The sequence below is a fragment of the Carcharodon carcharias genome, chromosome 7 (assembly GCF_017639515.1).
Source record: "Carcharodon carcharias isolate sCarCar2 chromosome 7, sCarCar2.pri, whole genome shotgun sequence".
Taxonomy (NCBI): domain Eukaryota; kingdom Metazoa; phylum Chordata; class Chondrichthyes; order Lamniformes; family Lamnidae; genus Carcharodon; species Carcharodon carcharias.
This window is the reverse complement of record NC_054473.1, coordinates 132,662,680-132,801,224: the sequence shown is the minus strand read 5'-3', so window position 1 is coordinate 132,801,224 and position 138,545 is coordinate 132,662,680. Positions and strand designations below refer to the sequence as shown.

Here is a 138,545-nt window from a genome sequence, read left to right as displayed (position 1 = left end):
TGTGAGGAATGATTTAATCCCCCTGCAGTAGGTGATTTCTTCTGAGGTTGAGGAAGAGAAGAAGGCTTATAACCCATGTTCTTGCCTGGGAATTTATGATGACCTCAACTGATTTGTCCACGAACACTGACATTTGTTACCTTTATGACCACAAAAAGAATCACACCCAAAAGTGATTAAAAATTCAATCTGAATTTTGGTTTTAGAGATGTAAAATCTACATTCTTTCTGATATGCTTTGTTCAACTGCACTGTGACTGAAACCACTCACCAGCGAATAGAATACAGGCATAAAATGACAACCAGACAACAGATAAGACATGTTTTCCTTGCACTGGGAGTAATGGGAGAATTTATTACTGGCAATACTAGTGGAAATTCCACCAAAAGTTTATACTTTCTATTTGTGAAATGTAATATTTGGATTGTGTGCAGACCATTGTGGTGTGCAGTAGGCAAATCAGCTATCTCAGAACAAATTGTGATAATGTTGTTTATTAGGAAGGTTTTTAATACTGGGTCCCACACAGAGAGACACTGGCTGGGATTTTCCATGCTCACCAGCGTTGGGCGTGTTCCATGGTGTGAGTGGACAATATGGTGCAATCGGTTTCACGACGGCGTGAAACCAGTTGCGATCATCTGCTCAGCTTGCCGATGGCAGGCTGCATTTCCCGCCATCGGATGTCAGGAACCTCATTGTAATACATCAACATATCATTATAAGGCCAGTCCACTGGGCTCATCACCCTCCCCCCTGCTGCTGGATTGTTCACCTACGTCGGCAGGAAAACACACTGACATGTTTCACAACAGCACATAAGCAACCGACACTTGGCAGGCTGCACTTCACTTGGGACTTCAAGGTTTGTTTGCCTACCTTGCTTCGGTCAGCACTCGCAGTCATCAGCGCCAGGCTTCACAGGCAACATCACATCACTTTTAGGGGGGCTCACAGGCAAGTCCCTACCTACCAGATCAGACATATGTGGGTGGCTTTTCAATGGCTGCAGGGTAAGGTCTTGCTTGGTGAAATGGGAGAAATGGCCTCAGGCAAGGGAAGAGGCTGCAGGATGAGAGCTGGACTGAGGAAGGATGGTATCCCAGAGTGTGTGTGGGGCCGTATGTTGATCTGTGCAAGTGGCCTCAAGATGGTGAGGGCTGAGGAAACAGTCTGCAGAGGAGATGAGGCTAGATGGACATGTGATGGTATGAGTGTATAAATGGGTGGTGATGTCCCTTGAGCTGGCAGTGAGTGAGATGTCAGAGAATGTGTGTTGGGCTTGAGTGTGTGAGTTTAGCGTTATGAGATGGTTGCCACACCCTGACTGCATGGATGAGATCATCCTCTATCTGCATTGGATGGCCAACCTTCTGTGCAGCATTGGCACTGACCACTGCTGCCACCGTCTGCCATGCTGGATTTTTGATGCCGCTGCCCATCCTGTGGTCAGAGCGGGTGTAGAGGACATTGTGATGAGCTTCCACGGCATTTAAAAGGCGTTCCAGTGACATGTGGCTATACCTGGGGCGGAAGTCTTTTTGCTTTTCGTGGACATCTTCCCTGCAACAGTTGTGGGCTGGAAGCACTGAGATGTGGTGCACACGGCTGGACTCTAAGTATTGCACCCAGCCTGATGAAGCAGTGAGGTGATGGTGGGTGGGCAAATGAAAGCCCACCTGCCATGAAAATGCCTGTTTCCCAGGAATGCATAAGTAATGTGGCGGGTTTGGGACAATACGGCGTGAAAACCCACCATCATGGCCAACGGATAAGACGCTGTTTTACCCACCAGCTATTACACTTGGTGCAAATCTGGGACAATTCCATCCACTGAGACTTTAGGATATAGCAGGAGGGATAAGCACAACTACCAGAGATATATTTTTTATGATCTTTACTACTGTTGCAACCAGCAGTGATGCATTATGATTATCATTAGATTGTAAAAGTAAGGGAAATATCAACAGTTTGCTTTAAAGAAGCAATATACATTTGTACATAACTATATGGAGAATAGTGTGGCAGTTAATCTGTTTAGAAAAAAACTAAACATTAACCCCAGTTTATAAAATGAATCCCATTGATTATAATTCACCATATTGCTTTTCCTGACAAAAGGATTTAAGGTTGATTTTCCAGCATTTTCTGGTCACTGAGTAAAGCACAAACAATGTGAAGAAAATTGGATGAGTACACCCCCACTTTCACACGTTAATCCTAATCCCGTGAATTCCTAGCTGCCTTCTGAACAAATTATCACTACTAGTATTGAGAGAGCCTCATTAAATCCCCCAAATTCTATTTAAATAAGTGGGTTTATCAGCTGGACATCATTTTCCAAACAATTTTTTGGGAAATGTATTAAAACTGCTTTATTAACTTTCATCTATTTTATATGAAGTAGTTAATCTGTTGTGTTATTGCTTAGTCTTTGACAACATCTATATTGAACAGTTGCTGCTTGGAGTTGACATTTTATTGCAGTTTTAACTTTATAGATTATTTTTCATGTATTTTTGGTACATTTCAGGAAGCTTGGAGTGTGTTTTCTTTGGTACATTTCAGGGAGATTGAAGTTCTATCTTCTTGCCCTCAAGGACATTGAGCATTAGGAGGGGTTCCTCTGGACCTATCACAGGCAGATCTGCTTGCATCTGTGGCATTCTGCCCCCATCTACCCTAATCCAAATGACAGGGCCTGAATGCCATGTCACCAAACACGCCAGGACGAATCTTCTGGATTCCTTAGATTGCCACGGGATGTGTCTCTGCAGAGACCATCTTTTCTTCTCGCATTTCTGCTTGGTAGCTCAGAAGGGACCTGCTCTCCTCTTTGCTGGCCACACTAGCTGCAGTCCTTTGTCTCTCTGTAAGGCCTTTCTCTCTCGTTCGCTTTCTGTGCAAAAGGTCAGAGACTGAAAGTCTATCCACAGTCAACACAGCTGCTCTTGGTTTTGTTTTTAGGTGTGAGCATTTTACAATTGGCTCCCCGTAAGTCTCTCCTGAGGCTTCCCTACCCCAGTGAACCAAGCCTTGCTGTTAGGCAGAATTCAAAACAGACCACATGGCCCTCTTCACTACTCCATTTTGCTTGGAATTAAAGAGATTGTCCCAGAACATTCTCATCTCATGAGACCACGCATTCAAGACACTGTTAGCTAATTAATTATTATTAACTAGGCCTCATTTGCTCTTACCACCAGGAGCTCATCAAAAGAAGGGCTACAAAACTCTCATGACTTAAATTAAAAGAATGCAGTAACTTACCAGTAAATGATTACAATTGGGGGCAAAAGATTTTACACAGTTGACCATTTTGCATAAGAGGGAATGGAAAGAAAGGCCGGGCAAAAATAAAAACAAATCAAGCGTGGAACATAAAATGGGGTCTGTGGGCAAGTGTTGGGAGTGGGAAAGTGTCTGGTCCCTGTTTAATAACTGGGTCAATGTTGTGGTTGGACTTCGATGTGGAGGGTTTACGCTGATCAATGATGGATGAGATTATAGTCAAGCAGGATCTCATGGATATTTGTCATTGAGCTGTTGAGCTCAAGGTTAATTTTCAATATTTATACCAGCTTATTAGCTCAATAGCCAACTGGGAAGCTTTGAGATCAGTGTTACAATTGTTTCAAGATTGGTTGATTCTCACATTCATGGTACACTCAGAACTGTGCTCTCAAAACAGCATAGTTTAAACTGTGCATCCCTATAATCTTGTTCACAAATTAGTGCACAGCAATAATTTCTTCCCCTTTTCTCTGAACAGGGGGAAATAATGCTCTTTCTGTCCAAATTAAGTTTAAAGTCTTTAAAAGCACAGGGTCTATTGGATTCTTAATCTGCAGCCATAGCTATTTGTTGCTGCCAGTGGAATAGGTTTTTTTTTAGAAAACTATGCTTTATTCATAAAATATCTGAAAGAACATTACGGAACATTTCAAAATGGCTACCACAAAAAGTGCGATCACATTCTAGTATTTCACATAGATCATGAGGTGCTTCAATGAACATTACAGACATCTCAACATAGTCATTACAGGCAGTCAGACAGTGCAATGGTATCAAGTTATCTACATAGAGTATGTTGCCCTCTGAGGTGCTCCAATGCAATTGTGATACATGTAGTATTCACTGCATACACTCAATGTGAGTCATGCAGCCCAAGGGATCTATACAATTCCCAGCCCCTTGGTGCACTATGGCTGAAAGTTCTTAGACAGTGACCTTTCCCCATCCCGCCTTTGCAGCGGCTGCCCCAATTAGTGTGTCCCTCAGCACGTAGTCCTGGACCTTGGAATGTGCCAGTCTGCAACACTCGTTTGGGTCAACTCTGCACTGGAAGACCAACAAGTTTCAGGCAGACCAAAGAGCGTCTTTCACCGATTTGATGATCCTCCAGCCACAGTTGATGTTTGTCTCAGTGTGTATCCCTGGGAATAGCCCGTAGAGCACATAGTCAATGCAATAGATACTTGATAACTCAGCACCCGGTTTAACTAAATGTTAATGTTTTGTAGTTTACATAGGAAGCTGTAATTCACAACACTCTTTGTCATCACAGCACCATATGTTACTGATCTCTTTAGAAACCTGTACTAAAAAGATTGAGTCATGACTCACATATTTTGTTCATTTAATTCTTGCCCTCAGCTCTTTTCAACTTAGTTTTGCTAATCGTGGAACTAGAATCTAGCGCTGCAAAGTTTAAATTGGTTGTGTTTGCAAATTAAATGCATGAGTATCCTTCCTTTGAACCTGAAACAGCTCTGAAAAGGATTACTGTCAAATATGAATTTCAATAGAACTTTAATAATTAACTGTGACACTATTCAACCTGGTAGTTCAACACTGCAGCCTTATGTTGTTCCGTGAGTCTGATACAAATCGTTGGGCTGGACTTAATGCAGCCTGTCGCCATGGGACACAAGTCAGTGACCACAAGTCAGTGGCCTGGTGGTGGGAAAACCTCCTGTGATGAGGTTGGAGGCAAGAACAGCCCCAATGGGGGAATCTTTCCTGCTCACACTGTGGCCTTCTAAGGAGGCACTCTTTCGAAGGCACTTAGTGCCCGAATGAGGAACCCAGCATGCAGAAGGTGGCTGGTGAAAACCAATCCCTGCCTTTGGTTCTGAACCGCCTGCCCCTCAACCATGACCTCTATCCTACTCTCACTCACCTGTAGCTCAAGTCCCTCAGTGATCCTAGGCCTCTCCCTGGGTGCATTACTGGAAGCAGCCACCACTCCCTGTGGCACTGATGGGGAGTGGAGAGCTACCAGCCTCTAATTAGCCAGCAGTTCATGGGAGGTGTCTTAATCCAGGGAAGGACCATGCTGGCCAGTTAAATGCCTCCAACTGGTGGGCTGAACCAGTGTCAGTTACATTAAATTCCACCCATGTTTTTATTTCTCTGTTGTTAAAAACATGTGCTCAGACAGACTCTACGTCTGCCATCTTTACAAAACCAAAAAAAATGGAAGAAACTGTATTTGTAAGGAAAAGTTTGTTCTTGTAAAAGTAACTGTTTAGGTGTTCCAATTTGACACTGGTTGATGTTGAATGCTATACTGGACTTTTTAAATGTGCCCTCTAATTCACTGTTGTTTCACATGCATGAGCTCTCCACTGAGTTCAACCTGTCCTCAATCTCCCTGCATTATTGATACTTGAAGTTTTGAGGCTGGGCATTTTATAATAATAAAATTTCAAATTCAGATCTGAAATCTTGGTGTGAAGACCTAGCAGGCAATGTCCATAAATATAAAAAGCTAAGCTGCCTGAACTTTCCAGGATTCTCAGAAGACCCTGCGACCTTTATGTCTGAACATGGTTATTTAACAGATGTTTGTGCAGTGCTAGGGCAATCACGTAGGAAAATTGAGGAGGTATATCCTTGCTAGTGTTGGTTAAGAGAAAGACAGACAAAGAGAAATTTGAAGACTGGAGTGAAAAGGCAAATAGAGAACCAAATCTTTGAACACAGGAGTAATTTTTTTCTCTCCATTTCTCAAATGCAGATCATGATAGCTTCATGAAATGTTTTTGTAAATAGAGTGGGATTGACAGAAAGCATGTGCTCATACAGAATCTACTTCCCCCATTTTCCACATACTATTATACTGAATTAGTATGAATAGGATAGTTTCTGTATCCCATGTGAACATCTTGTTTGTTCAGGTGTGCGGAATGAAAAAAAATGCATTTATGGACACTGCAACCGTAATTATAAATAACTTACTGTGAACAAGGATAAGAGATTAATTTTAAAATAGTACTGTTTAGCTGATGTATATTTTTAACTTCCTCTTGTATAATCTCAGAAAATATTTAATATTGTCTACTATTTTTGGTAGCTATAATGCAGCCACAAAAGCTTGGAAATGTACAATCAAGGATCAGTATTGTTAAGCAGCTACCAGTATTTATGTTTTAAAAGAAACCTGCGATTCACAGCATTTTTTGTGAATTTCAGTTATGTATGTAAAGTGACTTTACATTTGCCAGAAGCACTGAAAAAGTTGCATTTTGGGAATGCATACTCAATACAGAGGTGTTACGCTGTTTAATGTTTAAGCTTTCATGTGACAATTGATTGTGTGGTTCTCTGGATTAACTATTCCATAACGGTACATGACTCTGTCTTTCGATTATGTTGTTGAAGTACACTAAGTTTGAGTTGTGGAGTGAAATATCCAGCTGTTTATGGCTGACATTATTAAATTGTTACTGGTACACCCATTCTAGACCCATTACTGAAAAATGTATCTTACAGTTCTTTAAGGAAATGAAAGTTTGCAATCTGCAATAAAGCAGAATCCCAAAATGAGTTAAATGAAATAATATTTCTCTTGCAGTCTTAAGACAATTTGCTCACAATTGTCAGTAGGTTTTTGTCCTAAATGAGATGGACTAATAGTGTCAGCTTGCTAGTACATTATTACAGAATAGTACAATATTGGGTCTTGCACAGTGAGTTCCCAATCTCAGTCAAGAGGTGTCAAATGGAGATGACAGCCAGAATTTTCTCGTCGCTTTGTGGGGGTGGGCCCTGCACGCTGACACGTAAGATGACGCATGGTGACATTGGGCGAGCATCCCGACATCACCGCACGGCATCGCGATATGTAGATGGGCAGGCGCACGATGTTCTCCGATGCGTGCCCACCGCTAATTAATCACCCACTTAAGGCCTTTGAAGTAGCAATTGTCTGTTATTTTTCAGGGCCTGTACGATCTTCAGGATGTTGCATATGGGTGCAACAGGCAGACGGGTAGGAGATATTTGTATAAACCTCATCCACGGGCAGGATAAGAGGGGTGAGTGGGGTTGCGAGTGTTATTTGTCAGATATTTAATTGTGAAAGTTACTGATACTTGCCTGTGTGAGCAGGAATACTTCAAACCTCTTCACAGCTGCTTGGACAGGAGTAACAGCCTTCAGGTCAGGACTCTACAGTAAAGATCATTTCTGGGGCCTGCAGGTTTCAGAAAGCCTTCCCTTAGCCTGGGAATGAGAGTTGTGTTGTCTCCACTGGAGGCACCTCCTCTGAGGAGAAAGGGAGGGCCAGAAGGGGGAGCAGGCCCGGAGTCCACATTCAGCCTCCAGGGGAACCACCTTTGGGAGGAGAAGCGCAGGCACAAGGGATGCAGGGCCAACAGGAAGTCCAAGGTGGAAGGGGCCACAGAAGATGCCACTAACCTGCTGCCAGGGTATACAGGTGGTGAAGCAGCTACCTCAATATGTCTGAGGTCCAGTGCTGAGGGAGGCTCTGTCTCTCAAGGGAGGCAGTCACCTCCAACTGTCAGATGATTGGGCCTGAGATCTGCACCAACTATGTGGGTGGGCAACCCATGACAGTGGCGCTGGAAGTCATGGCTGCCCTCAACTTCTAAGCCTCCAGCTCTTCCCAGGGGTCTGTGGGTGATCTTTGCGAAGTCTCCCAGTCAGCTGTCCACAGTTGTGTCAAGCAAATGACAGACGCTCTGTTCAGGCATGCATTGACTTTCATCCATTACCGCTGGGACGAGGCCAGCCAGACAGAGAAAGCCAGAGGCTTTGCAATGATTGCTGGCTTCCACCGTCTCCAGGGTGCAATCGACTGCACACATGTGGCCATCAAGGCGCCAGAAGGTGAACCCAGTGCCTTCATCAACAGGAAGGGCTTCTATTCCTTGAACGTGCAGATAGTGTGTGATCACAGGATGCTGATTCTGCAAGTTTGTGCAAAGTATCCAGGCAGCTCCCATGACGCCTAAATCCTCAGACACTCCCAGGTGCCGGGGCTCTTCAGTGCTCCAGCCCGGCTTGATGGATGGCTGCTGGGTGACAAGTGCTATCCCCTCAGAAGGTGGCTCATGACGCCTCTCCGCCATCCAAGAACAGAGGCTGAGCAGCGGTACAATAGGAGCCACGCCTCCACATGGGCTGTGGTGGAGAGAACCATCAGTCTGCTCAAGATGTGCTTCTGATGCCTGGACCGTTCAGGGGGCACAATCCAGTACCCCCAGATCGTGTATCGCTGATAGTGGTTGCATGCTGCGCTCTCCACAATCTGGCACTGGAAAGGGGCGACGCAGTGGACGAGGAAGATGTAGACACAGTTGCTTCGGCTGCACACGATGAGTCCAGCAGTGAGCCCGAGGATGAGCACGTACAGGAGAACGCTGAGGGGGTAGATGCTGACCCGGGTATATTCTAGGGAGGCAGGGAAACCTGGGAGGCTTTAATCCAAAGAACCTTCAGCTAGCCCACCATAGATGGACCTTCAACACACACCAGGGCTGCCAGCTCCACGCTCAATATCCAAGTGCTAAATCGGCCTGGATACTAACATTAACCAAGGGCCTTATCAATAAAGCTCAATGTCAAACAACTCGCTCATAACATCATGGCTTCCCGTCCACAGGAGTCACCCTGAGCCATGCTTACACATCAAAATTTAATGATTTAACAAAATGAAGGTCAGAAAAAAAATTACAAATGTGTTGCACATCACACCAAGTGGTCATGAACTAATAGCGGAGCAGCATAAAAGCACCAGTGAGAAACCCGTGGTGTGCCTAAGGTGTCCTAAGTTTATGCTTATGGGTGCAATGTCTAGGTACTCCCTCCTACCTGGCACTGGCATCTGAGATAGCCTGCTCACAGTGCTGTCCTGTTGGCCTTGATGACCCCTGGCGGTCATCTTCTGGCCCATGGAGTCTGTATTGGCCCCTCCTGGAAGGGAGTGCCCAGTTCCACAGCTGGCTTCTCCCCAGCTGTCCTTGCCTCATCGGATGCCACAGTCACTGGCAGAGGGGTGGAGGAGCTGCTGCCCTCATCTGGAGTACCCTGAGAGGAGCCCGCAGAGACAACAGGCAGTTGCTGTGCCGACGTGAGTACACTTCAGACCTCCGTGCTCACTGTAGATGGATGGGCACTGAGCTGGGATACTTGGTGCCCAAATCATCTCCCACACGGGCAATGACCAGCTGAGGCCAATGCCAGTATGAGGGCTTGCAGGTCTGAGCACAACCCCGGGAGGCCCTGATTGGTCTCCTGAGGGAGCCTCTCCACGAGAGTCGTCAGTGTTTCCATGGAGGAAGCATGGTGCTCAGACATGAGGCTCATTGCATCGGTGATGCTCCGCATGGACTCCTCAAACACTGGCTCCATGCCACGCATAGCCTCATGTATCTCCGCTAGATCCTCCCGCATACCCTGCTGCACTTCTAGCATTTGTTGCCTCACGGCCGACTCCAGAGGCACATCATCAGCCATCAACTGAGCATGTGCCTAGTCCCCAGCAGTCCTGCAACTGCCAGCATCCTTGGCACTCTCTGTCTCTGCCCGCACCTCAAGTGAGTGTGAAGTGCCCTCAGCGCCGTGCCCCGGGACACTAGCTGATGATCTAATTCCCACCGAGGTGCTAGTATTTGCACTGATGTCTGCCTGGCAGAGATAGTGTGATGCTGGTGAGTCAAAATGTTCAGGGCCCCCAGGTGTGAGAGGTGGCCCCTATGCCTCCTCCTGGCCCTGCTCCAGTGATGCTGAAAGGAAGAAAAAGGACATTTAATTAGTTAAAGTGGAGACAATGTCAATGTGCATGCCTGTCCCCCGGATCATTTTGCACTCATCCTTCCATAATCAACGGTCAACCCATGTTGCAAACTTCAATCACTGAGCATTCTGCAGTGCCATGGCTGCTGGGACACACATGTTGACCTCAGTGCTCGGCAAACATACCACCCCATGGCACCCCAGCCTCACCGCCACCGGTGGACCTGGGGGCATGGCGCCTCTCCAGATCCATGGCCACCTGCTCAATTCGAGTCATGATGGCCAAGTGAGCCTGGCCTCCACCAGTCCGCATCCGCTCAGTGGAATTGTGTGCAGTCTTCTCCTGACAAGGAGAGAAGAGCATTGATTAGTCCACCCTGTACCTGGACTCCCATCGCATCCCTGCCACTCCAGCCAGGGTGGGACATTGCAGGGCTCCAGTGCTTCATCCAGCGCTGCTGCACACTCACCCAAACAAGCCAAGGCTGACCCCGTCCCTTGCCCAAATGCTGCCTCCGTCACATGTGGCACCACACGGTCTAACCTTGCAAAGCAAAGAGGCACAAAAACATGGAGCGCAAAGACCAGCAGATGGATTGGTGCCCCACCACCTGGAAGCTCCCCTCCCAGCATGTTAGCACCCTGACTTTGACATGCTTCCCAGTACCAGCACTCTGCCTAGATGCAGATCATTGAGTTTGCCCCCGACACTCTGCGTGTCAGTGTCACACATGTTGCCGGTGCAGAACCCATCTCAGCACTACCCTCCCAGGGTGAACTAGGCATGGTCAATATCTGCTGGCCCACCCAGCTAGGGAAACAGGCCGTGAAGGATTCAATGCTGTAACTGCACTCAGAGTTGTTGGGGGGGGTGGGGCCTTGGGGGGAAAGGCTAACGGCTGCATTAAATGACCTCTGCCAACATAGTACTCACCCTTCCCGAGTGCAGGAGCTCATTGAAACTCTTGCAGCACTGGACCCATGTGCATCGCACTACGTCGTGGGAGCTCACTGTCTCGGCCACCTCCTCCCAGGCAGGTTTGGTCAATTGGTGGGACCTCCGCCTCCCATCCCTCAGAAGCAGGGCCTCCCACTGCACTGCCACCTCCTCCAGAAGGGCAGCTCGGCACTCATCCGGAAGCCGAGGAGCACACTGTCCCGCTGTCCTACCCTCTGGCCTATCCTGCTCTGCTGCCCTACCCTCCACACTGACCTGCTTTCCAGAAGCCCTTTGGTGAGCCCTTCTACTTGCCATTGTGATCAGCCTTTCCAAGGCTGTCAGCGCTTCTTTTAAACAGGCTGTCGGGTCATCGTTGGGCCCAGCAGTCATTATACTCCCGCCGCCGCCTGCCCACTCCCGCTATCCTCGGGAGTCACGCATTACGCTGGGTGGGCCTTAATTGAGCCGCCCATGTAAAATGGCGGTGCAGACCCAATCGCGGGCAGCGATCGGGTCTGTGCCCACCTGCACCAGGCCCCGCTCAGCCTATCCGACATGGGGAAAATTCTCCTGCGGGGTGGTGTTTAAAGGAGGCGACAGGGGTCTTTCCCGCTGGCTGGAAAGCTGGTGAAGGCCCCATGCTTCCTCTTTTAGGGAATGCCACATTAAGTCCCATGCAGGTACTTAACTAGACAGTGGTGGGCCTTCCGTGGGATCAAGGACGCCAAGGGCCGATGTCCTGCCTGCCGAGAGCTGCTGGCCAATCTGAGGTCAGCAGCTCTATTGAGCAGTAGCACCACTGGGGAGGCGATTGTTGGTGCCCATAAGACACCCACCCAAGGCCTATTGTCACTGGATCCCAGGCCAGAAGCGAGGGATGGCAGGAATGGGGCCACGGGGGAGGTGTGTTGGCAGCATGTGCAGGGTTGGTTCTCAGCAGGCACCCTTGATTAGGCACTTTGAACATGGAATCCCCATGGGAGTCCACAAACAAACACATATGCCAACCACCTCTCCCCCCCGCCAACCCCCTCTCCCGCTGGGTTAATATCAACAGCAGCAAGATGAGGCCCCAATTGCCCACTTAAGGGCCTTGATTAGCAATTAAATGCCACCCAATCCGCTGTAGGGTGGGCATTAAATTTCACCGGAGGTGCTTTCCTTCCACGTAGGAGGGATGAATGAACACTGGCACTCTAAGGTTCCTGAAAATAATCACAAAACAACATAGTTGAGACTTTTTAGAAGGTTGGTAGCTTATTATTCAAAGAATGAAGAAGATTTAAAAGGGAGAAAATAGCACTTTCAGATATTTTAAAACACTGGTTATCTTTTAAATTTATTCATTCACGGGATGTGGGTGTCACTGGCTAGGCCAGCATTTATTGCCCATCCCTAATTGCCCTTGATAAGGTGGTGGTGAGCTGCCTTCTTGAACCACTGCACTCCATGGGGTGTAAGTACACCAAGCAAATGTCCTAATATTATTAAGAGTCCCCCTTTCTGGAAATTCAGAAACATGTTTAAAACTTTGTTCTCAGTTTTTTGTCCCACTTTCTCAATTTTCCTGGTGTTCCAAGCTAGGTGTGTGCAACTTTCTATTATTTTTAATTGTGTAAATTATTAACTAATTGACTAAATAAATAAGGCTGGACAGAAATGGCAGGGCTGGTGGTGTGCCATGGCTGTAGAATGTGGGAATCTGTGGAATGCACTGCAAACACAGAAAACAATCTGCAGAAAGTATCTGCAGCTTAGGCAACGTAGGTTCCCAGTTGCAGACATTGCGGGGCAACAGGGAAGGTAAGAGTTACCCGGACACTTTGTTCCAGCAGGCAGTCACTCCCCTTAGGTTAGGCAGAACCTTAGGGTAGGTCAGTGGTCCGGGACAGGAGGATGTGACTGAGTCAGGCAGGTATGGGGAACCAGCACGTGGTGATGGAGGAGCCTCAGCCCCTGACTTAGTCCAACAGGTATCAGGTGCTTGCTACCTGTGTGAATGTGGAGGACTGCAAGATGGATGAGTGGATTGATCATGGCACCATGGTAAAGGATGCCATTCAGGTGGGGGCAGCGAAGAGGAATGTGGTAGTCACAGGAGACAATATAATCAGAGGAATACATACTGTTCTCTGCAGTCGAGAGTGAGTCCAGACGAATGTATTGCATGCCCGATGCCAGGGTTCAAGATATCTGCTCTGGGCTGGAGAGAAACTTGCTGTGGGAGGGGGAGAATTCAGTGCTCATGGTCCATGTAGGTACCAATGACATAGATAGCACTAGGAAAGAGTTTCTGCATGTATGAGCAGCTCAAGGCTAAATTAAAATGCAAACCTCAAGCGTAATAATCTTTGGATTATTACCTGAGCCATGAGCAAATTAGTGTAGGGTAAATCAGATTAGAGAGATGAATGTGTGGTTCAAAGATTGGCATGGGAGAAATTGGTTTCAATTCATGGGGCACTGGCATCAGTACTGGAGAATGTGGGAGCTCTACTGTTAGGACCAGTGTTCTGGCGGATCCTATAACAAGGGCAGTAGAGAGAGCTTTAAACTAAATAGTGGGGGGAAGGGATCATATGAGAGGATATATAGTAAAGGGAAACAACAAAATAATGGAGCAGGGCAGCAATTTGAGTAATGAGTTCTGGAATGTGACAGGAGGGGACAGAACATACCTGCCTGCTGCAATGTTCCAGTGAAGCCCAACGCAAACTGGAGGAACAGCACCTCATCTTTCGATTAGGTACTTTACAGCCTTCCGGACTTAAGAGAGTTCAACAACTTCAGTCCACGAACTCTCTCCAACTTCACCCCTTTTTTTTCCAAAATTCATTTCTTTAGTTTACTTATTTTACTTTTATTCATTGTTTTATCCCATTTTCGATCCTTTTTTTCCCACCAGCCCCTCCCTCCCACCCCATCCCCGCAAGGGCCATCTGTTACTTGTTCATGTTGTTCTTTTCAGAGTGCTTACCCTGTCCTGCTATTATCACATTCTTTCTTACCTTTATGCCATTACCACTCTCTTTGTCCCTGACATCTTTGTCAAACTCTCCTTTGTTCCCACCTTCTATCCAGCTTCACCTGTCCCACCCCCCTTAAACAGCCAGATTTCATCACATTTCCACCTCTCTTCAGCTCTGAAGAAGGGACTTGAAACGTCAACTGTTTTTCTCTTCAAAGATGTTGTCAGACCTGCTGAGTTTTTCCAGCATTTTCTGTTTTCCTTCTAGAAGAACAGAGTCTTGGTGATGAAACAGTAATGTGGTAGGAGGTTCATCTCATGGTCAAATTATGATACCAAGCTTGCGATCAGTCTAGTTCAGCCATAGGCAGTTGCCAGGGAGTGGGATGAAACCAGTGGCTAGAGAATGGAGTTTGTGGTGGAATTCAAAGACAATGGCTTTGACCTTCCTAATAGTTGAAAGAAATTTCTTCTCATTCAGTCCTGGATATCAGACAAGCACTGTGACAGAGGATGTGGAGAAGTCGATCAAGGTGTCAGTGAAGTTGAACTGCACGTTGTCAGCATGTGTTGAACCTGATGTCATTTTTAGATCATGTTGCTTAAGGGCAGCATGTAGATGAGAAGAATGGGGGGAGGGGGGGAATCCTTGGAGGACTCCAGAGACAACTGAGAGAGCAGGAAGAGAAGCCTTGAAGATGACTTCCTGGACCATGACCCCATCACTGCACATCAAGCTATTGTTTCCAGGACTGTCACTGACCTCATCACCTCTGGAGATCTTCCTCCCACAGCTTCCAACATGATAGTCGCCCAACCTTGGACGGCCCGCTTCTACCTCCTACCCAAAATCCACAAACAGGACTGTCCCGGCAGACCGATCGTGTCAGCCTGTTCCTGCCCCACGGAACTCATTTCTCATTATCTTGACTCCCTTCTCTCTCCCCTTGTTCAGTCCCTTCCCACCTACATCCGTGATTCCTCTGACACCATATGTCACATCAACAATTTCCAGTTTCATGGCCCCAACCGCCCCCTCTTTACTATGGACATCCAATCCCACTACACCTCTATCCCCCACCAGGATGGTCTGAGGGTTCTCAGCTTCTTCCTCGAACCGAAGCCCGAACAATCCCTAACCACCACTACTCTCTTCCATCTGGCTGAACTTGTTCTCACACTGAACAATTTCTCCTTTAACTCCTCTCACTTCCTCCAAATAAAAGGTGTGGCTATGGGTACCCGCATGGGCCCCAGCTATGCCTGTCTCTTTATGGAGTATGTGGAACATTCCTTGTTTCAGTCCTACTCCAGCCACCTCCCACAACTCTTTCTCCGGTACATCGACGATTACTTCGGTGAATACTTCGGTGCTGCTTCATGCTCTCGTCGGGACCTGGAAAAATTTATTAATTTTGCTTCCAATCTCCAACGCTCCATCATTTTCATATGGCCCATCTCTGACACTTCACTTCCCTTCCTTGACCTCTCTGTCTCAATTTTTGGGGATAGACTGTCCACCAATATCTATTACAAGCCTACCGACTCCCACAGCTACCTCCACTACAGCTCCTCACACCCTGCTTCCTGTAAGGACTCCATCCCATTCTCTCAGTTCCTTCGCCTCCGTCGCATCTGTTCTGATGATGCTACCTTCAGAAACAGTTCCTCTGACATGTCCTCCTTCCTTAACCGAGGTTTTCCACCCACGGTCGTTGACAGGGCCCTCAACCGTGTCCGGCCCATCTCCCGTGCATCCACTCTCACACCTTCCTCTCCCTCCCAGAAACATGATAGGGTCCCCCTTGTCCTCACTTATCACCCCACCAGCCTCCGCATTCAAAGGATCAGCCTCCGCCATTTCCACCAACTCCAGCATGATGCCACCACCAAACACATCTTCTCTTCACCCCAACCCCCCCACCGCCCCCTGCTGGCATTCCGCAGGGATCATTCCCTCCGGGACACCCTGGTCCACTCCTCCATCACCCCCTACTCCTCAACCCCCACCTACGGCACCTCCCCATGCATACGCAAAAGATGCAACACCTGCCCCTTCACTTCCTCTCTCCTCACCGTCCAAGGGCCCAAACACTCCTTCCATGTGAAGCAGCATTTCACTTGCATTTCCCCCACTTAGTCTACTGCATTCGTTGCTCCCAATGCGGTCTCCTCTACATTGGAGAGACCAAGCGCAGACTGGGCGACTGCTTTGCAGAACACCTCCGGTCTGTCCGCAAGAATGACCCAGACCTCCCTGTCGGTTGCCATTTTAACACTCCACCCTGCTCTCTTGCCCACATGTCTGCCCTTGGCTTGCTGCATTGTTCCAGTGAAGCTCAACGCAAATTGGAGGAACAGCACCTCATCTTCCGACTAGGTACTTTACAGCCTTCCGGACTGAATATTTTATTCAGCAACTTTAGATCTTGAAATCCCTCCTCCATCCCCACCCACTTTCCGTTTCTTCCTTCTCCCTTTTGTTTTTTCCAATAATTTATAGATTTTTCTTTTCCCACCTATTTCCATTTTTAAATCTATACCTTTTATATCCTTTTAGTCTTCTCACCCCACCCCCACTAGAGCTGTACCTTGCTTGTCCTGCCATCCATTCTTAATTAGCACATTCTTTTAGATATCACCACCTTCAACACCTTTGTTCTTTTGTCTGTGACAGCTTTTGATTAACTGCTCCTATCACTGCTTGCTTGTCCCTAGAACCAACCCCCACCCCAATTTCACCCCTCTATTTTTACTTAGTTCTGTTGAAGGGTCATGAGGACTCAAAACATCAACTTTGTTCTTCTCCACTGATGCTGCCAGACCTGCTGAGTTTTTCCAGGTAATTCTGTTTTTGTTTTGAAGATGACTCTCTGGCTACAACTGGATAGATAAGAATGAGAAATATGTGAGGGCATCCCAACTAGATGGGTGGCATTGGAGGGGATGATGCAGACAGCGTACAGTTCATGAACGAGGAACAGTTTACCCCAGTCACTCGAACAGGATGTAATGTGTGACTCTAAGAACCATTCCAGTACAGTGGCAGGGGAGGAAACCTGATTGGAGAGTTTCGAATATGGTCTCTGATTTGTCACTGTGCTGGTCCGACATCCAGGGCTGGATGAGCAGAAATTTCTTTCATTAGGAAAACCAAAGTCATTGCCTTTGAATACCACCACAAACTCCATTCTCTAGCCACTGGTTTCATCCCACTCCCTGGCAACTGCCTGTGGCTGAACTAGACCAATCGCAAGCTTTGTGTCATAACTTGACATTGAGATGAGCCCCCTATCACACTACAGCACAAATTACTGGAAAGATGGGTATGAGCCTGTACTACTGCTTTTGTTAGCCACCGAAAATAAGCAACAAGTGAGAAAGGAAAAAATATGAAGATAAAACCTCTAGTTATAACTGAAGCCAGAAAGGCAGCATTGAGTACATGGCTCAGTTATAATTGTGATGTTCTGTTCACGTTTATATACTTAAAAATTAGTAATTTACACTATTACAATTAGAACTTGTCCATTTCTGAAATGTGATAAGTTAATATGTCAGTGCTACGTTTTAAGCCAATTGTCATCAAAAGGATCATTTGTCAATTTATTTGTCCTGCTTTCAGTGTTAGTTTTCTCCTCCAAACAGGCAAACAAAGCAGAATAAAAATACTGCCAACTTCTACCTCATTTTGATGTGGTATTTGTGGGAATTTAGACCATGGATTCTCAGGTTTGGTCCCATCAGTTTGCTGAGCGGTTTAATTTTGCAATGGTATCATGCCAGATTTGTACAAGTATATTCTGAATTTTAATGTGCCTCTCAATTAAACCAGTAACGTGATTTATTATTAAAAGTCAATATAGATGCTGATTGGTTTGTTTAGATCCTAGAATACAGCTTTACTAACTCAAGCCACCAAGTGTTTTCTTTTAAAGAATGAAAAAACTGGGGTCTTGGTCGTCAGTATATCAGACAGGCAGGTGGCAATGACTAAAGTAGTGCCATGAAATGTTTATTAAGTACAATGCTGCTGTCAAAAGCAGTGTAATTATATTGACTTTTTTTAAAAAGAAAGAAAATAACTGGTATTATGGAGCAATTTGATAGCTTTTAAAATTCCGATTCCAACAGTCCTACTAAAAGGATAATATGAATATTAACATATGGAGATATAAACAGGGGCTGGCAATTTTTGTTTTGTCTCAACAGAAACTAACGTACCTATCAAAAAGTCTTTATGATGAATGGTCAATTACAGGCAAGAGACACCAGCAGAACAGTGGGCTTGTGGTATTTCCATGCACACAGAGAAAGGTTGCAGGACGGATCAAAAGGATGCTGCTCTTGCTACAGTGTAAGGGCAGCCAAGCCCAAACAACTAAAATACAATTCAGAATCTTAGAACGACGTCACTACTTAAAACAAAGGGTATTTTGACAGAATCAGAACCGGGCACAACAGCCATTCAAGTGTCAATGCCACCAGCCCTTCCCGCTTATGGGAGAAGGGTGAAAACAGAATAGGTAAAAGGACAGTAAAAGGGAAAAGGAAGAAGGGCAGAGAAGTCAACAAAAAGAGTGATGTGAAAGGGAAGCGGGCACGAGTGAAGGATGGAGTGAAGTACATACTTTTATTGGGAGTTGCCGATGTATTCTAATTCTGATTCTACGAGATGTACTTGTACGCTGTTCTCCCTCACTAGTTGCAACACACTGACCCATCCGACGAATCAAAACATTTTAAGACTTGTACTTGCATAGCACGTGTCACTAGCTCAGGACATTCCAAAGTGCTTTACAGCCAATTTGTACAGAGCAAGCTCCCACTAACAGCAATGTGATAATTACCGGGAAAGGCACTTTAGTGAAATTGGCTGAGAGATAAATATTGGTAAAGAGGTCTTCTTCGAAATAGATCCATATACTGAGGTAGTCAGGGCCTCGGTTTGCCATCCTACCTGAAAGACTGTGCAGCACTCCCTCAGCAAATCAGCGCCTAGATTTTGTGAAGTCTCGGGAATCATACTCAGGGATGCAAGTGCTACCACTGAGACACATTAGGACACCCTGCTTTAGTTCACTGTATTATTCGTCGTCTCTCAGTTTCAAAAATCATGAAAGTTAACCTAAGCAGCAAGTTAAACATTTTACTTCAATAACTTTAGATTACAGAACTAACTGACACAGCCATTATTCGAACACAAGTCACTCTGAAGAGAGTTCAGTTCTAGTCTTTTGATAATTCTGGTGGTCTTTTGATAATTCTGGTGCAATTTTCTTCACAGGGTGGTTGATTTCAGATTCCAGACCAGGGAGTATCACTTTTTGCCGAGCTGCAGTCTCAATTTTCTGGACGAGTTCAACCTCCCAGGGGTGTGTCACAAAACTAACGACGGTCCCCAAAACCTTGCTGCCAACACGCCCCACCCGCCCAGCACGGTGGATATAATCGCACAGTGTTGGGGGAAAGTCATAATTGATTACAACTTCCACCCTCTGAGTGTCCAATCCACGAGATGCAATGTCTGTGCAAACAAGGAGGTCTATCAAACCCTGCTGGAACATGCAAAATATTCCACTGCGCTTTTCAGCTTTCATATTCCCCTGCAAGCGGGAGTGTTTGATACCATGGTCGTCCAGGACATAGCCAAGCCAATTAACTGTTGCTGCACTGTTGCAAAACACTAGCATTCCAGTGCCAGCTTTCTCAGCAACCAGCTCCTTTAACATTTGCAGTAAGTCACTAGCTTTATCTGTCCGTTTGACCTTCATGAACTTCTGCTTCACGTGTGGCATGAGGTGATGCAGCCCCTTGCTCTTTATGGTGGTGATGCTGCCCAAATCAGTGACTTTACTGAGAAGTTCTCCCACTCCCCCCGGGAACGTGGCGCCTGTCACCACCAGCTGGGCTTTCCTCTCCACCCCCCGGGTTTCGGAGGGGTGAGCAGCGATCTGGCTGTGCTGGAGAATGTCCTCCAGTAAGTCCACAAAGCTTCCGTCAAACAGAGTGTCCGCCTCATCCAGCACCAGGTGGCTCAGCTTGCGGAGGGAAAGGAAGTCTCTTCTCAGGGCTTTCCACAGGACTCCGGGCGTTGAGATCAGCAGGTCGATGGGTCCCCGGGACAAGGTCAGCTTCACGTTGCCCATCCCCCGGCCGCCCCCCACGGTCTGCACATTGAGCTTCAGGCCGGCCGCCAGCAGCCGGGCCACTTGCTGGAGCTGTTCGGCCAGTTCCCGGGAGGGGACCAGCACCAGGCTGCTCGGCCCATCGTCGCCGGCACTGTCTCTCCTCCCCGCAGCCTGGGCTTGCAGTAAAGGCAGGAGGTAGCTTAGGGTCTTGCCGCTGCCGGTCTCGGCCGCGCACAACACATTCCTCCCCCTGAGCAGAGCGGCGATGCTCTGTGCTTGGACCCTGGTCGGATGGGAAATGCCCATGTTATCCAGTGCATCTCGCAGCTCACTGCACAGCCCCAAGGAGCCGAAACTCGGCCCCTTTTCCCAGAGCTTCTCGCCCTCCTCTCCCCCTGGTAAGACAGGCGGCTTGCTCCGCATGTTGTTAATGATAAAATAATCCCCGGCCGCCTTCCTGTGCTTCCAGCCCTTGGAGACCAGGGGCACCGGCTCGAACTTGCCGAAAGTGTAGCCGGCGTGCTGGTTCAGCTGGGGTCGCTTCCCCATAATGAGCAACCGGCCCGGCCTGGTCAGCCTCAGGGCCGGCGCACGGCTCCCCGCCGCCCGTTTCAACCTCTCCTCCGCCCGCAGCCGCGTCTTCTGTGGGATGCGGATGACGGGCAGCTCGCCGCCGGGGGCCGGCGCCTGGAGGCCGACACTGGTGGAGGCCAGCCTCTCCCTCAGGAGCGCCCCGGCTCGGGCGGCCGGAGATTCGGGGCCCCGCGGCTGAAGACGGAACTGGAAGCCCAATGTCAACATGTTGCCGAGTTCGTGGATGAAAACCACTCCCTCCCCACGCGGCAGCTCCGGAACACTGGCGTCCTCAGGATTCCAAAACGGAACGGGGAAACCTCCCCATCGGGCAGCCCTGGAACACTGATGTCCTCAAGATTCCAAAACGGAACGACCGGCGCATAGAAATGACGCACCAGTTAAGCGGAAGTGACCTTTCCGCATGTGTCTCTGGTGCACGGTTAGTTACACCGTGTCCTGGGCTACAGTTTGGGATTTGCATCAGTTAGCATTCAGGTGAGGACGCCGTTAATAGATATGAATATATTTTAAATATTCCGCCTCGTCGCTTTGTGGCACACACATTGGCTTCACACAATGGTACAGTGCGTGGATCTACTCAGTAGCTCTAGTGCCTAATACGGGATGACCCTCATCTTGAGAATCCTGGGACCTGTGGATGGGATTAAGGAGACTTCCTAAAAAGTAGAAATGTTTTTTTTTCATAATCAGCCAACAGATTGGATGTGGAATTTTGTTTTTAACCAGCACTGGAACCCGACAGTTGTCCATCCTGAGGTGTTATCACGAAATAAATATTAGAGTTGTGATTTCCAGCCAACCGTCACTCCCATTATTTTGGATAGCAGCTTCTGAGAATGGGTCCCACTTCCTCTTGTGTCTTTACTTGTCCCTTGAGCAGCCTTGTTTTGCCATGCGCTATCATCCCTTCTGTCATCCAACCTCTCTGGCCCTCCATCATAACACAGACCTTCCCCAGTTCTTTTCCTCTCCCTTTTCCTTGGCTCTGTACTTGCTAAAAATGCTTAAATTGCTAACTTCCAGCTCTGACAAAAGGTCATCAGCCTGAAAAGTTACCTCTCGTTTCTCCACAGATGCTGCCACCCTAGTTAAGTATTTCCAATGTTTACAAAAACAGAGTACCGCAGGTGCTGGAAATCTGATCCATTTCCAGTATTCTATTTTTTATTTCAGATTTTCAGGATTCACATTATTTTGGTTTTGTATTCATGTAGAGAGTGTTGCACAGAAGTTGTGGTAAAGTTTTTTTTTAAACTCTTTTCCAGATGGGATGTTGCTGTTCATCATCTTTGCTTGTTGAGAGTAGTGGAATTTGTGCGAGGGATGTATTAAAGTCTGTAAAGGGTTCCTGCTTTTAATCACGAATGGGCAAGTGTTGATTCATTCCATGTTTGCAGCCTTGCTACTTCAATAATGTTCTTCAGTTAAAGCATGCACTCGTGCAGGCTTTGTTCATCTGTGCTGTTATGGTTATCTCTGCTGAATTATGCCTGGCATGAACAGACCAATGCTATATATTCTAACCCATTGGTTAACGTGTTCAAATTTAGGAATTGAAATGACGCACCAGTTAGGCGGAAGTGACCTTTCCGCATGTGTCTCTGGTGCACGGTTAGTTACACCATGTCCTGGGCTACAGTTTGGGATTTGCAAAAACAAAAATAGCTGGAAAAACTCAGCAGGAATACAGTTAATGTTTCGAGTCCGTATGACTCTTCATCAGAACTGAAGAGAAATATAAATGCGGTGTTTAAGGGGGATGGGACAGGTAGGGCTGGATAGTGTGTCAGTGATAGGTGGAGGCAAGGGAGAGATTGCCAAAGATGTCATAAACAAAAGGACAAAGGGGTGTTGATGTTGGTGATGTTAGCTAGAGGATGTGCTAATGGTGACATTAAGGTTAGAAAGCAGTATGAGCAAATGACAGATGGCCCTAGTGAGGGTGGGGTGGGAAATAGGCTAAAAGGTGGAGATAAAACAATGGATGGAAATAAATTTAAAAATAATAATAGAAATAGGTGGGAAAAGAAAAATATATTTAAAAAATATATATAATAATTATTAGAAAAAAGGGGGCGGAGATGAAGAGAGAGTTCATGATCTGAAGTTGTTGAACTCAATGTTAAATCTGGAAGGCTGTAAAGTGCCTAATCGGAAGATGAGGTGCTGTTCCTCTAGTTTGCATTGAGCTTCACTGGAACATTGCAGCAGGCCAAGGACGGACATGTGGGCATGAGAGCAGGATGGTGTGTTGAAATGGCAAGTGACAGGGAGGTCTGGGTCATGCTTGCAGACAGACCGAAGGTGTTCCGCAAAGCGGTCACCCAATCTGCGTTTGGTTTCTCCAATGTAGAGAAGACTGCATTAGGAGCAGCGATTGCAGTAGACTAAATTGAGGGAAGTGCAAGTGAAATGCTGCTTCACTTGAAAGGAGTGTTTGGGCCCTTGGACGGTGAGGAGGTGGGGGGAAGTAAAGGGGCAGGTGTTGCACCTTCTGCGGTTGCATGGGAAGGTGCCGTGGGACGGGGTTGAGTTGTAGGGGGTTATGGAAGAGTGGACTAGGGTATCTCTGAGGGAATGATCCTGACGGAATGCCGACGGGGGGAGGGGGGAAGGTGAAGGGAAGATGTGTTTGGTGGAGTTGGCAGAAATGGTGGAGGTTGATCCTTTGAATGTGGAGGCTGGTGGGGTGATAAGTGAAGACAAGCGGGACCCTATCGTGGTTCTGGGTGGGAGAGGAAGGTGTGAGGACGATGCGCGGGAGATGGGCCGGACACGGTTGAGGGCCTTCGCAACCACCATGGGTGGAAAACCTCGGTTAGGAAATTTAGGAACACATTTTACTTAAAAACAAAATACCGCGGATGCTGAATATCTGAAATAAAAACAGAAATGCTGGAAACACTGGGGTAGCAAAGAGGGAAAGCATTATTAACATTTCAGTTTCCCTTTTGCATCATAAATTGCATAAAACTGGCAGTACCTTGTGGTTGTCACAGAATAAATCTAACTAATAGTTCTGTAGAGAGACAGTGTGTGTAATATAGAGTGTAATCCAACAATTAATTTAGGGTGTAAGTAATTCAGATCAAAGCACCTTGTTAGTGTCAGTCGTGTGACTAGTTTTTAATCACTGCAGACTCTACATCCACACTTAATCAAAAATTATCAAGTTATATGTTGCTCATTTGATCATTCTGATTCAAGAATAGGTAAATATTGGTTCAGTCTGATTGTACATACTGTGGATGAGTGTCCCTAGAGCATCCATGGTTAGACTTGTAGTGAAGTTAGCCCCTGTAATGTTAGAATTGCAGCAACTATTCTTACAGCATATAATTTGTGAATGTTTATTCATGGTGCTGACTAACCTTTTCCATTGCTCTGATTCATGTTGTGCCATTGTGTTTTTCTGTATCAGTATTTTATTTTGTAGTTCTCATTTTGTTTGCTGATTACACAGTTGCTCCTCATTTTGTTGGTTAAATAACTTTGTTGACATAAACAATTGGTGATGTAACTATACATTAATGTACAGATTTTTTTTCAATTTAGAGATTATATATATTGTGTTTTATTAAAGAAGCTTGTTGCCAACAGCGTTCTTGCTGCAGCAACCTAGTAGTATTCTTTTCGGAAAACTAGGTTGTTCCAGTAACGTAGAGGTACATTAAGCTATTTGTTTTCACTAAGCTCAAATTTTCACTAATGTAACTTAAAGTGGGTCAGTAATATATCTACACTTGAGAGATCATTTTTTTCTTTCAGACGTATGCAGTTGTATCTGATTCAGATGCCTTAATATTGCAAGTACAACATTTCTGTAAGATATAATGGTCTGTGGGCAGCCTGTGTCTGTTTATGTTAATAGCACCATCAGCTGCAGTGTGTGCACTGAAACAGCCTTCCATGTTTGTGGTATCTATATTGACTATTTCAATTGGTACACTGGGCTGTTTGTTGCTTTCCCTGTTGGAAATAGTTTTACTGGGGAAGGAATTTGGCAAGACACAAAACTCAGGTACTGGAAGCTCAAGACGAAGTGGCTGGGGATGTAGTGAGAAAGCAAGAGCAGTCACAGATGGGTGTTAAAAGGTTATAAATAACACAAATGTTTTCATCTATGGTGATTTTATAATGTTCCTTAATGAAATACTGGTGGAATGTGTTTTCACGCTGACATCTAGATTGATATCCAGACTGGGCCAGATTTATCCATATAACTGAGATGTTGAGTTTGGAAATGACTATTTGTCCATATGTTTTAACAATTCATCAATCTTATTTAAAGTATGTGATTGCTTCTTGGGTACAATATGGCAGTTTAAAAATAAGTACTGGACTGGATTCAGGCACCCACTTCTGACCATTGTCATGTGTAGCAGGTAGAAATGAGGTAGAAGATTCAATATTTGTTGGTGGTTGATTTGGTTCATCGTATGGTGCTTGGTCCCATTCTGCTTGCAGGCCTTGCCTCAAATAACTGCACAGCATACAAAGGAAAACAATACACAGTTGTTAAACAATACAAAAATACAATGTGAATAACAACTGTGATGTAACTAATTATCGGAATAACTTTTGTATACATTTATTAGATGGCACTTGATCTGAAACTAATGTGACAGAAAAACATAGTCTACCCAACATGATGTTCAATTGAGTGAGCATCCACCTAATGTTCACCTGGAGTCAAGTAGAACTGGACTTTGAGGGGTAATTGGAATGCCTGCGTATATTTCAGGACTTCAAATGAAATTAGTCTTGTTTTTATGAAGTTCTCTGGGCCCAGGACCAAGCTGTTGCTTTTAAATTGATCCCTGCATTTAGTGTTTGAGCGAACCAATCCAAACCAGAATCTTCCATTTAACATTAATGTTTATGCAGTTGTTTTGGTCTTGAGGATCTGTTGCTGGATATGTTGAGAACTGACCATCTCAGTAGAATAAATCTTAATCTTAATACCTGTGATATTGGTTGGAACTTGAAATCATCCTTGGTGTAAAGTCATAAGGTTGTGGTGGGGTAAGGATTTCTGCTTGCTTTCAATTAAGCCATCAATAATCTGTCTTTGACAGGTAAGTTGGACTTTTTCGCAAAGTGGGCTTTAAACTATATATCCCCTGTATCTATCTTTAGGGGGTCAAGATTCCCATGGTCCAGGTTCTGCAATTCTCCAAATCAGCAAGAAATATAAGTACACAGTGGCTGTCTGAAAAGCAGTGGGCTTATCGATCGAGCAGACTAGGAAGATGCCAGATATAACATCAGTTTTGTTTTATTCATTTATAGGATGTGGCACTGCCGACAGGACCAGCATTTATTGCCCACCCTCAACTGCATTTGAGAAGGTGGTGGTGAGCCACTGCCTAGAACAGCTGCAGTCCTTGTGGTATAGGTATTCTTGAGTGGAGAGTTCCAGAATTTTGACTCAGCAACGTCTGGCTTTAAATTGAAAGGAAGTTGATTGATGAAGCAGCTGAAGATGGTTGAGTTGGGCCTAGGACAGTACCCCAAGGAACTGTGATTTCCTGAGCCTGAGATGATTGACTTCCAACAACCACAATCATCTTCCTCTGTTCTAGGTATGACTCCAACCAGTGGAACTTCACCCCCCTATTTCCATTGACTCCAGTTTTGCTAGAGCTCCTTGATGCCACACTAGGTCAAATGCTGTCTTGATGACAAGGGCAGTCACTCTCACCTCACCTCTGGAGTTCAGCTGTTTTGCTTATGTTTGGATAGGCTTTAATGAAGTCTGAAGTCAAGTGACTGGCAGAACCCAAATTAAAGCATCAGTGAGCAGGTTATTGCTGAGTAATTGCCGCTTGATAGTACAGATAAGGACACCTTCTATCACTTTGCTGATGATTGAGAGTATACTGAAGAGTTGGTAATTGGTTGGATTGGATTTGTTCTGTTTTTGTGGACAGGGCTTACCGGGACAATTTTTCATTTTGTTGGGTAGATTGCTGGGTAGATGCCAGTGTTGTAGTTGTACTGGAACAGCTAAACTAGAGGCACAACTGGTACTGGAGCAGAAGGATTCAGCATAATGGCTGGGGTATTGTCAGGGCCCAGCTTCTTTGTTGTGTGCAGTACACTCAGCTGTTTCTTGATATTCCACTGAGCGAGTTGATCTCAGCAGGGTATGAGTATAGGGTTCCACGATTTGCCTCACTGCCTGTGGATTAGGGGAAGGAGAATCAGCCTGGGTTCTTCCTCACAATCTTTATCCAAGGACTTTTGCTGGAGGTGTGAGGTTGGAGATTGACTGAGGACAAAATTGGGCCCATGGTCAAATAGATGCTAATATGCACTGTGAAAGTTTATACATGAATAATGGGCACTTGGCTGAGGAACCAGAGGCTAGCCAATGCTGTGGGCCCCTCCCCTAACAGCTCTGGAGATGGGGGGGTGCAAACATCAAGAAGAAAAATACATCATTCGAGCCCAATGGGTCAGTGGATGAAAGATTCATACAAAGGAAACAGCATTGCTCTTTGAAATACTTCTTGATTTTATAACAATTGTTTTCATTTAGACAAGGCCATCAATGGGACTATTCTTAAATTTGGTATGAAAGCGTGCATGGAATTAGGCCAGATCGGTGGACTGCATACTGATTTCAATAGGATAGTGGATTGAACTCCCATGTGGCAGATGTGGACCAATGTCATGGATTCATGTTTATGCCATAAAGGTGTACCCATTAAAGCAACAAATCACCAAAACTTTGATGGCTGCATTAGATATTCTTTAGGTACTGTAGTGCTGGTCTTTCCCATAAACGGTTTGAGCATCTCACATTCAAGGACTGCTCAGCATCTAATTATGCAATAGTGTAACCCAGGGGTGTAATAATAGGAACTCCCTTGTAACTTGAACTGGATATTAGCCCCCTGACTATTCTAAGCTCTCTGAAGACAGGCTGAAAACCAAGTCACAAGACATGGCGAGCAACAAATCATTAAGTTGCTTCATTTACAGACAGTTACCCAAATCTCTGCTCCCCATTCATCCATCACAGAATCACAGTGCAGAAGAGGCCCTTCAGCCCATCAAGTCTGCACCAACACATGAGAAACACCTGACCTACCTACCTAATCCCATTTACCAGCACTTGGCCCGTAGCCTTGAATGTTATAACGTGCCAAGTGCTCATCCAGGTACTTTTTAAAGGATGCAAGGCAACCCGCCTCCACCACCCTCCCAGGCAGTGCATTCCAGACCATCACCACCCTCTGGGTAAAAAAGTTTTTCCCCACATCCCCCCTAAATCTCCTGCCCCTCACCTTGAACTTATGCCCCCTTGTGACTGACCCTTCAACTAAGGGAACAGCTGCTCCCTATCCACCAAGTCCATGCCCTTCATAATCTTGTACACCTCGATCAGGTCGCCCCTCAGTCTTCTCTGCTCCAACGAAAACAACCCACTGCTTAGTGTAGACTGAACACCCGGGATGTCACCCCTGCCCCATGTGCGAAAAGGCAGGTTGTGACATCCCGGGTGTTTAGTCTACACTAGAAAAACCCAAAGTGTTTCACCTTGTCTTTTCTCGCTGACCTCTATTGGCTCCTGGTCCCCCAGTTATTGAGACTTAAAATTCTTACTGTTGTGTTTAAATCCTTCATGGCTTCCTCCTCCCTATCTCTGTTACCTGCTGCAGCCTGACAACTCTCAGTTCCTCCTGACTCTGATCCCTTATGGGCCTTTCCCCCCCTCAGCCCACAATTGCCATCAGCTGTCTTAAGTTCCAGAATTCCATCCCTTTTCTGCAACTGCGTCTGCTGCTTTAAGACACTCCGTAAACCCACTTCTTTGACTCAGGTTTTGGTTGCCGCGTCCTAGTATCTCCTTTAGCTGGGCACCGATTTTTGTTTGATTATGGCTCTGTGAAGCCATTTTCCCCATGAAAGTTGGTGTAGAAATGCAGGTGGTAGTGGCCATTGGCGTAGAATCACATTCACAAAGACTTGTTTTTCTCCCTCCTCCAGGTTATTAAAGAAGAAATGATCAACCAAACTGTTAGCCGACTTTGTTACAGAAACAAGGTGATCCTGGCCCCCATGGTGCGTGTTGGTACTTTACCAATGAGATTACTGGCACTAGACTATGGAGCGGATATTGTATACTGTGAGGTAAGGAAAGGATTGTGTACTATTCCTGCAACATGTTTGATGAATGTGGCAAAAAACTAAGGTTATAGTTTATTGAGGTAACGTTTAGCATTGAGCCCACAGTAGAGATTTTTAACAAGTACCTGTCACGTTTTGTACATTGGAAGCCCACAACTGTTATTCTAGTTGTGAATTACAACCTTCGATGAACATTATAAGTACAGACCAACTGTTTCCTTGTCATTGTGTCAAAATGGATGAGAAAGTTCTCCGAGCTGAAGGTCTAATATCACTTGATGATTGCTGAAAAAAATACAGAAAATGCTGGAAGTGCAAAGCACAGTCAGTTAACACTTATAAAGAGCAAAGGCAGGTTGAAACAGTCTACAACAGAGCAAAAAATTGTCTTTTCTCTACACATGCTGCCTGGCCTGCTGTACATTTCTGCCGCTTTCTGTTTTTAGATTATGCCTATTTTAATTTTTTCCCTGGTCAGCACTGAAAGTAATGGTTCAATAGCTTCTATGAAAGCATTATAATCAGGGTCAGCGAGCTGGTTTAGTTGAACAGGTTACTTTCTGGATACTTGATGATCCTGAATGGTTATCTATCTAAGGAGAACAATATCCACTTATATCCAGGTATAAGTGCTGCATTGAACCCAGGAAAACTGGGTTTATGAAGCATTGGTTGGAGGGGTTTTGCACATGCAAGGACATTTTTCCTATCCTGGCACCAAAGGTAAAAGTTTTTATACTTGACAAGAAAAACTGGGCTTCCCAGGAGCTGTCTTGATGCCTATAACAGTTGCATTTGTATGTGCAGATTTTGATGTTAAAGGAAATGTCAAAGCTGGAACAGGCTTATACTATTTAAAATTCTCCAGCTGACCAAGCCAGTATTGAAGAGAATTTGCAACTGACTGTAACGGCAGGTCGCACCTGATGTTGATTGGCCAAGTGTGCATCTCCACTTTTATATTTTGAATTAGATTTCTAAGTGTTGTGCTAAACTTGTACTTGCTCACTTCTCTTTTTTTTAAACCATCTTCCACTTTTTCACACTCATTTGCATTTTCTTTCTTACAGACGCACGTTCATTCTCTCACTGTCTTTCTTTCCTTCTTTTTCTCTCCCCTGTACGCTCTTTTGCTTCTTTCTCTCCTCTCTCTCTCTCTCCTCCTCCCCTCCCCACTCATTTGTTCCCCCCCTCAGCACTACTTTTGTCATTCCCACCATTCTCTGCCATTTTTGGAATTAGAAACAGGAGAAATCATAACTGCTATTACATGATTCTATGGCTTAACTATAAAGCACCTGCCATTTCAGTCATTCTGAATCAGTCATCCCATTTTTCTTAAATTGTCCTTGGCACTTATGTTGGAATTTATACAGTGCTCCATTGTGGCCTTTAGGGAGATTTTACTGCAATAAATCATGGGGTTTTGAAACCTGGACCCAAGGGAAATCTGAGATTTTGTTTAGACTTTCAAATTGGAATGTAACTTGCAGAAATAAAAAATTATTTCCAACCCCGTTAGCATCTGGAATTTAGTCTTGTTGGAGAAATGTTTTCCTTCTCGCTCACGAAAGGTGCCAAACTGACAGGAGAAAAATAATGAAAGATGTGTTATATTGAGGCACCATACAGGCCACGAGAAGAGGAGGGCATTTGGGAAAGGGCCAGAGTCCCTTAAAGGGAGAGGGATAGCTGCTGATTGGCGTGTCCCTCTCCGGCAGTGTTGTCTCAATATCAGTGTTAGAACTGGAAAACACAATGGAACAGGCAGAAATTGTAGACTTCAAATCCCCACAACCCCATGGCCTGCCCCTTGAGTAACACTGTCCCAACTACTTATCTCACAGCATGCACATGCTAGCTTCTTCATTGACAATAGTGTACAGTGTAATGGTACTGATTTAGGGGATTTCAATACAACGTGAGTTGTGACCCACTAAGGTTTGTTACAGTTTGAAGACCTTGTGATGTAGCTCAGGCTCCAGAGCTTTGACCTGTTTCACTGTCATTTGCAAAATTTCTGTTCGCCCTTGAGTCAATATTAGCTGATGTTTAACTCCACTCTAAACTTCAGTTCTAATGAAAGAATGACCATGATAATCCGAGGTAATGCTGGTTATTGTAAAGATATGTGAGAAAAATGGAGAAATAAATAGATTGGAAAAAGAATTTAAATGCATGTTTTATTTTAAATCTACAAGTGACAGTATAATTGCTGTTAAGGCGTTTTGTAGCTGTCTAATTAGTAGTAAAAGGAACCAGCATTGTTGGAATGTGACAATAAGAGAGCTCCAATCCATTATACAAATGTAAATTCTATTAGAAAAAGACTTGCAGTTGAAACCTCCTTATGTTTTACGGATATCTTAAAGTGCTTCATGTATAGTCAATTAGTTTGAGGTGCTTTGACTGAAAGGAAATATATGAAATATTTGTACCAGATTTAAATTCCAAATGCTAATCCCCGAAGTGTTCTGAAGCATCCACTGCTGTGCTGCGAAATCCAATTATTAGTGATATTTTCTTTATCCAGTAGATTGTGGTTAATTAATTGTTCAAGGTGTTAATGTGACTGCAAGTTTTGGTCCACAGCATGTGGCAACCTTAACAATTTTGATGGACTTTATTTTTTCAGTTGCTGGTGAATTTCTACTGCCCAAAATTAAACCATTCAGACAATTCCAGTTTGTTTATGATAAAGAGGAAAATTGTGATGTGTCTGAGCTAACAAAGTGAGCTAACATTAAAGCCATGCTCAGAAAACAGAGGTCTGACAGGAAATTTGATTAATTCCCAAACAGGAGAAATCCTCATAAACCCTCAGTACAGTTGAGCAGTAATTGTACAGGAGGAGGCAATTCATCCCCTCATGCCTGTTTCATTGTTCAATTAAATCATGTCAGATCTGGATTTTAACTCCACTTACTTGTAATTTGGGGATATGCAATAAAATGGATGGAGCTTAGTGGATTGAATTGAAAGTAATATTGACTTTTGGGGAAAGCGCCTATAAGCTAATGATGACTGCAGTGAACTTGAGTATCTTGCATTGGAGTTTTAAAAGTGAATACACGTGACAGGGCATTCCTCTTGAGGATGACGGCTTCTTATGGAAGTCTGGGTGGAAAGCAACATAGCCAACTTGACCTTTTGATTCCACAGCTTTCCCAAGATTAAAATCTCTAGCTTTTGCTGTCACTTGGGATTTGGGCATTGCAGTGGCCTGTTCCTGAGAAGCATTTCTCATTGTGTGTTTCAGAAGGTGTCGTTATAAAAAGCAGCTCAGATGATCCAGGATCAAATAAAACTGCATGTTCTAAAGAGGTGCTAGACACAGCCAGTTTGTCAGCATGGAGGAAACATGCAGGGTATATCGGGGAGGCGGTGGCATAGTGTTATTGTCACTGGATAAATAATACAGGGACCCAGGCGCTAGGAGCCTGGGTTCGAATCCCACCATGACGAACGGTGGAACTTGAATTCAATAAAAATCTGGAATTAAACCATTGAATTAAACCATGAAACCATTGTCGATTATCATTAAAATCCATTTGGTTCACTAATGTCCTTAAGGAAAAGAAATTGGCTGTCCTTACCTGGCCTGGCCTACATGTGTGGACAATGTGGTTGACTCTTAAATGCTCTCTGAAATGTTGTCTCAAATCACTAGTGTATAAGGAGTGAAGCCAGACAGACCACTCAGCAACAGAAACAACAAAAACAAACTCGGCCCTGTCGACACTGCAAAGTCCTCCTTACTAACGTCTCGAGGCTTGTACCAAAATTGAGAGAGCTGTCCCACAGACCAGTCAAGCAACATACTCAAGAATTATACCTTACAGACAATGTCCTAGACACCACCATTGTTATCCCATCGGCAGGACAGACCCAGCAGAGATGGTGGCACATACAGTCGGGAGGGCGTTGGCATGGGAGTCCTCACCATCAACTCCAGCCTCCATGAAGTCTCATGGCATCAAGTCAAACATGGGCAATGAAACCTTCTGCTGATTACCACATACCACCCTCCCTCAGTTGATGAGTCAATGCTGCTCCATGTTGAACACCACTTGGAGGAGGAGGCAGGGGTGCAGAATGTACTGTGAGTGGGGGACTTGGAGTGGCTCGGTATCACTATTACAGACTGAGCTGGCTGGGACCTAAAAGACATAGCTGCTAGACTGGGTCTGTGGCAAGTGGTGAGGGAACTAACAAGAGGGAACAGCATACTTGACCTCATCCTCACAAGCCTGCCAGCCCCAGATGCATCTGTCCATGACAGCCATTGGTAGTAGTAACCACCGCACTGTCCTTGTGGAGATGAAGTCCCGACTTTAATTGAGGACATCTACATCGTATTTTGTGGCACTACCACCATGCTAAATGGGATAGATTTCGATTAGATCTAGAACTCAAGACCGCGTGCTGTGAGCCATCAGCAGCAGCAGAATTGTACTCAACCACAATTTGTAACCTCCTAGCCTGGCATATCCCCACCCTACCATTGCCACCAAGCCAGGTGATCAAACCTGGCCCAATGAAGAGTACAGGAGGGCATGCCAGGAGCAGCACCAGGCATATGTAAAAATGAGGTGTCAACTTGGTGAAGCTACAACAAAGGACGACTTGCGTGCCAAACAGCGTAAGCAACATGCGATGGACCGAGCTAAGCGATTCCACAACCAATGGATTAGATCTAAGTTCTGCAGCCCCGCCACATCCAGCCATGAATGGTGGTGGACAATTAAACAACTCACAGGAGGAAGAGGCTCCACAAATATCTTCATCCTTAATGATGGGGGAACCCAGCAAATCAGTGCAAAAGATGAGGCTGAAGCAGTTGCAACGATCTTCAGCCAGAATTGCGGAGTGGATGATCTATCTTGGCTTCCTCCGGAGGTCCCCAGCATCACAGATACCAGTCTTCAGCCAATTCAGTTCACTCCACGTTATATCAATAAATGACTGAAGGCACTGGATACTGCAAAAGCTATGGGCCCTGACAATATCCTGGCAATAGTACTGAAGACTTGTGCTCCAGAACTTGTCATGCACCTACCCACTGTTCCAGTATAGCCACAACACTGGCGTCCACTCAGCAATGTGGAAAATTGCCAGGTATGTCTCATCCACAAAAAGGAGGAGAAATCCAACCCGGCCATTTACCGCCCCATCGGTCTACTCTGCATCATCAGTAAAATGATGGAAGGGGTCATCAACAATGCTATCAAGCGGTGCCTCCTTAACCTGCTCATTGACGCTCAGTTTGGGTTCCGCCTTGATCACTCAGCTCATGATTTCATTACAGCCTTGGTTCAAACATGGGCAAAACAGCTGAACTCCAGAGGTGAGGTGGGAGTGACTGCCCTTGACATCAAGGCAGCATTTGACCAAATGTGATGTCAAGGACCCCTTGCGAAACTGGAATCAGTGGGGAAAACTCTTCGCTGGTTGGTGTCATACCAAGCACAAAGGAAGAAGCTTGTGGTTGTTGGAGGTCAATCATCTCAATTCCAGGACATCACTGCAGGAACTCCTGGGGGTAGTGTCCTAGGCAGTAATCATGTGTGACTTCAATCTACGTATAGACTGGGAAAACTAAATTCACCATAATACTGTGGCGGATTAATTCCTGGAGTGTGTACGAGATGATTTTTTTAGACCAGTATGCCTACGAACCAACGAGGGAACAGGCTTCCCTAGATTTGGTAATGTGCAATGAGAAATTGTTAATTAATAATCTTGTTTTGCAGGGTCCTTTAGGGAACAGTGACCATAACATGATAGAATTCTTCATTAGGATAGAAAGTGAAGTAGTCTGATCTGAAACTAGGGCCCTAAATCTAAACAAAGGAAACTGCGAAGGCATGAGGCGTGAGTTGGCTAAGATAGATTGGAGAACTTCATTAAAAGGCATGACAGTGGATAGGCAATGGCTCATATTTAAGGAACAAATGTATGCACATTCCTTTCTGGCACAAAAACACAACAGGAAAAGCAGCCAAACCATGGCTAACAAAATAAATTAAGAATAGTATTAGATCCAAAGAGGAGTCATATAAAGTTGCTAGAAAAAAGTATCAAGCGTGAGGATTGGGAGCAGTTTAGAATTCAGCAAATGCAGACAAAGAGATTGTTTAAAGGGAAAAATAGAGTATGAGAGTAAACTTGCAAGGAACATAAAAGCGGACTGTAAAAGCTTCTTTAAATTTATAAAAAGAAAAAGATTACTGAAGACAAATGTTGGTTCCTTACAGTCCAAAATTGGAGGTTTTACAATAAGAAACAAGGAAATAGTAAAGAAATTCAACAACTACTTTAGTTCTGTCTTCACATCGGAAGACACAAATAACTTCCCAGAAATGCTAGGGAACCAAGGGTCTAGTGAGAAGGAGGAATTGAAGGAAATTAGTGTCACTAATAAACGGTGCTGGAGAAATTAATGGGAATGAAAGCCGATAAATCCCCAGAGCCTGATAATCTACATCCCAGGGCACTAAAGGAGGTGGCCATAAAAATAGTGGATGTGTTGGTGGTCATCTTTCAAAATTCTGTAGATTCTGGAACAGTCTCGGCAGATTGGAGGGTTTCACATGACCTTTACACAGAAGGGGGCCATTCGGCTCATCGAGTCTGCACTGGCTCTCTGAAGGAGCATTCCACATTGTCCCACTCACCTGCCTTATCCCCATAACCTTGCACATTCTTTCTTTTCAGGTAGCAATCTAATTCCCTTTTGAATACCTCAATTGAACCTGCCTCCACCATCCTTTCAGGAAGTTTGTTCCAGACTCCACCCACCCTCTGGGTGAAAACATTTTTCCTCAGATCGCATTTACTCCTTTTGCTGATTATTTTGAATCTGTGCCCTCTAGTTCTTGATCTCTTGGTGGGAACAGTTTCTCACTGTTTACCCTGTTCATACCCCTCAGGATCTTGAATACCTCTATCAAATCTCTATCAGCCTTCTTTTCTCCATGGAAAACAGTCCCAACCCTCCAATCTATCCTCAGCTACAGTTCTTTATCCCTGGAGTCATTCTTATGAATCTCCTCTGTACTCTCTCCAATGCCCTCACATCCTTCCTCAAGTACAGCACCCAGAACTGGACGCTGTACTTCAGATAAGGTCTATCTAGTGTCTTATACAAGTTCAACATGATCTCCTTACTCTTGTACTTAATACCCCTATTAATAAAGCCTAAGCTACTATATGCTTTATTAACTGCTCTTTCAACATGCCCTGCCATCTTCCAAGGTCCCTCTATTCCTGCACCTCCTTTAGAGGTTCTCCCTTTATATAATGTAATCCCACTGTTTAAAAATGGAGGAAGGGAGAAAACAGAATTACAGACCTAACATCAGTATTGGGGAAAATGCTAAAACGCTTAGAAAATATCAGCAGGATTAGACAAAGCCAACATGGATTTATGAAGGGGAAATCATCTTTGACAAAGCTACTGGAGTTTTTTAAGGGGGTAACTAGCAGAATAGATAAGGGAGAACCAGTGGATGTGGTGTATTTGGATTTTCAGAAAGCTTTTGATAAAGTCCCACATAAGAGGCTAGCGTGCAAAATTAAAGCACGCAAAATTAAAGCACGTGGGATTGAGGGTAATATATTGGCACGGATTGAGAATTGGTTAGCAGACAGGGAACAGAGAGTAGGAATAAATGGGTCTTTTTCGGAGTGGCTGGCGGTGATTATTGGGGTACCACAGGCATCAGTGCTTGCCCGCTATTCACTATATATATCAATGATTTGGATGAGGGAACCAAATGTAATATTTCCAAGTTTGCTGACAACGTGAAACTAAGTGGGAATGTGAGTGGTGAGGAGGGTGTTAAGAGGCTTCAAGGCAATTTAGACAAGTTGAGCGACTGGGCAAATACATGGCAGATGCAGTATAACGTGGATAAGTGTGAAGTTATCCACTTTGGTAGGAAAAACAGAATGGCAGGGTATTATTTAAATGGCAATAGATTAGGAAATGTTGATGTATAAAGGGACCTTGGTGTCCTTGTACACCAATCACTGAAAACAAGCATGCAGGTACAACAGTTAAGAAGGCAAATGGTATGTTGGCCTTCATTGTGAGAGGACTTGAGTACAGGAGCAGGGATGTCTTACTGCAGCTGTACAGGGCTTTGGCGAGACCATACCTGGAGTATAGTGTGCAGTTTTGGTCTCCCTACCTAAGAAAGGATGTACTTGCCATAGAGGGAGTGCAGAGAAGGTTCATCAGACTGATCCTTGGAATGGCAGGATTGTCGAATGAAGAGAGATTGGGCTGACTAGGCCTGTATTCACTGGAGTTCAGAAGAATGAGAGGGGATCTCATTGAAACGTATGAAATTCTGACAGGGCATTTCAGACTGGATGCAGGTATGATGTTTCCTCTGGCTGGGGGGGGTTGGGGGGGGTGTGGGGGGGGGGGGGTGCGTGGGGGTGTGGGGGGGGTGGGGCGTGGGGGGTGGGGTTGGGGGGTGGGGTTGGGGGTGTGGGGAGTGGGGGGGGATGTAGAACAAGGGGCCACAGACTTAGGATATGGTGTAGGCCATTTAGGACTGAGATGAGAAACTTCTTCATTCGGGGGGTGGGGTGGGGAGGGGTCTAGAACAAGGGGCCACAGACTTAGGATATGGTGTAGGCCATTTAGGACTGAGATGAGAAACTTCTTCATTCGGGGGGTGGGGTGGGGGGGGTCTAGAACAAGGGGCCACAGACTCAGGATATGGTGTAGGTCATTTAGGACTGAGATGAGAAACTTCTTCATTCAGAGGGTAATGAACCTGTGGAATTCTCTACCACAGAAGGCTGTGGAGGCCAAGTCACTGAATATGTTTAAGAAAGAAATAGATAGATTTCTAGACTCTAAAGGAGTCAAGGGGTATGGGGAGAGAGTGGGAGTGTGCTGTTGAGATAGAGGTTCAGCCATGATCATATTGAATGGCGGAGCAGGCTCAAAGGGCCAAAGAACCTACTTCTCCTGTTCCCTATGTTTCTGGGCCCAACCATCTTCAGCTGATTCATCAATGACTTTCCTTCCATCATAAGGTCAGAAGTGGGGATGTTCGCTGATGATTGCACAATGTTCGGTACCATTCACGACACCAGATACTGAAGCCGTCCATGTCCAAATGCAGCAAGACCTGGACAATATCCAGGCTCGGGCTGACAAGTGGCAAGAAACATTCATGCTAGACAAGTGCCAGGCAATGATTATCTCCAACAAGTGCGAATCTAACCATTACTCCTTGACATTCAGTGGCATTACCATCACTGAATCGCCCACTCTCAACATCCTGGGGGGTTAGCATTGACCAGAACCTGAACTGGGCTGGCCACATAAATACTGCGGCTACAAGAGCAGGTCAGAGGCTAGGAATCCTGTGGCGAGTAACTCACCTCCTGACTCCTGAAAGCCTGTCCACCATCTGCAAGGCACAAGTCAGGAGCGTGATGGAATACTCTCCACTTGCCTGGATGAGTGCAGCTCCAACAATACTCAAGAAGCTCGACACCATCCAGGACAAAGCAGCCCACTTGATTCACACCCCTTCCACAAACACTCACTCCCTCCACCACCAATGCACAGTGGCAGCAGTGTGTACCATCTACAAGATGTACTGCAGGAACTCACCAAGGCTCCTTCGACAGCACCTTCCGAACCCATGACCACTACCATCTAGCAGGACAAGGGCAGCAGATGCATGGGAATGCAGCCACCTGGAAGTTCCCCTCCAAGTCACTCACCATCCTGACTTGGAAATATATCACCATTACTTCTCTGTCACTGAGTCAAAATCCTGGAACTCCCTCCCTAACAGCACTGTGGGTGTACCCACACCACAATGACTGCAGTGGTTCAAGGAGGCAGCTCACCACTATCTTCTCAAGGGCAATTAGGGATGGGCAATAAATGCTGGCCTAGCCAGCGATGCCCACATCCATGAATGAATAAAAAAAAGTGTTGTAACTGAAGAAATAACTCAGTGATCTTTGGATCAGAGTTATCTTGGAGGGGAATGAAAAAATAAATCTATTATTGCTAATGTGAGAAGTGCAGCAGCCCCTGACTGAGCTCAGCTGATGGGAAATTGATTGGCCATCTGGAGACACAGTTGGTGGTGAAAATGAGTTTGCTGTTCTTAAAGCACGAAGTGTGGTAAGAGGATGCAGAAGCTAGCTCTTGGCAAATGACAGATACAGATAAAACAGTTGAATCATTAAACGCAATCTCTCACTTAATGTTTGGTAAGGTTCTGAGTGTGGTTTTTATAAATACCCACTTGCTCCTATTCTTTTTTCTCAAGCTGCTGAATAAAAAAGTTATCTTGAACTTTAGTTTTCCGTCTTGCAGTGACTTGTGACTGAGATACTGGGCTGAATTTTCAGGTTCCGCCAAGGGGGAAAATGCCTACAGTTGCCTCTGACTTTAGCACCTCCTGCACACTGATGCGTGGCTTCCTCTTCCATTGTGGCAATGATGGGCAGGTAAGAAACCTCTCCACTAGCATGGGTCCCCCTCCCAGGCATTAAGAGCACGTTTCTCCTGCAAGGACAGAAGAGAGTGCGATGAGGCAACGCTGGAAGCTGCCTGTTTCAGTGCCGGCAACAGGGCGGACTTGCGAATCATGGAATTCCACCCTTTTAATTTTTTGTACAACCTCCGCTTCCCCTCTGGAACGGCCGGCTTAAACGCAGCCTTATTAGAAAGTCCAGAAAATCTTTGCCAGTAACGAGACTGGGAAGTGGCCTGAGGGAGCCATCATTCAACCTCATCCCAGACCTGGCTGCTGCTACTGATCCCACCGGGAGGACATGCTCTGCTGCCGACCACTCGATGGAGCCACAGGGTTTGGTGGGGGGTGCGGGGAGGAGGAAGCAGTGGAGTCTGAATCTTAACTGGCTGCAGTGAATCTGTGCTGGTTTTCAGTCACGGTGACCTGACTATGAAGGCCCCAGGGCAGCCTGGTGTTGCTGTGGGGCGGATGGAAAGGCCGGGCTGCTGAGTAAGTGTAGGAGTTGGGGGAGAGGCCATGGGAAGCAGGGCTAAACAGCGAATGAGTGGGAGGAGTGGTTTTGGGAATAGGGGCTGTGAGTGAATGAGTTGGGGGAAGGGTGTTAGGAAAAGGGACATGTGTGTGGTGGGGGAGAGGGGTCACACTTAGTCTTCTGTCACCAGGGAATATGGAGAGCTTGGCTGAAACCTACATCAGTACATAAAATTTTCACAATTATATGATGTATGTTGATCGATAATACACAACTTTAATAATTATATACTGAATGTTACTATCGGCTTTATTGCTGTTTTATTTTTATTGACAAGGCAAGCATTTGTTGCCCATCCTGTATTGCCCTTGAGAAGGTAGTGGTGTGTTAAAATGGGGTCACATTGGAAAATAGTTTGCAAAGCACTGCCAAAGTCCTTAGCTTCACTTTGCATGTACATAATCCAGTAAAGTCATGTTGTGTTAGTAAGCACTTCGTCCTGTATTACATGTACTGACTGATTGAATGCTGAAATGCTGAGGTCACCTGGTGACTTGATCCAGATACATTGGTTCAGTCTTGGTGGTAATAGAAGGTAAACAGAGGGGAAAGTAATGTAACCCACTAGATGTCTAATAACTCCAACCGCTTGAGATGGCCGAGGAACACTTGCATTTCATACAAATCATAAAAAGTGCCATAATTACATGATTCCTTGTTCAAAAAACAATTCAGAACTTTTTATCTTTGGCTATTCTCAGAGCCAAAAGTCCTCAGCAGCATTCTGAGATTCAGTCAGTACCCTGGGCACACATTTCCTCCCATGTTCAGGAGCAGCATTCCTGAGACTCCTCAGTTGGAGTGTCTGTCAGAGGGTGTATACCCAGATCCTGAGGACTGGGGATTGCACTCACATTGCCAGAACGAACCAGGTCATGATGGATCCACTTTATGTGAACCACACTTATTTCGGTTCTGTCAGCTATTTCCATCCAGGCCTGCTTACCCTGGGCGGGTGGTCTCTTCCTGTCATCTTCAAGGAAGAGGGCCTTGCTCTTTTGCCTAACAGCCTTGAGGAAGAGCCCCAGGTCTGCATCTGAAAAATGAGGGGCTGCCCTGTCCTGGGTCCCAGGCCCATGCCTCTCCTGAGACATTCTATGATCTTCCAGACTGAAGGCGAAGAAGTGAAATGGCAGCCACAGTGATAGCTGCCACAACTGGTTTAAATCAGGCTCACACTTTAGCAGCCCTGCTCCCATTCCCACCCCCGCAGCTGCTAATTGGTCGCCAAACCCCACTCCAGGCCATGTCAAAATCAGGGCCATGACTGTTCCCCCTGACCCTTGTTCAATCCCTCCCCTCCCAGGGAAGGGTTTGGGACCTGGAAACAGTCCTGACTTTCTGTTTCCTGTCCCTGGAAGGAAAACCTTGCCATTTTCTCTGCAGTATTCACCTTCTGGATCCTATTCTATGCCCTCGGAAGTGAGGAAGGCCTGTTGCATTTGGTGCACTTACTCTTTGTTGCTGCTCTACCTAATGTGGGTAAAGAAAAATAGAACATTAAAACCATACCTCGTGTGAAGTTTTGAAGGTGCCTTGTGAGGAAGAATGTATGGCACAGACTTCGTGAGCAGAATGGCCTCTTACTACGAGGCATCATTCTGCGATCTTGAACGAATGATTAAATCATGCTACATTTTTGACCGATTGCCCAATTATGGTAACCAAACCTAAACAATGTCCAGTGTTTGTATCAATATTGATACTATCCCCATAGAGACTGAAAATTTTTAAGAAGAAATTTGAACGTCCAGTGGATGGCTGAAAAGATCACATGACAAGATTTCAAGTTTTAAGATTTTTACTCCAACACAAACTAAAAGGAACATTGACTAAACACTATTTCAGACAGCAACTTACATTCTAAACTACAGAAAAAGTCTTCCACTTAACATTTAAATCAACCAAAAATCTCCCTCCGTGGTCATACTTCACTCTGCCCCTTAAGTAGACACTCCATTCTGCTAGAACCAATCCAAAGTAACTCTTAGCTCCCAAGGGCTTGCTTCATTTCTTTCCCTTTCTCAGCTGGGTGTCTTCTAATCCTTAAACTGGCTTTTATGGTGAGGGTTACCCAGGAGATTCCTCCCTTTAGCCAAAGCCAGGCGAGTCTTCCAGACTTTTTTAAATTCTCACAAACTCAATCTCTTCAATCCGAGCATGAGCTCCCACCTGTATTCTTGCGTGGTGAGCCATAGATTTGCTGTCTTCATCTCTTTCACTCACACACACACTCTCACTCACTCACCCACCCACCATTCATCCCTTGCTCACTCACCCCTCCCTCCCTAAAAAGTTCAGCGATATTTTAAGAAAACACCTTGTTGAAAACTGGTCCTGCAATGCCTCCATTTGGACTCTCCCCTTCTCAGCCTATTTCCATGGCAATGTGAATCATATGAGCCTTGCATCCAGGTAGAAATGCTAATTAGCTATCTTTAACACTCCCAACTTCATTCTATCTTGAAACAAAATAGACAGTTTAAAGTATAACCATTTACAAAACCTAACATTTCTAACATTCATGGAAACTAGCAGTATATCTACCGTCCACACAAATGCCTTGGTCGTTGTTTACAGGTGTGAGTGCTGTGCATTTTCTTCCTAGTAAAACAACCTGTCCCCCCCCACTCCTTTAGTCTTTAACACCCAGACTTGCTGGCAGTAGAATTTGGAACAGGTCACATGACCCCCTTCATACTTCCATTTTACCCTAAATTAAAGAGACACAACAATCTTACAAAACCTTGCATTTGTAACAATATCAGCTACCTTCTGTAAAACTGGATCCAATTGATTCAGCACAACGTACACTGCTGTGATTCATGCTGGCTGGTCCACGGCTTCTTGATCTTAACCCATTAATTTGTAATGGTTTAAAATTTGCCACATGGGCTGTATCGATTAAATGCACTTGCTAATCAAGTATTAGTGTACCTTTATATAAAAAAATAATCAATCTGCGCTTGTATCCCTGCCTCAATTAGCCAGGCCCGTATAGTTAGAACTAGAGGTCTTATATAGTGATTTGCGTTTTATTTTTGAGTGGGAAAGAAGGCAGGTTGGCTTTACATTCACAACACTCATGTCATTCACAGTTCCTTTGTGTCTGCATGCTCTGTTCAACTGGGTTGTTATAGATTGTGTTGTGCATGGAGTGGAATGTTGCTACAAATCTTCAAGATAATACAAGCATTTTACCACAGTAGAAAATAAACCTTTGTGAATTTTATCGCAGTAATAATGCCTTGATTTGTTCAGGAAAAGAGTTACTTCTGCTAAGGCCGGATGTGATTTAGAGAACGCACCAGCCATTTTGTGAAGCAGATTGCTCACAAGGTATCATTAATTCTGGAAAAAAGATTTTGAGTCTATGATTTTACAGGATTTGATTTAAAGCTAACAGCTGCATGAAATGCATATGCAGTATTTTGATTTTATTCTTGAAGTGTTCCATTCCCACTCCTTCCGAGAGGAAGAGATTTTTAAAAACAAAGTTCGGGACCAGTGAATCTTCTGCGATTCCATCATCCTGTATTCTGCTGTTTTCACTTTTAGACACAGCTGGCAGTTACTTTGTTACGTAAAGTCCATTAAAGGCTGGGTTCTGCAGTAAACATTCTTGTTGACTTTCGACCACTGCACTGCTCACTGTGCAGAAGGATCTCCCTGGGGTGCATTCAGAGCAACATTCCAACATTACGGCCCCAAGTAGGGAGCCTTCCCACCAGCGATGCGGAATTGGAATTATGGGCAGTGCCATGCCTGATGTTGTGATGATGTTGGTTGGAAAATCTTAGACTCTGCGCCCCAATTTTATTCCTGGCCGTTGATGGTTCCCCCGCCCCCCCCCCCCCCAGCATTTGAAACGACCGTTTTATGCATCCTTCATTAAACAGGTTTCTGATTTTAAGATGGATAATTCGGGGGGATAAATTGCCTACATGTAGAGAATTCTAATAAACTGCCAGAATAAGGGGGAGGATTGATGTTCCCCCAATATGGGGACAGGTGGGCGTGGGGAGATTTTACAACGGCATGGATTACCTGCAATCACACCCCATTCCCCCCCCCACTTCCCAACGTCAGCCACTGACCTGAAACCCAGCTGCCACACAGCAATGATATACTGGGTGCAGCTTCGATTGGTTTAGAGTGGGATGCCTGCCCCCACCTGGGAGCTGGGAGGGAGCCCCACTCTAGAGAGCTGCTAGCCAATCAGATTGGCTAGCAACTCTGTGGTCCCAGCTGTGCCAGGATCGAGTATAGACCATTGCTGTGACTATGAGCCGACCCTAATGAAGAGGAGCAATAGCTCCACAACTTCAGGTAATTCAGGGATTTTGGTCCGGCCTACCTGGCAAGCAGCAGTAAGGGGGGGTGGTGGCAGGCCATGTTTTAGAGACTAGTAGACAGAGGCCTAAAAGGGGGGTTGGGTTACGATCTTGGAGAGGGCATACCTCCGATGGGCACAAGAGGTCTCCCCCTTTCCTGCCCACCAGCAAAAAATTCTGGGCTGCCCACCTTGCTTCCACCTTCCCCTTCCTCTGGTATTAGAGGAGCGGAGGTGGGATGAGGCCCTTAAGTAGCCGTTAATTGGCCACTTAAGGACATCAGTAGGTCCAAGGGCAGGCGGACTGCCTGACACCTTACCCATTCACTGTAATATAGGAGTCAGGTTGGGACTGAGTGGGGAGGCAAACTATTTTGACAATTTGAACTCCATTTATAAAATCTAGAAATTGAAAAGGAAAACTGGCATCAGAAAAACCAAACTGGAAAGAAAACTTGCCATCTCTACAGACTCTGGCCCATGTGTGACTCCAGCCCCACACTAACATGGGTGACTCTTTAACTATACTAGTCAGGATGCTCATTTATTAAAAACAAGCGTACTCTGTTTATAAACCTCTGCACAATCACAAGATAATTGCAGATTGGGAAACCATCTTGATTTACCGGTCTAGAAAGACCCTTTAAACAGTACCCCCTCTCATTTCAGGATCCAATTGGTTCATAAGTAATTTCAGGGTTGCCTTCATTAATCTATTCAAAAGTTTATTCCACATGTAGGAAGAACTCCTTTGTTGTCAGGCATAGATTTACCTTTTTAATTGGTTGAACCCTTATCTGACCATAATTTAATTTGAAGTAATATTCTGAATTTACTTTTTCCCTACTCTATATATATATATATATATATATATATATAACTCTCTCTCTAAAAGATCACCTTTCTGATGTTGCTCCGAGACTAAAGTGGGCAAGTTTCTTCAATTTTTCCGAAGCACTGGCTTTGCTGTTGAGTTAGAGTTGTGCGTTCAAGTCTTGCTACAGAGGCTTGAGCTCATATAACCTAGGCTGACTCTTCACTGCAGCACTGAGGGAGTGTTGTACTATCAGGGCTGTCTTTCAGTTGAGGCATGCACAAAATCTCAATGGTTACAGAGACATTGTCTGCCTCCTCAGTTGGATAGCAAAGACCCCGTAGCACAATTCAAGGAGGATCAGGAGTGTCTAGCCAATGCTTATCTTTCAGTCAGCCCCACTAAAACAGATGATTTGGTTACTTATCTCATTGCTGTTGTGGGACCTTGCTGTGCACAATTTAGTTGTCTCGTTACCAACATTACAACAGTGACTTCACTTCAAAAGCCCTCCACTTGCTCTGAAGGGCTTTGGGACGCTCTGAGATCATGATAGACGCTATGAAGATGCAAGTTCTTTCCTCTTTAGGTAAATTTGAAGGTGGTGGATGGGATAAAGCCTTTTCTCAGAAGGTGATTAATGTTTGGAACAATCTGCCAGACAAAACTCCCTAGGATTATACAAAATGCTATTTAACACTAAGATGGCAGCGATGGAGTCCTGGCAAGCTTCACACCAATGGATCAATATGATACTTTATGTTCCTGGACTTCATTTTTTTTAATGTTCTTTAGGGCAGGTTGGCTTAAGTGTTTCCCAACAACTCGAACTTAAGCAGTGCCTTTGATACGCTGTGATACTATTGTCATGGTGGATCAATTAATTTGCTAATGGAATATGGCAGTCAGCTTGTGAACTTCATTTTTTTTCCCCACTTCAATTAGGAATTGATTGACTTGAAGATGATACAGTGCAAGAGAGTCGTGAATGGTGAGTTGACAAATTAATTTTTACTCTGCATGATTTCCTTTTCCTGCTCTTCCTTTTTTCTTTCTGGAGTGAATCCTTAAACATTTTTCCAATATTCAGCAAAAGAAGTTGACTGAATTGAATGGGACTATCGGTATTATAATAACAACAGCGTCCCAAGTGGAAGGCAAATACAGTGCAGGAATTGAGAATGTGACAACAGTTGGCTTGCACATAGTGGGCTAGAGTTTCTACTTTTGGTGCAATTCAGAAATTGCACCCGTAATGTAGTTGAAATTGCTGAGGTCAGGTTGCATCTCGGTTTCCGTTAATTTCCATTCATTTGCCTAACCACAAACGTAAATTCTTTCACAATCCAGCATGATCTGGCAGCATAGTAGAAGGTAACTGTTTCTTTTTAACCATTTTCCAAAGCATTCTTTGATGTGCTGCACGTAAGAGGAGTAACCTGATAAATTTTAATAATACAGCTAAAAATGTGTTTATTACAATAGCCATTTTTAATAAGAGTGCCCAGTCCTGGTAATTAACCTGATTTTAAAATTACTGCTAATGACTCAAATAAAAATGTACTAAACCATTAAATAGTTTCATTAGTGCACACTAGGTCAGTTTCAACATGCGCCAAATAGTGTCTCTGTCATCTGGAAAATAGTTGCAACTTGAAGGGTCTTTCCCGATCATTGGAATTCCACAATTTCAACTGAGGGGGAGGGGCCAGTTTTGTGGGCGGAACCTGATTCGGACAAATTGAATCTTGAACCAACATAAAAGGTTGCAAAAAAAAGCACAAGCCTGAGCGGCTTCAGGTATAATTCATAGGTTTTAAGTTCCCTTTCTTCTTTTGCACTGATTTGACCAGTTCCATCCAGATTGCATTGATGCAACCAGCAAAAACTCGACCCTGGTATTTGTATCCCATAGGCAACTTAGTTGATAAAAATATTTGCAAATGTAGTTTGAAAAGGGAAGACAAGGTACTGTACCAGACATAATTACAAGCTATTGGAGAAATTGATTACTGAAGATGCCAATTCATTGTTTTTACCCCTTACACCCACAAGACACACTGCAGCACTCACCCAGGCTCCTTCAGCAGCACCTTCCAAACCCATGACCACTACCATCTAGAAGGACAAGGGCAGCAGGTACATGGGAGCACCACGACCTGTAATTTCCCTTCCAAGCCACTCACCATTCTGTCTTGGAAATATATCACCGTTCCTTCACTGTCGCTGGGTCAATATCCTAGAACTTCTTCCCTAACAACACTGTGGCTGCACGACGTGGACTGCAGCGGTTCAAGAAGCAGCTCACCACCACCTTCCCAAGGGCAATTAGGGACGGGCAATAAATGCTGACCCAGCCAGCGACGCCCACATCCTGTGAAAGAATGAAAAAAAATGCACTAATCCAGCTTTCTAAGCCTGTCTTTCCATTTGTTTTTCTCAGAGGTGCTGGACACCGTAGATTATGTTGCAACTGATGAGCGAGTCATTTTTAGGACGTGTGAAAGAGAAAAGAATCATGTTGTCTTCCAAATGGTAAGAAATAGCCATCCCGTCCAGCGTAAATTTATAATAATGAATGAGAGTTTGCAATAGTCTGTTTGGATAGTTGCATGTGCGTTAGCTGACTTAGCCCTGGATTAGTTGCTCAGCTCCTAATGTCGCATTCTATTTGCACAATGACTAATTTAAAAGGTAGGAGAATCTGAAGATGTACCAAATTCCTTGGAGCACTGATTTCAGGATGTTGAAGATTCATGTACACCACCTCTATTTCGGTCTATTGAAATTAAATTATAAACGGGTTTGTCACTGTGCTAAAAGATACAGGTGTAATTTGATATGTAAGGCATCAGAATATTGCAGTTAACAGCAGTCTCAGTGAAGAGGTGTGGTGCATACTTGTGATACAGGATCGTGACAAGTGTACATCACTACCAACAAACCATAGAAATTTGGTTGTGCTGCACCACAAAATGGGCTGTAAGCGGCCTCCAGTAGCAGTCAGGAAGCACCTGTTCATAGTGAGCAGGAATTGTGATTCCCACCCACGATACTGGTAAAGGTAAAATAATTGGCACAGTGCTCACTTCTCTATTCAATATGTGTTCTCTGCTATCAGGAGTTCTTCTGCAAGGCAGAGATTGCCCTGTCTTGCGGAGCCCACTATCTTTTTAGCCAGCCTGAGAATCCCGTTTTTATGCCTGTTTTGCAACCCTTTCGTCCATTGAAGTGCTTTCCATAGCTTCTCTTGGTTATCATCATCTGTCATGGTTACATTAGACTGCTTTGCAATTCTCTCTTTTTAAAATTCAACCCAATTAGGTCCAAATGCCTTCTCTTCATCTTTGCCATTGATTTGATTGGTCTTTTCTGCGAAAGTCGCCATAGCTGACATCTGCTGAATTTAGTTGACAGTTGAATCCCTAATGCCACAGCAACAACTCTAAGGTGGGGAGTGAAGTATTCCCAGCATGATTTTTTTACCCCCACTTTCCTATTTGTGCTAATCCCACTTTAATAGATTGGGCTTGCTTTGTCAGTATCGTGTTTTCTGAGGATTGGATGGCTCTGGATTGACCCCGGGACTAATATAAGTGTCACGGGCTCTGATTTAAATGAAGGTAATCACATTGAAATACAGATGGATCCTTCTTTGTGACCTCAGTGGCAGGGAGTTCTGTAATGTCTGGCCTCCATTGAGAGGGAAATTTTCATTCTTTTTTAAATCCAAAGGGATATTTTTGCAGTGTCTTAGAAAGGATATAATCGGTCAGTTTGGAAGCCTTCTAAGGCAAAGATAACCAAGGCAAGCAATATGGGTGCATCAGCAGCAGTTGAATCCCATTGTTTGGATTCAGTTAGTTTTTATGTATAAAAGCGCAGAATGTTTTATAAGGGGAAGAGAGAGACTTTCATGACCTCGACGTCCAGAGGTGCTTCACACCCAATGAAGCACATTTTGTTTTGAAGTGTAGTAGTCACTGTTGTAACGTGGGAAACTCAACAGCCAATTTGTACACAGGAAGCTCCCGTAAACAGCAATGTGCCAAACAGATTAACTGTTTTTAGGTGTTGGTTGGGAGATAAATGTTGGCCACCTTTAAAATAGTGTTATGGGACCTTTCACTTAAGCAAATAATACTTCTTAGAATTTACAGCCACTTGGCACTAAAGCAGCTGCAAGTGTTTAAATAGAAAGTGCCCCACTGCAATTCTAAATAATGACATTAGTTCCAATGAATTTTACTGTTATATCATGACTCAGAAACAATGCTGTTAAAAACCTGATGACGTTAAGTCAATTAGCCATGTCACTTTGGATTTCTTACCTGCTGCTACCACTTTTATTGTAAAGTAACTCCACTTATATTTAAGTAATTGCTTCTCAGCCCTTCAAAATCTTTTTGTATTTTGTCTGCACCCATCTGGAAGTTAACCTTTCTTTTCGATTTTCTTTATGTTGCAGGGCACAGCTGATGCTCAGAGAGCTCTGACAGTTGCACGGCTTGTGTAAGTCTTTGAAAGGCCAGTTACAATACCAGTAGCTGCTCGAAATGAATTTGCTGTAAAGTGCCCTCAAATAACAGTTACACAAAGAAGTAAATGTAGGGGCATTAAAGTATGAGCAAAGGAAAGTCCAGTGTGATAAAGCAAAACGTGACTTATAATTGATGAAGAAATTGACACTGTGATTGGCCATTGCAAACAGCCCTCTTTCCTCATGAACACAATGAGTAAAAAAAAAGTTAGAAATCCTGGGAACTGTTAATTGTGAATATTTCACAAACTAAATTAAACAGAGGTTAAGTTGTGGAAGTGATGGAGGGGAGGGAGTGGGGAGGAAGCTTCCTGACCATTGAGGCGTGAAAGTGATTGTTGCAATTGGCTGTAAGCAAGTCTTTTCTAAAATATTAAGGAGAAAAAGAACAAAACCCTGCCAAGTATTTGTCATTATTCTTTTTTTCTCCTCTGAAAAATTGAAGCCAATGGTAACGTTTTAAAACTTCCGTTAAAAATATTTATTAGTGCCACCTGCTGGCTCAGTGAGTTTATTCAGTGATTGATACCACCACACAAATTAGGGCCCGAATTTTCAATCAAGGTTCAGGGTCTGGATTGGAACTGGGTGGCCTGCAATTTGGTGCCGCTGCCCATTGTACGAGTTCCCCAAAGGATCTTGACACCGAGCCATTTTGAATGAGGCCATCTCAGGGTCTGCTGCCTCCGTAGCAAGCGCGGGTAGGCAGTTACCTGCAAATTGATTTAAATGGCCTATTAAGACCCCATTTCCATGTTGACTGGGATTTCCAGTCAGCAATGTGGGCAGCCCACATTGGGCTCAGGGTGGAAAGGAGGGTGGGTGGCAGCGATTCTTTACCCATAGGACACCAGCCCCCAACCCTCCAGGATCATGCCCAGACAGCTGTGGCCATTTTAAAATACTTACTTGGCTTCTCCCTTACTGTCTCTATGTTCAGATTGGCAACTCCTACCATGGCTTGGGGCTGCAGGCCTCTGAGTGCTGGAGGGCCTCCCACTGGCCCTCCCAACATTGGGACCCTGCCCGCCATTCCTGATTGGACAGCAACCCAGCTTCCTGGTCTTTAGTTGGGCCTCCATTTCAAAGTAGCAGTGTGCATTTTGATAATATGCCCGGAAGGATCACAACCTAGAATTTGCCGCCCTGTTGGGTTCCTGGCCCCTGAATGATAATTCTGCTCCACATCTCCAATCTGTGCAGAATTTATTGGTCTCAACTGGCAACGCAGTTGACCTGCTACAGTTGAGCCTCATTGCTCCACATTGAGGGAGAAATGTAGGCCTGGCCCTCCTACTGATCATTATCTAACAACATCCATTGGCAACTGCATTTTTGTGGATTCCAGTTGAGAGTGGAATGATGCTTTGCTATAATGCACCCCCTCTCACCTGCCCCCTCACCCCATGTTCAATAGCCCATCACCATTCAGTCTAGACTCACACACAAACCAACCGCTTGGGCTAGGTACTAGAGGGTGATTGGTGCTTTGAAACCATTGCTGTACCTCAGGAAGATGTCAGTGATTTGATATGGGGAATGGCGAATGTTGATGGCAGGAGAAAAAAGAACACTATTCTATTCCATATGGTATGTTTATTGATTTAATTGACTAACTTTTATTTGGAGGGAAAAGATGGCTAAATTTGAGAAAAATCATTTGGGGTTCTAGCTCCCAATCACTATCCAGTGACTCCTGACGGAAAAGGCCCATGTGTGAATTTTGGGAGAAAACAGAATTGGGTGCAGTAACAATTGGTTTCTGTAACATTCTCCTTGTTGCACCTCCCTATCACACTATGTTGATAATCACCCCATTGTTATAAAACACTGCATCCACCAACTCACCCTGAGCAATGTCACAGGAGGTTATATTAATTTGTGTTTAATTTGTATGTCCTGTTTGTTGCACTTCCAAAATAAAGCTGTAAATAAAATAAAAAGATCAAAAATTACAAATTTCACAATCTGATGGTGTACCCTAACTAGCACAAACTGTCTTATTGTAAAACAGAATATCCTCTCACTCATGGTGAGCAACACAGTAGTGAAGCTCCCTTCATACATTAAGTGTCTTGTGTTTTGCACGCATTTAAATGCCTCAGTCATGCCACACTTTAGTTATTACATTCTGCATGTCACTGTATGCCACATGGCAGGGATCAACTCTTATATCAAAACGTAACTCTTTGAATGTAAGGATTATGAAGCTATGATGTTTATTTGCAGAATCTTTTGACAACCATATCTATTTTTGTAAATATATTCCTAACTTTCCACACAGAGAAAATGATGTAGCTGGAATAGATGTGAACATGGGCTGTCCAAAAGAATATTCTACCAAGGTAACAACACTCTCTGTAACACTTCCTTGTTTTCTGTAACACCCTCCTTGTCGTACATCCCTATCGCACTATTTTGATAACCAGCTCATTGTTATAAAATAGCGCAGCCTCAACTCACCCTGAACAATGGGTTTTTTCTACCGTAATGAATTACACTTATGCAGTGTGTTATTTGTAAAAGGAGAGTGTTTGCACCTGTATTGCTGAATGAAATCTTCATTACCAACTTAAGAAATATTGCCCATGGCTTGTTGGGAGTATTGAACTGTATTAACCCTAGTAGGGATAAGGAGTGTTTGTATGCTGCACATATAACAAGGTCATGTACCCCAGTAAAAATCAGCTGAATTTTTTGGTTGGCACCCCCTGTTCTTCTCGATTGAATCAGGCATGCTCACAAAATTCGCCATATTTCCCCCCACCCCTTCGAGGCCCCCACATCAGGAAGGAGAAAGGAATAGAAGCGTAAATGTATGTTGATAGCATTGGATGAAGGGTGGGAGGAGCTTGTGTAGAGCATCAACACCGGCAGGTGGCAAAAATGGCTTGTTTCTATGCTATTCCATGATATTGCGAGATTCTGACAGTCATACTGGTTCAGGGAAGCTCAGCAAATCAAGTTCAATTTCTTAGGTATACAGGCACTAGTCGGCACTTTTTTATTATGGTGGAGATTCTAGAGGCTCTGGTCACAATCTTAAATATGGAAGTCCTGCCAAAGTGTTAGTTGTATCAATTGAGCTTAAGTACAAAAATGTGCAGGGCATTGATTGGATGGTTACTTGAGCACATATAAAGAGACACTTCCTGACACAGAGTAGAGTGAGATATATACCTGTAATGTTTCATTCTGTGAATAAATCTATTCCAAGTAAAGACTGGCTCTGGTTCCTTCCTTCACAAACTCTATCACGAATATAACAAACAGGACTGGGGGATTGTCAATGTTAACACACCAGTTCAAAAAAAGGGAGAGGTCTAAATCTGGTAACTGCAGGCCAGTCAGCCTAATGTTGGTGATGAGGAAACTTTGAGAAACAATAACCTGGGCCAAAATTCTGGGACAACATTAATTGGCAAAAATATGGATTAATAAATGAAAACCAGCATGGATTTGTTAAAGGCAAATTGTGTTTGACTAACTTGATTGAGTTCTTTTGATGAAGCAAAGGAGAGGGCTGACTAGGGTGGTATGGTTGTTGTAGTATGTGGACTTTCTAAAGGTAGTTGACAAAGTACCACATAATAGCCATGTTAGAAAAATTGAAGCTTGTGAGGTTAAAGGGACATTGGCAGCATGGATACAAACTTGATTAAGGGACTGAAAACAGAGAGAAGTGATTAAAGTTATTTTTCAGACTGGAGGGGAAAGTTTATAGTGGTCTTCCCCTGGTGTTGGAATTAGGTATTCATATTATTAATATACATTAGTAACTTGGATATATGGGGCATAATAACAGTTTCACCAAAAACTCAAAAATGTAGTAAACAATGAGGAGAATAGCAGTAGACTTCAGGAGGTTATACACAGATTGATGAAATGGGCAGACGCTTGGCACACAACATTTAACACAGAAGTATGAAGAGTTTCATTTTGTGGCAATAATGAGGAGTGCCAATATAAATGCAATGGTGCAATTTTAAAAGAAGTGCAGGAACACAGAGACATGGGATTTATGCACACAGGCTTTTGAAGTGGCAGAACAAGTTGAGAAGGTTGTATAAAAGGCATATGGGATTCTTGCCTTTCTAAATAAAGGCATAGTGTGCAAAAACAAGGAACTTGTGCTAACCTTCTATAAAACACTGGTTAGATCCTAGCTGTTTCAAAAGGTTGGCACAGATACAGCTGTATCATTCTATGCCTCGACCAATAGAAGGATCAAAAGTAATAAAATGTCTTCTAATTCGTAATCAGTTACTGTGACAGTTTATAGCAATGTATTGTACGATGTCCAGTGTTCCCTTTGCAATATTTGCAAATATTTTCGTCAAGCATAGTGCCAATGGGATACAAATATCGAGGCCAAGCTTTTGCTAGTTATATTGACATAATCCAGGTGGAATTGACTGTGCAAAAGACTGGGGAATCTTAAATGTAAGTGAATTATGTACAAAAGTGCATACTCTTGGTGTGTTGAATGATCTTTGGCACTGGTTCAAGATTAATTTCACCTGACTCTGGCCCCACCCACAAAATTGGCCATACCACTGGGTCAAAGATGCAAAATTCTGCCAAATGCGCAGTCTCGGGAATGCTCTTCTGATTGTACTCATTTTCTTAGATATGCAGGTACTCGTATGCACATTTTAAAGTTTTCCTATCAGATAATATTTAATTTACAAGAAAGCTGACTGGTATGCACCAATGAAACTTTTTAACAGTTCAGTATAGTTTTTATTGAAGTCATTTTCAATGATTTTAAATTGGATTACTCATGGGAGAAGGACCAAACACCCTTATAAAAAGTTCTGATGAAAAGTCATACGGACTCGAAACATTAACAGTCTTCCTCTCCACAGGTGCTGTCAGACCTGCTGAGTTTTTCCAGCTATTTTTGTTTTTGAACCTTATAAAATGCCTTTTTGTGATAAGCTATTTTCAGCTGTGTTAATAAAACTACATTGGATTATCACTCATAAATACAGCAAGGAATATTTTTTCATAAAAAGAAACAATTATTGTGCTGGTTCATGGAAAATTTTATGTTTTGTGATTATGTAAATTAATTTTAGTGTTAACAGTGCAATTTCAGTTTCAGGTAAGCATTTTGGGTGCAATTTCCTGATTGGGCTCAAAAGGGAAAACTCTGCTCTCCTTGTATTTATCAGACATGCACATGTGCACATTTCAGGATGGGTCACGTTAATGAAATGTTAATTGGATTAAGATACACAAGTGAAGGGCGTTGCTTAAGTAAGTACGTAGAGCATTTATAAAGAGAGACTGCTGGGATACTGGGTTCGTAGGTAGGAAGCAGACACATGGAATGCTGCATTCTGTCAGTCAACCTATTATCAAAAAAAAGTATTTGTGTCTAGTTTCGGACTTTGATAGGTTTGGGATCAGAATAACAGGTCAGACAGGATACTGTTCAAGAAGTGGATGATTCATTTTTCCTTCCTACCTCAGACACATTATTACATTCCCTCTGCTGACTTTGCTGAGATAAAAAAAACTGAGCGTAAAACCGCAATTGGACCCTGGACCTCTTGTTCTGTATTAAAATAAAAGCAAAATACTGCAGGTGGTGAAAATCTGAAATAAACGCCATGTACTGGAACACTGAGCAGACTGATAGCATCTGTGGAGAGAAAAACAGAGTTAATGTTTCAAGTCAAATATGACTTCTTCAGAACTTAGAATTCAGTTCTGAAGAAGTCATATCCCATTTATAGCGTTAATTCTGTTTCTCTCTTCACAGACCTGCTGAAAATTTCCAGCTCTTTTTGTTTTTAATACTGTTGTTCTGTACTATTCAGTATCATCACTGAACTATTAATGAAACTATTAAAACTTAATAACATCATCAAAACATGTTGGACCTGGCATTTTGCTGAGCTCCTGATTTCCACTTCTTTTCTTTGAGAAAGAGCTGAGTGCATCCTGGCATCTTGCTGAGGAAAGTGAGGGAGCTCAGAGTGGTCTTTAAATTATTGTGACATGTTGACTGGTTTACAATGCATTTTCACATATTTAGAAACAATTGCCGTATAATCAGGCTGGCAGGTAAAGCATTTATCCTTGAAATGAATAAGAATATATGGCAATAAACATCAATGCATGAGGGTGTAAATCAATGCATTCCATCCTCATAAGCTGACCTTTGTACCCCAAGCACTTAGTATATTTTATAGCAAGGCCCATAACTCAACAGAATATAGTCAAGGGTTTGTAGCCTGTCACACAGATAGTGAACTTGAATTTCCCTTTCACGGAGCTACCATGTGGTCCTTGATCCCTGTTGAGCACACTTGGAAACATTCCTTCGAGGGCTGGAGTTGGCACATTTTAAATGTTATGTACTCAGTGGGAATTCAGTGGGAAATGTTACTTGTTTCTTAACTGAACTTCATAAATGAATTCTAATGTCTTTGTTTTTGTTAATAATGTGACAGAGCTGTGTTGAGAAACTGGTATCAAAGTGCTAACACCCATGAAAGCTCTGCCCTTTTTGTTAATGTCAGCAACTTCAGGTTCTAAAATTTGGTCTTGAATGAGGCAAAGGTAATGGAGTGGGAAAAACCATGATTCCCTAGGATAGCGCTTCCTCATCTTAAATAATTCTTAGCAGCAAGAGGTACCTTCAATTTGATAGAAGAGCTAATTGTTAATGAGATGGGAAATTACAGTGTCATTCTTTAATTTTCAAATATAGGACAACAGCTTTGCTTTTGACAGCTCAAAGATGGATTTATAATCGGTTTAATCTTGATCTAATAATGGATATCTCAAATTAGACTTTGCAATTGCAATAGGTAACAATAATTAACATAGCGTTAAACTGTGGTCGTGCTTTCAAAATTATTTTAAATTTGTTGTTAGAGATTAATTATGATAGCTACAGAGATGTGTTTTGTTTAATATGGTATTCAAGTGCTAACTTTAACCATTTTCTTATGAATCCAATCAGAACTGGCCATTGTATTCCTATTGACAATAATTGAGATTCCTGAAACTTGTGTTTCATGATAAGCAATAGGAATTAATTGGCACTTTTACAATTTATTCATGCCCACTTTCAAGCAGATTAATTAATTCAATTCCTCAAAAAATGAGATCTACTCAGAAAGCATTAAGGGATTTTTGCCTGTTTTTAACTTCAATAATTCTTAATGGAATTGGTAGAATTTGAGGAATTGGAACTACTAATAAATAGTAAAAGTGCTGCTGAAAAAAAGAGACATGTCAAAGCTTTTCATCTTGCACTCATCAGGACACTTCACAAAAATACCAAAATGTGGGGAAAACAACAATTATGCTCTATGTGAAGAGAGTGCTGATTGGTTAGCAAATAGACTCTGGTAGGGACGTTGCCATGGAGAATGCACCAATGATGATGACTGACAGTTAACTGCCAAACATTGTTCGAAATTTAAACCAGGCAGCTTGACCCTGATTAACCAAGGCATAGCCATAAGGAATGAGCCAGTGAATGGCTGTCACTTATTTTGTTTATCTGAAACAGGCGCAATGTGTACATGTGCTTTCTGTCTGCAAAGAACAGGGCTCTGTCTAATATATGTAGCTTCCAGTACATGCAGATGTGCCACACTGTGAGCCCAACTGACAATCTTAAATTGGTTGTCAGTATAATTCTTAGCACATTGAGAGTTATTTAGCAAATGTTGTCCAATCGCAGAATCACATCTAATGTGGGCACTGTGTTTTGAGTCACAGACGGACTGGTTGGGTACAGCCTATACCTTGCCCATTGTGAACAGCAGCTAGTACATGCTGTTTGATACAATCCGCCAGTCTTTGGGGCATACAGCCTACATACCTAGCATCACACTGGCACTGAAATTCATATTTCACATTACTCATTTGTGGTAGGCCGTATTACGCTGGCAACGCCTCTACAAATCAGAGCCCACTTGCCAAACAATCAGCACTCTCTTCACATACAGTACAAATTGTTGTTTTCCCCTCATATTGGTATTCTTACGAAGTGTCCTGATGAATGCAAGATGAAAAGCTTCAACGTCTCTTTTTTTAGCAATTCTCAAGTTCTGTACAATGTTAGACTCACCACACTGAGTGTGATGCTAGGTATGTAGGCTGTATGTCCCAAAGACTGGTGGATCGTATCAAACAGCATGTCCCAGCCGCTGTTCAAATGGGCAGGGCACAGACCCTACCCAACCAGCCTGTCCGTGACTCAAAACACAGTGTCCGACATTGGATGTGATTCCGCGATTGGACAACATTTACTAAATACTTCTCAGTGTGCTAAGACTAAGACTATTGGTAAAAGTCCACTGAGCAAATCTGTGTATTCTCGGTAATTTTATTCAGTTAATGTCAAATAGTTTTAGCAGATACAAGGGAAGCAAATCAGTGGAGGCATTAATGAAGTACAGAAAGTGCAGGGTGGAGCTTAAGAAAGCAATTAGGAGAGCAAAGGGGCTATGAGAAAGCTCTGGCTAGTAAAAGTAGGGAAAATCCCAAGATATTCTATAAGTATATCAATGGGAAGAGGATAACCAGGGAAAGAGTAGGGCCCATTAGGGACCAAGGGGGCAATCTGTGGGTGGAGCCAGAGGACATCAGTAGGATGTTGAACAAATACTTCACATCCGTCTTCACCCAAGAGAATGAGAATGAAGGTATCGAACTTGAGGAGAGAGACTGCGAGGTTCTTGAGCAAATTGATATAGGGAGTGACAAGGTTTTGGAGATGTTGGCAGGCTTAAAAGTGGACAGATCTCCAGGTCCAGATGATTTGTGTCCCAGACTGCTGAGGGAGGCAAGGGAGGAGATCGCAGGGGCTCTGACCCAAATTTTTAATTCCTCTCTGGCCACGGCGGAGGTGCCAGAGGACTGGAGAACAGCTAATGTAGTTCCACTATTTAAGAAGGGTTGTAGAGATAAGCCAGGGAACTATAGGCCAGTGAGTCTCACGTCAGTGGTAGGGAAACTATTGTAGAAAATTCTGAAGGAGAGAACCTATCTCCACTTGGAGAGGCAAGGTTTGATCAAGGATAGTCCGCATGGCTTTGTCAGAGGGAAGTCATGCCTAACAAATTTGATTCAATTTTTTGAGGAGGTGACCAGGTGTGTAGATGAGTGTAGTGCAGTTGATGTAGTTTATATGGATTTCAGCAAAGCCTTTGACAAGGTCCCACATGGGAGACTTATAAAGAAGGCAAATGCAAATGGGATACAGGGTAATTTTATAAGGTGGATTCAAAATTGGCTTAGTTGTAGGAGACAGAGTGTGATGACAGAAGGCTGCTTTATGACTGGAAGCCAGCGTCCAGTGGTGTACCACAGGGATCTGTGCTGGGTCCCCTATTATTCGTCATTTATATAAACGACATAGATGACTATGTGGGGGGTAGGATTAGTAAGTGTGCGGATGACACAAAGATTGGCCGGGTGGTTAACAGTGAGGTTTGAGTGTCTTGGGCTACAGGAAGACATAGACGGGATGGTCAAATGGGCAGATAAGTGGCAGATGGAATTTAACCCTGAAAAGTGTGAGGTGATACAAGGAAGTATTTAATGAATAGCATGACACTAGGAAGTTCTGAGGAACAAAGGGACCTTGGCGTGTGTATCCATAGATCTCTGAAGGCGGAGGGGCATGTTAGTGGGGTGGTGAAAAAGGCATATGGGACACTTGCCATTATCAATCGAGGTATAGATTACAAAAGTAGGGAGATCATGTTGGAGTTATAGAACCTTGGTGAGGCCACAGCGGGAGTACTGTGTGCAGTTCTGGTCGCCACATTATAGGAAGGATGTGATTGCACTGGAGGGGGTACAGAGGAGATTCCCCAGGATGTTGTCTGGGATGAAACATTTAAGTTATGAAGGGAGGTTGGATGGACTTGGGTTGAACCGAGATAGGTTCTTGATTGGTAAGGGGATCGAAGGTTACGGGGAGAAGGCAGTAGAATGGGGTTGAGAAACTTATCAGCCATGATTGAATGGCAGAGCAGACTCGATGGGCTGAATGGCCAAATTTCTGCTCCTATGTCTTATGGTTTTAGTTGGAGCAGAGAAGACTGAGGGGCGACCTGTTTGAGGTACAAGATTATGAGAGGCGTGGATAGGGAGCAGTTGCTCCCCTTAGTTGAAGGGTTAGTCATGAGGGGACACAAGTTCAAGATGAGGGGCAGGAGGTTTAGGGGGACGCGAGGAAAAACTTTTTTACCCAGAGCGCGGTGACGGTCTGGAATGCGCTGCTTGGGAGGGTGGTGGAGGCGGGTTGCCTCACATCCTTTAAAAAGTACCTGGATGAGCACTTGGCACGTCTTAACATTCAAGGCTATGAGCCAAGCACTGGTAAATGGGATTAGGTAGGTCAGGTGTTTCTCACATATTGGTGCAGACTCGATGGGCTGAAGGGCCTCTTCTGCACTGTGGTTCTGTGATAGAAAGTTGCACTTTGGGCAGCTTGCAGCACTGACACATTATGAACGCCTTGCTGTGCAGTTCAGATATGGCTTTTCCCACCAGTGAAATAAAAACACCAATGTTGTCAATTTATTTCAGCATGAATCTAAATGATTCTGCATACTTTGGTATTGAATTTGGTATTTGAAGTGTAAGGAGAAAACTGAGAGTATGAACAGACCATAAATTATGACTTTGTAGGTGAAAAATGATGCTGAACTGTGTGGTCAGATGTGTCACTCCAACTCGTGCTGTTATGTTCAGTTATTTACTGTTGGCATCGTAACCTGCTTTATGGTGTAGAAATTTAAATCCCGAGAACAAGATTTTGCCTTTATAAAATAAATGCCAATGGGACCCAGTCCAACAACGAGGTTTACACCGATTCTGATGCTTGAGATTTAGATTTAAGACCCTCTCTTTGCTTACTAGTTGCATTCCAGTGTAAGGCAAACAACTGAGGTTGCACCTTATTATTTAACATTTAATAATACCACTTTGCCTGTGGAGGCATGTAATTAAACAACAAGAAGTTGCATTTACATAGCACCTTTAACAGAGCAAAATGCCTCATTGACCCAAGATGTTTTACAGAAACAACTTCTTTAGCAAAAACTTGGCATCTCCTGAGGCACTTACACTTCATATTGCTGTTTGGAATGAGGAGGTTATTACTCTGGTTGCTTACTACTTATGATATAGTCTCTTTCAGATTAAGCAGCTTTGACTCCAGCTAATCTTTTTGTTTTCCTTCTTATTTACATAGGGTGGCATGGGAGTAGCACTGTTGTCCAACCCTGACAAAATTGAAGCAGTAAGTAGGTGCATTGAATTATCTTTCAATTGTTTGCTGTCGATCTGCAGGCATCAGGAATTGTTTCAAAAATGCTAATGTGGTTTACTGAGGAAATGTAATATCTGTGTTTCAATACTCCAGTTACCTATATCTCATTACATATTCCTGATTATGAAAACTTGGTTGGAGTCTGTATAAGCATGGGAGGGCGAAGGAATGTTAGGTCATGCTGATAGAGTTAGATGAGGAAGGATGGGAGGTGGCTCAATTGAAGTTAAAACATCTGCATTGGCTGGTTGCATTGAATGGCATTTTTCTGGGCTGTATACTTTATGTAATTTCACTTCCTGTCACAATAACAAAGAATATTTAACATTGTCTCCAGTACAACGACATGCCAAACTGTTGAAAGATTTTCTGGGAGAGAGAAAAGAGAAGTTGCCAGGGAGGGAATTAATTTTTTGTTGTTCTCTGCTTTTTGGGACAGAAGATTTTCACCAAATTCTACAGAATTATTACAGTTGCAATACAATTAATCAAGGGAAGGCTGGCATTAAAATAGCACCTTCCACATTCTCATGATGTTTCAATGTACACATTGATGCACATAAAGGTGAAATCTGACAAAACTTCACTCTGTAAAGAATATGCGTGTGAAATTTATAGTTAACAAAAAAACTAACTTGCACCTTTCATGACCTAAGGACTTCCCAAAACACTTTACAGGCATTGAAGTACTTCTGTTGTAAAGTAGGAACAGGTGATATGCATGAAATACACTATGAACATAAAACCATGCCCTGTTACACTTCAATTTGTAGGCGAGGCATGAGGGACTCCATTTTTGGCACAAGATTGGCTATATAAATAATACCTATTAATGTATTCTCAGCTTGTTCTCATGCCCACATGCAAATCCGACTGTGTCTACGTGTCCTGTTTCTTTCAGTACCCTACCATCAGAATACTCATGCACATTGAGGATGTGCAAAGAATACACCATTTCATTTCATTTTATTTTTATTTATTCGTTCATGGGATGTGGGCATCGCTGACTAGACGATTTATTGCCCATCCCTAATTGCCTTTGAGAATGTGGTGGTGAGCTGCCTTCTTGAACCGCTGCAGTCCATGTAGTGTATGTACACCCACAATACTGTTAGGAAGGGAGTCCCAGGATTTTGACCCAGAGACAGTGAAGGAACGGCGATATATTTCCAAGTCAGGATGGTGAGTGGCTTGGAGGGAACTTCCAGGTGGTGGTGTTCCCATGTGTCCTCTTGTGTGTCTGCTGCCCTTATCCTTCTAGATGGTACTGGCCGTGGGTTTGGAAGGTGCTGTTGAAGGAGTCATGGTGGGTTACTGCATCTTGTAGATGATATACACTGCAGCCACTGTGCATCGGTGGTGGAGGGAATGAATACTTGTGGAAGGGGTGCCAATCAAGTGGGCTGCTTTGTCCTGGATGCTGTTGAGCTTCTTGAGTGTTGTTGGAGCTGCACTCATCCAGACAAGTGTGAGCTCATCCATGTGCAAGTCCCCACATGGGAGCAAGATGTGAGATGCTGAAAAAGCCTGCTCCTGGCCTGTAAAAGTAACTTGTTAAAAAACCCAACATAAATAGTGGTTTAACAGAGAGGACCTCCATACATTAATTCCTTTCCTTTATACTATAGAACTGTTACGTATTCAATATGACTGAGTACACCTGTATGTCTACAAAAAAAAAGAGTTAATTTTGCTCTTTTGGTAACAAAAGTATAGACTGTGATTTTTGCATAATGTCATGGTTCAACACAGAAATCTCAGTTAACAATTTATTTCCACTTCATATAGCTCTTCAGGAAATTGCATGGAATAATTCTGATCATAATAAAGCCATTCTGATTTCCAGTGATACCATGAATTGAATCCAAAACGCCCACCAAAGGAAGGCTCCCATGATGGTTTGTTTATTTAGTGAGCAGATGAATACAAACCAGGCAGGTCTAAAGTTATGTTAACCCTCTCGTGGTTGAATTGACCACTTCCACCATTGAGGTTCATGCAAGAATAATGGCAGGGATGGTGATGTTAGAGAATGCCTGTTGCCTTTCAAACCTTGCCCCAACAAAGGGTCCACATCATCTAAAAAATGCAAAGGGGTAAAATTTCTGCAGGGAGGGGTTGGGGGGATAGGGGGAAAGTTTTCACCCTGTGAAACTTCATTAACACTTAAAAAGCAAGGGTGCTCTGTTACAGGTGGAACATTGAATATTACTGCAGGAGTTAAACTGGTCCTGTCAGCCAAATAAAATGCATGAAAGAGGTATAGAAACTATATTTAAAAACAATAAATCTCTAATGGAACAGAGCAACCTCGTTTGCTGTAATTTTTAATGAAAACAGGGCATTAATCCCAGGTAGCTATTTATAGTTTAGTGTAATGTAGAGCAATGATTTTACACGGACAAATAAAATTTACTGCCTTTGGCTGTCGTTATTTCAGGATTCTCTATTAAATCAATTGCATTGGGAATAAACACTGACTTAAAAATTTATGGATGCTTCAGCAATGATTACTTAGAGCAGCACCTATTAAGGAAAACTCCCTCAGAGATGAAAAGCCCACAGTATTGAGGAGTCAAGTCTCATACGCTTTTTATTTTAAAAAACTAAAATATCAGAAAATATTTTTATAGCAAAATCATGCCATGTTGGGGTAACCTCTCCACAGTTCCCAACCCAGTGCTGCTCTGGACTTGAATAGTTTTGCCTTCTCCACTTGCCTGTCATCCCGCAGTATCAAGACACCCTGTGCAGCTGAGCTACTGGCTCGGCTTTCTCTTCACACCACAGGGGCTCTGTGTCAGAAGAGTCCACCAAATACCCTTCCTAAAGCCCACCTTAGATTCTCAAGCTACAGAGAGGGAGACAGGAGGCATGCAGTCACCCCCAGTAATCCAGCCTGCTAGCCTCCATACAACTGTGCACTTCAAAATAAACACACAGAGCCTGCTATTTAAAAGCACCAGTGGGAAGCATGATTTAAGCAGGCACTGCGCTGACCCTTAAAACAAAAAATGAACACTGCTGTAGAGTTGGAGGATTCTGAAGTAAGCATTGGACACCATGGAACTGGCCCAACTAACTTCTGCTGGGGTAAAATTATATTAGAACATAGGAAATGAGAACAGTAGTAGGCAGTTTAGCCTTTGAGCTTGCTCCATCAATCAATAAGACCTTGATTGCTCTACCTCTACTCCCCCTTCCTGTACTTTCCCCATATCCTTTAATTCCTTTAACACTCATCTGTTGATCTCTGTCTTGAATGTACGCAATGAGCATCCACAGCCCTCTGGTTTAGAGAATGATAAATATTCATAACCCATTGAGTGAAGAAATTTCTCCTCATCACAGTCCTAAATTGCCAACCCCTTACTCTGAGACAGTCAGCTCTAGTTCTAGACTTCCCAGCCAGGGGAAACGTCCTCTCAGCATTGTCTGTGTCAAGCTCATTAAGAAATCAATGGGGAAGTGGTAGTTCATGTAAGTGGCACTTCATGGAGAGCACTGCAGGCTTGCTGCCTGCAGGGCCCACGTGGTGTTCCTCCGTTGAAGACCTTTGAAAACCACTGCGCAGGCCACACTGTTAGTGACCCATGGCAGTACTTGCCCCAGGGAATTAATGTAATCTGCATGCACTAAACGAACACATTTTCCCCCTGTATGTTTAATTTAGATTACTTTGCAGTATTTTAAACTTTAGGGAATATAGGCCTAGTCTGTTCAGTTTTTCCCTAATGGGAGAATCCCCTCATCCCCAAAACAAATCTAATGAACAAAATGTATTGACAGGCCGTAACATTGAGAGGGATTCAAAATTTTCTTACACCATCCATTTTATTTTTGAAATTGAATTATAGATGGATGAGCAATGGAATAACAAGAAAGGTGCAAATGTATATGTACCAAATCATATGATATGGGAAATGCCTTTTGTCTGGGAAGATTGCCACAGGTCATTTAGTATTTGAGAGAAAGATAAGACTGATTAGTCCACAACTAACCCAGGAGATGTTGCTATATTTCCAAAGATTGCCTAATCTCATAGATTCAAATGTAACCCTTCTGCTGAATGCCATAAAATAAAACTTAATTCACATGAGAAACATGATGGTTTCATTTAGAATAATGATAAGGCAGTTAAAATTAGTTTCTAGTGGCCTGATAATGTCAGTCTTGACTGGTCTCTCCATGCACAGACATTTGGTTAGCTGGGCATTCATCACATGAGCCTAGCTGCTAGTCACTACTTCCCATAGCTCTTTAATAATGCAGGTGCTTCACGTGGTGTGTAGAAGGTGACCACTTTCTTCTGGATACCTCCAACAGTGATCAGAGCAATTGTAACCATGTATGTGGTTTCATTGGGCTAGATACATAACCTTAAGTGCAAAAAAAAAGCATAAGGTTATACCATAAATGAGTTCAGACTATATTCCCAGTTGCAGAATTAATCTAAATCTTATTGCCCCCCTTCTGTGCCGGCAAGTTATTAATTAAGGATGCTTCACTGGGAGTTCAGAGTGTGGGTTTGACATATACACGATAACAGCAGTGCCCAGGAAAGAATGGGCTGAGACGTTGTTCTGTCTCTCAGTATGAAGGCTCTCCCTGCATTATAATTGGAACAATTGCCAACAAGTCATTGCAAAATACCTGTCACTTAGTTTATTTTTCCTGCCGATGGTTTATTGGATTGTTGTATCCTAAAGTTTTTGTATTACAAAATTAAAGAAACAGTGGCAAGGCTTAGAGTTCAACATTTAAAGTTGCTGCTTTAAAAAAAAGGAATCAGTCCTGTCTCCATTGAGAGCCATTAATTGGGTTTGAAAGCTGATTAATTGCTGGTCTACAGTGTATGAGCAGACAAAAGGGAAAACAGAGCAACATGGGAAATTTAAGAGGTTGAGATGTGCCTCATGCACTTCTTGTAAATGTTTCCCTATCCTGCAAATTTTCCCATGATCATGGGCAGCAGATAATCTGGAACTAAGACCGAGGCCATTGCATGAAAGGTTTTTATTTAGCATTCTCTTTTCTATTGAAAAAAAAAGGAAGAACAGGGCATAAATTACTGTCAGAATACTAGTGCAGCTAGCGGTACTCACTGTTTATACACAAACCTTTTTTTAACTCATTTATGGGATGTGTGCATCACTGGCTACGCCAATATTTATTCCCCACCTCTAGTTGCCCTGGAGATGGTGGTGGTGAGCTGCCTCCTTGAACCACTGTGGCCCATGTAGAATAGGTACAACCACAGTGCTGTTAGGGAGGGAGTTCCAGGATTTTGACCCAGCGACAGTGAAGGAACGGCGATATGTTTCCAAGTCAGGATGGTGAGTGGCTTGAAGGAGAACCTGCAGGTGGTGGTGTACCCATGTGTCTGCGGCCCTTGTCCTTCTAGATGGCAGTGGTCATGGGTTTGGAAAGTGCTGCCTAAGGAGTGTTGGTGAGTTTCTGCACTGCATCTTGTAGATGGTACACACTGCTGCCACTGTGCTTTGGTGGTGGAGGGAGTGAGTGTTTGTGGAAGGGGTGCCAATTAAGTGGTCTGTTTTGTCCTGGATGGTGTCAATCTTCTTGAGTGCTGTTGGAGTTGCACTTATCAAGGCAAGTGGAGAGCATACCATCACACTCCTGACCTGCGCCTTGTAGTTGGTAGACAGGCTTTGGGGAATCAGGAGGTGAGTTACTCGTCACAGAATTCCTTGCCTCTGACCTGCTGTTGTAGCCACAGTATTTATATGGCTCATCCAATTCAGTTTCTGGTCAATGGTAACCCCCAGGATGTTGATAATGGGGAAATTCAGTGATGGTAATGCCATTGAATGTTAAGGAGCGATGGTTAGATTCTCTCTTGTTGGAGATGGTCATTGCCTGGCACCCCGCTTCCTGTAAGGACTCCATCCCATTCTCAGTTCCTTCGCCTCCGTCGCATCTGTTCTGATGATGCTACCTTCAAAAATAGTTCCTCTGACATGTCCTCCTTCTTCCTTAACCAAGGTTTTCCACCCACGGTTGTTGACAGGGCCCTCAACCGTGTCCGGCCCATCTCCCGCGCATCCGCCCTCATGCCTTCTCCTCCCTCCCAGAAACATGATAGGGTGCCCCTTGTCCTCACTTATCACCCCACCAGCCTCCGCATTCAAAGGATCATCCTCCGCCATTTCCGCCAACTCCAGAATGATGCCACCGCCAAACACATCTTCCCTTCACCCCCCCCCGGCGGCATTCCATAGGGATCGTTCCCTCTGGGACACCCTGGTCCACTCCTCCATCACCCCCTACTCCTCAACTCCCACCTATGGCACCTCCCCATTGCCACGCAAAAGATGCAAGACCTGCCCCTTCACTTCCTCTCTCCTCACCGTCCAAGGGCCCAAACACTCCTTTCAAGTGAAGCAGCATTTCACTTGCATTTCCCCCAACTTAGTCTACTGCATTCGTTGCTCCCAATGCGGTCTCCTCTACATCGGAGAGACCAAACATAAACTGGGTGACTGCTTTGCAGAACACCAGCGGACTGTCCGCAAGAATGACCCAAACCTCCCTGTCGCTTGCCATTTTAACACTCCACCCTGCTCTCTTGCCCACATGTCTGTCCTTGGCTTGCTGCATTGTTCCAGTGAAGCCCAACGCAAACTGGAGGAACAGCACCTCATCTTCCGACTAGGCACTTTACAGCCTTCCGGACTGAATATTGAATTCAACAACTTTAGATCTTGACCTCCCTCCTCCATCCCCACCCCCTTTCTGTTTCTTCCCCCTTCCATTTGTTTTTTTCCAATAATTTATATAGATTTTTCTTTTCCCACCTATTTCCATTATTTTTAAATCTTTTATGCCCCCCCCACCCCAACTAGAGCTGTACCTTGAGTGCCCTACCATCCATTCTTAATTAGCACATTCGTTTAGATAATATCACCAACTTCAACACCTCTGTGTTCTTTTGTTCTTTTGTCTGTGACATCTTTTGATTATCTGCTCCTATCACAGCTTGCTTGTCCCTACAACCACACCACCCCCCACCTTAAACCAGCTTATATTTCACCCCTCTCCTTGGATTCACCCAGTTCTGCTGCAGGGTCATGAGGACTCGAAACGTCAACTCTTTTCTTCTCCACCGATGCTGCCAGACCTGCTGAGTTTTCCCAGGTAATTCTGTTTTTGTTGTGTACAGCTTAGATCTGATCCATTGGTTGTGGAATCACTTAGCTCTGTCTAACAATTGCTCCATTTGCTGTTTGCATGCAAGTCATCCTGTGTTATAGCTTCACCAGGTTGACACCTAATTTTTATGAATGCCTGGTGGGATTTGAACCCAGGTTCCCAGAGCATTACCCTGGGCCTCTGGATTACCAGTCCAGTGACAATACCACTGCCTCTCCTTAAGGTGTTGACAGATGTGCATTTAAATACAAAAATCCAGAAGCTGCTGTTCATGTTATGCCGCCCTACCATTAGCTTCATGAAAACGACATCTCACTATCTGGTTCATCCTTCAGATGCATTCATTGCCATTAAGTTCCTGTATTTGCACTGTAATTACATATAAACTTGTCACAGAAAATTTGGGTTTGTCCACTTCAGTCGAAGTACCCTTCTTTAATAGTGTGAAGCATCTTAATTACTGAACATCAACCTCTAGCCCTGAAAATTAAGAATTGCAAATCTGGCGCCTCATTCTTTCACTTTTCCTTTTTCTATCTTCTCTTTCTCTCTCTCTCCATTCAATTTCTCGTTATTTTGATTTCTGTACCTGCTTTGACATTGAACTCACTATGCTCATTTAAGTTTCTTGCTTCAGACTCTGTGCTGTTCAATCCTTCACTCTGATTGGTTAAGGAGATGCAATTGCATGTCCTTTTCACTCATCCTAGATGTTCTTGAGAGGGCACAATGCCGTTCTCCTTTCCTATGATCAGCAACTTCCTATTCCAAGGTTCATGGAAATTAATCAGGTAAAAGAAAGTCTAATGAACAGCAGGTGCTGTTCAGTCATTGGCTGCAGTGACTTCTGGCCCAGCGTTTTTAAGTTTGGTGAAGGTCTGCTGGAAAAGCAAACCTGTGCCTAATCCATGGTGTTACTGTGCTAAGTATGCAGCTCGTTTCTTTTATCAAAATAAATGAGCTTACTGGTAAAGTTATCTTTCCAGTTTATAATAAAACAAGACTAATATAAAACAGCACAATTGTATGATAGTTAATGAGCTCATTGTGTAAGCATCAGCGAAAAATGAACAGAAATAATCTTGGTTATCGGAGGGAAACTGCATCTAGTTCAACCTGGCAGACCTGAACACACAATCTAGGTTGACACTTCAGTGCACTACTGAGGGAGTGCCGCGTTATTGGAGGTGCTGACTTTCAGATGAGACAGGCAGACGCCATGACACTATTTGAACGAGAGCAGGGGGTCATCTTCCAGTGTTCTGGCCAAAATTTATCCCTCACCCTCAAATAAGACCACTTTTTAAAAAAAAAAGTTTATCTGGTCATCTACCTCATTGCTTTTTATGGGATCTTGCTCTGTGCAGTTTGGCTTATTTTACAACACTGGCAGCAAAAGAAATTCCAGAATGGACTGTAGGCTCACAGCCACAATTACAGAAACTTGTAGGCTGCGGCAGAGTTTTGAAAGGAAAGGCAAAATTGGAAAGGGATTTTTTTTCCCCCCAAGACCTGTCTTTTTTTGTAAATCTACAGCTCAACAGCCAAGATAGAATTCCCAACCCTTCCGCTTTGGGAGGGCGTCTACCGGCATGGATAATTGGTTTCCCGAGTGCTGCTGCTGGCAACGCAGGAGTAATGGGCCCCAGATGCGTGGTTCAAGTGTGTGCAGTACCCTGGTGGCTGCTGTGACTTGCAATCAAATCACATTGTCTGAGTCCAGCTGGTGCCCCTGTTATTCACAGCTTTATTTTATTCACTCACGGGATGTGGATTACTGCCCATCCCTAGAACATACATAAGAACATAGGAATTAGGAGCAGGAATAGGCAATTGAGCCCCTCGAGACTGCCCCGCCATTCATTACGGTCATGACTGATTTCATTTCGGCCTCAACCCCAATTTCCTGCCTTCTCCCTTGAAGCGGCTTGTTACAACTGAGTGTAAAGTCACCCAAATTGCTGTGGGTTATGTAGGCTAGGTAAGGAGGAGGACAGATTTCCTTTCCTAGGGCATTAGTTTTCACAATGGTTTCATGGCCATCATTAGACCTTTAATTACAGATATATTGAATTCAATTTCAAATCCATTGGTGGGATTCGAACCCCGGTCCCCAGAGCATTACCCTGGGTCTCTGAATCACTAGTCCATCGCCTCCCCCTTCTCAGCTTAATTGCTAGCTATGATGATGATGGCTTCAGGGCCAAAATAAATTGTCTGAAAACTCCTGGGAAAACATCTGGGGGAGAAAGAGAGGGAGAAACACAAACTGGGAGAGGGAGAGAGAAACCTAGACTGGTAGAGGATGTGTTCATGTCGGCCTGTGATGGGCGCTGTTGTTTCATCCATATTATTATGGTAGTTGGGCAGCTTTGTTGCTTCTTTCTGAGGCCTGAGCCTCATCATTCTGGAATAAAGGCAAAATAATGTGGATGCTGGAAATCTGAAACAAAAACAGAAAATGCCGGAAAAGCTCAGCAGGTCTGGCAGCACCTGTGGAGAGAGAAACAGAGTTAACGTTTCAAGTCCATATGACCCTTCTTCAGAGCTCTGAAGACCTGAGTTAGACCTGAGTTTTTCCAGCATTTTCTGTTTCTGTTTCACCATTCTGAAGTTGGGTTTCCACGATATCATGTGGGTTTTGGTGAATTGAATTAAGTTTAGTTTTGGTTTTATTTTTAAGACTTGCTATGTTTTGTAAAAAGTCACAAAATTGTACAAAAACTTCAGTTGGAATTTTTTTATATTGAGTGTGTTTTTGTTGAATCAGTACTATTTACTTGATGTTTCTCCTTGTGCTTGATATTGTAGAAACATCACAGAAACAGGTTTTATTACTTAAAGGTTATTTATCCTTACATCTAGTCTTTTGTTTTTCTGTTGATTTATAAATTATATTATTCTGCTCATGACAAAAAAAATCACTTTCAGGTTTGGTGATATTGAGATGCTCAACTAAGGTCAATGTAATAACATTTACAGATAGTGGGAAAATGTCACATGATCAAGCATCACGAGTGGTGTCACATGATCGAATGCTATGTAATCAAACAACACGTGACCAAATCTCCAAGAGTGCGTCAAATTAGAGTTAGCAACCATAACTAGAAGGTGTGAGAATCTTCCGTTTGAAGATAATTTTCTCTGGCAAATTAATAAATGGATACTTGAAAATCTCCTTTGTGACATTGCTTATATTCTGAGGTGCAGGCAGCCTAGGAGCTTGGATCATTGGATTTGTGACGGAGCAGAGAGATGAGCAAAGGCTAAGACCTTTGAAAAGCTCAGAGTGCCAGTACTGGAGTTTGAAAGGAGTGGAATCTGGGAGCACAGGTGCTCTGGACTGTGCAGAGCACATGAGAGCAAAGGGGGCACTATGGCGAGTTGTATTTTTCTAGAATTGTGCCTCCAGATCTGCTTAGTACCAGCTAACCATGTAGTATTATCAGTTATGTGACCAACGTGGACCAGTCAGTGATATTCTACGCTCATTCTGTACTACCAACGTACGTTCTTATCAATTCCAACCATTCATAGCACAATTTAAACTTTTAAATTAGAGAATTACATGATGAAACGATGCTGTGACAGTGGGATTCTCCCTGAGTTTGGGTTGGGGGCATAAACTTGCACAGTCCATAAATATAATTAAGTACACCTGAAGTATTTTTCGTGCAATGATAGTAATAGAATAAAGAATACATTTATTGCTTAATGGACAACACAGGAGCTATGATTCTTTAATTCTTTGGCTTACTTGCTTCACCACTTTAAGACTTCTGCACCTCTGAGGAAATTACATGACTTTTGATGCACAGAAAGTTTGTCTTCTGATCATGTTGGCATGCATTAAATGCAAAATTTGCACTGTGGAATTTAAAGGCGGTAGATATGTTTTATTCATTCACGGCTTTGCTGGCTGGGCCAGCATTTATTGCCCATCCCTAGTTGCCTTTGAGAAGGTGGTGGTGAGCTGCCTTCTTGAACCGCTGCAGTCCATGTGGTGTAGATACACCCACAGTGCTGTTAGGGAGGGAGTTCCAGGATTTTGATCCTGCAACAGTGAAGGAATTATGACATATTCCCTAGACAGAATCGTTTGTAGCTTGTAGGGGGACTTCCAGCTGGTGGTGTCCCATCTATCTGCTGTCCTTGTTCTTCTAGATGGTAGTGGTCGTGGGTTTGGAAGGTGTCTAAGGAGCCTTGGTGAATTCCTCCAGTGCATCTTGTAGATGGTACACACCGCTGCTACTGTGTGTTGATGGTGGAGGGAGTGAATGTTTGTGGATGTGGTGCCAATCAAGTGGGCTGTTTTGTCCTGGATGGTGTCAAGCTTCTTGAGTGTTGTGGGAGCTGCACTCATCCAGGCAAGTGGGGAATATTCCATCACACTCCAGACTTGTGCCTTGTAGGTGGTGGACAGGCTTTGGGGAGTCAGGAGGTGAGTTACTTGTCACACTATTCCTAGCCTCTGACCTGCTCTTGTGGCCACAGTATTTATATGACTAGTCCTGTTCAGTTTCTGGTCAGTGGTAACCCCAACATGTTGATAGTGGGGGATTCATTGATGGTAATGCCATTGAAGATCAAAGGGCGGTGGTTGGATAGCTGTATTATTATGTATGATGTTTGACGTGATTCCTCAAGTACTGTAAAGTATTCAATTGTATGATCTCAATGGAAAGTCAATTACATGCAATAACTTTGTAATATGTTACTTCAGGAATCAATCATGAATGTCAAAAAGGTTTTGAAAAGGCCTCTATGAATCCAGTCAGCAGATGATTCGGAATGCATCACACCTTCATGTTTAATTTAGTGACATCTTCAATTTAAAAACAAACAAAAGGGAGGACTTCGAAAACCAGTGCGTGGACTACTTTCTCAATTAGCTAAAAGATGCAAAGTCCTGTTGTCAAGTGCAGCCCCTCATCTCAAAACGACAAGCAGCATATTAGCAGCATGGTTCCAATGCCACTTTCTGTTGCAGCCTGCCTTTCACTCAGTACTGCCAAGACCAAAAAAATAAACTAAATTGACTTAGACCTCTATTTTAATCACTCTCAATGATCGTCTGTGTTCACTTATCTCCTTGCAGTATTGTCACAGGGCATGAAAGAGAAAATAAATATATCTGTTCGTTAAAGCTGAATTCTTGCCAAAACCTGCAACGAAGCAGCCAATTGCCAATGCAACTATAAAAACTATTAGTAGGTCGTTATTAAGGATAGATTTTCAATGCAAGTGGGGAGGTTATGCTTCAGCTATACAGAGCTCTAGCAAGACCACATCTAGATAACTGTGTACAGTATTGGTCAACTTATTTAAGGAAGGATGTAAATGCATTGGAAGCAGTTTAGCGAAAGTTTACCAGACTAATACCAGGAGTGGGCAAGTTGTCTTATGAGGAAAGGTCAGTCAGGCTAGGCTTGTATCTGCTGGAGTTTAGAAGAGTAAGGTGTGACTTGATTGAAACATATAAGATCCTGAGGGGTCTTGACAGGGTGGATGCGGAGAGGATGTTTCCTCTTGTGGAAGAATCTAGAACTAGGGGTCACTGTTTAAAAATAAGGGGTCACCAATTTAAAACAGAGATGAGGCAAAATTTTTTCTCTCAAAGGGTGGTAATTCTTTGGAATTCTCTTTCTGAAAAGGTGGTGGAAGCAGAGTCTTTGAATATTTTTAAGGCAGAGGTGGGTAGATTCTTGGTAAGCAAGGGGGTGATAGGTTTTCCGGGGTAGGTGAGATGCAGATTTCAGGTTACTATCAGATCAGTCGTGACCTTATAAAAGGCAGAGCAGGCTTAGGAGGCTGGATGGCCTACTCCTCCTTGTTCATATGTTCTCCCTCCTTTCTTAAAAAGCTGTGTATCATTCGCCAACTTCCAATCTAATGGGACCATTCCTGAATAATTTTGGAAAAATTTGGTTCCATTGGGTCATCTAAAGTGACCCATTTGTTCATATATGCTTATTGGTCAAAGATATGTGTAACACTTGAACAATTAATGCACCCTACTTTGTACAGGTTGGTAGATTGTGGATGAAGTTCACTCACGTGAAACGTAGCATCAAGTGCTTCGCCTTTTACAGAGAACAGTAATAATTTGGGGAGGGGTTGGCGGACTGAAATTGAAAAATAAAGAGATCACCCCCACCACCACCCCGCCCACTTCTCCCATAAATGGCAACCTAACCAGTTCCTTTGCACAGTGACCTAACCAGTTCCTTTGCACAGTGACCCAACCAGTTCCTCTGGACAGTGACCTAACCAGTACCCCTGCACAGCAACCTAACCAGTTCCTCTGCACAGCGACCTAACCAGTTCCTCTGCACAGTGACCTAACCAGTTCCTCTGCACAGTGACCTAACCAGTTCCTCTGCACAGTGACCTAACCAGTTCCTCTGCACAGTGACCTAACCAGTTCCTCTGGACAGTGACCCAACCAGTTCCTCACCAACTGGAACCATCTTCCGCCTGGCTAACTTGTTCCCACCAAAAACTGGCTTTTCCTTTAACTCCATTTGCTTCCTCCGGATTAAGGGAATCTCTGTGGAAATGTGCATAGGTCAGATATGTTGCTCTCTTTTTATAGGATGTGTTTGTCCAATCCAAGACACCCCAGCCCTGCCCTGACCTCTTTTTCTATTACACTGATGACTGTGTTGCTGTTGCTTCTGGCTTGATTCCTGTTCTAAGAATTTTATTATTTTTGCTCCAAACTTTTAATTCCTAAGCCTCATTGCCACCTTCATGGACTGACTACTGTTTGGACTTGGTGAGAATGACAGGGAAGCTGATTAGCGAGAGTGAGATTCTGGGGGCCCGGTGGTTGCTGTAGGTGACCCAATGGAACCAAATTTTTCCAAAATCCATTATGATCAGGAACGGTCCCGTTAGCTTGGAAGTTAGCAAATGTTACACTGCTTCTTAAGAAAAGGAGAGAGAACCGTGAACCACAAGCCAATTAGCCTAACATTAGCAGTTAGGAAAATGCTGAAATCCATTATTAAGGAAGTCTTAACAATGCTCTTAGAAAGGTATAGTGTGATTAGAGCAAGGCAGCATGGTTTTACTAAAGGGAAATCCTGTTTGACAAATTTATCAGAGTTTTTTGAGTATGTAACTGAAGGGTAGAGAAAGGGGAACCCAGTACATCTAGTATACCTAGATTTCCAAAAGGTATTCGATAAGGTGCCACACAAACGACTAATAGGCAAGGTAAGGGTCATGGAGTTGGGGGTAATATTTTAGCATGGATAGAGGATTGGTTAACGGTCAAGAAGCTGAGATAAATGGGGCTTTTTCAAGTTGGCAGGCAGTGAATAGTGGAGGGTGGCAAGGATCAGTGCTAGGGCCTCAGCTATTTACAATCTATATTAATGACATGGGTGAAGAGACAGAGAATAATGTCTCTGAGGTTGGTGATGATACAAATCTACGTGGGAAGGTAAGCTGTGGGGAGGACAGGCTGCAATGAGATGTAGGCAGGTTAAGCGAGTGGGCAACAAGATGGCAGATGGAGTGTAATGTAGGGAAGTGTGAAGTTATTCACTTTGGTCGTAAGAATAGAAAAGGAGAATATTTTTTAGAAGGTGTGAAACTGTTAAGTATTGATGTTCAGAGAGACTTGGGTGTGCTCATACAAGAAGTGCAGAAAGTTAACATGCAGGTACAGTTAGCAATTAGAGGGTAAATTGCATGTTGGCCTTTACTGCAAGGGAATTGGAGTACAAGAATACAGAAGTCTTGCTACAATTGTACAGGATTTTTGTGAGATCACATCTGAAACACTTTGTGCAGTTTTGGTCTCCACATATAGAAAGAATATCCAAAGATCCAGAGACCGGAAGATCCGGGTCTATATTTTAAAGTTGACATGATGCACATTTAATGAGAATGATACTGAGTCTAAAGGATTAATGTTATGAGGCCATGTTGTAAAGTCAAGTCTTGTATTCTTTTCAATATATACGAGTAAGGGATGACCTAATTGAGGTGTTTAAGATAATTAAAGGATAGTTTTTTTAGTTCTTTCACAGCATCTGGGCATCACTGACTAGGCCTTTATTGCCTAAAACCTTATTGTCCTTGGGAAGGGCAATTTGATATGGTAAATGGAGAAAAACTATTTCCTGTGGTAGGAGAATCCAGATCATGGGTGATGTCAGGAAGTATTTCTTCACACGAAGGGTCGCAAAAATCTGGAATTCTATTTTTTCAAAAGGCTAACGTGACTGGGGGTCAATTGCAAATTTCAAAACCAAAACTGATCGGTTTTGTTAGGCAAGGATATTGAGGGTTACAGAACCAAGGCCGATTGATGCAGTTAAAATACAGATCAGCCATAATGTAATTGAATGGCAGGCTCAAGGGGGTGAATGGCTTATTCCTGTTCACTTTTCAGAGGAAGGGAGCTCATGTAGATAGCAGACATGTCAGTTTGTTTGGGGAGGCCTGATGCTTTTTAAAAATTGAAGGTTTACTCAACTTCTGCTCTTGTATCTAGTGTTAAAAGTAGTATTGCTTTCAAATAACATAGTGTAGCCTGACTGTCGAAGCTTACTCAACTTACGAAGAATAGCTGAAACTTCTACACAGAAAAGCCACTCAACCCATCGCACCTATTCTTTTGCTGTTTTTACCTCCGTGTTGAAGATAATCTGCACCAATCTTATTTCTCTTCTCTTTCCCTGCATTTTATTTTTTGATGTTCAAATAAGGCTAGGGGAACTCTTGAAAGGGCAGACTGGACTGCAGTTAAATGCCTCATCTGAAAGACGGCATCTCGTACAGTAATGAAAATCAAGACGTTGTAATTTTATAGTGTCTTTCATGACCTCTGGAGGGTCCAAACTGCTTTACAGCCAATTAACTATTTTCAAGTGTTTTGTAGGAAGTGCAGCTAGCTCTCAAAAACCAGCCATGAAACAGTGAGCAGATCACCTGTTTATTTCATTAGCGGCTTTGGTTGTGGGATAAATATTGGCCACACAGCATGCCCTGCATAATGCACTGAAGAGCCAGCCAGGATTGTGTGCTCAAGTACCTGAAGTGCAGCTTAGGCCCACAAGCTTCTCACACAGAAGCAAGAAGTTATTACTGAGCCATGACTTACATCTTCGAGTTAGTAACTGTTTCTTTGAATTTTTTTAGCCCTTTTGAATTTAACTGCAGTCCTGTCTGCCCTTTTTAGCCAATATCTAGATAAACATCTAGCAACTGCAGATATAAAAGAGCAGTGAGGATGGATTTCAAAAAGGAAGATCATGCTTGACCAATCTTATTGAACCCTTTAAAGAAGTATCAGACATGGTAAATAAAGGAAAACATATTTGGATTTCCAAAAAGCTTTCAATAGAATACCACGTTGTAGACATATGACTCAAAACATGTGGTGTCAGAGGACAAGTCGGAGAATGAATAGCAAGGCTGGATTGAACATAGAAAACAGAGTAGGAGTTAAGAGAGAAGGGAAGGAAATCTGCTGTCCTTACCTGCTCTAGACTACATGCGACTCCAGACCCACAGAAATGTGGTTGACACTTAAATGCCCTCTGAAATAGCCTAGCAAGCCACTTTTTAAGGATGGGACAGAAAGAAACGTTGAATTAACACTGCAAGGCTGCTACACATTCAAAAAGTCCTACATTTGTAAACATATTAAGAGTATCTCCTAGTTTACATAACGTTTACAAAAGCATCAAATCAATTGATTGCATCTTCAAAACATCCTGTTGAAATTTTAGACACGTCTTCACTGAGATTGGTTTTAAGATTTCCCCTTTTTTTTCCCTCTGCTTTGTGGTTATTTGATTACTTGTTTCTATGGTAATGTCTACTCTTCACCAGAGACATGAAACACATTGATTATTACAGGTGAGCTGCACAAAATATTCTGTATTCTGTTACATTTTCATTACATGCTCTTGGCAAGGTTAAACTCTGAGAAAAATATGACTTTTCTTGCCTCGTGGAAATTTGCCAATTTAGATCATCTTCCCTCCGCAGCTACTCAAAAAGACAAAACCTAAGATGAAGTGTGAAATGGTTCATAAAAAGTTTGCATTGTTCTGGTCTCTGGATAATTAAGCACAACTTAATTACATTCCTTGAGGGATGCAATTAAGCACAAATGATTTTTCTTTAAAATCCTACATTATGAAATTTCTGCAGGTACTCAAAAGATACAATATATAACAACAATATCTAGATAAACATCTAGCAACTGCAGATATAAGAGAGCAGTGAGGATGGATTTCAAAAAGGAAGATCATGCTTGACCAATCTTATTGAACCCTTTAAAGAAGTATCAGACATGGTAAATAAAGGATAATATATTTAGATTTCCAAAAAGCTTTCAATAGAATACCACATTGTAGACATATGACTCAAAACATGTGGTGTCAGAGGACAAGTCGGAGAATGAAAAGCAAGGCTGGATTGAACATAGAAAACAGAGTAGGAATTAAGAGAGAAGGGAAGGAAATCTGCTGTCTTTACCCGGTCTAGCCTACATGCGACTCCAGACCCACAGCAATGTGGTTGACACTTAAATGTCCTCTGAAATAGCCTAGCAAGCCACTCAGTTGTATCAAAAACCGCTACAAAGTCTGCAAAATGGACGGACCACCTGACATCGACCTAGGCACTGGAAACAACAGCAGCAAACCCAGCCCTAGCAATCCTGCAAAGTCCTCTTTACTAACATCTAGGGGCTTGTGTCAAAATTGGGAGAGCTGTCTCACAGACTAGTTAAGCAACAGCCTGACATAGTCATCCTCACGGGATCATATCTTATAGATAATGTCCCAGACATCACCATCACCATCCCTGGAGTATGTCCTGTCCCACTGGCAGGACAGACCCAGCAGAGGTGGTGGCACAGTGGTATTCAGTCACGAGGAAGTTGCCATGGGAATTTTCAACACCGACTCCCGACCCCATGCAGTCTCACATGGCATCAGGTCAAACGGGAGTGAGGAAACCTGCTGGTTACCACCTACCGCCCCCACCCCCCACCCCCTCAGCTGATGAATCAGTACTCTTCCATGTTGAACACCATTTGGAGGAAGCACTGAGGGGTGGGGGAAAGGGCACAGAATGTACTCTGGATGAGGAACTTCAATGTCCATTACCAAGAGTGGCTCAGTAGCACCTCTACTGACCAAGCTAGCCGAGTCCTAAAGGACATAGCTGCTAGACTGGGTCTGCGGCAGGTGGTGAGGGAACCAACAAGACGGGAAAAACCTACATTACCTTGTCCTCACCAAGCTGCCTGTCACAGATGTATCTGTTCAAGACAGAAATAGATAAGAGTGACCACCACACAGCCCTTGTGGAGACTAAGTCCTGTTTTCACATTGAAGGTAGCATCCATCATGTTGTGTGGCACTACCATCGTGCTAAATGCCCTCTGAAATGGGCTAGCAAGCCACTCAGTTGTATCAAAAACCGCTACAAAGTCTGCAAAATGGACGGACCACCTGGCATCGACCTAGGCACTGGAAACAACAGCAGCAAACCCAGCCCTGACAATCCTGCAAAGTTCTCTTTACTAACATCTAGGGGCTTGAGCCAAAACTGGGAGAGCTATATGAGATATATCTTCAACAGATTAGGCAACTTGAAACTGGGCATCCATGAGGCGCTGTGGGCCATCAGCAGCAGCAGAATTGTATAGAACCACAATCTGTAACCTCAATGCCCGGTATATCCCTCACTCTACCATTACCATCAAGGCAGGGGTTCAGTGAAGAGGGCAGATGGGCATGCCAAGAGCAGCAACAGGCCTAACTAAAAATGAGGTGTCAACCTGGTGAAGCTACAACATAGAACTATTTGCATGCCAAACACGACAGAAGTATGTGATAGATACGGCTAAGACATCCCACAACCAATGAATCAGATTTAAGCTCTGCATTCCTGCCACTTCCAGTCATGAATAGTGGTGGACAATTAAATAACTCATTGGAGGAAGAGGTTTCACAAACATCCCCATCCTCAATGATGGAGGAGCCCAGCACATCAATTCAAAATACAAGACTGAAGTATTTGCAACAATTTTCAGTCAGATGTGCTGGATGGATGATCCATACCGGCCTCCTCCTGAGGTCTCCAGCATCACAGATGTCTGTCTTCAGCCAAGTTGATTCACTCTGCACGATATCCAGAAACAGCTGAAGGCACTGGATATCGCAAAACTTTGGGTCCTGACAACATTCCAGCAAGCGTACTGAAGACTTGTGCTCCAGAACCAGTTGTGCCCTTAGCCTGTCCCAGTACAGCTACAACACTGGCAATGTTGAAAACTGCCCAGTTATGTCCTGTCCACAAAAAGTAGGACAAATCCAACTCAGCCAATTGCTGCCCCATCAGTCAACTCTCGGTCATCAGCAAAGTGATGGAAGATGTCATCAATGGTGCTATCAGGCAGCAGTTACCTAGCTCATTGACACTCAGCTTGGATTCTGCCAGGGCCACTCAGCTCCTGACCTCATTACAGCCTTAGTCCAAACATGGACAAAAGAGCTGAACTCAAGGGGTGAGGTGAAAGTGACTGCCCTTAAGATCAAGGCAGCATTTGACCGAGTGTGGCATCATGGAACTCTAGCAAAACTGGAGTCAATGGGAATCAGGGAGAAAACTCTCCACTGGTTGGAGTCATACCTAGCATAAAGAAAGATGGTTGTGGTTGTTGGAGGTCAATTATCTTACTCCCAGGACATTGTTACAGGAGTTCCTCAGGATAGTGTCCTAGGCCCAGCCATCTTCAGTTTCTTCATCAATGACCTTCCCTCCATCATGAGGTCAGAAGTGGGGATATTCGCTGATGATTACACAGTGTTCAGCGCCATTCATGACTCCTCAGATACTCAAGCAGTCCTGCCCTTATGCAGCAAGACCTGGATAACATTCAGGCTTGGACTGACAAGTGGCAAGCGACATTCGCACCACACAAGTGCCAGGCAATGACATATCCAACAAGAGAGAATCCAAATATCTCCCCTTGACATTCAATGGGATTACCATCACTGAATCCCCTACTATCAACATCCTGTGGGGGTTACCATTGACCAGAAACTGAACTGGGACTAGCCATATAAATACTATAGCTACAAAAGCAGGTCAGAGGCTAAGAATCCTGCAACAAGTAACTCACCTCCTGTTACCCCAAAGCCTGTCCACCATCTACAAAGCACAAGTCTTAGTGCATGAATCACAATAGGCTAGTATGCGGGTGCAGCAAGTAATTAGGAAAGCTAATAGAATGTTATAATTCATTGCGAGGGGAATTGAATACAAAATTAGGAAGGTTATGCTCCAGTTATACAGACCCACTAGTGAGACCACATCTGGAGTACTGTATACAGTATTGGTCACCTTATTTAAGGAAGAATGTAAGTGCATTGGAAGTAGTTCAGAGAAGGCTTACCAGACTAATAGCAGGAATGGGTGGGTTGTCTTATGAGGAAAGGTTGGACTGACTAGGCTTGTATCCACTGGAATTTAGAAGAGTAAGCGGTGACTTGATTGAAACATATAAGATCCTGAAAGGACTTGACAAGGAGGATGTGGAGGGGATGTTTACTCTTGTGGGAGAATCTAGAACTAGGGGCCACTGTTTAAAAATAAAGGGTCGCCCATTTAAAACAGAGATGAGTCAAAAAAAAATTTCTGAGGATCATGAGTCTTTGGAACTCTCTTCCTGAGAAGGTGGTGGAAGCAGAGTCTTTGAATATTTTTAAGGCAGAGGTGGATAGATTCTTGGTAAGCAAAGGGGTGATAGGTTATCGAGATAACGGGATGCAGATTTGAGGTTGCTTTTGATCTTGTTTTGTAAAAGATTGCGTGGCTCAGGCCCCTGCGATTCACTTTGGTGAAGAAGCAGCCTCTGTAGATTCTAATTGTTACATTGTGTGGGAGGTTAATTCATCCTGAAGGTTATGCAGTCCTGCAACAAGATTTTTAGCTGTGTGCTTTGGCATGAATTTACACAGAAAGCTTATAGTCCTTCGCAACGTGCCAATCCATAAAAATCTTAGTTTGGGAAAATCCAGAATTAAATTGATTTTTTTTTTTGCGGAAGTATATAACTGTATTTAAAGGAATAGGACATAAAATTGAGCTTGGCGGTGCCCATTATTTGGGTGTTATGAGTACCTCATGGAACCAAAATGATACACATCCATGCATTTATGCCACAAATCATGCCAGATACCATTTTGCTGAAAGCATCAACAGTCAGTGGTGCCATTTTGGAGCTGAGTATCCCATCCAATGCCCTCTCTTGCCCCTTCTCAACCTCTCATAACTGAACACACACTAACTTCTGAATTCCTTAAATCGCCATCCCCTCCTTATCACTCCCTCACAAACAATTTTTTTTCTCACGGTTCATTGTAATATTTAAACCAGGTATATTTTGACTCCCACCTCCCCAATCAGCACTATTTAAAGAGATCATCATCTAATTACACATTCATTTCTGGTTGATTTCTTATGGCTTTTTTTCAAGCGTTTGGTGCTTTCCATGAAAGCAAAATACTGCAGATGCGGGAAATCTGAAACAAAAATTGCTGGAAAAACTCTGCAGGTCTGACAGCATCTGTGGAGAGGAAGACAATTAACGTTTCGAGTCCGTAAGACTCTTCATCAGAACTAAAGAGAACTTGAACTGTGGTGAAATATAAGCTATTTAAGTGGGGTGGGACAGGTGGAGCTGGATAGAGGGCCAGAGATAGGTGGAGGCAAAGGAGAGAATCCCAAAGATGTCATAAACAAAAGGTCAAAGGGGTGTTGACGTTGGTGATATTAGCTAAAGGAAGTGCTAATGGCAACATTAAGGGTAGAAAGCAGGATGAGGAAGTGACAGATGGCCCTAGTGAGGGTGGGGTGGGGGGAAGGGATCGAAATAGGCTAAAAGGTGGAGATAAAACAATGGATGGAAATAAATTTTTAAAATAATAATAGAAATAGGTGGGAAAAGAAAAAAATATATATAAAATATTTAATAATTATTACAAAAAAGGGGATCAAAAAGGGGGTGAGGATGGAGGAGAGATTTCATGATCTGAAGTTGTTGAACTCAATGTTAAGTCCGGAAGGCTGTAAAGTGCCTAATTGGAAGATGAGGTGCTGTTTCTCCAGCTTGCGTTGAGCTTCACTGGAACATTGCAGCAGGCCAAGGACGGACATGTGGGCATGAGAGCAGGGTGGAGTGTTGAAATGGCAAGTGACAGGAAGGTCTGGGTCATGCTTGCGGACAGACCAAAGGTGTTCCGCAAAGCGGTCACCCAGTCTGCGTTTGGTCTCTCCAATGTAAAGTAAACCACATTGGGAGCAGCTAATGCAGTAGACTAAATTGAGTGAAGTGCAAGTGAAATGCTGCTTCACTGGAAAGGTGTGTTTGGGCCCTTGGATGGTGAGGAGAGAGGAAGTAAAGGGGCAAGTGTTGCACCTGCTGCGGTTGCATGGAAAGGTGCCATGGGAGGGGGTTGAGGTGTAGGAGGTGATGGAGGAGTGGACCAGGGTGTCCCGGAGAGAACAGTCCCTACGGAATGCCGACAGGGGGGGTGAAGGGAAGATGTGTTTGGTGGTGGCATCATGCTGGAGTTGGCGGAAATGGTGGAGGATGATCCTTTGAATGCGAAGCCTGGTGGGGTGATAAGTGAGGACAAGGGGGACCCTATCATGTTTCTGGAAGGGAGAGGAAGGTGTGAGGGCGGATGCGCAGGAGATGGGCCGGACACGCTTGAGGGCCCTGTCAACCACCATGGGTGGAAAACCTTGGTTGAGGAAGAAGGAAGACATGTCTGAAGAACTGTTTTGGAAAGTGGCATCATCGGAATGGATGCAACAGAGGCGAAGGAACTGAGAGAATGGGATGGAGTCTTTACAGGAAGCAGGGTGTGAGGAGCTGTAATGGAGGTAGCTGTGGGAGTCGGTAGGCTTGTAATGAATATTGGTGGAGAGTCTATCACCAGAAATTGAGACAGAGAGGTCAGGGAAGTAAAGGGAAGTGTCAATGATGGACCATGTGAAAATAATGGAGGGGTGAAAATTGGAAACAAAGTTAATACATTTTTCCAGGTCCAGACAAAAGCATGAAGCGGCACCGAAGCAGTCATCAATGTACTGGAGAAGGAGTTGTGGGAGGGGGGGTGGAGTAAGACTGAAACACAGAATGTTCCACATACCCCATAAAGAGACAGGCATAGCTGGGGCCCATGTGGGTGCCCATAGCCACACCTTTTATTTGGAGGAAGTGAGACGAGGCTAAGGAGAAATTGTTCAGTGAGAATAAGTTCAGCCAGACGGAGGATCCATAGTTCTTTGAGATTGCAAAGCTTTTCAGTGAGTGATGTGACAGATGCTGAAGGAGTTTTTTGCTGACTTCAAGGCTTCTGCACAAAGCAGTTGTCCCAGTCATGGGTACAGTAGTTGGCATTCCTCATGGAATACATCATGACTGGGAGAATGAACAGAGGGCATTTGGAGCTGCTGTGCCATGGATGTTAGAAATAAAGCTTCTTTGATAAAGGCTCAGCTGCGATACAGTTGCATAGTGGACTAATAATTCAGAGGCCTGGACTAATGAACTGAAGGCATAGATTCAAATCCACAGACAGCTGGAGAATGTAGTTTCAAAACAAAAACAGAATTACCTGGAAAAACTCAGCAGGTCTGGTAGCATCAGCGGAGAAGAAAATAGTTGACGTTTCGAGTCCTCTTGACCCTTCAATAGAACTCAGAGTGCAGTAAGTTCAGAGAGAGACAGATTAGAATGGGTGAGAGGAGCAGAGAAATTGAGACGACTAATGTCACGCCGATAGTTCTCAATGAAAAGATCAAGAGAAGGTAAGAATCCACATGGAGGGATCCAGGTCGAGGGGGAATATTGGAGGTGGGTAAAAAGATCCGTTGAACGGGGAGAGGACTCCTGCCCAAAGAAGTGAGCACGGAGACGAAGATGGCGGAAGAAGAGTTCAACATCATGCCGAGCCCGAAATTCATTGAGATGAGGGCATAAGGGTATGAAATTAAGTCCTTTGCTGAGCACTGAACGTTCAGCGTCGGAGAGGGGAAGGTCAGTGGGTATAGCGAATACACGGCCGGGGCTGGGATTGGAAGATGGGGTGGGGACGGAGGGACAGGCAGGGGTGGAGGGTCCTAGATGGATGTTAGTGTTGACGAGTTGTTGGAGCTTGCGTTCCTTAGCACTTGAGAGAAAGAGAAAAAGTTTCTTGTTGAGGCATTGGATGAGACGAAGAATAAAATGAAACTGGGGGCATGCGCAGCTTTGAAAAAGGGTACGGCGGTGCTGCTGGAGGGAGAGGTTGAGTGTGTTCATATGGCGGCGCATGGCACCGAGTGTGGATCGCAGAATGCGACGGGAACAGCAGTCCGAGAAACGTTTTATGTCCCGGAGATACCTGTAATCCTGGGTGGGTTCGAAACCTGAGGGATGGAATTTCAGTTGAAATCCACGTGGGGTAAGTCAGAGACAGAGACAGTCACTGAGAACGGAGATATGGCTTTGAAAGCGGGTTTTAGTAAACATCTTGTGAAACACCAGGAGAGAAATGGAAAGCAATGAAGGTGAACGAGGCAAAAGAGAGATACGGAAATCTTGTCGGAGAGAGGAGCAATACTTCTTCAAGGTAGGCATTTCTTGAAGAGGAGTGGCAATCAAACACAGAGATAAAAACAAAAAACTGCGGAAGCTGGAAATCCAAAACAAAAGCAGAATTACCTGGAAAAAAATCAGCAGGTCTGGCAGCATCGGCGAAGAAAAGAGTTGACGTTTCGAGTGCTCATGACCCTTCCACAGAATCTATGAATGTGTGAATGTAGTTTCAAATAATTAAATAAATTTGAGATGAAATACTATGATCAGTAATAGTTACTGAAATGACTGGATTGTCAGCAAAGCTCATCTGATTCACTAATGTCCTTGAGGGAAGGAAATCTGTCATCCTTACCCGGCCAGGCCTACATGTGACTCCAAACCCAAAGCAATGTGGTTGACTCCTAAGTGCTGTCTGAAATTGCCTAGCAAGACACTCAGTTGTGTAGAAAAAGGCGGCTCACCACCGCCTTCCCAGGAGCAATTAGAGGTGGGAAATAAATGCTGGCCTTGCTATGATACCCACATCCCATGAATGAATAAAAAAGATTGTGTGTGAATGATTGGGGGGAGAAGTGAGTTAAGGAGTTCAGAGGCCAGTGATGCAGTTGCTGGAATATGACATTTTGAAGATGCATTCACTGACCTTGACCACTCATGTGACGTCACTGAACTCCCTGTTGCACTACATCCAGGTCCTCGTGGGTAGACCTCGGCATTGATCTCCACAGCAATCTGTTCCCACCATCTTTTGGCCATGTGTGTGGAGGGCCTGTTGCGGATACCGGATAGGCACCTGTCCACCTGCTCCACCAATATCTCCAGTGTAGCATTGAAAGCCTTGGAGCTCGCACGCTCTCCCATGCTGTACCACTCTTCATTGTTTCCAGATCAAATCCACTGCCAGCACCTGTTCCAGCCACAATACACCTCTCCTTTAAGCAATGCGCTTTAACTTTTGGCAGTGGAAGCTAACTTTCATTGGGTGCTAGAAAGTTATGATTTTGGTCCCATTGCTGATGCAGTCAGTGTACAGCAGTGGTTAGTCCTGGATGCATTCAGCAATCACAGTAATCAGCAGGTAGCACACAGCCTGAGTACTGCCTGTATTTCAGTCAATGTGAACGGGTCTATTGTGCATGGCTATTCTCACCCATTGTCAGGGGCTATTCAATTTAGTCTCCACAGAGTCTAGAGCAGATCAAGATTTGATGTAACTTCTTTTCATAATCATATTCAACTAATTTTGCTTGTTTTTTGTCCTACCATTTCAGATCCTTTCCACCCTGGTCAAAGGAATTTCAAAGCCAGTGACCTGCAAAATTCGAATTTTACCATCAGTAAGCATCTAGGTGTTTTTTCTTCTTCTTCCTAAAAGCCTATAATAACTTTCAAATTCATAATCTGTCTTTATTGCTTTTGCTATTAATAGAAAAAGTACAGTAATGTGGTCATTACTGGTCTGGTAACCCAGAGCCCCTGAGTAACAATCCAGAGAACGGTAACGTGAATTCAAATCCTACTAAACAATTAAATTTTTCTTTTACATTTGGAAATAAAAAGCTGGAATCAATAGAATGATCATGAAGTTGTTAGAGTGTTCCGAAAGTCCAACTGGTTCACTAATGTCCTTTTGGCAAGGAAACGTGCCACACTTACTGCAGTGCTTCAGGAAGATGGCCAACCACCAGCTTCTCAAATGTAATAACAAATGGGGAATAGATGTTGATTTTGCTGCTCACGCCTACATCCCGAGAATGCAAAAAACTAAAGCCATCTGTTCAAGTCGAGCCTCGTATCTCTCAGAAACGCCGCAAATGCTTTGAGGTGCAGTGATCTCTTAATGCCAAGTATATCCAAATGAAGCTTAGTTCTGTGTTTATAATCAGGAATAACAGCCACAGCTGATTTTATGCATTATATTTTAATAATATAAACTATTAAACAGCATATGAAGGTGAGACCGCCGATAAATTGTTAGGTGCAGTGTGGAGCAACAATTTCAAACATCAGTTCCACTTGGCAGCTTTTCTTTTGTTTTAACAATAACAACTTACATTTAAATAGTGCCCTTTATGCAGTAAAATATCCCAAGGCACTTCACAGAAGCATTATAAAGCACAATTGAGCACTGACGCACATAAGGAGAGATTAAGACAGGTCCCTAAAAGTTGGTCAAAGAAGTAAGTTTTAAGGGGCATCTTAAATGAGGAGAGAGAGGAAGAAAGGCTGAGAGGTGTAGGGATGAAATAGCAGAGCTCAAGGCCTAGGTATCTAAAGGCATAGCCATCAATAGCAGAGCAATTAAGATTGGGAATGCTCAAAAGGCCAGAACTGGAGGAATGTAGAGATTTCAGAGGATTGTAGAGCTGGAGTAGGTTACAGTGATAGGGAGAGGTGAGTCCATGGAGGGATTTGAAAACAAGGATGAGAATTTTAAAACTCGGATGATGCCAGGGCCACTGTAGATCAGTGAGCCCAGTAGTGATGGTTGAAAAGCCGTGCTTCGAGTTAAGACATGGGCAGCAGAATAGTGAATGAGCTCGAGTTTATGGAGGGTGGGAGATGGGAGGTCGGCCAGGCGAGCATTGATGGTGCCAATGACCTCAGGTGTAGATTGTAAAAAAAGGCCTGGATAAGGGTTTCAGTAACAGATGAGCTGAGGCATCAGCGGAGTTGTGTGATGTTACAGATGGAGGGAGTCTTGATAATGAAGTGGATATGAGGTTAGAAGCTCATCTTGTGATCAAAAACAGCAGCAAGATTGCAAATAGTCTGGTTCAGCCTCAGATAGTTGCTGGGGGGGGGATAGAGTCAGTGGCTTGGGAACAGAGTTTGTTGGGTCAGATAGGAATTGGGGTGGGTGGCATGACGATGACTTTGCTATTCCCTATAGTTATTAACTGGACAATCCTATTTTCTTCCTGATAGTTAGATATTGTTCAGTCATCTAATTACTTCCCTTCGGTCCAGTGACTGACAGGCTGATCTTGTGAAATTCTTGCATCCTGAATCAACTAGTTTTGTAAGATCTGGTATGTCCTGAGAGTGAGTGGAGAGCAGCAGAATAATGGAAAGAAGTTCTGGAGAATTCTTGAGGGGCAATCATGGTGGATTCGAACTGGCAACTTATGCAGTCCTCTGCTTTTTCTATTTCCCTGATGAATGCAGTGTAGATCTAAATCTTTTGTGAGCCTCTAGACTTGATTTTTTTCCTGTGCCTTACTTGCCATCCTGCATCCTGTGTAAACTCCCAACGTCTAACACTCGTGCTCTGTACCTTGTACCACAATGAGTCCTGATTGCCCATCCACAATGCTAACCTACCTAAACTTGCCAGTGCATTGAATTTAAAATCACACCACTTTTCCTTGCCTTCAAATCTCTCTCTGTCCTCACCCTGTCTCTTGTAATCTCTTCCAGTTCTGTATCCCATCCTGCAAACTTTGATCCTCTAACTCTGGCCCTTCGTGCATCCTGCCTTCTGTTTGACCCACCATCTTCGGCTTCCTCAACCCTGCAGCCTGAAAAAACTTTTACTAAGTCCTTTGTATTTCTATTTCTTGATATTTGTTGGCATCACAAAAGTAGGAGGTTTGGCGGAGAGTGAGGAACATTGTTGTATAAAAAAAACTACAGGAAAACATAGGGAAGTAGGATGGGCAGACAGATGATGGATACAGCTTAATGTAAATAAATGTGAAGTGATAAATAGTGGAAGAAAAACCAAGGCTTGTGAGAATACATTTCATTTGAAGCACTAAAGGGAGTGGATGAACACCCTGAAATTGCATGTAGATTACAATAGATTAACAGCAGTTTGGATTTGACAAGTAGGGGCATAAAGAATTAATGAATTTGTACAAAGCAGTCTTTCGGCCACAATTGTAGAGCTATGTGTTGTTTTGGACGCCCCAGAATTGAAAGGATGTTAAAGTCATAGAGAACATCCAGCATAGATTCACCGACATAGGAAACTACAGTTGTGAGGAGAAACTTGAGATGCTGGAACTATTTCTGCTGGAACAGGTAATGTCAACAAGAGATTTAATGAGGCCTTTCAAAGTTTAAAGAGTTTGATAGACTGACTAAGGGATGTCCATTTGCTTTTTGTGGAGAGACAGGGACAATTATCATCAAGTTTAAAATTTTCATCAAGTGAGTGAGGAGAGGGGCTAGGAGAATCTCTTCTCGTAGAGGCTTGTTAGAGCATAGAATATGTTGCCACAGGTGATACTGAGTTGTTCAGACAGATAAAATTTAGATAAATATTATCAGGGGAAGATACAGGGCTGTGCGAGGAGTGTGGAGATTGCGATTATTTTTGGATTGTCCAAGCAAGGACCTGGCTCAGACATGACCTCCTGTGCTGAAAGCTGCTAAGGTTTTCCATCGTAAAACTTTTTTTGAACCTATCTTTTCAACCAAGTTTTGATTGCCCTCTTTAATCGCTTTCTTCATGCAACTATTTTCCATTGCGAAGCACCATGGGACAATTTAAACTTCGAAGTTCCTATAAGTGCAGATTGTTACAAGTAATTAATTATTTTGAGAAACTCCCACATCTGCTCTGAATATTATTTTTGTTCAAAATCCAGAAACTGCTTTTGGATATGCCCCCTGGGTTTTGTGAGCTTTGAATTGTCTACACTTTTCTCTGTGGTATTATAACCATGAAGGAATACTATTTCCAAGATACCAGTATGATCAACTTCATTAAGATAAAAGCAAAAAGCTGCGGATGCTGGAAATCCAAAACAAAAACAAAAATACCTGGAAAAACTCAGCAGGTCTGACAGCATCTGCGAAGAGGAGCATAGTTAACCTTTCGAGTCCGAATGACCCTTCAACAGATCTAAGTAAAAATAGAAGAGAGGTGAAATATAAGCTGGTGTAAGGGAGGGTGGGACAAATAGAGCTGGATAAAGGGCCAGTGATAGGTGGAGATAACCAAAATGTGTCACAGACAAAAGGACAAAGAGGTGTTGAAGGTGGACGTCCAATCCCTCTACACTTCCATCCTCCACCGGGATGGTCTGAGGGCTTTCCACTTCTTCCTCGAACAGAGGCCCGAACAATCCCCATCCACCACTACTCTCCTCCATCTGGCTGAACTTGTTCTCACCTGAACAATTTCTCCTTAAACTCCTCTCACTTCCTCCAAATAAAAGGTGTGGCTATGGGTACCTGCACGGGCCCCAACTATGCCTGTCTCTTTATGGGGTATGTGGAACATTCCTTGTTCCAGTCCTACTCCGGCCCCCTCCCACAACTTTTTCTCCAGTAAGTTGATGATTACTTTGGTGCTGCTTCATGCTCTCGTCTGGACCTGGAAAAATTTATTAATTTTGCTTCCAATTTCCACCCCTCCATCATTTTCACATGGTCCATCTCTGACACTTCCCTTCCCTTCCATGACCTCTCTGTCTCAATTTTTGGTGATAGACTGTCCACCAATATCCATTACAAGCCCACCAACTACCACAGCTACCTCGACTACAGCTTCTCACACCCCGCTTCCTGTAAGGACTCCATCCCATTCTCTCAGTTCCTTCGCCTCCATCGCATCTGTTCTGATGATGCCACTTTCAAAAACAGTTCCTCTGACATGTCTTCCTTCTTCCTTAACCGAGGCTTTCCACCCTCGGTGGTTGACAGGGCCCTCAACCGTGACCGGCCCATCTCCCATGCATCCACCCTCACACCTTCCTCTCCCTCCTAGAAACATGATAGGGGTCCCCCTTGAACTCACTTATCGCCCCACCAGCCTCTGCATTCAAAGGATCATCCTCTTGTAATCAGACATTACTCCCAAGCTTTTCCCACCCCATTTTCTAACAAATTACTGAAAGCATTTCTTTTAAATCAGTAAATATTGTCCTCATCATGGAACAGCTTAGGAATGGTCCAAGGAAGCTGAGCCTACCACTATGATGCAAAAGAAGCTCTCTTCAACCATCTCCCACTATTAGTTCGGTCACCTCCATAATCCCGCTAAGCAAAGTCAGCAGTAGTTATTTGGTCCAAGTAAGCAAAAAGTTGTGTGAAGTTCTTTCTCCATTGGGCTGACATTTAAAAATCGTGACACTCATTGTTTAAAGTGTTACTCATCAAATTAACAGTTGGAAGATAAAACTGATGCTCGCCTCTTGACCTCATGATTTGTTTTAATACTTTTAATTACAGCTGGAAGACACCATTAACCTTGTAAAACGCATCGAAAGAACAGGAGTTGCAGCCGTGGCAGTGCACGGGAGGTAAAAGTGATGTCTAGATATTCTCATTTGGTTGCTGGTTTCCTTTGTATACCCTGAATTACAGGAGCATTTAGGAGAGTGAAACAGACAGCATTATCTGGTTCCTCTAAGAAAGTGAAGGAGATGGATTATACTATTGTCTCCTCATTTTCAGTACCTGCATTTAGCTCACCTCGATTGAAATCCTGGAGCTTTGAGCCAGATTACTAGTCGGCATGTATTAACAATATCCCACACTTCAGTGCCATTTTAGCCGTACTGCAGTTCCATAAGGGAACCAGATTTGGGAAATGGAAAATAAATGAAGCTGGTGTGGGATGAGGTTTGTTGAACCTTTTATTAAATAAATAAATAAATCTTCATTCATTTAAAAACATGTCTCAACTCATTGGACACAGTCACATGAGGGGACATGTTTAAATACATTTTTGAATCATTTATTCAATCCTTTTAATGTCCATTTAATTTCCCTAAGGCAACTCCGTGCCTCAGGGAGATCGCTGCACTCTTTTGTGCACATGTGCTGGCCCCGACTCTCCCTCTTCCCGCCCCTCTCCCCACCCACACAGGTAGTGCTGTGCGCTACCAGCCGCGTATTACACTGGGCAGGCCTTAATTGGCTCCCGTCCAGCCTGTCCACCGTAGGAAAAATCCTGGCCCAGTGCTTTTCAGACTTCTAGATTGGGAGAATTATTATTACTTACATCAGCCTTTTTTTGCTATTGTGAGACCAGAATTCAGAACCAGATTTGCTTCCCCTACACTTTGGCCCATGGTGTCAGTGCTGGCTCTTTACTGAAGCAATCTAAACTAATCCCACTTTCCTGCTCCCCATGCCCTTGTCTTCTACTTTGAAGGTTTATACACTTTTCACTTAATCAATGCAATTGTCTCTCCTATTATCATTCTCTGCGGCACAGCATTCCATCCTCCAGCAATGCTATGTAAAGAAATTTCTCTTGAACTCTCTGCTTTCACGTCTGGTTGTCATGTTCATGACCTCCTGACCAGTCTTTCCCTATTCAGCCAATCACAAACCCTTTAGAATTTTAAACACCTTTGTCAAACCACCTCCTGGCCTTCTGTGCTCCAGTGGAAGATTTCTTTTTCATTTATTCCCAGGATATGGGTAATGCTGGCACGGCCATATTTATAGATCATCGCCCATTGTCCTGAGAAAGAGGCGAGTCTTCTTGCACCTGTGCAGCCTTTATGGTGATGGTGTTTGGTGGCCTAGTGGCGCTGAAGGAATGGTGATATATGGCTAAGTCAGGATGGTCTGTGACTCGGAAGGGAACTTGAAGGTGATGATATTCAAATAATGTATCTTGCGATGCCTCAGTTGGTTACATAAAAGTAGCAACTCGGTCAGTTTTAAATGATATGCAGGATTCATAGTCTGCACACCAGCAGATTGCAATGTATTTTTAGTTCCCTGATGGCTTTAATAGGTAATGATGCTCCTTCCTGCATCACTGCACCTTCAGTAACAACAACGGCTTGTATTTATTTAGTGCCTTTAATGTTTTAAAAAAAAGTCCCAAGACACTTCACAAGAGCATCACCAAGCAAAATTTGACACTGAGCCATATCGGTGACGTTATGACAGGTGATAACAAAAGGCAGTTTTTAAGGAGCATTTAAAAAATCATGGGGAGGCAGATAGATTTAAAGAGGAAATTCCAGAGCTTCAGGCCTAGGCATCTGAAGGCATGTCGCCAATGTTGGAATAACGAAAATCAGGAATGCACCAGAAAACCAAATTAGAGGAATGTGGGAGAGAAGTGACAGCCGGAGTTGCAGAAGAGGAATTTAGGACAGTGGTTCCTATTGCTTCAGGTCTCTATAACAATGAATATGTGTAAAACACTTTGCTCTTTTCTGTAACCTCAGTGCAATGTCCTCGTATGTCTTTTCCACAGGAGAAAAGAGGAAAGGCCGCAACATCCTGTGCACTGTGATGTAATTAAAGCAATCTCTGAAGCTGTGTCTATCCCAGTAATAGCGAAGTAAGTAAAAATAAAACAGTCCAGTTGTACAAAGTTAGACCCGTCGACACTACAGGACTAGTTTTAACTTACAGAACACTGACACTGACAGTAATGGAACAACCAGCCATTTACATTGCACTCCAATAGAAAGGTAAATTGGGCAGGCACATAACTCAATTAAATATATTGGAAATTAATAGCATAATTATTTTGTAATTCACTAAGTATTCATTAGTAATTGTAAAATGGAAACAAAAACACTTAGTCTGTCTGTCGAAGGGTCATGAGGACTCGAAACGTCAACTCTTTTCTTCTCCGCCGATGCTGCCAGACCTGCTGAGTTTTTCCAGTTAATTCTGTTTTTACTTTAAGGCTAAGTTGACTAGTTCCAATTGCCAAGAAAAAGCTAAAGATGGCAATCTGAAATCTTGTCTATCTTTCTATATAAATATATATTTCTATAATTAAATAATAAACTTTTACAATAAATGTTATATAAAATGTAGAATTTGATTGTACCCCGTCTCCTTGTGAATTGGATATCATAGTGCAGAAGTTGCCCCTCTACACTACAACACCACCCACTATGTAGCCTACAGTAATATTGACAAACTAAACAAGGTGATTCGGAAAACCTGTAGCTTCGGCTGGTTTCAGGAATGTGTGTTGCTGGGAGGTCCATGCTTGCACGCTTGTCAATAAACCTCATCTATCTCCCATTTTAATAGTCTAGTTAAAGACAGCTTTGCATGTATCTTAACATGATTAAATATTAATTGTTTTAGTGTCTGGAATTGACTCCTTTTCGATTATCATGGTCAATAAGTTTAATTGGAGAAACTTTTTTTACCTTCACACTCTGATAAAAGTACTGCAGTTTTATTTGACTCTTTGCTTAACTCCTGGGTAATGAATTTTCTTTCATCCTCTTTAAAAATTAGTTTTTGCATATTCTCAGCTTTATATAGCACCAAGAAGAATTATTGTAGTTTCTAAACTCATTGAAAGTTAGAGCTGGCACTTAATAGTGCAACTACCCATATAATGGCATTATATTTGCTAATATAATACCAATCAATCTCATTTTCTTAACGCCTTTTCCTTTTTGGTACTCTTTCTTGCTCTTAAACCAATCTTTCTTTCCCTGTCATTATTTATCTTTCTGTATCTAATTTGTCTCTAATTTACCCTCCTTCCCCATTGCTTCCCTGTTTCATTCTCGGTCCTTAAATCTAATTCCTTAAGGAGGTAGACTGTATTCCCGTCATTCAGCAGAATCCTGGGTGTCCTGTTAACAGTTAACACTGGAGGCAACTTACCAAGGCCAAAAACCTTTGAGCAGGAAAAAACTCTTAATCATGAGGCACACCTCGAGCTGCCCTGTTGTAGCAAGATTTAAGACAATTAGTGTATCTTCATATCAACGTTAATAAAGTTCAACATGGACTTTTTCATGGTTATTTGTTTTCTATTTGCATTGTTACACAAACCCAGTGGAAAATGAGAAAGTATTCAAATAATGTGAATAACTAAATAACCCTCCCTTTTATGAAAAAGTAAATTTTAGATAATATATATTTTATTGCACCACTATTGAAACGTACAACCAGAGCCTCTGTTCTTTTGAAGCAAGCCTCTTAAAAAGAGAGCTTCAATGAGCTTAAGCATTTTATCTTTCATTTCATCTGATGGTCAAATATTCCAGCCTGTGCTTTGGGGACTGTGAGAAATGAAAGGAGAATGGGATTTGTGTTTGGTTTTAAAGAAAGTCCTTTCCATTCTTCTCCTGGTTCTCATGCTCTGTAGCCTTATAAAGAATATATGTTGTATAGTCTCAGGAATCTGAAGTTGCTTCATCTTTGCAGTATATTACATTTGCTTTCACTATAATTTTCAAAAATGCAGGGCACCCAGCCAGATCATGACACCAGCATTTCATGCCATTCAACTTATTCAGTGACTAGCTGTAAAATAATATCATGGCTGGATCTATTTTTAGCTCCTTTCTTCCCATACCGCTGAAATGTGGAACAAAAACAGAATTACCTGGAAAAACTCAGCAGGTCTGTCAGCATCGGCGGAGAAGAAAAGAGTTGACGTTTCGAGTCCTCATGACCCTTCGACAGAACTTGAGTGAATCCAAGAAAGGGGTGAAATATAAGCTGGTTTAAGGTGTTGGGGGGGGGTGGTTTGGGTGGGGGGAGAGAAGTGGAGGGGGTTGGTGTGGTTGTAGGGACAAACAAGCAGTGATAGAAGCAGATCATCAAAAGATGTCACAGACAACAGAACAAAAGAACACATAGGTGTTAAAGTTGGTGATATTATCTAAACGAATGTGCTAATTAAGAATGGATAGTAGGGCACTCAAGGTATAGCTCTAGTGGGGGTGGGGGGAGCATAAAAGATTTAAAAATATTTAAAAATAATGGAAATAGGTGGGAAAAGAAAAATCTATATAATTTATTGGAAAAAACAAAAGGAAGGGGGAAACAGAAAGGGGGTGGGGATGGAGGAGGGAGCTCAAGTCCTAAAGTTGTTGAATTCAATATTCAGTCCGGAAGGCTGTAAAGTGCCTAGTCGGAAGATGAGGTGTTGTTCCTCCAGTTTGCGTTGGGCTTCACTGGAACAATGCAGCAAGCCAAGGACAGACATGTGGGCAAGAGAGCAGGGTGGAGTGTTAAAATGGCAAGCGACAGGGAGGTTTGGGTCATTCTTGCGGACAGACGGCAGGTGTTCTGCAAAGCGGTCGCCCAGTTTATGTTTGGTCTCTCCAATGTAGAGGAGACCACATTGGGAGCAACGAATGCAGTAGACTAAGTTGGGGGAAATGCAAGTGAAATGCTGCTTCACTTGAAAGGAGTGTTTGGGCCCTTGGACGGTGAGGAGAGAGGAAATGAAGGGGCAGGTGTTACATCTTTTCCGTGGGCATGGGGAGGTGCCATAGGAGGGGGTTGAGGAGTAGGGGGTGATGGAGGAGTGGACCATCCCCACCCCCTGTCTGTTTCTTCCCCCCTTCCTTTTGTTTTTTTCCAATAAATTATATAGATTTTTCTTTTCCCACCTATTTCCATTATTTTTAAATATTTTTAAATCTTTTATGCTCCCCCCACCCCCACTAGAGCTATACCTTGAGTGCTCTACCATCCATTCTTAATTAGCACATTTGTTTAGATAATATCACCAACTTTAACACCTGTGTGTTCTTTTGTTCTGTTGTCTGTGACATCTTTTGATGATCTGCTTCTATCACTACTTGTTTGTCCCTACAACCACACCAACCCCCTCCACTTCTCTTCCCCCACCCAAACCACTGCCCCCCCCCCCCAACACCTTAAACCAGCTTGTATTTCACCCCTTTCTTGGACTCACTCAAGTTCTGTCGAAGGGTCATGAGGACTCGAAACGTCAACTCTTCTTCTCCGCCGATGCTGCCAGACCTGCTGAGTTTTTCCAGGTAATTCTGTTTTTGTTTTGGCTTTCCAGCATCCGCAGTTTTATTGTTTTTAACCACTGAAATGTGGAGCTGATGTTTAATTAATCGCGGAGGAATTGTCCTCATTGATTATGTGTCACCATACATATAAATGTTTCTACCTAAGGATTTTCAGAAGTTCTATTGTCAACTGCATAAGAATATGCTGCTAATGCATCCAATTCGAATAGTTCTCACCTAAATTATCTCATGAATGGTTCTCAAATTGCAGGCTGAAAGCTCTGAATGCTATTTCACATGGCTGAGACAAGTATTACTTCCTTTGTTATACATTTGCTATGCTTTTACAGATTTCTTTGATGCTAAATTTCCTGTCCTGAAAGGAACAACTTGCACTTGGTATATCCGCTCACAAGCAACAATCACCTTGCTCTATCCTGTCCATGTAACTATCCTTCTTCTACATCAGGGGAATGATCAAATATTAAATAGAAACACACAACCCTGCCATCTACAAGTCCAGGTTACAAAGCCAATTATGGTGCTGCAATGAAGTGCTGCAGAACTTGACACAGACCAAGGATTAAATTCATTGTACTATTATTGTTTACATAATTTCAAGAACTTCATACTTCTATGTAGCTGGAAAATATAGTTCAATCAATTCAAAGAATTACACATAATTTAAAATGGAGCACAATAAATATCTAGGGATATTCCAGTCAGGAATGGGTGGTTTGTCCAGGAAATCAACATCATGTTGCCTCAGTTCCAAAATGTTGCATTGGTCAAGTGGTCTTTTTGGTTTGTTTTGCTGCATTATATGTTGTGCGTGAGTTAGAATTTAATGCGCTATATCACTGCAGTTGTGACTTACATTCAGTTTACTGTCCACCTCAGTGGAGGATCTCAGGAGATTATCAAAGAACATGCAGGCATTGAAGAATTTCGCCAGGTAACAGATGCTTCTTCAGTAATGGTGGCCCGCGCAGCCATGTGGAATCCTTCCATCTTCAGAAAAGAAGGACTGTTACCAGCAGACACTGTTTTAAAGGAATATCTCACATACGTGAGTATTTTTAGTTGTCCCTGCCTTGCAGGCAATTTAACATACTTGATGCTAACTGTAGAAAGAAGTAATGCATAAGGAAAATTCTGGAGAACATGTACTCATAATAGATATTGTCACAATTTATCTGCTTCCCATTTGGATTATTTCCAAATGTTAATAATTTGATATTCAGTGGATCTCATGGAAGCCATGTGATTCCATAAACAAGTAGCAGGGTGAGGGGAACTCTTGCTAAGATTTTCCAAGAACAATAGGGTTAAAGGTAATTTCTTTTCTCTGATAAATTTATTATCCAACTCTTTTTGTCTCAGTCTGTATAGCTCTGTTGAAACTGTACACAAACAAAAGTGGCCATGAAGCCATCGATCAAAGGTGGAAAGAGTCATCATGCATGAAACCACCCATCTGTCCACAAAAGGTTAACCCATTGTCAGTCAAAGGTGTCTGCACTCTGCAGAATAACTGAACCACGATAAACATGCAAAAGGCTCAGCATAATTTCCGTTGACAGACTGTGCCTCTTGTCAAAAATATCTCAAATAGAAGTTTTCCTAAAATGAGTATCTAAAGCAGAAAATGCTATATTTTGTAAGCCTGTCCCTATTTGAAATATTTATAACTGAATGGCCAATCATCATCCATTCACCATTCATTCTACCAACATTCATACTCTTCTGAGTTTTGTTAATATGACTGTTACTTATAGAGGCCAACAGAAATAGGGTGAAAGGATAGAAATTTATTCCATCCTTAAAAAAAAAGTGTTTCCAGTGGCTCAATGGTCTGTAGATCCTTGGGACAGGAGTGCAAGTTTTAATCCAAGCCCTGCCCACCATACAAATTAGGTTGACTCATAGAAAGCAGCAATGACACCAAAATAATAGGATCCATAAAAGGAGGGAAAAGTTGGTCCAATTATTTTAACTAAACTGCCTTGAACTCAAATGCTTTAAAATTAATATAACTATAATCTATATAAACATTATTAATAATTTTATAGAATTTGAGCCACGCTACAAAACAGTGGATAAGGTTTTGTAAAGCAGCATGTAATCTATTAGAGGAGGATTGGTGTAATGATAATCTTGTTTTTATTCTCCAGGCAATTAGATATGACAGCCATTACTCAAATACTAAATACTGTCTATGCCAAATGTTGAGAGAGAAACTGGAATCTGCTCAAGGCAAAAAATTGCATGCTGCGCAATCGAATGAAGAGATCTGGTAAGCATTTCATTTAGTGTTTAGTTCAAGGAGTAAACATTATATCTGTGATAACTAAGAAACCAGAAACCTCTAGAAACCCAAGGTAGTCTTCATTTGATTTCTTTTTGAGTCCTGGTTTCTGTGCCTGGATCATTAGGAGCAAGAATAGGCCATTCAGCCCATTGAGGCTACTCTGCCATTCAGTTAGATAATGGCTGATCTCTACTTCACCTTTTATCCACCTTTGTTCCATGCCCTCACTTAATAAAAATCCAACAACCTCAGTCTTGAAAACTCCAATTGATCTGGCATTCGTAGCCTTTTGGGTGAGGAGAGGTCCAGGTTTCTACTATCCTTTGTGGAAAAATACTTCCTGATTTCACTTTTGAATGATCTAACTCTAATTTTGAAACGATAGCCCCTTGTTCATGATTTCCCCCACAATTATGCAACTGCAGGGATTTCTGGCTTCACTAAACCAAGCAAGGGTGTAAGAAGCCTCTGAGCAGATTTCAAATGCTTTTCCCCGGCCTCTGTCGAGCTCCAACTCCATTGCGTCCCTTTGTTTGAGAAGTAGCTCATTCCATTGTAGGATTTGCTGTTTCACTAAAATGTAATCGATTTTTAAAATTTTAAAACTCAATGAACAGAACTCTCAGTTGAAAGTCTTGTTTGGATAGCAGCCAGTTTGACATTGGAAGACAACAGTATGCACATCATTCAAATGTTGCTCAACCAAGCAGTACTGGCATCTGTATGCCTTTGAGATGAATGCAGGTTGAGTATCCTTTATCCGCGCATCCAAAAACTGAATGTTTTTGTGCTTGTGTCCGTGACCTGAGCTGACACGAACCTTGCTGACTCGTCTAGTTGTTTGCCTTACCTTGTGCCCAGCTGTTGTGACCCAAACCCTATCATGGCAACTAAATTCAACCAAGAAAATGCTGCTCTTCGGGCAAATAATGATACCTGATGCAAATGGAATCTGCAAGCCTTTGGGGGCACAAGTATAAGTCCCAAGTCCAAAACAAAAACAAAAATACCTGGAAAAACTCAGCAGGTCTGGCAGCATCGGTGAAGAGGAGCACAGTTAACATTTCGAGTCCTCTTGACCCTTCAACAGAACTAAGTAAAAATAGAAAAGGGGTGAAATATAAGCTGGTTTAAGAGTGGGGGGGGTGGTTGGGACAAGAAGAGCTAGGTAGAGGGCCAGTGATATGTGGAGATAACCAAAAGATGTCACAGACAAAAGGACAAAGAAGTGTTGAAGATGGTGATATTAGCAAAGGAATGTGCTAATTAAGGGTAGAAAGCAGGACACGCAAGGTACAGATAGCCCTAGTGGGGGTGGGGTGAAGGAATCGAAATAGGCTAAAAGGTAGAGATAAAACAATGAATGGAAATACATTTAAAAATAATGGAAATAGGTGGGAAAAGAAAAATCTATATAAATTATTGGAAAAAACAAAAAGGAGGGGGAAAAACGGAAAGGGGGTGAGGATGGAGGAGAGAGTTCATGATCTAAAATTGTTGAACTCAATATTCAGTCCGGAAGGCTGTAAAGTGCCTAGTCGGAAGATGATGTGTTGTTCCTCCAGTTTGCGTTGAGCTTCACTGGAACAATGCAGCAAGCCAAGGACGGACATGTGGGCATGGGAGCAGGGTGGAGTGTTGAAATGGCAAGCGACAGGGAGGTTTGGGTAATGCTTGCGGACGGACCGAAGGTGTTCTGCAAAGCGGTCACCCAGTCTGCGTTTGGTCTTTCCAGTGTAGAGGAAACCGCATTGGGAGCAGCGAATGCAGTAGACTAAGTTGAGGGAAGTGCAAGTGAAATGCTGCTTCACTTGAAAAGAGTGTTTGGGCCCTTGGACAGTGAGGAGAGAGGAAGTGAAGAGGCAGGTGTTGCATCTTCTGCGGTTGCATGGGGAGGTGCCGTGGGAGGGGGTTGAGGGGTAGGGGGTGATGGAGAAGTGCACCAGGGTGTCACGGAGGGAACGATCCCTGTGGAATGCCGCCAGGGGGGTGAAGGGAAGATGTCCTTGGTGGTGGCATCAGTGTTGGAGTTGGCGGAAATGGTGTCAACTGTGCTCCTCTTTACCGATGCTGCCAGACCTGCTGAGTTTTTCCAGATATTTTTGTTTTTGTTTTGTTTTGGATTTCCAGCGTCCGCAGTTCTTTGCTTTTATCTAAGTGCCAAGTCCAGTCTGCCAGAGGCTGCTTTCCCTGGCTTCACAAACTGTTTAACATACCACAGAGTGAAAAAAAACCTTTTCTCCAATTCCTCATTACCAGCTAGGTTTCCACAAGTCTCTACTTATTCATCCTAACTATACCCAATTCAGTAGGGTATATCACATCCGAAAACCGAAAATATGCAAATACCAAAACGCAGTTGGCCCCAGAGGTTTCAGATAAAGGATATTTGACCTGTAGTTCAGTCCATCTTTAACCATGAAATGTAATCCAAATGCGTCAAGGACTCTTTTATTCTGTTTGTTGATGGTGCATTGAATTCCTGGGACATTTGCTTGCTGACTTCTCACCAAATTAATCTAAACCTCAAGCATTTCATTGAACCATATATGATACAACTGCATAAAGCAGATAATGTGATTTTGGTTGAACTCTTTCATGTTCCCACAATTGTATAGCTGAAGAATAGAGAATAATGAATTAACTGTAGGTGTAACAAGAAATTGCAAACAAGCAATTGGATTCACCAGAATTACTGAATCAGATAAGAGGGAATGTAACTCAGTGATCAATTTGTGCAATTGTAATGTTACTGTCATTACCCATTGGAATATTTGCTTAATTATTTGGACAGTGCTCTTTGATTTTTAAAGCCTAAAGTTCCCTCCAGATAAATTTATTTTATCTGTTTTAATAAATTTTCTGATTAATTACCCAATGATACTGCTAAGGCATTGTAATGGTAATACCAAACTTGGATTTTGCCATGTTGAAATTTGCTTCACTCAACCTTGCCATACATCTTTTGGGTAATAACTGTCCTGTTATCAGCACGTCACTGTTCAGTGCTACCAAAACACTGCAGAATACTGAACTAATTGACCTTTGGTTGGACCAGGGAGCAACTGCAAATTGTAATGTCACACATGCCTTTCTCAATTGTGTTATCATGCTGTGAATTATTTGGCCCTGCTTGTAGATCAAGCTAACACCAAAACGGCTAAAATTGCTAAAGAAACTGAAAGAAAAATTGCAAATGTTGGAAGTTGAAATTCAAAAGAGAAAAATCTGCAAGTGAGTGCAAAGCCTGTCAACTTCTGTAAAAGGAAAGCACAGTTTGATGTCTTGGATATAACCAGATCCTTTCTCAGAGCTGACTATCATTGCAATTCACTGCATTTTTGCATGATTGCCCTTTCAACATTAAGAGACAGCTAGACCCAAATTAAGCATAAATTGCCAGCAGGCCATTATCACTGACAATCCTAGATGAGCTTTCATTGTAGTTGGGTAAACTTTTACCTCTACAATAGCTTTAAACTCTGAATTGTCTGAGCTCACATATAATTATCTAACAGATTGAACCATTCTAATTTTGTATAAGTCAAACCACCAGTGTTTCATCCAAGTTTATGAATGCCCTCCTGATCTGTAGTTGCATTTAATATTGCTATAACTCCCACTGATATTGTTCCCCATGTTTCATTGCACTCACAATTATTTAATAACATTTTTGTATTCAGCTCTGAATGACATGTAAGTAAACATCCTGTACTTTCAAAGAGCCCCAGGAAATTATAGTTACAAGTTACAGTAAGTTCAGAAATTGAAAACACAAAGGAATTAGCCTTACAAGGCATTGAATTAATCAGTATTGACTAATTCACAATCTGTTGTGCTAACTGCAAAATCAGTTTATATTTGAGGCTTGGTGGGGTCATGGCAATGGGCGTGTGGAGTAGACTTGTACTGGTAGCAGACATTTCAACATTGATGAACTAAGCTTGCCACCTAATGGCACAGATAGAGAATTGCAATGAATCAGTTCTGTCGAAGGGTCATGAGGACTCGAAACGTCAACTCTTTTCTTCTCCGCCGATGCTGCCAGACCTGCTGAGTTTTTCCAGGTAATTCTGTTTTTGTATTGCAATGTCGGTTGGTTTTGAGAGTGGAGCAGTCCTTTTGCTTGCCTAATACAGATTTCAAGTCTCACTTTTTTTACTTCATAATCATAATATTATTTAGATATATATCTTACGGATGTTGGAACTGTGTACACTTTACAGGGTAGCATAGAGGCAGAATCTGGATGAGAGACAGCAGCAAGGGCACTATCGTGGCAGTGGTGGAAGGACGAATGCATCCATCCTGAGAGAGGGCAGCAGGTTCATTCTCCTTGGAGCCACTGCCACTCCCCCTGGGCAGCGCCTCAGCAATCCTAGTGATCTGCTGAAAGGCAGATTGCTCTGGCATCCAAAACCATGATGGCAGCAGCCTTTGCCTGGGAAGCCACCACCTGCAATTTCCCCTCCAAACCACACACCATCTTCATTTGGAGCTATATCACCGTTCCTTCACTGTTGTTGGGTCAAAATCCTGGAACTCCCTTCCTAATAGCAACTGTGTGTGTTCCTACAAGAAGGCAGCTCACCACCACCTTCTCAAGGGCAATTAGGGGATGGGCGATAAATGCTGGCCTAGCCAGCAATGTCTACATCCCATGGTATTGGGCAGCTCCTGCTTGTGCTACAATGAAATTTGAGATACTGGCCATTGGAAGCTGCATTGTGATTGGGTCCACAAGTAGGAGTTGGCCGCTACTTCCATGCTGGCAAGGATGAAGCCCAAATTCTGCCCAAAACCATCTGTCAAGTTGGTGCCAGACTCCTCCATATTCCTTGGCAGTGATTGCAGACTTTCTGGCAGACTTTCCAATGCACTAAGCATTGGCGTGTGCTTGGGCTTCAGCCTTTTTCTGAATGCTGTCCCATCAATGTCCTCACCTGACTCATCTGTGAGCATCCTCACCCTCCAGGGGGCTGGCACATGTGCTACCCTTTTACCCCTGCCCTGCCCTGTCAGCCAGCCAGTCAGTCAGTCCAGCCGAGGTGATGCAGTCCGAAGTCTGATGACCTTCTTCCAACCTGGAAAGATCACAACGCAAAAAAAGGTCATGGCCACAGCCACTGGCAGCGCTATCCTCACCCTGCTTTGTGACTGCAGGTCTGCCTGCAACAGGTGTCAGATTTCAGTGAGCACCTCCTTAGTGAAACAGGGACAATACACTGTTCCTTGCTGAGGTTGAGTTAAGAAAATTGCTCCCTGAAGACCCTAGGTGAATAAGGTCTCCTGTTGAGACCCCTTCTATCCCCCTCCTCATTCCTCTTGAGAGCAGTTTATCCTGCTCTGTGTTGCCTTTGCTCAATCTCTCTGATGTGCGGCAGGCAAAGGAGAACGGTAACTGCAGCATAAATTACTGGGGGTAAGTGGTCTAAGCAGAATCTTTGAAGTCAGAACTAAGGCCTTCACCACGTGCAATACCCCACTCCCTGTTGACTCCACTGACTTTAATTAAAGAGTGTAAACCACCAAACAAACTCCACAACAATCGGTAAAAATCAATCACCAACTTACCTGGCAGGGGTTGATGATCCCTTTAAATAGCACAGGTGGGGCGATCCTTCCTGCTGTTGAATGCATGCTCAGCTGTGCAAGGTTAAGAGAAGGCGTTAGCCGGAGTGATGAGATCAAATGCACCGCTCCAGACAAATCAGTGTTGCATTCTGACTGACGTCACAATCTGCCTGCTTTACATTCTAGTTCCCGCTCAAATGCCATTTTGTTCATTGCACTGAAAATATGGGTGCAAAGGAGCCAACTTTTGCAGTCAGCTAAGTCTGTGGAAGTAGCTATGCTTCTGCCTAGGATATGTGTATCTTTAGTTCTGTAAAAACAGAAGAAGACAGTACAGTTGGGTGAGAGTTACAAATACTCACTGTTCAACACCATGGGCTGAATTTTGCGCTTGACGGGCGGGCGGTTCTGACCGACTCGGCGGTGGGCGTGCAGCCGATTGCCGCCACTGAAATGGGCCGCGCTGCCAATTTGCGCAGACGGGCCAATTAAGACCCACCCAGCGGGGTTGCGACTCCCGTGTTCATCGGGAAAATTAAATCGGCGGCGGGCGTGTTCAGACCGCCGGTTCTAACGGGGAACCAGCAGTCTGTATAAAGAGCGGCCAGGCAGCCTCCTTTAGGCTGTTCACCATGGCCAGTCACCGGGCAGCACAAGAGTTGAGGGCAGAGGAGGAGGAGGGGGGGCAGGCTGCAGGGTAGGCCATCGGAGGGGGGGCCACTGTGCCCCTCAGTTCTCCGATGCCTGCCTTGCTGTCCTCCTCCAAGAGATGTCCAGCCAAGTCTTGTTTCCAGAGGATGGGAGGAGGAGGGCGCCCCACATCACCAGGCAGGCATGGCAGGAGGTGATGAGGCTGTAAGGTCGCATGATGCTGTGTGGCGCACCGGAACGCAGTGTCATAAGCGCTTCAATGATTTGCTGCGCTCTGGAAGGGTGAGTACCATGTCAGCCTTGGCCATTTGACCCAGCAGGTAGCCTTAGCCTTTGAGGCCCCCCCACGTCTCAGTGTCGTTACTGCATTGGGCATTTGACGCATACTGGTTGGGCAAACAGATAGTGACCATGCTTACATCAGCCTCAGTGGCTGAGGAGAAGATGGGTTCTCCCTGCAGCATATGTTGGTGTTTGTCGCATTTGAGTAGACTGGGGGCAACCTGCAGGGGAGGCAGCTAGACACATACTCAGAACTCCAACACTGTCTTAATGATGGTGATGAGATGGTGGATGGGGAGTCTCAAGGTGTCGTGGCCAAGGGCCATCTGCTGGCCTTGGGGCCACACCTAGTTGCGCCTCCTTGCCATGAGTGCTAAGACCCGTGTGTTACTCAAAGTGATGGACACCAAATGTGTCCAAGGTGTCTGTTGGGGGAGGGGGTTGGGAGCAGCTGTACTACCTTCTGGTGACTGATCACCAGTAGTGTGGACAGGAGCCGTTGGAGGCCTCAGAGGGGCCACTTTGGTTGGGGTACAGCTTGCGCGTACAGAGTACATGAGCAATCAACCCCAATAAATCCTCTTCTCTGTTCTGCAGGCAAAAACAGAGAGCAATATGCAGGAGTGGCAGCAGACTGGTGGTGGGCACGCCGTGCTGAAGCACCTCACCACCTATGAGGAGCAGGCCATGGAGCTGGGGAGGAGGCAGGCGGCCAAGTCAGCAGGTGTCGGTGAAGCTGGGGTGCCGCAGCCAGGCATTTGAGGCCCACAGTCCCATCCACTCTGTCTCCTCACCATCCAAGGCACTGATGTTTGCTGCAATCGTTAATGCAGCAACACTGCTCATTCACAGACTGATACAGTCAGACACGTGGGTCATACACAAAGGTCCCTCGACCCTTTGAGGATGAGCGTCTCTAGCATCTTCCAAAGTTGCCTTATCCCATTTCTGACCACTATCCCCATGGCCTAACATGCCATGGCATGGCTGCCGCACATCCAAACACATATTGCATCTTAGGAGGGTTGGTACCTCCACCACCCTTCTAGCCAGTGTGCCCCACATTACTCTGTCCAAAAGGTCCTCAGCACCTCACCTGTCAACCCCATGGCACTCAACTTAAATAAATGCCACCACGTTAGTCATCCCTGCGCCAAGGGGAAATGTTGCCTTCTGTCCACCTGTTCTATGCCCCTCATAACGGTATGAAGGTCAATAATGTGACCTGTCAATCTCCTGTGCTCCACAGCAAATATCGTGAGTGTATGCAATGTTTCCTCATCACTCCAACTCCCCAGGCCAGCATGCATCCAGGTCAGGAACCTCTGCACTCTCCCCATTCCAATGCCATCCCTCCCATGAAGCGCAGGTCACAACTGAACGCAGAAGTGTAGATGTGGCCTCGATAGCGTTTTCTGCACTTGCAACATGACCTCCCTTTTCCTACATTCTATTCCTCGGCTAATAAAGGAAGTCTAGCTTCGACCTTGTTAAACACCTTATGTTCCTGTTCTGCTACCTTAACGGGTCTGCCCAGCAAGGTCCCTGTAATCGTTGTGACTTCCCAAGGTCCTACCATTACTCATGTATTCCCGTACCTTGCTTGTCTTGCCCAAGTGCTTAACCGAGCACTTATCCACGTAACATTCCATGTGGCATTCCTTAGGCCATCTGACCAGCCTGTCTGTATGCACGTGTAATGTTTGGGCCTCCTCTTGACTATTTTCCACCCCACCAAGTTCATCTCCTTAGGTTCTTGAAGGGTGAGTGACTTATGAGGCTGGGGGGGGGGAAAAGGATGAATGGCATTACTGACTGAACACTAACTGGTGCACTGTCTTTGTTGTTAATTTCAGCTTCACCACAGTATGGCTGCCAGGAACAAGTCCAGAGCCTCCCCTCCACACCTGAGGGCCAAGACTTGCAACTTGCGTCACATCCTTTCAGCGAGCCAGGCACCAGCGCAGCAACAAACACTTAGGTGGGGAATATAACGTCGGCTAGTGTCCTGGGGCACAATGGAGAGGGCATTTCACATTCGCTGGAGGAGATGGCACGGACAGAAGGTGCCGATGGCACCAGCAGCCAGAGGACTGCAGGGGACCAGGCACCTGCTGAGTCAGGCAGTGATGAAGTGCCTCTGGAGATTTCAGCATGCAGCAGCTGCAGGACAAGAGGCCGGGTGCGCGGGAGCATCTGGCAGGGTTGCATGAGGGTGTGCTTCAGTTGGTCTCTGTGGTGGAGGAGGCCAGGCAGAGTGTCAGTGATGGCATGAACCTCAGGACAGAGTTTCAGGCTTCCTCCATTGAGAGATTGGCGACTCTCATGGAGAGGGGCTTCAGTCAGATTGAGAATCTTCTGATTGGGTAACTGACCTGCAAGCCCTCACAGCACTAATGGCCACAGGTGGTCATTCGCAATGTGGGAGATGTTCTGGGCACCAAGCGTTCGCACTCAGTGCCCATCCATCTGCGGTGAGCAGGGAGGTCCAATGTGACCTCACGTCAATGCAGCAGCTGCCTGTCGTCACTGTGAGCTTCTCTCAGGGCACTCCAGATGAGGGCAGCAGCTCCTCTGCCCCTCTGCCTGTGACCATTGCATCCGTTGAGGCTGCAACAACTGGGGAGGTGCCAATTCTGGAACTGGCCACTCCCTCCCAGGCGGGGCCAACACAGGCTCCACGGGCCAGAGGACGCTCACCAAGGTCATCGAGCCCAATAGGACAGCAGAGTCAGCAGGCTGTCTCACAAGCCACTCCGAGCGATGGGGCGGCACCTAGACGTAGCACCCGAAAATGTAAGCATAAGGCACATTAGACACTCCACAGGTTTGTCATTGGTGATTTTGTGTTGGCCCTAGATTAGGGAATATATAGTTATGTACGTCTGAGCAACGTTTGTGTTTTATTTTGGACGAAATAAAGTCCACTTTCCTGACCATGGCTGAGGGTGTTTCCTTTGTGCTGCGTTTGTATGTTTCACATCTCATGAGTGTTTGAGTGGATATTGATGTTTCTGTACTAAGCCCTTAGTTGCAGCTGATGAGTTGGAAGATGTAGCACCTAAGTGCCATGTGTGGAAGCCCCAGGCAATGCTGGTCCTGTTGATCCATGTGTGTGGAACTAGCTGAAGGTTTGTTGGATTTAAGTGTCCCAGGTGTCCCTGCCTCCTTGGTGTAGTAGCGGGTCGGCGTGCTGCCCCTCATCATCGCCCTGTTCTTCCTCATCCTCTGAGCCACTGCTGGATTCATCATGTGCAGCCTCATCCAGTGCGTCAAGATCTTCATTGTCAACTGCATTCCCCCCTTTCCAGCGCAAGATTGTGCAGAGCGCAGCATGCTACCACTATCACAGAGACGCGAACTAGGGGGTACTGGAGTGCGCCCCCTGAGCGGTCCAGGCAACGGAAGCGCATCTTGAGAAGACTGATGGCTCTCTCCACCACAACCCTTGTGGTGCCGTGGGTCCTATTGTACCGCTGCTCAGCTTCTGCTCTTGGAAGGCGGAGAGGCATCATGAGCCACCTTCTGAGGGGATAGCCCTTGTCGCCCAGCAGCCATCCATCCAGCCGGGCTGGAGCACTGAAGAGCCCTGGCACCTGGGAGTGTCTGAGCATGTAGGCATCGTGGGAGCTGCCTGGGTACACTGCACAGACTTGTAGAACCCGCATCCTGTGATCACACATTATCTGCACGTTCGTGGAGTGGAAGCCCTTCCTGTTGACGCAGGTACCGGGCTCACCTGCTGGCGCCTTGATGGCCACATGTGTGCAGTCTATTGCACCCTGGATGCGGGGGAAGCCAGCAATGGCCGTGAAGCCTCTGGCTCGCTGTGCCTGACTTGCCTGGTCACAGTGGAAGTGGATGAAGGTCAATGCATGCCTGAACAGAACGTTTGTAACTTGGTTGACACAAGTGTAGACAGCTGATTGGGAGACACCACAAATATCACCCACCGACCCCTGGAAGGAGCCAGATGCATTGAAGTGGAGGGCAACTGTGACCTTTAGAGCCACTGGCATGGGGTGTCCACCCACACAGTTAGCAGAGATCTCAGGGCCAATCATCTGACAGATATAGTTGAATGTCCCCCTGACAGTCGGAGCCTCCTTCGGCACTGCACCTCAGTCATATTAAGGTAGCTGCTTCGCTGCCTGTATACCCTGGCATAAGGATAGTGGCGTCTTCTGCAGCCCCTTCCACCTTGGGCAACCTCTTGGCCCTGCACCCCTTGTGCCTGCACCTGGCCACCCAAAGCTGACTCCCCTAGAGGCTGATTGTCCACTCCTGGCCTCCTCCTTATTCTATCCCTCCCTTCCTCCTCAGAGGAGCTGCCTCCAGTGGAGAGGTCAGAACCCATACCCAGGCTAAATGGAGGCCTCCGGAAAGCTGCAGTCCCAATAAAGATTACTGTCTGCAGACTGCTGAGCTGAAGCTTCAAAGTACAAAGAAAGCTATTGGAAATCGATCTGAACTGCTAACAATCACACAGGCAAGTTTAAAACACTTTCTGCATTAAAAACTTCAGAAAAAACATTAACAACCCCTCTGAGCCCACATATCCTGCCCGTGGATGAGGCTAGTTAAAAAATCACTTACCTGCCTGCCCGTTAGGCCCGTGCGCCAAGGCAAAGATCACATGGGCTCCTCAAAATCGGCATCGATTGCCGAGTTAAGGGCCTTAACAAGGCCTTTAATTAATGGCAGGTATGTGTCGCGCTTTATAGCGTACCCGCCCACCTAAATATCGCAATGCCGCGTGCTGATGTCGGGTCGCTTGCGCAACATTTTAAGCGCTGACGTGCAGGCTCCACCACCCGCACATCAGCCATAAAATTTTGTCCCATGACTGGCCAGAGCCTGCAACGACAATGTAACAGGTAACACTTTACACTCAGGCTTTCCAGTTGAAGTGCTTAGGTAGGTAGTTTCAGTGTTTAATGTTGACCTAAAATATGACCAAAAATCATAGCAGAAGGAACGGATGCGCACATAAGATTTTGAATTATATCCTTCAGGAGCCTTACTGACAGGACAGGAACAAAATGTAAAAAAAACCTCTGTTCTTGGAAAACCATTTATTTTTTTCATTAATATGCCAGCTGTTGACTACATTTTATTTAACGTGAACGTGTTCTGCCTGTGCCCTCCTATTGCAAACACCAGATTTTATACATCAGGCATTGTCTGAAATGAGGAAAATGCATGTTTTAGTCATGAGTCTTGAATTTTTTCTGATAACTTTATCTAAAACACCTCTTCCAAGTAGCTACGTTTTGATTTTGCTTAAGTCTAGGTTGTAATTCTGTCAAGTAAAGTGAAATGAATCAATAAGTCCCCAAAGAAAATAAGTTGTACTTGTTTATATTTTTAATTTTCATTCAGTTTATTTTACATGCACTAAAAAGACTTTCCAGTTGTGCTGCCCATGAACAGAAGCTTGAATAAATAACTAACTTCTGAATATTGTGCTGAATTATGATATGAATCATGTCACATTTTATTGGACTATATTGAGATGATTTGTTTGGTGCTTGTGCTGCTGGTAAATGTCCTAGCTGCCAGTAGGATATATCACCCTGCACTGCCCAAAATCTTCCTCTGGTAATTTTAACAGACAGAAAATTGCAGGCTCTTCATTTCCGAATTTCCAATACAGGCAGGCAAGTGGGATTGCTATGTACTGCTCGGATTGCAAATAATGAAGTATTCCCCTTCTGTGGCCATTTGAACCGGGTTCAAAGACTGAACAGAACAGAATGCTGATTGGTTGGCAAGTGGTGTTGCCATGGAGAATGTACTTGTGATGGTGACTGACAGCTAACTGCCAAGCATTGTTTGAAATTTAAACCAGGCAGCTTGACCCTGATTGGTCAAAGCATTGCCCTGAGGAATGAGTCAGCGATGCTTAGCAGTTAACTGTCAGTCACCATCAGTGGTGCATTTTCCATGGCAACACCACTTGCCAACCAATCAGCAGTCCCTTCACATACAGTATAAATTGTTGTTTTCCCCCTTAAATTGGTATTCTTGCGAGTATCCTGATCAGTGCTAGACAAAAAGCTTAGGCATGTATCTTTTTTCAGCAATACTTCCTTAATAATGAACTCCAGCATTTTCCTGCCAACTGATGCCATGTTATTGCATTAGCTTTGTTACAATCTCCTCTCACTTCTTGATTAAAAACTTGGTCCCACAGTATAGCAACTATTAGGGGACCTATCTACCACTGTGTTTTCTGCTCCTTTTCATTTCTTATCTCCACTTACATTAATTCTACTTCCAGCTCTTCCAAGCCATGATCCTTCATTACTTCTGTCTTTATGTCAGGCTTTATTATGAGGGTTGCACCCTCTCTCTCTCTCTCTCTCTCTCTCTCTCTCCCCCTCTCCCCCCCCCCCCCCCCCCCCCCCCCCCCCACCCCCCAAGACACCGGCTAGTCCACCTTTTGCATTTATTTGTCTCTTTGGAATATAAAGGGCCCAGGAATATTTAATTCTCAATCTTGGTCATCGTACAACCACGCTTCTGTAATGGTTGTTAGATCAAACGCATTTATCGCTGTGCCATTAACTTGTCTATATTGTTACAAATGCTTTGTTCATTCAAATAAAGTGCTCATAATTTAAACTTTTCACCTTTTCCCTGATTTAACTTATTCACTGATGTACTATTACCATTAAACTCTCTGTTCCTTCCTCATAGACTCATAGATGTTTACAGCACAGAAGGAGGCCATTTGGCCCATCGTGTCCGCGCCAGTCAACAAAGATCTGACTACACTAATCCTATTTTCCAGTGCTTGATCCATAGCCCTGGAGGCTAAGGCAACACAAGTGAACATCTAAATACTTCTTAAATGTTACAAGAGTTTCTGACTCAACCTCCCTTTCAGGCAGTGAGTTCCAGACTCCCACCACCCTCTGGATGAAAAACTTTCTCTTCAACTACCCTCCTAGCCTTCTTCCTCTTACCTTAAATCTATACCCCCTGGTTATTGACCCCTCTACTAATGGAAAAAGTGCCTTCCTATCCACCCTATCTATGCCCCTCATAATCTTATACACCTCTATCAGGTCTCCTCTTAACCTTTGCTGCTCTAAGGAAAACAACCCCAGCCTATCCAATATTTCCTCATAGCTCAGACCCTCCAGCCCAGGCAGCATCCTGGTAAATCTCCTCTGCACCCTGTCCAATGCAATCACATCCTTCCCATAATGTGGTGACCAGAACTGCACGCAGTACTCCAGTTGTAGCCTAACCAGCGTTTTATACAATTCCAGTATAACCTCCATGATCTTGTATTCTATGCCTCAGCTAATAAAGTCAAGTATCCCATATGCAGTCTTAATCACCTTATCTACCTGTCCCGCAGCCCTCAGGGATCTGTGGGCATGCACACCAAGGTCCCTCTGATCTTCAGTACTTTCCAGGGTCTTACCATTCATCGTGTAATCCCTTGCCTTGTTAGCCCTCTCCGAGTGCATTACCTCACGCTTTTCCGGGTTGAATTCTATTTGCTACTGTTCTGCCCACCTGACCAGTCCATAGATATCCTTCTCCAGTTTACGGCTATCCTCCTCACTATTTACCACCCTACCAACTTTCGTGTCACCCACGAACTTCTTGATCATACCTCCTATATTTAAATCCAAATCATTTATGTACACCATAAACAGCAAGGGCCCCAGCACCGAGTCCTGCGGAACCCCACTGGAAACAGACTTCCAGTCTCAGAAACATCGCCCTCTGCTCCCTGTCTCTCAGCCAATTTTGGATGCCACTTTTCCTTGAATCCCATGGGTCTTACTTTCTTGACCAGTCTACCATGAGGGATCTTATCAAAAGCTTTGCTAAAGTCCATGTAGACCACATCAAATACATTACCCTCTTTGGCACTCCTAGTTACCTCCTCAAAAAATTCAATAAAATTTGTAAAACACGACCTTCCCTTAACAAATCCATGTTGACTATCCCTGATTAATCCATGTCGCTCCAAGTGCAAATATATTCTGTCACTACGAATTCTTTCTAGTAACTTCCCCACCACTGAGATTAGACTGGTTGGCCTGTAAATCCCTGGCCTATCCCTTCCTCCCTCAATGTTAACAGTTCACCAGTCCTCTGGCACCTCACCTGTGGCCAGACAGGATTTGAAACTTACTGCCAGGGCCCCTGATATTTCTTCCCTTGCCTTTCTCAAATCCCTGGGATCCATCTCATCTGGGCCTGCGGATTTATCCAATTTTAAGGCTGCTAAACCTGCTAGTACCTCCTCTCTCTCTCTCTCTCTTAATTTCCTCTAATATTTCACAGCTCTCCACCCTGATGCGTATACTTGCATCGTCCTTTTCCATTGTGAAGACCGATGCAAGGTATTCATTGAGGACTGTACCTCTTCCGGGTCCACACATACAATACCTCTGTGGTCCCTAATTGGCCCTATTCTTTCCCTAGTTATTCTCTTGCTCTTTATATATTTAAAAAACCGCTTTGGATTTTCCTTAATTCTACCCACCAACATTTTCTTGTACATTCTCTCAGCTTTCCTAATTTCCTTTTTAAGTCCCCCCCTGCACTTTTTATACTCCTCTGGGGACTCTGCCATATTGTGCCCTCGGTACATGCCATAAGCTTTTCCTTTTTTCTTAATCCTAACCTTGATGTCCCTTGACATCCAGGGTTCTCCAGACTTGGTCCCTCCCTTTGTCATTACAGGAACATATTTGCCCTGTACTCTTGCTATTACGTTCGTGATGCCTCCCACTGCTCTAACACCGTTTCATCTGCAAGTAGCTGCTCCAGTCCGCTTGGACCAAATTATATCTCGTCTTAGTAAAATTAGCCTTTCCCCAGTTTAGAACTTTTATTCTTGGCCCAACCTTATCCTTTTCCACAACTATCCTAAATCTAACTGAGTTATGGTCACTATCTCTAGAATGCTCCCCGACTGATACGCCTTCCACTGCCCAGGCTCATTTCCGAATATTAGGTCCAGAACTGCCCCCTCACTTGTTGGGCTTTCTACATACTGGCTAAAAAAGTTCTTCTGGATGCAACTTAAGAATTTTGCTCCCTCCCTACCTTGCACACTAAAACTATCCCAGTTAATATTTGGGTAGTTAAGATCCCCTACTATTACTGCCTTATTATTCTTCCATTTCTCTGAAATTTGATTACATATTTGACTTCTATCTCTTCTTGACTGGGGGCCTATAGTACACACCCAATAGAGTGTTTGCTCCTTTTGTATTTTTTAATTCTACCCATATGGCCTCATTTGGTATCATCCCTCCTCACTGCTATAATTGATTCCTTGATTAACATTGCGACTGCCCCCCTCCACTTCTATCCCCCTCTCTGTCTCATCTGAATACCCTATAACCAGGAATGTTGAGCTGCAAATCCTGCCCTTTCTTTAGCCAAGTCTCGGTCTTAGCTATGATATCATACTCCCACGAGCCTATCTGTGCACTCAGCTCATCTATCTTATTCCTTTGGCTTCTTGCATTAAAATATATTCCATTTAGCCTTGCTAAACTCATTTCTTTCTTGCCTAGCCTATGTTTCCTCTGCGCTCCAGACTCACTTACTAGTGTTTTAACTTCTAATTCCATGGCCAGGATATTGAGGTTAGCGAGTGGGGGGTGGGACCCACTCACTGACGCTTAAAATGACGCGAAATGACATTGGGCAGAACTCCCGACGTCACCCCGCATCACTTCAGGTTTCAGGTCGGTGGGGACATAGCCGAATCAGCTGTGCGCCCGCCAACCTGTCAACGGCCAATTGAAGCCATTTAAAAACTAATTGAACTAGTTAATGGACCTGCCTGTCCAACCTTAAGGTTGGCGAGCAGGCCGGGAGCCCTGGCGGGCTTCCGAAAAAGCATGAAACCTCATCCACGGGCGGGATGAGATTTCACATCAGTTTTTTTAAAATTTAATAAAAGTTTGGTTAAAAGTGATGGACATGTCCCAACTCATGTGACAGTGTCACATGAGGGGCCATGTCAGGGGAATTTTATTTCTCTACATTTACCATTTTTAAATTTGAAGCCAATCTCCCTGAGGCAGCACTCTCAGCTTGGGGAATCTCCCCCCCCCAACCCCCCCTCCTGCACACGGGACACATAGCACTTCCTGGTGGACGTCACGCTGGGCGGGCCATTCTTGTAAAATGGCGGCACGCCCCCAATTGGGGGCGCCGATCGGAGCACCCGCTCCTGAACTTCCCCCCCAAGGGGGGTAAATTCTTCCCCATCTGAGCTTCTCTCTCCTCTGAACTACTTTTCAGGATCCCATCCCCCTGCCAATTTAGCTTAAATCCACCAAACAGCATTAGCAAACCTCCTGGTAAGGATGCTAATTCTTGTTCAGATGTAACCCGCCCAACTTGTACAGGTCCCATCTCCCCCAGAAATGGTCCCAATGCCCCAGGAATCTAAAGCCCTCACTCCTGCACCATCTCTCCAGCCATGCATTCATCTGCTCTATCCTTATGTCCTTATACTCACTACTGCGTGGCACTGGGAGTAATCTGAAGATTACTACCTTTGAAGTCCTGCTTGCAGGACCTTTTTTCTCTTTCTTCCGATGTCATTGGTCACAACATGGACCACAACTGTTCACCCTCCCTACCTTCAGAATGCCCTACAGTCGTTCTGTGACACCCTTGACTCTGGCACCCAGGAGGCAATATACCATCCTGGAGTCACGTCAATGGCCGCAGAAATGCCTGTGTACTCCCCTCACTAATGAGTCCCCTATTGCCCTTCCACGCTTCTTACTCCCTCGCCCTGAGTAGCTGGACCACCCACAGTGCCATGGTCTTGGCTCTGGTTGGCCTCCACAGAGGAACTGTCACTCTCACTGTTTTCCAAGGCCGAGAAACGGTTTGTGATGAGATGCACTCAGGATCATCTTCTTCTGTCTGGCAGTCACCCGTTCTCTCTTTGCTTGCACGTCCTTAAGCTGCGGGGTGACCATGTCCTGAAACGTGTTATCCACAAACCTCTCAGTCTCGTGAATGCACCTTAGTGCCGCCAACTGCTGCTCTAGCTCCAAAACCCAGAGCTCGAGTTGCATCGGTCGAAGGCACCTCCTCCACACATGGTCATCCAGATCACCAGGAGCATCTAGGATTTCTCACATAGTGCAGTATGAGCAAATCATGGGACTGAGCTCCACAGACATATCTTAACTAAACAGAATATGGACTCTTGCTTTTATTTTTTACCCTTACTCCTAATTAAGTCTTGCTGTTTTAACCTCTCTGTTCTGAAGTTAAACTGAAGTCCCCGCCGCTCTCTGCGTCCTCTTTAAACTGAAGTCTCCGCTGCTCTCCGCGTCCTTTTTAAACTGAAGTCCCCGCCGCTCTCCGCGTCTTCTTTAAACTGAAGTCCCCGCCGCTCTCTGCGTCCTTTTTAAACTGAAGTCCCCGCCGCTCTCCGCGTCCTTTTTAAACTGAAGTCCCCGCCGCTCTCCGCGTCCTTTTTAAACTGAAGTCCCCGCCGCTGTCCGCGTCCTTTTCAAACTTTCCTAACACAATCATCTTGACCCAATTGTTACACTGCTTTTCTCTTTAGATTTATAAATACCCATCAACTGAATACCGCGCCCCTCCACCCCCACCAAACCCCACTTTTTAGCTTGAAACCCTATCTATAGCCCTAGTTACTTGCTTCATCAGGACACTGGTTCCAGGTCAGTTTAAGTGGAGTCTGTCCCAGTAAAGCAGCTCCCTCTTTCCCAGTTGTTGGTGCTAGTGCTTCATGAATCAAAACCTCTGTCTCCCACATGACCCTTTGAGGCATGCATTCACCTCTGATTTGTTTGCCAGTTTGCACCTGCCTTGGGTATTAAGCCAGAGATTATTATCCTTAAGGTGCTTCTTATTAATTTGGACGCATCTTCTCAAATTCTCTTAGCACAACCTCATTCCTCATTCTACCGATGTCATTGGTTCCTGCATGGGTCACAACAACTGGATATTCCTCCTTCTTGAGTTCTTTTCCGAGGTTGAGGAGGCACCCTTGATCCTTTCATCCCTCATTACTTGTTATTAATGTGTCAGTCCAGATTATGTGCACAAGTGCTGGAGTAGGGCTTGAACCCACAATTTTCTGCCTCAAAAGCCAGAGCAATGCCACTGAGATTGTTTTAAGACTGGAGTACAACACAGGTGGCAACACTCTTGTCATAAAAATAATTTGAGGTGATCACACAAGAATTGTATCAAGCAATAAAACACTTGGCTTCTGATTTCTCCCTGCTCCCTCATAGAATATTGATACAAAAATGCATAATTTTTCAAGTAGTGAACATTAGGTATGTAATTTGTTAAAACTCAATTTTTTGTGACTAACATTAAAGGCCATTTAGTAACCATGGTTGTGTTCTTCCTATAAACAGTGAGGCTTTTGAAATGAATGAGTATTATAAAGAAGTTGCGGCTTGCTTGGAAGCAAAGAGGGAAAAGTTGAAAGCAAAATCTCAAGAGAAATCGGAACAAGAATCTGGGGACAATGGATCTCCTGATGCCATACAAATGGCAGTCAGGTTTAACAAGTAAGGCTGCAAAACAATTACAATAATTAGAATGTGATATTAAATTTTTTGGATGGCCTGTGCAAGCATTTTTTCAGAATAGCCCTTTGGGGTAGTTTATGGTTACAGTTTTTTAATAGCTTAAGAATTTATATATATATAAATTATTTTTTATCCTGCCACTTGTCAGAATTAAGTCAAACTTTGCGTTATAAAGTCTGATGTCAGAGAAGTGAACTATTTTGCCTACTGCAACCAGGGCATTCTGATGAAAGAACATTTGTAATCACGCATCAAATATCTGGAGTCAGTTGAATGGAGGGCAAGTCCTAGAGAACTGAGGCTTAATATTTAGTGACATCTTTAATACCTTTCACACTGGTCATTGTATTATCCCCAAACAAGCACATTTGTGATGATCAGATTGAAATTGGTAGCTGATCATTTTTTGAAAGATTAACAGGAAAACATCCATCAGGTTTTGAAACCTTCAATGTAATCAGATTCCCCGGTTTCATAATGTAAATTTACCAAGTTCGTTTAGTTATTTCTTACTATGCCCATTAACTCAGTGCACTTTGGCTTAAGACTGACTTTTATAAATTTTACAAATTTAACCCAAGAATAAATTTATTCACAGTTGGTTAAGTAGACCATGACGATGTTTAGTTATTAATGAGCAGCCCTCCCTGCATCGGCATGACCTTGTCAACGTTTGATATCCTGCCTTTCAATTGGCTTTTAAAAGAGATACCTTTTTAATCCTTCTGTTCTTTGCAGTTTTCTACCAAAATGTACGGAATGAGCCAGGATAAAGTAGATGGGGTAAGAAAATGGGTTTCAAAGCTAGTTTTCTCAGACAGAGAAAAAGAGACAGTGATGACTATATTGGGTTAGGGTGAAAATTAAGCTAACAGGGCTGTCCCAATCTGGTTGTCTAGAGGGTCGATGAGCAGTGCCAAACAGGAAGGTCTTGGGTTAAGCACCTATCCTCATTGCACCACCAGTTTGCTGACATGCTGGATCTCAGCTGAGGCAGCACTTGAGTTCACTGTTCAGGGTTGTACTGGGGGTTAGAATCATCTTGGGTTCCTAATCACTACCCAGCAACTACTGCTGAAAAGAGAGCATGCCTGGAAGATCAACATGCTGGCTTCAGTCTCGTGCAAAAGGGTCCGTAAACTGCACCAACCGCTAATGTGACACAAAAGTAACACTTGCAGCCTCAGATATTGGCTCCTTACCAAAGTTCTATCAGTTACAGTTGAGCTATTCTTTTCATGAATCTGGACATAAGTGGTGCCTCGGTAAGGGAACACAAATCTATGCAAAGCAGTGTAGCATACAGCTGAGTCAAAAGGTTCAAATTTAACAAGCTGTCAAGATGAGAATTTTACAGGAATTACACACACACATTGGGGAAAGGTCTTCCCTGTCCTAACAGTGAAGTATGTTTTCCACAACCTGCTGTACACAGAGTGGGTAGCAATGGTACTCTGTCAACTGCACATAAATCACAGTCGGAATACAGATTGCACCGTGTCCTCCCGGAACTAAAAGTTTCAGGAATTAATTGCAATATGTGTGTACTGTAAAGGAAAAGCTCAAGTGAACCTGGGACAAAACAAATAAAGGAAAATGGCCAGTGGAACGTCGAAGAAACTGCTGCCAGTGGAAATCATCCACTAACCATTTTTCCATCAGTCTCCACGTTTTCCTACTGACAGCAGGAGACTGTTGGCAGATTTAAACACCATTTAATGAGATCTGTAGCCAGAATAGTTTGCCAAAGAATGTAAGCATGCTGACTTAGAAAGTAATTGCAAAGCATCTACAAACCAGTGTAGTGAGTGCACTATCAGTCCTCCTTTCTTTAAACTCTGTACTGAATCTAATTTAATGTCCAAAGACTTACCTGTCTTAACAATTGTTGTACTAAAATTTTTCAGTATTCTTTTTGTCAGCCCCACAAATTGTACCGTTATGAAAATAAAATAATTATGCACAATTTGCATTTCAAATGACTGTTTTATGTTCTTTGTGTTGCTCCCTACAGGCGTGACTACCCACCTCAAATTACCCCCAAAATGATATTACTTGAGTGGTGTCGGAAACAGAAGCTTCCTCAACCAGTGTATCTGACAGTAAGTTTTAAACCATTAGCTTGTACTGTGATTTACGTTTTCACACTGGCAAGCATGCTTTTAACTGGGCTCTCCATTGGTATGCTAAAGGAATATAGGATCCTTGTTTGAGAGTTAGTGTTAATCTGCCCCATGTTAAAATCCAGTTAAACAAAACTGGCAAGTAAAAATATTTTTGCAGCAGACAGAGGATGAACAACTTTGTTCCTTCATAGAAATTGAATCCTTAGCATGGACACTCCTTTACAAGCAACTAATCACATCTTCTCCAAAGCTGAAAAAGGCTACATGACTGACTGTATTCGGAGTTCCTTTAATTTGCACCAGGATAACTGGGCAGACTTTGCCATCTTAAAAAAGCAGTTAGGAAAAAACTGAGCTGATTGATTGAAGTGATTGACTAAGATGCCTAACTGGATGTTTTGTCCCGTGCTAGATGCAAACACCTTTAAATGGTTTACTTAACTGGACCAAATGCAAAGAACTGCAGATGCTGGAAACCTGAAATAAAGATAGAAAATGCAATGAACACTCAGCAAGTCAAGACAGCATCTGTGGAGAGAGAAGCAGAGTCAATGATTCAGTTTGATAAAGTTTTATTAGAATTGGAAGAGGTTAGAAATCTTTACTTCCAATCCTCCTTCTCCCCAGGCTGTACAGTTGGTTAAAAGCTGATAGATCTCTGACTTCTGCTGGTTCTGATGAAAGGGTACAGATCTAAAATGTTACCTCTATATCTGCCTCCACAGATACAGCCAAGCCTCCTGAGTGTTTTTTTTAATTGGATGTTTTGTTCTGTACAAGGCACAAAGGCCTTCAGAAAGATAATTTAACTGGATGTTCTGTGCTAAGTCCAAACACCTTCAGACAGATAATTTAACTGGATGCTTTATTCTTTATTAGGTACAAAGGCCTTCGGACAGATTATTTAATTCAGTTGTGACAGTAGCAGACAAAAACTACAGCTCCTCCTGTTGGTAAGTGATGTGGAGGTTGATTCTCTGCCTCTCACTAAATCCTACTCCTGGTTCTAAAAATCCAGTTGGTCTAAAATGTCCACCAGGCACTTTCATCCAGTCCTGTGGTAAACTTTTTGTTACAATTAGTTAGATTTGTCTGCTTTAATCTCAGTCTGATACTTTATTTTGCTGTTTTCTTAAGCACTGAGTTTAAACTAAATGTAACCTAGTCTAAACACACCACTCTATGAAGATATAAATTTGTATTTAATTAGTGACTGAATGTTAACAAAGAACTTTACAGAAAACAAAATGTTGCAGACTCTTGAAACTATTAAAGAAAACTGTGCTAAAGATTAGGTTTTTTTTAAATGTGAGTATGTTTACTTTGTGCTTTAAAAGAGCTTCCATTGCACAGTATAATGATCTACTGAGAATGTAGCCTGGGAAACAGCAACATTTGTTAAAGATACTGGAACTATTAGATGTAGAAAATGGGCCAGATCCTTGTTGAATTAGGTAGAATAGCTGTGACCTGCTGAGTTGCACCAGACCAATTGGTTCTCTAAGGCCATCTACTATCTTTCATAAGTAGTGTCTAGATCCATAAATTTTCCTGACCATTTGCTGCAAGCTGCTTGTGATGTTCCACTCGCCTTATATACTTTGGGATGTCTTTGCAAAAATGCAGCAACCCCTTTGGTAGTTTCCCGTTGTTAATGGGCAAGATTCTGTGTGTAGAAAAAATGATTGGTATCAGGCTGTTTAGCTGTTTCAGTTAATTGAGATCATATTGGCAATAATCGTAGTTTCTGCAGTTTGTTGCTTCCCATGAGTAATAAATATAATCTCATTTGATTGAATAAATGGATCACTTTTGGTAGCCAATCTTGTTTGGCCCATCTCAGTCAGGAAAAAAAATTGTTTCTGGCTCATCAAAGCTTAGGAATGAAGCTCTTCCCATTTCAAGTATGTTGACATCAAGTAAACATGTTAGGTGTAGCACAACCAGAGGCAAAGTAAAGTTCCATCAAATTCAGCTCTACTATACCAGTATGACATTCTTTCCATTTCCTACCCTCAGGCAACCATTCTGTGGCAGCTTTGAGTAAGGCTGTCATTTAGTTTTGAAGTAGAACAATTTTGTGCTACAGGCCCATGCCTACTAGGAATTGGATTAAGGTTGCCCAAAAAGCAACAAAAGCTATGGACCCTGACAACATTCTAGTTACACCACTGAACACTTGTGCTCCAGAACTAGCTGCAACTCTAGCCAAGCTGATCCAGTACAGCTACAAGACTGGCACCTAGCCAACAATGTGGAAAATTCCCCAAGTATGTCCTGTCAATAAAGAGCAGGACAAATCCAACCTGGCCAGTTACTGCCCCATCAATCTGTTCTCGGTCATCAGCAAAATGATGGAAGGTGTCGTCAACAATGCTATCAAGCAGCACTTACTCAGCAATAACCTGCTCACTGACACTCAGTTTGGGTTCCACCAGGGCCACTTGGCTCCTGACCTCGTTTCAGCCATGGACCAAACGTGGCCTACAATACCAAACATGGATCAAAGAGCTGATTCCAGTGGTAAGGTGAGAGTGATTTCCCTTGACATCAAGGCAGTAATTGACTGAGTGGCATTTAAGGAATCCTAGCAAAATTGAAGTCAGTGGGAATTGGAGAAAACTTGTCACTGGCTGGAGTAATACCTAGCACAAAGGAAGATGGGTATTTTTCTATTTATTCATGGGATGTGGGAGTCACTGGCTAGGCCAGCATTTAGTGCCCATCCCTAATTGCCCTTGAGAAGATGATGGTGAGCTGCCTCCTTGAACCACTGCTGTCCATATGGTGTAGGTGCATCCACAATGCTGTTAGGGCTGTTCCTTTTAGACTTTTTAATGGTTTGATACAACTGAGTAGCTTGCTTAGGCCATTTCAGAGGGCTTTTAAGAGTCAACCACATTATTGTGGGTCTGGAGTCACATGTAGGCCAGACCAGGTAAGGACGGCAGATTTCCTTCCCTAACTGACATTAGTGAACCAAATGGGGTTTTACAACAATGGTTTCATGTCATCATTAGACTCTTAATTCCAGATTTTTATTGAATTCAAATTCCATCATCTGCCATGATGGGATTCGAACTTGGGTCTCCAGGACATTACTCTGGGTCTCTGAATTACTAGTCCAGTGACAATTCCTGTGGACTTTTACTGCCAGCAGATGGAGCCTTTCATTTCATCTGTCTGAGCCATATTTAAACTGATTCAAGGATGACAGGCCAAACAATGAACCTAATGTACTACCTGGTTACCCCATGCAGGTGAATTCTGATTTGAAGACTTACTTTTCTTCCGGTGAAACAATGGGGGAGCTATTACCACAGATCTGTTTGACAGCATAGTCGAGAATGGCAGCTGAATTTATGTTTTTCCACCTGTCCAAATGTCCTCTCAGTTATGGTCATTGGAGGTCAATCACCTCAGCCCCAGATATCACTGCAGGAGTCCCTCAGGGCAGTGTCCTCGGCCCAACCATCTTCAGCTACTTCATCAGCGACCTTCCCCAGATCATTAGGTCACAAGTGGGGATGTTCATTGATAGTTGCACAGTGTTCAGCACCATTCACAACTCCTCAGAAACTGAAGCATTCCATGTCGGCATGCAGAAAGACCTGGACAACATTCAGGCTTAGACTAAAAAGTGGCAAGTAACATTTGAGCCACGTAAGTGCCCCAGGCAAGGACCATTTCCAACAAGAGAGAATAAACGTCCATGTCCCCTTGATATTCAACAGCATTAACATCATTGAATCAACCACCATCAATATCTTGCGGGGCACCATTGACCAGAAACTTGACTGGAGCAGCCATGTTATGCAGTGCCTACAAGAGCAAGTCAGAAGATGGGAATTATGTTGCGAGTAACTCGCCTCCTGACTGCCCAAAGCCTGTCCGTCATCTACAAGGCACAAGTCAAAAGTGTGATGGAATACTGCCCACTTGCCTAGATGAGTGCAGTTCCAACAACACTCAAGAAGCTTGACACCATCCAGGACTGTTTGATCGGCACATCATCCACAAACATTCACTCCCTCCACCATCGACATACAGTACCATCTACATGATAAACTGCAGCAACTCACCAAGGCTCCTTCGACAGCACCTTCCAAACCCATGACCCCTATTACCGAGAAGGACAGGGCGGTGGACATAAGGGAAAACCACCACCTGCAAGTTCCCCTCCAAGTCATTCAAAACCCTGACTTGGAAATATAATGCTGCCCCTTCACTGCTGCCTTGTCGAAATCCTGGAACTTCCTTATGGCACTGTGAGTGGTTAAAGAAGGCCATTCATCATCACCTTCTCAAGGACAGTTAAGGATGGGCAACAAATGCTGACCTCACCAGTGATGCCCTTCCCATGAAAGAATAACAGACCTCACTTCACCTAGGACTTTTACTGCCCGCAGATGGAGCCTTTCATTTCTTGTGTCTGAGCCATATTTAAACCAATTTGAGGGTTACAGGCCAACTGTGAACCTAATGCACTATCTGGTTACCCCATGCAAGTGAATTCCAACTGGATGTCTTACCTTCCTTCTGGTAAAACAATGGGGGAGCTGTTACCGCAGGTCTGCTTGGCAGCACGATCGAAAATGACAGATGAACTTCTATTTTTCAATCTGTCCAAATGTCTTCTCTGTAACTTGGGAGATTCCCCCTCCACAAGTATTCAGAATGGTCTCTGTGTCCATAATCTGTTCAGTTGTAGGTGTCTGGTGATCTCAAATGATTGGAATTGTTGAGCTTGGAATGTGTTTGTACAGATTAGAATTGGTTTGAGATGGTCATTGGAATGGTGGTTTGGGACATGTGCACAACAACATGGTGTGGCTGAGTGTAGGTTTCCCAGTTTTAATTGCATCGCTGTCAGGAAGGACAGAGCATCCCCTCCTCTCTCCCCAGTGATTCAGTGGGTTAACTTTGTGTAGCCCAGCTGGACACACCAGTGGTCCCCTGTATGGGGACATGGACTCTGCTATGTTTTAAGTTAGGGATGCTACAGTTGGCTTTGTTGCTCTTGAGGACAACATTAGTCAAGCATTCTATTCTTGGCTAGTATGTGTGTGCTCATCAGGTGAGGCCACAGTCAGCTCAGAATACGGCCCATCCTGCTGCCCCATTTGAGGCCAGATAGTGTGCTGACGCTCAATATCTAGGCCCATACATAAATAACGTCCACTTAGAAAAGGTACCAAATGGCATCTGGCACCCATGCAGCTGTACCCCAATGCCGATACCTTTTGGAAATAAAAACTGGTGGAAAGGGAAAGATGAACTTGTCAGAGGCCAAGTGCATTCCCAAAGAAATATTGGCGACCAAATCACTTTTGGTCTACTGTCCCACATGTCCTGCCAGTCAGTTCAGAGCAACACTGACTTGAGTCCTTGGAGCAGAATGTTTGCCTTGGCTCTGATGTTGCATAAACCAGTGGGGGAAGGGAAGAAAATAGCTTTAAAAATAAAATTATTCACACACAGCCAAATGAAAAGGGTATGTAATACCTCATCAGTTATGTTGGTAGACTGTTTGAAAATGTTTAATCATCCACTTAAATTATTAAATATTCTAAGAAATATTTAGGCTTCTAAAATCTTTAAACCCTTTTTCCCTTCTAGATTTTATGCAATTGCTTTGAAGCAATCCTGGAAACTTCTGCCTTACAGCAGCTGGATTTCATTCTTGCTGCACACTGAAAGATTAGAAAGTTCTTGGTTAGATATTTTGAAAAAGCATCTCCTGATGTTGAACAACAGGGGGCTGTCATTCCTACCATATTGGATATTAAATCCTGTCTCAAACATCAGAGTACAGGAATTTTGACTCGAAAGTTACTGAATCAAATGTTGAGTAGGTTAAAGATGTAACTGCGAGAGTACAGGCTGTCCTAATATGTACAGTTAAAGGTTTCATTGCTTACCCCCAGGGACATATTTACTAATTGTTTTCACTGTTGTGAAATAGATATCATCAACACAAATGAACACAAGGTTTGGACTAAAAATTGGCTTGCCCCCTTGTTCAGGCTCGGGGGGGTCACAATTTGTGACTTGTCTGTGCGGGTTCTGTTGGAACTGCCATCTAATTACCATGATTGTAGCATAGCGCCAAGCATCTGCCAGCTGCCTCTGTACTCAGCAGGGGGCCAAGCAGCATTGTGCTAATAGCATGTGGTGCAACCTGCCTTCTGCTTTTAAAAGGTAGCCTGTCCGTCTTAAAGGGAAGCTTCACTGAATAATTATGCTGCAATTTGAAACATGGAAGATGGAACACCAGGGCTGAGAGAGGGCTCTATATATGTGGCACTGGAGGCCTGAGTGATGGAGCTGGACAGGAGAAGAGACTCCATGGTTCTGCAGGAGACCCTCAAGGATCACCTCCTGAATGAAATAGGAACAATTGGCCAGGAAGCTCAGCTTCCAGAGTTGGACCTGAAAGCCTAGCAGCAGTGCCACAAGAAGTCTAATGATCTCACATGGGTGGTCAAGATCCGTGAATGCAACTTTACCTAATATCTCCTTCCACTGCATCATCAGCGCCTCACTCTGCTTAACGCACTTCAACACATTTATCAGCATTCCCTGGCATTCAGGACCCACCCCTAACATCCAGACGCTCTACCTCACCCTCTCACACCTACCAATGCTGCCAGCCTCACACCCACCTCTTGCTGCCTCCACGCGCCTCCAGTTCTTTAGCATTGACAGCCAAACACAGCGCTAAATAACCACTCACATCAGGCCAAGCTGGCACACAATGGGAGGGAGTAGAACAGAGCTGGAGAGGGGGAGCAAAGACACCTCCATCCCTGAGCCTATGGAGGAGATGGTTCTCTGTATCTTGGAGCCAGCTGCAACAGAGTGTGTGGCATCCATCATCGCTGAGAACATTGAGGATGATGCCATATTCCTGTTCTATGTCCCTTCTCCATGGCCAGCTCACCTCATCCTGCTATGTGACATGGTGAGCAATGGTGTGATCATGGACCTGTTCTTTCCACCCCACCCCTTTCTTCACACTAACCTTCCCCTTCTGAACCTGCTGCCTGCCCAGCCACAGGAATCCAAGGAAGAAGAGAGAGAGAGAGCACAGTAAAGCACTGATAAAGAGGCCATGTCACTTGATCTGACACCTGGATTCACCAGGCCTAATACTAACACTGCAAGTATCTTGGGGGGCAGTATCAAGTTGGGATCGGCATGCCATGAGTCACTGGGCATGAGTGGGTTGCAGCCAGGCCAGAGAGAAAGGATTGTTCATTGCCAGCTCACAGGAGGGCATGATCACAGGCAGAGCACTCAGATGAAGACTTTGATGGGGTGGCATACAGGAAATGCTGATAAGCTTGAACACTGATTTCTGGGTGCATTGTCTGGCCTGCCTGACAGCCTTCTGTACCTGTCAAGGGGCATGGAGGATTCCAGCTCTAACTTGGCAGAGGGCATCATGCAGAACTTCACCTCTCCACAGTCTCTGCTCCGTCTCCCTGCTGTGTTGCAGACTCAGAGGGCATTAGGCTTCTATAGCATCATCTCCGGCAATGCTATGGAAACCACATTTGTGCCCTTCATGTTTATATCTGAAGAAGCCAACCACATTTTCACTTTTATAGATGAGCTGTAAAGCCCAACATTAAAGTAATGATCAGTTTGTACAAAACATTGGCTGGATCACCTTTATGGAATCATGGAAAGGTTAAAGCACAGAAAGAGGTCATTTGGCCCTTCATGTCCATGCAGTCTCTCTGTGAGAGCAACCCTCCTAGTCCCATTCCCCTGCCTTTTCCTCATAGCCCTGCAATTTTTTTCTCTTCAGATAATTATTCAATTCTCCATTGCACTGTTTGGAGCCTCATAATAGAAAGGGTCACATGCCTTGTATCTATTTAGTGGCTTTGACATTAAAAAAAACATATAACATATGCTTCACAGGGGAATATGAGCTTTGATTCCAATTATGAGGAATGATCAGACGTTTGAATAAAAAAGTGGGATTTAAGGAAAGTCTTAAAGGAAAAGAGGTAGTTGGTGAAGCAGGTGGGTTTAGGCAGGCAATTTCAGAGTGTAGCGCCTAAACATTTGAGGACTTGGCCACCAAAGGTGGAAGTGAAGGGATGGGGGTGAATCCCAAGAGGCTGGAGTTAGAAAAATGAAGAGTTTGAAGGGCAGGGATTGTACTGCTGGAGAACTTATAGAGATGGAGTGGAGGGTGGGGGGAATTCTATGAACAGAATTAATCAAGGACGAAAATTTCAAATTTGAGACATTTGGGGACTGGAAACCAATGTGAGTCAGTGAGCACTGTGGTGATCAATGTAAGTGGGACTTGTGCGTGATGTTATGGAGCTGGAAGTAGGTGTCTTTGGATGGGGGCTATATGAAGTTGGAACCTTTCCTTGCAGTCAAGTGAACTACCAAGTCTGGTTTAACCTCGAGCAGTTTCTGGACAGAAGATGGAGTCGGCGGCTGGGGTATGGAGTTTGTGGCAATGGTTTCAGTCTTCCCAATGTTTAACTGGAGAACAGTGTGCTTCATCCAAGATTGGATGTGGAGCAAGCAGCACAGAGGCAGTGTCATGAGCCTGGTGGAGAGCTGGATAAATGTGGAAGCTGACCCCTATGTCAACACGTTATGCTCCAAGGGCAACATGGAATTAGGAAGGATTACCTTGCAAATACAGTCCCACCGAGCTGGTCGGTGGAGGAGGGTAACGTGGTCAGTGTGAAGAAAGGCTGCAGAAGATCGAGGAGGATAAAGCACCGTGGCCAAAGCTCTTGTTCTCCATTCTGGATTAATTGATGTCTTTTGTGACTTTGATTTGAGGACCGTTTCAGTAAGGTGGGTCAAAATCTTTGAATTCCCTAGCAGCATTGTGGGTGTATACCTGTACCAGATGGCAGCTCACAACCGCTAACTTGTCGGGATCCATTAGAGATTAGCAATAAATGCTGACCTTGCCAGTAGCCTTCACATCCCAAGGGTGGTTAGTCTAAAACATTTCGCATTTATGGACTGCCACAGCCTGTACAATGAGAGCTGGGCCATCCACACCCACCAGGCAAGAGTACCTCTCTAGAAGTCAACCCTGAGTGCAGAGCCAGAGCTCCAATCTTCAGTTGCTGGGACTGCCTGAAGTGAGATTCAGATTTTGTAAAATTCATATACAGACTGTGGGTGTCGCTGGCTAGGCCAGCATTTATTGTCCATCATGCATGTCGGCAAAAGAGTACAGAAATCTCCCAGAGGCAAAGAGATACCTCAGGGAGATTTGTTTAATATTCAAACATTTAAGTAAAGAATTGAAAATATTTAAGGACATGTCCCCTCATGTGACAGTGTCACAGGAGCTGGGACATGACAAGGAACATTAATTTAAAATTTTATTTAATTTATAAACACTTCATGAAACCTCATCCCGTCTGTGGATAAGGCTCCATGAAAAACGTGAAGGACGCCTGGGCTCTTCGCCTGCCCACCAACGTTAAGGTTGGACGGACAGCTCATTTAATTAGTTTTAAACAGGCCTTAATAGGCCTTTGACAGTTCAGCGGGTGCACAGCCAACTCGGCTGCGCACCCGCCGAACTGAAAATCCATGTGACGCGCCTGACGTCATCACGCATCATTTTACGTGTCAGTGACTGGGCCCCGCCCCTGCTTGCCGACCGGAAAATTCTCCGCAAAGGCAGGAATACTAGCACGCTCTAGCAAAGAGCTGATGGACCAAATGGCCTCTCCCTGTGCTGTAAGCTTTGTGATTCTATAAGTATTTATTTGTTGTCATCGCTTGGCTTCCAGTAAAAGGCAAACTCTGAACCCCAGAGTTATAAATATTAAGTTAATTTATAAATGTATCAAGACTTATTTTTCTGGAATGAGAATTTTATTTTTTGCTCAAACCTGCATTTAACCTTCAAATTAAGTCATAGTACTTGAACCCAATCTTATGTATTTTAGTGATATAACAGCTCTTTGTCTAGTTGATGTGTCGCCATGCGGTGCCATAGAGCAACACAGCATAGGTTTACAGCATGTTCCCACACAGCTGACTGCAACCTAGCCTTTTTAATGAGAGAGAAACTCAGGTGCCTCCCCACAGGGTGGAATGATGCAATTGACACCTCACAGTAACAGTCAGGTACAGAACAGCAGTGGTCAGAGAACCTAGCTGCTCACCCACCTCCAGCTGAGGAGTGTTGGTAATGTTTCAAGGGGCTGAACCAAGGCATTGCTCTGAAAAGGAACCAATACAAGATAAAAAGAGTAAACTGGTTGTTTTCCAGCTGGGTGACCAGGTGAGGTTTTATTTGTTCCTGACCCTGTCCAGCAGTTAATTTGAGGATTAACAGAATTTCATTTTAACAAGTGACGAGACTTTTGCTAACATTGGCATGCTCCCTCAGCCTTTCTTGCCTGGTACAATGTACAAGGGTAAAGTGTGCCTATTTATAGTCAGGTAGCAGCAAATAACTGAACACCAAGCAAATGATTAACATATTTAAAAAAAAACTCAAAACAAAATTCCCATTGTCCTCCCATGTTCTAACGTGATGTGAACTCAGTTCCTGATCTGGAATTTTTGGACGTTTATTTCGTTATTAAAAGTTTAGCATGATTCCTCTTCGTTTGTATGTATTTATTTATTTATTAATTGCTGAAGGGCTGTTTTGCTTTGCGAAATTAGGACCTTAATAAATTAATTTTCCCTTTCTGGTTTGAGTCACAGACTTCTGTAATCTGCTTCAGTGAGGGTTGGTTTTTATTGGGTCCACATGCTCAAATGATAACCAGTCACATACAGCACATCTGTGGAAACCATTCCCTATTTCTTTCATTGCTGAGACGCACTTGTACACAGCAGCATTTATGCAGCTGGTTTGAAATAACATTTAGTTAGGGTTACCTTTACATTTAAATTTGAGTTTTTGGAGCTATTGCTTTTACGTTAGGTATCTGAATCAAAACTTATTTATATAAATACTGGCCTTGTCAGGTAAGATGAATTTTTACAGGATAAAACAGCCTGATATTCTAATAATCTAATGGAATTTTTTAGATGAAATAACAGCGAAGGTTCATGAAGGGGTTGTGGATTTTTTAAAAAGTGTTTAACAAAGTACCACATAAAAGGACGGTTAACAAAATTGAGTCTCATGGAATAGGCGGTTCAGTGTCAGCTTGGATAAAACATTGACTTAAGGACAAAGAAAGCGAGTCATGGCTGGTGGCTATTTTTCAGGCTGGAGGATGGCAGACAGTGGAGTCCCCGAAGGTCAGTGCCAGGGCCATTGCTTTTTTAGATATGTATAAGTAACCTGGATATTGGAATACAGAGTAAAATTTCAAAAGTTGCCGATGATACCGAACTAGGAGGTGTGGCAAACGGTGAGGATAATACAAATCAACTGCAATAGTACTCAGATAGGCTAGCAGAATGGGCAGGGAAGTGACAGGTGGAATTTAATATAGAGAAGTGTGATTCTTGCGTTTTGGCAGAAGGGATAGGGAGAGGCAATATAGACTCAATGATATAGCTCTAAAGAATGTGAAGGAACAGGGTGACCTAGGGGTGCATGTGCAGAGACCTTTGAAGGTGGCAGGACATATTGAAAAAGTGGTTAGCAAAGTATATGGGATCTTGGACTTCACAAATGGAGGCGTTGAATACAAAACCAGGGAAGTTATGCTGAATCTTTATATATCTCCTGCTAAGCCACAACTATAGTGTTGCGCCCAATTTGGGTCATCACACTCGAGGAAGGATCTGACTGTCCTTGAGTGGCTGCAGAGGAGATTTACCAGAATGGTTTCAGGGTTGGGGGATTTTAACTACAAGGCTAGGTTGCAAAAGATGGAACTGTTCTCCTCGGAGCAAAGGAGATTGAAGGGAGATTTGATAGAGGTGTACAGGATAATGACAGGTTTAGATAACATAGACAAGGCAAAGCTGTTTTTGTTAGCTGATAATAAAAGGAGCAGGAGCCACAGTTTAATATTTTGTGTAAGAGGTGTAAGAATGTTATGAGGAAGAACTTTTTTATGCAGCAAGTTGTCATGAGGTGGAACTCACCATCCACAAGCGAAGATGATGAATGATTTCAAAAGGAAATTGAATGGGCACTTGAAGGAAATAAACTTGCAAGGCCACGTGGATAGAGCAGGAAATGTGACTGATTGGATTGCTGTAGAGAAAGCCGGCATGGACTTGATGGGTCGTATGGCTTCTGTGCTTTAATGACTCTGACTCAAATTGGCTTAAAATGATATACAACTTTGGTTTATCTTTGCCCAATTTTCATCTCTTTTCTTCTATGCCTCATGCCGATTTGTACTTCTTATAGTCTCAACTAAACAGCAGCAATCTATTCCATTCCATAGGATTTCCCACTCAGAATTCACTTTGTTCTTGTCTGACGTCTACACATGCACATTTCAAGCATGTAGACCACTAGATAGATAGAGATAACAACCAAACTGATTTTCCCATTGAGTACGTGTTTGTCGGAAAAACAATATAACTACTGTAAAATTGCAACAGTATGTAGATAAAAATCTCATGATTTCTCCTGCGTGTGTTAACATTATGGACATGACCAGCTGCTGGTCCAGCTGTTCTCCCCATTGTACCACACTGCCTGTTTAACTAACTCGTTTTTCATTATAACCTTAATCATTATTTTTCTTTTCCCTTTTCAGGGATAAAACAAAGAAGGTGGTGGAACAGTCCACAGCTATTGTGTGCCTGCGATCTCTTGGACTCCCTGAGGGCAAATTGTGTGAGGGAGAAAATTCACTGAAGCACAAGCGAAAAAGAGATGAGGAAATCTCCAACGACACAGAAACTACCAGTAGCACCTCTCTGGACACAAATAAAAAAAGACAGTCCATCACTGATGAAAATATAACAACTGACATCCTGCTGTAATGCGACAAATTGGAATTTTATGAAGTGGCATGTGCAACACGAGGTTTTTTATATATACATTTAACCAGCCAATACTCCCTCTTTGTCTCTCTTGTGGCCAATCTTCCATGAACTTCATTGGATTTTGCTGAAATGTTGTTTTAATATGGTGGCCACATGCCTCAGGAGGAAGGGAGATCCTGGTCTGCTACAGAAATTGCAGCGAGGACTGAAGTGTTTGTTTTCTTTCCCTATTGGTTCCTGCCTTACACAAATACCTGCACAGTTTTCAACCCATTAACTACACGAAGGCATGCAATTTAATACCCTTTAGCTACGGCATCATTTCTGCACAGGCCATTCTGTGGCTTCACTTACACCTAGAAATATTTATTTAACATATAATCTTTTAGCTGCCATGTCAATAACGGATTTTTTTCCCATATGTCGTACCTTCCCCCGCTACTGCAATGTATTTTCTTTGTGTTTGGGGTGACGTTCTTCTCCTGTATAAACAATGTGTGAATGCGCCAACAATGTACTGAGACAAACACTCTCCTTACTGTGTTTTTATGCATATATATATATAGGCAGAAGGTGGTTCAAGATGCTCGTGTATCATCATTTATGTTTTATTCCTTTTGTTTAATGTGCCTTCTCCATCTCATTATTATTCTTCTTTTTCTGATAATATCCTATTTTCACTTCCCTTCTCTCCCTGAGTTTCCATTTAGTTGCTCTCTGCCTCTCTGCAGTTTGATTGAGCTGCCATCCCTGCCCCTCCCCACCCCTTGTTACTAAGGCATAGCTTTGCCATGTCTAAAGGCTTCTCCCCCCTGTGATGAGAATTTCTTTATGCCAATTCTTTATTTATTATTTGAATACTTGTTATAGGTTGAACACAGCATGCCTGTCTACAAATGTGCTATCATATTGGAATTCCAGCCGTTGGCATCATTTTGTAGGTGACCATAAGCAGTCTGAGAATTCTTCCCAAAAACTGTATTTTTTTAGTGAGATCTGGTTTTGCAGTTTAGAGCTATGCATTGTGCTTCAGCATAAAGCTTGTAATTAATGTGGCATTGGGCATAAAATGGCAGCATAGCTGCTGGGTTCTCTTTACATTGGAGAAGAATGCACACTGTACCCACGATAGGTCAAAAGACTTCCACTTCTCATGATTGTCTTTTCATCAATCCTTTCAAAGGCACTCGAGGGTTAATTTTGCAATCCTGTGCTCCTAGTGGGAAACTCTGCTTGAAGGAGGTACAGCTCAGAGTTGTCACTAAAATACTGGCTCACTGACTCAGTAGCCTGTGAACATGAGTTCCCCATGAGTTGTAGGAACATGGAATTTGGTCCGGTATCTCTGGAGCTGTCTGTAACTGAAAAAACTGGAGCGCTTTGAATTGATTGATGATTCCTTTCATGTTGAAAATGTGCTAAGAGCTTCTTGTTCCTAATCATGTTGGTGCATGAATGATTAGACTTTCTACCAACATTGAAGATATTAATGGTCAATTCTAATTCACTGAAATCGGTGGTAACAGGATAATGGTGGTTTCAGAATGGGTTCAGTAGACTTAGACAGCTGGTAACCATAATGATCAACCTGCTTCCACTTTCACAAAAGCCTACTACAGGACGACTAGAGAAGCCTGCCTATTTCTGGTGGGAAGCTCCTTTTAAGATACAAACCATTGTTAGCAATGGCACTGGCAAGTTGAGGTGGCACGGGGTCCTGTGTTATTTTGATGCAATCTTAATTGAAATATCTCAGTTAAAATATATACTGGAAGAGCATAATGCCTTTTTTCAAATCATTAGTATCCAAGTAAACTGTTAAATAAAAGCAACTGTTAATTCTTCATTGAAAAACAAATATTAAATATATACTGTAATATATACTGTTTAACTCCCTGTGAAGGGAACTTGACCTCCATGTCAAGTAGGATATTGGCATAGTCCTGTGAAGGGGCAGAGGGGAGACCCATTGAGAATATGCACCTTTAAGAAACTTGTCCCTTGTGCAATCAGAATTCAACTCTTTCGTTTTTCTTGACTATAAGCTTTACTATCAGGACTCCAAGTCACAGCCAAGAAGACTGAATTGTAGCAGAGTACACCATGTCAGCTTGGTATATTAAAAGTAATCAGTTATCTTTGGCAAAATCCCACCAAACACTAACTGCCCCAATAAACTGTGTGTGGAACTGCACCAATCCCCACAGGGTCTGTCTCATGAGAAAAATGGCAAATTAATCACAATGGAAATTGAGGCTATCTAAACCATGCGATCAATGACAGCAATCATAACTACCCCCACCCTTGGAGCTTGAGTGGACAATTTCTGAAGCTGCAATGAAGGTGGGTAGCAGGTAATAGACTGACAAGAGAAAGCGCTATACCTAAATAGTTGCAGTAATGATGCAGAGGTGTGATGTTCTTCTGGCAGCAGGTTAAAGCCAGTCTGTGTAGTGATCAATAATACTCCAGCACTCTCAGCTCTTAGGTACTCACAGTCTAGAGTGGTAAGAGGGGTGGAAACCCCTGTCTATTTTTTTCCATGTTATCCTCACATATTGGATGGTATTTGTAATACAATAAATGCATGATTAAGTACAGGGTGTAATTAATTTGCATTCTGTGCCAGTGGCTTTGCCCATTAGTGTATTTGCATCTGTTAGGGGCTCTAAACATATTGTAAATGTGTATTATACATTCTATCAAATCACTATAAAATCTTAGAAAATAAACAAGGTTCTTGGTTCAGCTGCTGTATTCAATGATGTCTGTGGTGTGCATCCACAAGTTCATCCTTCACATCAAATCTATTGATGGAGTTGCCTTATGATGAATCGTAAACTGTTTGCACTGTGAAGTGAATTTCCAGTGTAGAGAGGAAAGTATAATTCATACATGCGTGACTCAGAATTCAACATGTTTTCATAATGTTATTGCATAGAATATTTAAACCTGCTTACAATGTCTGCAATGTGAATAAAAGCAGATACTGAACATGTTTGTTATGGGCATTGTTCCTAATGTCCAAATTATGTTGGTCATCATTTTTAGGGGTTTTCGCATATTAAGTTACAGGTTGCACTCATGTTTTGGAAGTGGATGTTTACCAAAACTTGAGGAAGAATATATTGTCCTCATGAAATGTTGGAATTAGATTGACTTTCCTTTCTGGTGCTCCTTCACCTTTGCCCTTGTTAAATAGAGCTTTGAGGTCACATGGCTACTTTTTATAGTCCTCCGAGTCTTCTCAGATTTTGTTTTTGTTGGACAGCTTAAGTCTCGAGTTTAGCATTCTCCTGTGGCCAATTAAGAGTTTAAAAAGCCTTTGTATAATTTATACTGCAAAATTGCTCAATTTGGCCTGCAAATTACTAATAAAATTGTATTACATAGTCGGCTTGTTAGCAAAATTAAAGCCCATGGGATAAAAGGAGCAGTGGCAGCATAGATTGAAAATTTGCTAGGGGATCGAAAATAGAGAGTTGCAGCTTATGGCTGTTTTTGAGCTGGAGGGAAATATATATCAGTGTGAAAACCACTGCTGTTTTTGTTTTTGTTTTTGTTTTTCTCTTTTAGCTTTTGTTGCATGGGGTCACCAGAGTGCTGGTTGATCATTGTTTCATATCAACCATCGATTTTTTGGGTTTGGCGGGTGATTTTACAGCCGGCTGCCCTCCCCAGTTATCCAGGCTGAAGACCGGCATCCATACACACCGACTTACCTGCACCAGTGGCTGGGTCCGGCTGGACCACTGCTGTTTTTGATGTACATTTATGACTTGAATCGGTGGCACAGGATATAAGTTTGAAATCTGCAGATGAGTCAAAACTTAGAAGGTTAGGAAACAGTGAGGAAGCTGGTAAGAGTCTTCAAGGGCACATGGACAGGTTGGTGGGATGGGTGGACACATGTCAAATGAAATTCAATGCAGAAAAGCGAGAAGTGGCACAAATCAAAAATTTATTTAAAAGTTCCCAGATCCAATTCTTGCAGTACCTTAAAGATAGGACCAGGGAAGCTTTTATCCCTTCAATTTGGATTTATGTTCAAACACTAAGGCACTTTAGCACTATCTCATCTCTGAGTACATGGGTCTCGGCAGTGGGGCGTATGAATTTCCATGGGACCTGTCTGTTTAAGCCATTTTTCCAGAGTTCATGCCATACATAATCCCTGTGCAAATTCATCCCATAATGTATATATATATTACTGCATCTTTTTCATCAAGATTAATGCAACTCTGCAAAGTTCAAACAGCATCTTGATTTGATGATCACCCAATATTTAGCTCATATTTGATGTCATTTCCAGAGCACTTTGCAACTTATGGCATTATTACCTTAGGTTGTGGGAGGCCAGTGCTCCATTAACTCACCTACTTTCATTGCCTGGGGAAAGTGAAAGTGTTTTATAGTCCCTTAGGTTGGCCAAATGCTATAATTTGTCTGTTCCCAGCTTTCTAGATCATCCAGATTTTTTTGTTGGCTTTCCACAGTGCATTCCAGCAGTTGGATCCATCACAGCCACTGCAGATTCCAACTTAATGGAACATTTTAATTTAAGTTCATCTCTTCGAATGGAAAGAAAATTCTCCCAATTTAAGATTAATATCATGCAGCAAACTGCCGTTTGATTTACATAGAGCTGACACATTGGCCAAAGATTGAGCAGTGGTGAGCTTACCATTCTTATCTTTGAACTTTGTTTTAGATTTCTCAGTTATTGTG

General features: G+C 43.6%; 2 protein-coding genes across 4 annotated transcripts; one reads left to right on the top strand and one right to left on the bottom strand.

Annotated features, from left to right (window-relative positions):
- Positions 1–18,126: 18,126 nt before the first annotated feature.
- ddx28 (DEAD (Asp-Glu-Ala-Asp) box polypeptide 28) lies at positions 18,127–21,029 on the bottom strand. Its single transcript, XM_041191902.1, has one exon. The coding sequence runs from the start codon at positions 20,883–20,885 to the stop codon at positions 19,161–19,163; it is 1,725 nt and encodes a 574-aa protein (XP_041047836.1). The 5' UTR covers positions 20,886–21,029; the 3' UTR covers positions 18,127–19,160.
- Positions 21,030–21,046: 17 nt separating this feature from the next.
- On the top strand, positions 21,047–136,552 carry dus2 (dihydrouridine synthase 2). 3 transcript variants are annotated; one of them, XR_005943557.1, is made up of 17 exons: positions 26,027–26,266; positions 28,680–28,823; positions 45,971–46,016; positions 47,469–47,560; positions 49,494–49,537; positions 51,850–51,910; positions 60,802–60,849; positions 86,953–87,018; positions 91,865–91,935; positions 93,858–93,944; positions 98,260–98,428; positions 99,534–99,655; positions 118,588–118,743; positions 120,779–120,866; positions 121,770–121,843; positions 129,293–129,728; positions 133,586–133,697. XR_005943557.1 is itself a non-coding variant. In XM_041191904.1 (16 exons), exons 2-16 carry the CDS (start codon positions 28,695–28,697, stop codon positions 133,812–133,814), a joined length of 1,482 nt encoding a protein of 493 aa, XP_041047838.1. In that variant the 5' UTR covers positions 21,047–21,155; positions 28,680–28,694; the 3' UTR covers positions 133,815–136,552. The 3 variants fall into 3 exon arrangements, 2 of the variants coding, with proteins under 2 accessions (XP_041047838.1, XP_041047837.1); XM_041191904.1 differs by lacking the exons at positions 26,027–26,266; positions 129,293–129,728 and adding an exon at positions 21,047–21,155 and having other exon boundaries at positions 133,586–136,552; XM_041191903.1 differs by lacking the exon at positions 129,293–129,728 and having other exon boundaries at positions 133,586–136,552.
- Positions 136,553–138,545: the final 1,993 nt, after the last annotated feature.

Excerpts from the sequence above, each read along its gene's own strand:
- dus2 (XM_041191904.1), top strand. The coding sequence starts at position 28,695 with ATGATCAACCAAACTGTTAGCCGACTTTGTTACAGAAACAAGGTGATC. Across the intron at positions 46,017-47,468 it reads GTGCAAGAGAGTCGTGAATG|AGGTGCTGGACACCGTAGAT; the intron begins GTGAGTTGACAA and ends TGTTTTTCTCAG. Across the intron at positions 60,850-86,952 it reads ACCCTGACAAAATTGAAGCA|ATCCTTTCCACCCTGGTCAA; the intron begins GTAAGTAGGTGC and ends CTACCATTTCAG.
- ddx28 (XM_041191902.1), bottom strand. The coding sequence starts at position 20,885 with ATGTTGACATTGGGCTTCCAGTTCCGTCTTCAGCCGCGGGGCCCCGAA.